This window comes from Nyctereutes procyonoides, unplaced genomic scaffold (assembly GCF_905146905.1).
Source record: "Nyctereutes procyonoides isolate TBG_1078 unplaced genomic scaffold, NYPRO_anot_genome, whole genome shotgun sequence".
NCBI classification, from domain to species: Eukaryota; Metazoa; Chordata; class Mammalia; order Carnivora; family Canidae; genus Nyctereutes; species Nyctereutes procyonoides.
Genome location: NW_026575082.1, coordinates 31,277 through 164,768, shown reverse-complemented (window position 1 = coordinate 164,768; position 133,492 = coordinate 31,277). Strand labels below are relative to the sequence as shown.

The window sequence follows — 133,492 nt, the reverse complement described above, 5'->3', positions numbered from 1 at the left end:
GTTTTATCTGTATTTCACAGGCGGAGAAACGGGGCCACAGGGAGAGTGACCAGCTGTCCCAGTTTGCTCTGGACTTGACAGTGCCCAAGCTGGGAACATCCAGGCAAGGAGGGGCAAAGTGGTCACTCTGCTCACAGACAGTGTACTCCCCAGGGTGACTGCCCCTTCATGGTGTCCCTAATGCTGCACCTGCTGTCTCCAGACACAGACCTGGTTCTTTGTGAATCGAGGTCTAGAGGGTGTCCTGCTATAGTGGAAAGTCAGACTAGAAATCTGTTGTCTGTGTCCACTGTGTTGTCATATCGAGAACAAACACTAATACCAGTCATTCAGGCACACGATCTGCCAACACATGACCCTGGAAGCATCTAGAAGGTGCTGAGTAGGTGATCAGGGGAACTTTCTATAGATAGCCCTTACAGAAGGTGCTCCCCTGACTACTGTTCTTTGTCCCACTCAAAATCATGAGCTTTGTGTTTATTTTTAAAAAGACACATGAAATTCTTTTCAGAAGGGAAGCTTTTCCAATAAAAATGTTAAATTTTATTAAAATTTAAATCATAAACTTTAGCAATTGTATAGGCATACTTAGTACAAAGATTGTGTTATCTTACATTCAAATACAAATTCAGAATTAGTTGTCATGAATATATTTTTTCAGAAATTGATTTCTTACAGCTTACAGTCCATGATCTGGAAAGTTTAATGTTAAATAATCTACCATTTACCTACAAATGAGCTACAAGAAATTGAATAACTAATAGCAACGAATAATGCGGTTTTAATGGCTTAGTTTTTAAGACAACGTTTCTGTAAAGATCTATGGATCTATCTTCAAAGATAATATTGGGGGCAGCCCCGGTGGCTCAGTGGTTTGGCACTGCCTTTGGCCTGGGGCGTGATCCTGGAGACCCGGGATCGAGTCCCACGTCGGGCTCCCTGCATGGAGCCTGCTTCTCTCTCTGTGTGTCTCTCATGAATAAATAAATAAAATCTTAAAAAATTGTTAGTTGAGCTGTAAGATCCATAAAAAACAGTTTTGCCAGAGTTTACAGATAGGTTGTCTCATTTTGCTTCCCCAGCCCCCACCAAGCAGCTTTCAAAACTGGAAGACTGAAGACATAGAAAACCCTATGCAACTATGAAATAATCGTGCAGAGAAAAGCAGCGGAAAATAAGCAGAAAAGCCCACGTTCCCAGCACCGTGGATGCGGGAGAGAGTTCGCAGGCAGATTCCCGTACAGTTGGCTGTTTTATGGAAGAGGACTTCTGGAAACAACGGGAAATTCAGAAAGATCATTTACAGGGAATTAGGCACTTTGCAGGGAAGGTAATTTTTGGTTATTTTAAGAAACGTCTAAATTTTATATTTGCTTTTTTTTTTTTTTTTAAGATCTTATTTATTTATTCACGAGAGACACAGAGGGGTAGAGACACAGGAGGAGGGAGGTGCAGGCTCCCTGCGGGGAGCCCGATGTGAGACTGGATTCCAGGACCCCAGGATCATGTGCTGGGCCAAGGGCAGATGCAGATGCTCAACTGCTGAGCCACCCAGGCATCCCTATATGTGCTTTCAAATGACTAAACAGAATGACTGTATATTAGGAAGATAACTTACACAAGCAGACACACAGTGATCCATGTGGGAGTTTCTGACATGTGCCAGGAGCCCTGAGGACCCAGGAGCCCTGTGACCCAGGAGCCCTGAGGACCTAGGACCCCCGTGACCCAGGAGCCCTATGACCCAGGAGCCCTAGAGGACCTAGGAGCTCTGAGACCCAGGAACCCTGAGACCCTGGAGCCCCATGGCCAGCCCCTCCCACTCGCTGCCCCACTCTGGTCACAGGGCCCCCATGTCATCCCCAAGGGCTTGCAGCTACATTAGGTCCAGGGCGCTCTTGTAGTGACTCAAAGTCAAGAACGTGGTCTCACGGGATGCAGCTCCTGCAGGGCTCGTCATAAGGTGTTTCACTCTGACTTGGTTTTTCTTGCACGGTGGTCCAGAGTGGTTCTGACTTAGATGTGAGCAGTAAGCAGAGGACACACATGGACACCCACCACTCTGCTTTCTAGCTGTTGGCATGTCTGTGTAACCTGTGTTAATGGATTTGATGAGATACTAACAATAGATTTATTGCTACTGAAATGTGAAATGTATTGATTCAGTATTTTAAAAACTAAATGAAAAAGTTGGTAAATTCAATGTGAGACCTATTCAGTAATACAAGTTTAATGGTCTAGGGACATTACCAGGTCTCTAAGACCCACTTAGAGATAAATCCTTAAATACATCTTTAGAACTGCCCACTGTTGGGGCGCCTGGGGGGTTGTGGGTGGAGCGTCTGCCTTCAGCTCAGGTCATGACCTCAGGGTCCTGGGATCGAGCCCTGAGTCAGGCTCCCTGCTCAGTGTGGAGTCTGCTTCTCCCTTTACCTCTGCCTCTACCCCTGCTTGTGCTCTCTCTCACTCTCAAATAGATAAATAAAATCTTAAAATGAACTGCACACTGTTGTCCAAATGAAACATATGTTCTTTTCATGGTCAAAATACTATAATGTCTGAGGGACTTAGTGTAATTTAAACAATATCCCCTCATTTCTCAACATTTAGGAAGTTCTGAAAAGAATTATTTAACCTTATTCCGTGTGAGAATGGATGCCAAGTTGTTGGCCCATAGGCTGGTTTTTCCATTTACAAAATGGTGGGTGACGGGGTGCTGGTTCCTTCTGTGTTTCATAAGAAATGGTCTCAGTATCATCATGCATCTTATTTTCCATGCACTGGGAGTAGAGAATGCGTCTTTGTCATTCCTAAACAATTAACAGCCTGCTTACTTGCAGTGAGCTGTATAAGGATAATAGTCGGTCTATAACTTGCTTTCCCACAGGGTTGCCAGTGGCTGCCCAGAAAGACTAGACACCTGGGTGGCTCAGTCGGTTGGGTGCCTGACTCTTGGTTTTGGCTCAGGTCATGATCTCAGAGTCATGAGATCGAATCCTGCATCTGGCTCATGCTCAGTGTGGAGTCTGCTTGTCTCTCCCCCTTTGCCCCTCCCCCCACAGTCTCTCTCAAATAAATTTAGTATTTATTTGAAAAGTTCATTTGGTGATGTTATATTCTTCCAATGGGTGTTATCTCATTAAAACTCTGGGCATCCTCTGAGATTATCAGCAACATTACGGTATTTTATAAATATTTCACTTAATAGAAGTGACCGCTGGTTCAACTGGGTTCCCATCTTTTTCCTCATTCCTCCCTCACTGCTGTTAGTTGTTGAACTGAGAACATCGTTATCACATGCTGGGCTGGCACACCACATGTGAGATGCGGTGCGTAGCAGCTGGTGAGGTCATAGAGCGGCAGGCACAGCCATCTAGGTCTCCCCTGCCGCCGTTCCCTCCATAATGAATAACAATGGTAGAGCGAGCAGGTGGGTGCTCAGGTTGACACCTCATGGTGCGTCCTGACCTGAGCAGCAGTTGAACACCTGCCCTTCTTGTCTGGATAAGAAAACTGTCCCCCTAAGCTTATCTTTTCCAGTGGGAGGGAGAGTGTTCATACTACTTGAACCATGTAAACTGTGAGTAGAGAAACTTTCTTTAAAGGCCATTTTTGAGAATTCCAATGGGAAATAGGTATGGTTTTTTGGGGGGTTTCGGTAGAATGCTTCTTGAGAGTATATTCTACATTTATGTAGTGCCTACAGCCTGCCCATCAGAGTCTATTGTCCTGTGCAAGTGACACATAAGGCTTTTCTTTTTACAAACAAGCAAATGGGCCCAGAGGGTTGGAGGCCTTTCTTAGGTCATATGGGACAGTGGTGGTAGAATCCAGATCTAAACTGGAGCTATTATTTCCTGGCAGAAGCTAGTCTTTATTTATTTAGAGAGGGGGTGGGGGGAAGAATCTGAAGCAGGCTCCATGCCCATCAGAGCCCTACTGGGGGCTCCATCTCAGGACCCTGAGATCATGATCTGAGCTGAAATCAAGAGTCAGATGCTTCACCGACTGAACCACACAGGTGCCCCAACACAGGTCTTTAGAAAAACAATGTTTAAAGTATGTGATGACCTCCATGAGCTGACGGTCCAGCAGGAAGGAGGGTGAGGAGGGGTGCGATGGCTCCTGAACGCTGCTCTCAAGCTGGCCTAACGCCAGCCTTCCGCTTCACATCCCTGTGATTGTGCCAGCAAGGGAAGCTGGGCCTTCATCAACCTGGGCTTGGCTTTAGGCTCCCTAAAAGCGTTTGCAACGGGGGAGGCCAGAAAACACTACAGAAGAGAAAGTCACAGAAAGAACAGAAAGATTAAAAAAAAAAAAAAAACAGAAAGATAAGGAGAGAAAGATCCTTGTGGAAGTGCAAACAAATTACAAGTTGCCAAAAGCTGTTGCAAACGTGACTGCAGCATCGCTGCCTATACCCCTGCCGCCGGTTCCCAGCGGGTGGCTCCCCGTGTTGAGGGCTGCTCAGGTCGTGCTGGGGAAGGTCCGCCGCCTAAGCGAAGGCTCCCAGGTCTGACCGAGTCGTGTGTGAGGAGCTGCCGGCTTCACAGGTCCAGAAAAAGCTCCGGCTGAGCCCTTACAGCGTCCGCGCCTCCCCTTTGGCGGGGGTGAGGAGAGCCTCGGTGGGGCCCCCAGGGTGGGCGCCGATTCTGCGGGCGGAGCAATGATGCCGGGCAGCCGCGCAAGTGTTCGCTCTTCGGGACCCTTGGCGTGTGAATGGTGCAGGGGTTCTGTGTCGGCGGGCAATCTGTGCTGCTCCTGTGGGTTTGCAAGTTCCTGCACGGGATTCAGGTTACCGCACCCGACCTCACGCCGTTTCCCTCTTCCCCACCTCCCTGTTCCCGCGGGAGGGGAGACACTCCCAGCTGTGCTCCCGTCCGCGATCATGCTTTGTTTCTTGCAGCTGCAGACTAGCCCAGTACCTGCCTGCCAGAGATCAGCGTAACTGGGGGATGGTCAACCAACCGTCCGGGCTTTTCACACGGGCTGCGGTGATTCGCTGCTCCGTGTAGTCTTGGTCCTAGAGTGTTTGAGAACACTCACACAGGCCACAGGAAACAGGACAGGTTTGTGCAGAAGAGCGGAGTCCGCGGGCACCCTACAGAGGAGGAAGTAGTTTCCAGGAGGCAGCAGTCACAGATCCAAAGTGTATTTCTACAGAGTGTGCAGCTGGAAATTCGTACTCCTTTGCTTTTTAAATTTCGAGTTTTAAATTCCAGTTAACATACAGTGTGCTGTTAGTTTCAGGAAGGAGTAGGATTTAGTGATTCATCACTTAACACCTAATATGTGGCACTCGCCACACCTTAATGCTCGACACCTGCTGGCCCATTTCCACTCCATCAGCCCTGGGTTCTCTGTCATTAGGAGTCTGTTCTGTGTTTGCTTCTTTCTTTCATTTCTCCCATGTTCATCTATTTTGTTTCTTATATTCCATATTCCACACATGAGTGAGATTATATGGTGTTTGTCCTTCTCTGACTGACCTATTTCCTATAGCCTCATACCCTCTAGCTCCATCCATATCCTTCAAATGGCAAGATTTCATACTTCCTGATGGGTGAGGAATATTCCATTGTGAATACAGACGACATCTCCTTTATCCATTCATCTGTCAAAGGACATCGAGGCTCCTTCCACAGTTTGGCTCCTGTGGACATGGCTGCTGTGAACACTGTGGCATGAGTGCCCCCTTCTATTGTGCATTCTTGTCCTCTTTGGGTAAATACCTAGTACTGCAATTGCTGGATTGTAGGGTAGCATATTTTCACCTTTTTGAGGGGTCTCCATCCTATTTTCCAGAGTGGCTGCACCAGCTTGCATTCCTACGAGCAGTGGAATAGGGCTCCCCTTTCTCTGCATCCTCACCAACACCTGTTTCTTATGTTTTTAACTTTAGACATCCTGACAGGTGTGAGGTGGTATCTTATCATAGTTTTAATTTGTATTTCCCTGATGATGACTGATATTGAGCATCTTTTCACGAGCCTGTTGGCCCCCTACATGTCCTCTTTGAGAAAAACATCTGTCCATGTCTCCTGCTTGTTTTTTAACTGGGTTGTTTGTTTCTTAGGTGTTAAGTTTAGTAAGGTCTTTATAGACCTTGGGTACTAGCCCTTTTTCTGATATGTCATTTGCAAGTATCTTCTCCCATTCTGTAGGTTGTCTTTTAATTTTGTTGACTGTTTGCTTTGCTGTGCAGAAGCTTTTTATCTTGATGAAGTCCCAAGAGTTCATTTTTGCTGCTGTTTCCTTTGTCTTCATAGATGTGTCTTGCAAGAAGTTGCTGTGACCAAGGTCGAAGAGGTTGCTACCTGTGTTCTTCTCTAGGATTTTGATGGATTCTTGTTTCACATTTAGATCTTTGAACCATTTTGAGTGTATCTTTGAGTCTGGCATAAGAGAATGGTCTAGTTTCATTCTTCTGCACGTGGCTGTCCAGTTTTCCCAGCACCATTTGTTGAAGACACTGTCCTTCTTCCATTGTGTATTGTTTCCTGCTTTGTGACCATAGAGTCGAGGGCCCATTTCTGGGTTCTCTATTCTGTTCATTGATCTCTGTGTCTGATTTTGTGCCAGGATTATACAGTCTTGATGATCACAGCTTTGTAATAAAGCTTGAAGTCAGGCATTGTGATACCTCCAGAATTGCTTTTCTTTTTCAGACTTACTTTGGCTATCAGGGTCTATTTTGGTTCCATACAAATCTTAGGATTGCTTGTTTTAGCTCTGTGAAAAATGCTGGTGGTATTTTGATAGGGATTGCATTAAATGTGTAGATTGCTTTGGGTAGTACAGACGTTTAACAATATTTGTTCTTCCAATCCATGAACATGGAATACTTTTCCATTTCTTTGTGTCATCTTCAATTTCTTTCATAAGCGTTCTGTAGTTATCAGAATATAGATCCTTTACTCCTTTGGTTAGGTTTATTCCTAAGTATCTTATGGTTTGGGTGCATTTGTAAATGGGATCAATTCCTTAATTTCTTATCATTAGTTTATAAAAATGCAACAGGTTTCTGTACATTGATTTTATGTACTGCAACTTTGCTGAATTCATGCTTTGTTCCTAGCAAGTTTTTGATGGTCTTTCAGGTTTTCTACATAGAGTATCATGTTGTCTGCAAATAGTGGAAGTCTGACTTCTTCCTTGTGATTCTGAGGCCTTTTATTTCTTTTTGTTGTCTCATTGCTGAGGCTGAGACTTCCAGGACTATGTTACATAGTAATGGAGAGAGTGGGAGTCCTAGTCCTTGTCTTGTTTCTTGACTATAGAGGAAAAGCTCTCTTTCTCCCCATTGAGGATAATATTAGCTGTGGGTTTTTCATATATGGCCTTCATGACATTGAGGTATCTTCCCTCTATCGCTACTTTGTTCAGGGTGTTTATCAAGAGATGATGCTATATTTTGTCAAATGCTTTTTCTGCATCCATTGACAGCATCATATGGTTCATTCTTTTATTAACATGGTGTATCACCTTGACTAATTTGTGAATATGGAACCACCCTTGCAGCCCAGGAATAAATCCCACTTGATCATGGTGAATGATTCTTTTAATGTACTGTTGAATTCGATTTGCTAGTATTTTATGAAGAATTTTTGCATCTGTGTTCACCAGGGTTATTGGTCTGTAATTCTCCTTTTTGTGGGGTCTTTGTCTGATTTTGGAATCAAGGTAATTCTGGCCTTATAGAATGAGTTTAGAGATTTTCCTTCCATTTCTATTTTTTGGGAACAGTTTGAGGAGAATAGGTATTAACTCGTCTTTAAATGTCTGGTAGTATTCCCCTGGGCATCCATCCAGCCCTGGATTTCTGTTAGAAGATTTTGGATTCCTGATTCCATTTCTTTGCTGGTTATGGGCATGATCCAATTTTCTATTTCTTTCTGTTTCACTTCAGTAGTTTGTGGGTTTCTAGGAATTTGTCCATTTCTTCCAGATTGCCCAGTTTGTTGGCATATTATTTTTCATAATATTCCCTTATAATTGTATTTCTGTGGTGTTGGTTGTGATCTCTCCTCTTTCATTCATGATTTCATCTATTTGGGTCCTTTCTATTTTCTTTTTGATAAATCTGCTTAGGGGCTTATCAATTTTATTAATTCTTTCAAAGAACCAGTTCTTAATCTGTTCTACTGTGTTTTTTGTTTCGATACCAATTATTTATGCTCCAATCTTCATTATTATCCTTCTTCTGCTGGTTTTAGGCTTGGTTTGCTGTTCCTTTTCTAGCTCCGTTAGGTGTAGGGTTAGGTTGTGTGTTCAAAGCTTTTCTTGCTTCTTAAGGTAGGCCTGTATTGCTATATACTTCCTTCTTAAGAATGCCTTTGCTTTATCCCAAAGGTTTGGACATACGTGTTTTATTTTTATTTGTTTCCATGTATTTAAAAAATTTTCTTCTTTAATTTCCTGGTTATCCCTATTCATTCTTTAGTAGGATGTTCTTTAATCCATGTATTTGTGGTCTTTTCAAATTTTTTCTTGTGGTTGACTTCAAGTTCCATAGCGTTGTGGCCTGAAAATATGCCTGGTATGGTGTCAGTCTTTTTGTACTTGTTGAGGGCTGATTTGTGACCTAGTATGTGATCTGTTTTGGAGAATGTACCATGTTCACTTGAAAGGAATGTGTAATCTGCTCTTTAGTATGAAGTTTTATAATATATTGTTAAGCCAATCTTGTCCAATGTGTCATTCAATATCACTGTTTTCTTGTTGATTTTCTGCTTAGGTGATCTGTCCATTGCTGTAAGTGGGGTGTTAAAAAGTCCCCTACCATTTTATTGTTATTTTAAAGATTTTATTTATTTGAGAGAGAGAAAGCATGTGAGAGAGAGCACAAGCTAGGGGAGGGACAGGGGGAGAAGCAGACTCCCGTTAAGCAGGGAGCTTGATCCCAGGGTCCTGGGATCATGACCTGAGCTGAAGACAGGATGCTTCACCAACTGACCCACCCAGGCACTCCTATTATTTTATTATCAATGAGTTTCTTTATGTTTATTAGTTGATTTATATATTTGGGTGGTCCTAATTGGGTGCAAAAATATTACAATTGTTAGATCTTCATGATGGGTGGACCCCTTAATTATGGTATAATGACCTTCTTCATCTCTTGTTACAGTCTTTGTTTCAAAATCTAGTTTGTCTGGGGGAGCCTGGGTGGCTCAGTCAGTTAAGTGTCTGCCTTTGGCTCGGGTCCTGATGCCAGGGTTGGGCTCCACACTGGGAGTCTTTTTGGGGTTTTCTCTTCCCCTCTCCCCCTGTCCTTCTCCCTTTGTGTGCTTTCTCTCTAAAAAACAGGTAAGTAAATACCAATAAATCTAGTTTATCTGATAGAAGTATGGCTACTCTGGCTTTCTTTTGACATCCATTAACATGATGGATGTTTTTCCATCCCCTCACTTTGAATCTGCAGATATCTCTAGGTCTAAAATGAGTCTCTTGTAGGCAGCATATAGATTGATCTTGTTTTTTGTATCCATTCTGATACTGCCTTTCAATTGGAGTATTTAGTCCATTTACATTCAGAGTGATTATTGAACAATATGAATTTATTGCCACTGTGTTACCTGTAGAGTTGGTGTCTGGTGATGTTCTCTGGTCCCTTGTAGTCTTTGTTGATTTGTCTTTTTATTTCTCCACTAGAAGAGTCCCCGTTAAAATTTTTTACAGGGATAGTTTAGTGTTCATGAACTCCTTTGGTTTTTATCTGGGAAACTCTTTATCTTTCCTTTTATTCTGAATGACTGCATTGCTGGATAAAGAATTCTTGGCTGCATGTTTTTCCCACTCAACATGTTGAATATATCATGCCACTTCTTTCTGGCTTGTCTAGTCTCTATGGACAGATCTGCTGCAAACCTGATCTGTCTTCTCTTGTAGGTTAAGGATTTTTTTTCCCTTGCTGCTTTCAGGATTCTTTCCTTGTCTGTGTATTTTGTGAATTTGATTATGCCATGCCTTGGCAATGGTCAGCTTTTGTTGAATTTAATGGCAGTTCTCTGTGCTTATTGGATTTTTTTTTCTTTAAAGATTTTATGTATTCATGAGAGACACACAGAGAGAGAGACAGAGACAGAGACACAGGCAGAGGGAGAAGCAGGCTCCATGCAGGGAGCCTGATGCGGGACTCGATCCTGGGACTCCAGGATCATGCCCTGGGCTGAAGGCAGGCACCAGACCGCTGAGCCACCCAGGGATCCCTGGATTTTTATTTCTGTGTCCTTCCCCAGATTAGGGAAGGTTTCAGCTATAATTCATCTGAGTAAACCTTCTACCCCTTTTTCTCTCTCTTCATTTTCTGGAACTATGACATGGATATTATTATGTTTTAATAAGTCGCTGACTTCCCTAATTATATCTTCATGATCCATTACCCTCCTTTCCCTCCTTTTTTTCAGCTTCATCATTTTTCATAATTTTATCTTCTATATCACTGACTTGCTCCTCTGCTCCATCCATCCTTGTTTTCATGGCTTACACTTGGGATTACATCTTGGTTACAGCATTTTTAATTTCAGCCTGACTAGATTTTAGTTCTTTTATCTCTGCAGTAAGGGATTCTCTAGTGTCTTCTATGCTTATTTCAAGCCCAGTTAGTATCCTTATAATTGTTTTAAATTCTAGTTCAGACATCTTAGTGATATCTATATTGATTTAATCCCTGGCCATGAGTTCTACTTCCTGTTCTTTTTTTGGAGGGGGATGAATTTCTCTGTCATTTCATTTTGTCCAGAAAAGAAAAGAAGAAAAAGAAAAAACCCCCGAACCACACACACACACACACACACAAAAAAAAACTGGATCCTGGATGTGTTTTGGTCTGCTTGTTAAAAGAATCTAGATCCCAGGGGTACCTGGGTGGCTCAGTTGTTAAGTGTCTAACTCTTGATTTCAGTTGAGGTCATGATCTTAGAGTTGTGGGATTGAGCCCTGCATCAGGCTCCATGCTCAGCAGAGTCTGGTTGAAAGTCTCTCTCTGCCCCTCCCCCCTGCTTGTATGTTCTCTCTCTCTCTAAAATAAATAAAATATTAAAGAATCTAAATCCCAAAATAAAAAAAAAATAAAAGAAGGGCACCTGGGTGGCTCAGTGGTTGAGCATCTGCCTTCAGCTCAGGTCGTGATCCCAGGGTCCTGGGATTGAGTCCCAGATCAGGTTCCCCACAGGGAGCCTGCTTCTCCCTCAACCTATGGCTCTGCCTCTCTCTCTGTGTTTTTTTTTTTTTTAATTTTTATTTATTTATGATAGAGAGAGAGAGAGAGAGAGAGAGGCAGAGACACAGGCAGAGGGAGAAGCAGGCTCCATGCACCGGGAGCCCGACGTGGGGTTCGATCCTGGGTCTCCAGGATCGTGCCCTGGGCCAAAGGCAGGCGCCAAACCGCTGCGCCACCCAGGGATCCCCATCTCTCTGTGTTTATCATAAATAAACTATAAATAAATAAATAAAATCTTAAAAAAATGAAAGTAAACAAAAAATAAAGTATATATAAAAATAAGATTAATAAAGGAATGAATAAGAAAATAGATAAAAAATAATAAAGAATAAAAGTAAAAAGGAAGCTAGATCCTATTTTGTCTGGAGCTGATGCTTTGGAGCACTCTGATCAGTAAACTTGGTGCAAACAAGTTGTGCTGGATTTCTGTGGGAGGAGCCTGTTGCGTGGATTCTCAGGTGGATTCACCCTGGTGGAAACATGCCTCCAGGGCACAAGGAGGTGGGGCTTGGTGAACAGGGCTCCTGACTCTGCTGGTGGCACTGTTTTGCTCCCTGAAGGCTCTCAGCACTGATGGGCAGGATGAATAGGGCTGTGCCCAGCTCTCTAGTCTCCCACTCTTCCTGAGCCCTCACAGAAGAGCAATTAATCACTCTGTGTCCTCAGTTTCCACCAGAATCCTGCATTCACCCTACATCATCTGAGAACACAACTGAGTTTCAAAACTCCAAATTTTAGGGACTCTCCTGGTGAGGATCCTTGCTATTCCTCCTGGAGAGGGTCTTGCCGTGCTTTTGCCACTTGCCAGGCAATCCCAGGAAAGTGGTCACCTAACTGCAGTTTATGAAGTTTATGGCAAAACAGAGCAGAAAGCCGACACCTGCTGCTCTCAGCCCGCTTCCCTGCACCTGCGCTTGGGCACTTGGGCACCACCTGTTCTTCTTGCGACCTGGGGCTCCTGAGACCATGCAGTCACACCTGGGATTTCACCACCTGAGCACCTTAAGCCACGCATGTCCCCCCACTGCAGCAGACTTCTGAAAGTTCTGAATTTATGCTTTGTTGCTTATAATACTTAGCAGTAGCCTTCATAAGCAAGCTCCCTCCCTGCGTCTACATCCACAGATATGTCTTGGGGATCCCTGGGTGGCGCAGCGGTTTAGTGCCTGCCTTTGGCCCAGGGCGCGATCCTGGAGACCCGGGATCGAATCCCACGTCGGGCTCCCGGTGCATGGAGCCTGCTTCTCCCTGTCCCTGTGTCTCTGCCTCTCTCTCTCTCTCTCTCTGTGTGTGTGTGTGACTATCATAAATAAATAAAAATAATAAAAAAAAGATATGTCTTCCCCATTTTAACTCTGTACCGCCTACCTTCCAAAAGGTGGTTGCTGCTCTATTTGTAGACTTGCAGGTTTTGTTCTTTCAGAGTGATTTCTCAGGGGTTCAGAATGGTTTGATAACTAGTGTTTGAGAGACAAGATAAGCTTAGGTTCCCCTAATCCTCAGCCATCTTAACTCCTCCTCCTGTTTATTTCTGATTTCATATACTTGATCCCTCTCTTTTTCCTGGGGGAATCTAGCTAAAGGTTTGTCAGTTTTATCTTTTCAATTATCTAGTTCTCAGTTTCATTTTTTTTAAAGATTTTATTTATTTATTCATGAGAGACAGAGAGAGAGAGAGAGAGAGAGAGAGAGAGAGAGAGGCAGAGACACAGGCAGAGGGAGAAGCAGGCTCCATGCAGGGAGCCTGATGTGGGACTCGATCCTGGGCCTCCAGGATCACACCCTGGGCTGAAGGTGGCGCTAAACCCTTGAGCCACCAGGGCTGCCCTAGTTCTCAGTTTCATTGATCTTTTCTATTGTCTTTTTAGTCTATTTATTTCTGCACTGATATTTATAATTTCCTTCTTTCTACTACTTTCAGGCTTTGTTCTTTTTCTAGTTCTTTGAGGTGTAAAAGATTGTTTATTTGAGATTTTTCTTGTTTCTTGAGATAGTCATGTATTGCTATGAACTTCCCTCTTAGAACTGCTCTTGCTGCATTCTATAAATTTTGGTAGGTTGTATTTCCATTTTCATTTGTTTCAAGTTGTTGATTTCTTCATTGACTAACCATTATTCAGTAGCATTTGAGAATTTTCTAGTTTCCTTTTGTGATTGATTACTAGTTTTATATCATTGTGGTCAGAAAAGATGTTTGATATGATATCTTCTTAAAGATAAGAAGACCTGCCTGTTGGTCTAACCTATGGGGTATCCTGGAGAATGTTCCATGTGCACTTGAGAAGAATGTGTATTTTGCTGCTTTCAGATGGAATGTTCTGTGTAAATCTGTTAAGTCCTTCTGGTCTAATGTGTCATCTAAGACTGATGTTTCCTCATTTGATTTTCTGTTTTGATCTATTCATTGATTAAAGTTTGGTATTAAATCTCTCTACTATTATTGTATTGCTATTTCTCCTTTTAAGTGTGTTAATATTTGTGTTATATATTTAGAAGCTTTTATGTTGGGTTGGGTGCATACATATTTACAAACATTCTATCTTTTATTAGATTCCCCCTTATCATTATGTAATGTTATTCTTTGTCTTGTAAAGTCTATGTTTTCTTTTTTTAAACATATTTATTTATGAGAGAGAGAGCAAGAGAGGGAGAGAGAGAGAGCGCATAAGCTGAGGGGAGAAGGAAAGGGAGTAGCAGACTTCCCGCTGAGCAGGGAGCCCCATGTGGGGCTTGATCCCAGGACCCCAGGACCATGACCTGAGCTGAAGGCAGACACTTAACCTAGTGAGCCACCTGGGTGCCCCTAAAGTCTATTTTTTCTGATATGGGTATAGTACTTCAGCTTTCTTTTGGTTTCCTTTTGCATTATTCCATTCCTTCATTTTCAGTCTGTGGGTATCCTTACATCTGATGTGAGTCTCTTGTAGGCAGCATATAAATGGGTCTTGGTAAAACCATTAAAATAAGTTTTTATCTGTTTATTGAAGTATAAAAAATACAGAAAAGTACAAACCACAAATGCACAGCTCAGTGATTTTTTTTTTTTTACAAAATGAATACACCAAGGACAAGAAAAAGAATGTGATCAGACCCCCAAAGTCCTCATACTATCTCCCAGGCCCCCTCTCTGCTCTGCTCCTGAGTGATTATTACTGTCCTGCCTCCCAACACCATCACATAGTGTTTGCTGACTTTCATATAAATGAAATGATTCAATATGTTTGTGTTTAGCTTTTTTTTTGTTCAACATTATGGTTGGAAATTCATCTGTGTTGCAGTACATAGCTGTGATTTGTTTTCCCGTAAATATTCCACTATAGTAACATATTATTATTTATTTGTCCATTCTACTATTGGTGGGCATTTTGTGCTTTTGGTTTTGGCCTTTAGCATTTGCTGCTACAAACATTCTTGTACACAACTTGTATTGTGCTTGGGCCCACATTTCTGTCAAGTGATTTTTTTAAAAAATCCAACCACTGTGTCTTTTGATTAGAGAATTCAGTCCCTATACATTTAAAGTAATTATCCATGGCCATGTAGTTACTACCATTTTGTTAATTACTTTTGGCTATTTTGCTGTTCCTCTGTTTCTTCTTCTCTTTCTTTCTTTGTGGTTTGATTATTTTTTTCTATAGTATGTTTAGATTCCTTTTCCTTTGTCTTCTCTGTATCTACTAAGTGGTTAGTGTCTGGAAAACTCTGTCTTTTCATCAATTCTGAATGATAATTTTGCTGGGTAGAGTAATCTTGATTGGAAGTTTTTTCCAGCATTTTGTATATATTGTGTCACTTCCTTTTGAGCTGCCAAGTTTCTGCTGCAACTTATACATAACAAGTTGTTTTTCTCTTGCTGTTTTGAAGATTCTGTCTTTAACTTTTGATATTTTGATTGTAATATGTCTCAGTGTGGGTCTCTTTGTGTTTGTCTTATTTGGAGCTCTCTAGGCTCTCCTGGATCTGGATGTGTTTCCTTCCCCAGTTTAGGGAAGTTTTCAGCCACTATTCCTTCAAGTAATTTCCTGCCCCTTACTCTCTCTTCTTCTGGGAGCCCTATCATAGGACTGTTTGTCCTTCAAAGTCCTTAAGTCCCATAAGATGTCTTCACTTTTTTCATCCTTTTTTCTTTTTACTGCTCTGTGCTTGAGTTCATTGATTTCTTTCTTCTGATTCATATAGTCTGCTGTTGAACCCTTTCAATGTATTTTTTAAATTCAGTTATTGTACTCTTCAGCCTGTGACTTCTAGTTGGTACTTTCTTATATTTCCTCCCTCTTTGTTGAAGTTTTCACTGTGTTGATCCATGCTTCTCTCAAGTTTGGTAAGCATCTTTGTGAACACTACTTTGACTTCTTCATCATGTAAACTATCTCCATTTCATTAAGGTTATTTTCTGAAGGTTTATCTTGTTCTTTTGTTTAGAATGTATTCCTCTGTTTCTTCAGTTTACTTTATTCTTTGGTGCATTTCTTTCCTTTTTTTAAAAAAAATATTTATTTGAGAGAGAGAGTGAGAGAGAGCAAGGGCATAGGCAGGGGGAGGAGCAGAGAGAAGCAGGCTCCCCGATGATCAGGGAGCCCAATGAGGGGCTTGATCCTGGGATTCTGGGATCATGACCTGAGTTGAAGGCAGATGTTTAACTGACTGAGCCACCCAGGCGCCCCTCTCTGTGTGTTTTTTTGTATTAGGTGAAACAGCCATTTTTCTCCATTCTAAAGGAATGGCCTTCTGTGGGAGATGACCCTTCTTGTTCAAACTTGCCCTAGCTCTTTGTTGTCTCTAGAACCTTTGTGATTGTCCAAGCAGCCTATTTTAACAGCTCCCAGTTGTTGACGGTGCACCAGGGCCTGTCAGTGTTCCAGTGGGTGATATCTCTGTCAGCATCTAGATTCAGGCTGAATGGAAGCCAGCCACTCAGGCAGCAGCTTGTATGCAAATATGTACAGTCCTGTGGGATCACAAGCATAAGCCCTGTTGGCCACTAGAACATATGATCTGGAGGTCCCCTGGCCTCTGTTCCCTGAGAGCAGCACTGGAGCTTCTAGATGTGTGCCAAATCTGAAGCATGCCCCTGAGGCTAAAGCCCCAGGACAAGCAAATAGGCCATTTTTACAGAGAAACTCAGGATATGTTCCAATCTGCTGTCTGCAGCGCCCTGGGGGTGGTAGGCTACCAAGAACAGCCTCTGTTGCAGCTCCAGGGGAGACCCAGGAGTGTAAGCCCCTTGGCCACCAGAGCCAGTCATTCAAGGGGGTGTCCAGGGTGGCCTCCACAAAAATTAGGACACTAGATGCACCAGCTGGAGCACGGCAGAGGGAGAACATGAAGGTAGAATCCACCTTCCAAGGTCTCTAGGAGAGTTCATGGTCAACCCTTAGATGTATGTTTGATTAGAAGCCTGTTCCTCTGGCTGTGGCACTGAATAGCTTATAGGCCTCTTTCTCCAAAAGACTGAACTCTGGGCTCTGTTGCCTCTTACTCTGACCTGGGGTGGTAGCTGTTTGGGAGCTTGTTCTCCATTGGTTACAGGCCTAGGGGACCCATGAGCATAAAGCCCCATGGAGCCAGGTGATGTAGAGGTGGTCCCTGGCAGCAGCTGTAGAAGCTGGGATGCCAGAAAGGTATAAGCTCCCACCTGGGTGATCCCAGTGAGCTGCAGTGAGGCAGAGGAGAGTATATACTGGCCTCTGCTCCCCGAGAGCACCTCCGTAGCCCCCAGATGTGTGCGGAACTGGAGCCTGCCTCTTTCTTGGAGAGATGGAAGTAGGTTTCAGACTGCTGTCTGTTCAGTGACCTTGGGGAGGTATTTTGCCAACAGCTGTCTCTGATTTTTACAGTCCTATGGGCCCCCAAGCCCTCTGGCTTCGACAGCCAGACTTGACGGGTGTTCCTTGGCTGTAGCTGCAAGAACCAGGGCACCGGGTATGCGTAAAAGCTCCTCTCTGGGAAATACTATTATTGTGGAGTGTGGCAGAAGGGGAGCATAAACACGGTGCCTGCCATGCCTCTGTCCCCAGAGAACAGGCCAGGCCCTGGCCCCTCAGGCCAATGCTGTAAGATTAGCAAATGGTTCGAAGGCACTTTTCACACTGCTGCTTCGCCCTGGCCCAGGGTGCTGAGTGGATGCAACCCCTGAGGAAGCATTTCTCCGGTTCTCTAGCACTCTGGGTCTCGTGGTCACCTGCCCCATTGTTTCTCAAAACCACGTTTTGAGGCTTTGTTCCTCCAGTGCAGCTCTTAGACATTGGGGTGCTGATGCGGGGCAGAACACTTTGCTCATCAGGGAGAAGGTCTGGGTTTGTGAGTTCCCTCCCGATTGTGGGTCATTGCACTGGGGGTAGTGATTCTGGTGAAATCAAGACTTAGCCTCTCCTGCCTGGTGGCGTGGCTCTTGTTTGCAGATGTGAGGAAAATGAGTAGATGCTCCACTCACTTCAGAGGCACTTGTTTTATGTGTGATGGTAGATTTGGCTCATCCATGGGTTTCAGTGGCTGTCCTGGGGCTCCGCAGGAGAACATCCTCTTGGTAGGAAGTTGTAACTAACAGTTCTAAGGCATGGGTTTGGCTACTCACTCTTCAGCCTTTTGCTGTATTTGTAACTTTTCTGTGAGATTTTTTTTTGAACTTCCAAAGTGTTTCATACCTTTTCTTTTTTTAATATTTCATTTGACAGAGAGAGAGAGAAAGCAAGAGAGAGGGAGAGAGAGCGAGCACATAAGCAGAGGGAGGGGTAGAGGGAGAGTGAGAAGCAGACTCCCCCACTGAGCAGGGAGCTGGATGCAGAACTTGATCCCAAGACCCTGAGATCATGACCTGAGCCACCCAGGTGCCCCTGTTCATACTCTGTTCATTTCATTTCTAGCAATCTGACCTAAGCAAATAATCAGAAACCCAAACTAAGATTTAGGTACAAAGCTTACACACTTTTTGTAAATAACCCAATATCTATCTGGAAAATGGCAACTTAACCCAGGTACAGTTCCTATTTTGCAGCTAATTAATTAATTAATTAAAAATATTTATTTATTCACAGGAGACACAAAGAGAGAGAGAGAGACAGAGACATAGGCAGAGGGAGAAGCAGGTTCCCTGAAGGGAACCTGATGTGGGACTCGATTCTAGGACTCCGGGGTCACGACCTGAGCCAAAGGCAGACGCTCAACCACGGAGCCACCCAGGTGTCCCTGTAGCTATTTAAATACTGTTTTGGAACAATTTTTATTGCTTCAGGAAAATTCTTGTACTATATTACATGAGAAAGTAAGATGCATCTTGCTGGGTAGTCTCTCCATTACATATATAGCATCTCTTGAGTTATATGTCTGATGACTTCCAAGGAAGCCCCTGAACATCAACATGATTGTCTGCTGGGGTTACTGTGGGTGGTTTTCTTCTTTATGCACATGCTATATTTCAGATTTTCCAGAATGAGAGCATATGTAATTTTTTTAATGAAAAGAAAAAAGTTAAAAAACAGACATAATCCCACTGTCTCCCAGGAACCTTTCAGAGGCTTCAAAGGAGTCTGGGCACTTGAAGTCCTGTAAGCACATGGCAGTCCTAGGGCTTCTCTGTTACTGTCATTTGCTCTGTTTACTTTACTTTCCTTCTTTTTAAGTGAGAGATTCTGTATTTTTTCTGACTTCAGAATGGATTACTTGCATTTTTCTGAAAACCTCATTCCCAGATAACTGGTTTTCATGTTCATGCCTTACATTCTGTTTTGGTGTTGACCTGTGTGGATGTCTGTGCTGCTCTTTCCTCAGGGGTTGTGTGCCTGAGATTCACACTTTCTGCAGCACTTTGTGGGTAGTTTGGGTTGGTGCATTTGGAGACAAGGGGGCAGGAAAAGGCTCTGAGAGTCAAAATTGTGGTTTGGTATGTGAAGACACCTGGTGTGAACTTCTGTACAAGCCTCACATTTCTCATGGCATTCCCAGGTTCCTGCCTGAACACCTAGAGGCCTGAGGGAGCTCAGGTGCAGGGGAGACCAAGTCTGCACCAGGTCTGGGCAGTGCAGGAATGTGAACTCTGAGTCAGTAAAGCTTGCCTTTGTCTCACCCACATATGACTGAGTGACTGGTTCAGCATGGCCGTGAGGCCATGTTCCCACCTTCTTTGGGGGTGTTAGGGCGTCCGGGTGGGGTCACGTTGTGACCTAAGGGCTTTTGGCAGTGCACATCATTATGAATAAAAAGTAAGCATCTGTAGAGGAAAAAGCAACTGCAGCTTGAAACCAAAGGTCTCTGTCCTGGGACGAAAGTCGTTTTCTCCCTCCAGCAGTGCTGGCTCCATGTAACCCTCCCTCCTCTGGATGATTAGCTTGAGGCCAAGATGGTTCAGGTCAAGAAAAAAATCAGGTGTTCATTTTTATAGCTCCCTGGGGAAGGGAATTGGGAAGATGGCACTTGTTTCCTGGGCTGGAGAGACCAATGTTGAATCATTTTGTTTGCTTTTTATTAACATAATAGGGGTTATTCCATTCCTTGGGAAACATGGTTCAGTAATGAAAAGTTCTCAATTCCTGAAAGTTCTCTTTTTATGAAGATAAAAGAGAAGAAAAGCAAAATGAGGAAAGATAAAAGGGAAAAAGAGTTTGTATATTGACCTGGGGAGTCTTCCCGGCGGAGAAATACTGAAGTCCTGGAGGGAAGGTGGGTATACAGGTAGGGCAGAGAGTGTTCCTGCATGCTGGGAAGTCTGTGTTCAGGTCACTGGGGGTCACGTTACAGTCTCAATGCCAGTGTGTAACAGATGAGAGGAAAATCCCAGATGCTTGTTGGATGGGCTCTTGGTCATTATGGTCATTTGCTCCAAGGCAAATCCTGTAACTCTCTAGGCAACAATTGTTTTGGGGATTAGCCAGTGGTTCTCAAGGTGTAATTCTTGGACTGGCAGGTTCCACATCATCTAGGAACTTGTTACAAATGAAAACTTTCAAGCCCTACCCACAGATCTGCGTTTGAGCCTCTGGGGGCAGGTAAGCCAAGTACTTTGGTTGATTCTGACATGGATGCCACACTCTGGGCTCAGGGTGTGGGAGCACCCTCCAGGCTGTTTTAGTGGGAAGTCTTGAAGTATCTACTGAGTATCTTTTCTTCCTAGAAATTAGGAATCAGCTAAGCAGGTTTATACTTTCAATAGAAACAATGTATATTGAATATTTTTCCAAGTTTTTATTCCAGTTCACAAATAGTGTTCCATTAGATTCAGGTGTAGAATTTAGTGATTCATATGAAATATTTTTGTGCCTTTAGGGACTGGCCACTAGTTCAGCCTTTTTCTGTAAATTTTAAGTTGAACTTTCAGACCACTGTGACTGATGTTTAGAGCTGCTACAAAAACCACAGCACACTAATTCCTGCTATGAATAAGTTTTCTCCAACAGGACAACCTGCTACCACCTAGTCTAGCAGCTATTTTTTTTCACACAAGGACTAAAAGGGGGCCTTTCCCCCATATTTGGCTCATTCTTGCATCAGAGCTTTCATTCCTTCATTATAAAGTATAATCCCCATTTCACTTGTTTCTAGAGAACAGGTGTTCTTTAGTCCTTAAGGACTTTGCTCCTTACCTGGGCATTGGGGGAGGTCGTGGGGCAGCAGCCATGGGTCTAATTCGGGGTGGGGTGCTCAGTCCTGTGCTTCCATGGAGCGGAGCCTGACCACCTTGCTGCGAATGGCCTGGCTCACACAGTAATGTAGGTTCACATAGAGCTCGGGAACATAGGCGTCCAAGACACTGGCTTCGGAAATGTCATGATGGTGGTAGCCTCCACTGTGTGTTGAATAACCAGCTCAGTAATGGCTGTGTCTCTGGGCCCACTGGGCGCAGCTGGTGTGGCGGATAGGCTTGCACAGCCCTGGCCCTCCCGGGCATGATCACTCTTCCTTTTTTTCCTGGTCATCTTGGAATCAAGGACCCCAGAAGTGCATCAGAGTTCTTAAGAAACATTTGATGGAGATGTGAAAATAACTTTATGGCCTTCTTTGGGAACACTTGTCTCAGATTTTTGCTAAACTGGATTTTTAAACAATCAGCATTTAAAAAATATTTAAATTCAATTTGCTAACATAGTATAACCCCTAGTGCTCATCCCATCACATGCCCTCCTCAGTGCCCATCACCCACTTACCCCATCACCCCCCCACTTCCCCTTCCACAACCCTTTGTGTGTTTCCCAGAGTCAGGAGTCTCTCATGGTTTGTCTCCCTCTCTATTTTTCCCACTTAGTTTCCCTCTTTCCCTTATAATCCCTTTCACTATTTTTTATATTCCCCATATGAGTGAGACCATATAATGGTTGTCCTTCTCCGATTGACTTACTTCACTCAGCATAATACCCTCCAGTTTCATCCACATTGAAGCAAATGGTGAGTATTCATCCTCTCTGATGGCTGAGGAATATTCCATTGTATCTATATATACCACATCTTCTTTATCCATTCATCTGTCAAAGAACATCGAGGCTCCTTCCACAGTTTGACTACTGTGGACATTGCTCCTATAAACATTGAGGTGCAGGTGTCTTGGCTTTTCACTGCATCTGTATCTTTGGGGTAAATCCCCAGCAGTGCAATTGCTGGGTCGTAGGGCAGGTCTATTTTTAACTCTTTGAGGAACCTCCACACAGTTTTCCAGAGTGGCTGCACCAGTTCACATTCCCACCAACAGTGCAAGAGGGCTCCCCTTTCTCCACATCCTCTCCAACATTTGTTGTTTCCTGCCTTGTTAATTTTCCCCATTCTCACTGGTATGAGGTGGTATCTCATGGTGGTTTTGATTTGTATTTCCCTGATGGCCAGTGATGCGGAGCATTTTCTCATGTGCTTGTTGGCCATGTCTATGTCTTCTTTGATGAAATTTCTGTTCATGTCTTTTGCCCATTTCATGATTGGATTGTTTGTTTCTTGGGTGTTGACTTTGATAAGTTCTTTATAGATCTTGGATACTAGCCCTTTATGTGATATGTCATTTCCAAATATCTTCTCCCATTCTGTAGGTTGTCTTTTAGATTTGTTGATTGTTTCTTTTGCTGTGCAGAAGCTTTTTATCTTGATGAAGTCCCAAGAGTTCATTTTTTATTTTGTTTCTCTTGCCTTCATGGATGTATCTTGCAAGAAGTTGCTGTGGCCAAGTTCAAAAAGGGTGTTGCCTGTGCTCTCCTCTAGGATTTTGATGGAATCTTGTCTCACATTTAGATCTTTCATCCATTTTTGAGTTTATCTTTGTGTATGGTGTAAGAGAGTGGTCTAGTTTCATTCTTCTGGACATGGCTGTCCAATTTTCTCAGCACCATTTATTGAAGAGACTGTCTTTCCAGTGGACATTCTTTCCTCTTTTCCCAAATATTAGTTGACCATAGAGTTCAGGGCTCATTTCTGGGTTCTCTATTCTGTTTCATTGATCTATGTGTCTATTTTTGTGCCAGTACCACACTGTCTTGATGATCAGAAGTTGTAGTACAACTTGAAATTTGGCATTGTGATGCCCCTGGTTACTCAAGGTCTTTTCTGGTTCCACAGAAATCTTTTTTTTTTTTTTAAGATTTTATTTATTTATTCATGAGAGAGACAGAGAAAGAGGCAGAGATACAGGCAGAAGAAGAAGCGGGCTCTGCACAGGGAGCCTGATGTGGGACTCGATCCCAGGACCCCAGGATCACGCCCTGAGCTGAAGGCAGATGCTCGCTCAACCACTGAGCCACCCAGGCATCCCTGGTTCCACACAAATCTTAAGATTATTTGTTCCAACTCTGTGAAGAAAGTCCATGGTATTTTGATAGGGATTGCATTGAATGTGTACATTGCCCTGGGTAGCATAGACATTTTCACAATATTTATTCTTCCAATCCATGAGCATCAATATTTTTCCTCAGTTTCTTTCAGAAGAGTTCTGTAGTTTTTAGGGTATAGATCCTTTACCTCTTTGGTTAGGTTTATTCTAGGTATCTTATGTTTTTGGGTAAATGGGATTGACTCCTTAATTTCTCTTTCTTCAGTCTCATTGTTAGTGTTTAGAAATGCCATTGATTTCTGTGCATTGATTTTGTATCCTGCCACACTGCTGAATTGCTGTATGAGTTCTAGCAATCTTGGGGCAGAGTTGTTTGGGTTTTCTATGTACAGTATCATGTCATCTGCAAAGAGGGAGAGTTTGACTTCTTCTTGGCCAGTTTGAATGCCTTTTATTTCTATTTGTCTGATTGGTGAGACTGGGACGTCTAGAACTATGTTGACCAACAGTGGTGAGAGTGGGCATACCTGTCGTGTTCCTGGTCTTAGGGGAAAGGCTCTCAGTTTTTCCCCATTGAGAATGATATTCTCTGTGGACTTTTCATAAAGGGCTTTTATGATATTGAGAAATGTTTCCTTTATTCCTACACTTTGAATAGTTTTGATCAGGAATGGATGCTGTATTTTGTCACATGCTTTGTATCTATTGAGAGGATCATGTGGTTCGTGTCTTTTCTTTTACTGATGTGATCTCGCATGTCAATAGTTCTACGAGTGTTCAACCACCCTTGCAGCCCAGGAATAAATCCCACTTGGTCGTGGTGAATAATGCTCTTTATGTACTGTTGGATCCTATTGGCTGGAATTTTAGAATTTTAACATCCATGTTCATCAGGTATATTAATCTGTAATTCTCCTTTTTGGTGGGGTCTTTGTCTGGCTTGGGGATCAAGGTAATGCTGGCCTCATAGAATGAATTTGGAAGTATTCCTTCCATTTATATCTTTTGAAATAGCCATAGTGGAATAAGTATTATTTCTTCTTTAAATGTTTGGTAGAATAACAATCAGCATTTTTAAGGTATCTTTGCAACTTGCCATGAGACCCACTGCCCACATATGATCACTTTGTCTAATACTGCAAGATGCTATGTAACTTGTGATTCATGGCTAGCCTCATTGCCTAGCTGACAGGCTGGCTCCTCTGAAGGGCAGCATAGGCCCTGGGGTTGACAATGTGGATTACCAGGTCAGGGAGATCTATATCTCTGCCATCACCAGCTCAGTGCCATCTCTTCAGACTGTGGAGGGACACTCCAGTTGTTTGAGTGTCCCCAGCTGTAAACTGTAAAGTCACTGACAGGGTTAAGTTGATGAATGCCTGTACAAAGCACATTTCTTCCAGGAGTTATTGGTGGTTGCTGATGTCACCAGAATGTCTGTAATGACTGAATGGGGAACTCATGCTGCTATGCATCGTACGTATGTTTAGTAATGTCAGGGTGAGAAAGGATGAATGGCAAATTTGCAAACCTGGGCATATTTAGGGAGAGATGTGTAGGAAGTATTTGGAAAACCTTTTTCAAAAGGACTTAAAAAGAAGTTTCTAGATCTAAGATGCATCCATCTCCCATCTAATACAACTATAATTTCATTATTTGAAATGACCTACACATGCTTGGGTTTGAGTCCATTTTCTCTCTGCAAAATGGGGATAATGCTATTGGCTACGTGTGATGATTAAGTGGAAACATATGGCACAGGATAGGCTCTTGCTAAATAGCATTCCATTCTGAGGGCTGAGTTTCTGCTCATCATCAACACCGCTAACCTCTCCAACATTTAGAACACAAGTGAAAAATATTAAATGCAAAGAAAAGTTTTTATTCTTTGATATATAAAACCAAGAAAACTTTAATGTGTAATACAACATAGTTTTTTTGTTTTGTTTTATTTTAAAAAGAAAATGGCAGAAGATATGGTACAAAAATACACTGAAGCAGCTGTTCCAAGAAATTCAGAATTCCTAAAATTATGAACAACAGCATACAAGTCTGAGGAGGCTTCTTTTTTTTTTTCTTTAAAAAATTATTCACATTTACTTAATTTAAAACATGGTAAGAAATATAATGTTCCTTCTTGGTAACAGATCCAGTTACTCAACAAGATATTCAATAACCAGCAATAACTTAGTAAAAGAACATTTCATTTCTGATAGTAAGTAGCACTAGAGTTTTGATTCTATACTTATTGTAGTAAGAAAAAACCCACTTCTGACTGCTTAGATGCCAAAAAAAGATGCTCATACAGTTCACTGGAGCCCGTAAGTTTGGGTGCATTTGGACTCTCTGCCTAGACCTCAAAGGGAGAGCATCTCTGGTCCTCCCTTTGCTTAGGAATAAAACCAACAGTGATCCCGGTATACAAATAATAACATCAAACATAGGTGCAGGAGACCACAACTACTCAGTAAAAGCTATTTCTACCCAATAAATAGTTTCCAAAAGAAAAATAATTTGCTTTTACACTTAACGAATTCAGGAAAAATGGAGATGTTGACATAGGGTTTTCCGTTTGTTAGCAGCAGGACAGTTCTGCCACCGACCAGCAGGGGTTGCTGTGCCACAGAAGAAGCACTGCCTAATCTCCCAGAAAGGCATCCTAGAAAAATATTTTTACCTGTATTTATATGAAAGCTTTGTTTGGTCAAAGTTCTCGAAGTATAAGTGTAATATTTTCTCCTCGACAGTGGACTCAAACAAAATACACTTCATGTAAAACTGGGTCAAACATGAATAAATCTTTAAAATTACTGAATATATAAAATATTTCTGGAAGATCAAAAGGAAGTGACAGTGAATTTAATGTGTTAAAAATAATTAATTTTCATGTGACTTGTAATTTAAAAACAGAGATAATAGAAACTATACAACCAAATGACTGAGCTTTCAAAGGCATATCTGGGGTTTGTGGTAGGTGGATCCATCCTTTCTGCTGACAATATTTCAAAAATTGCCCTCAATCAGTCTACAAGACTAGTTTTTATCTATATTGGCTTTTGGTCAGAGAAGTATTGCTGAGCATACAGTGCCATCCAGCAGAGGTGGCGTTTGCCCTCAGAGGCTGCAGACGAGCCGCCTCTGACCACCTGCAGGCACTGCCGGACTGTTTCACACCAGGTCTTTTTTCCAGGGATGTCTGAGGGTTCAACACCCACTGGGCTATCTGAAATAGAGCTGTAAATAATGTGAAAATTTGAGATTCATTGTTTATAGTCCTACCTGTTAAAGGTTTGGTATGTATTGTTAGAAACCAGTCTCTGCAAGTCAGCCGGTGCGCAGTAAAAAAACAGTGCTGACCCGACAGGTTGTTTTTGCACAAGTCACGTTAAAAACACAAATTTGACTATATTTAAAAAGTAATTTTAAAGCTTCATTTATAAAAGTATTTTTAAAAATTTCTAAATGAAATCTTTTCTGCACGCAGTCAGATCCTTTCTGCCATTTCGGGAAAGTGCTGGCACCTACCTCGGCAGGACGCAGACTGCAAATGAGTGCGTGTGATGTTCTACGCAAAAATTCTGTAAAAATAGCATTTGTATCTTCCATCGGCAGGTTTGAATAAAGCAAGCCTGGGGTGTGGGCCAGGAGGCGGGATGGACGAAGAGCCCGGGGGCTGTCTGCCGGGCGGCCCCGGGCCTACAGCGTGACCGCGGGGCCGTGCTCCTCCACCGCCCCTGGGGGCAGCGGCAGGGCCAGGCTGTGGCGCGGGTCTGCGCGCAGTGAGCTGAGCAGCCGGTGCGCCGGGCCCTCCCTGCCCAGCCCGGGGCCTGCGCCGTTGACCCGCGCCTGGCTGCCCGGCGGGGGCGGCGGGGGCGGCGGGGGCAGCCTGGGCACCGGCCGCGGCCCCAGCACGCCCTCCAGCACCACGTCGGGCTCGTCGTCGCTGTCCACGTCGTCGGGCTGCAGGCGCAGCAGCGCGGGGGCTGCGGGCAGGCTGTGGCGGCTGGCCCCGCTGTCCGAGGAGCGGCCCGAGCCGCCTGCCACGCGGCCGCCGCGCACCACGTTGTTCCTCTGGTTGGCCGGCTTGACCGTGACGATGAGGTTGTGGCTGTTGGCGATCATCATGTCCGTGACCTGGTCCAGCGTCTTCCCCGCCACCTCGATGCCATTCACCTCCAGGACCTCGTCATCCACGGCCAGCAGCCCGGTGCTCTCGGCCAGGCCACCGGGCACCATGCGCGAGATGAAGATGCCAGGCACCTTCTCCAGGCCCTGCGGGGCCACGCGCACGCTCGTGCCATCGCGGATGTAGAAACCCAGCGGCTTCTGGCAACCGTGCCTGTACAGCCTCACGCGGCGGTGCGTCTCGGGCAAGATGTCTACGTCGATGATGGAGGACACCGGGCGGAAGTCGTGCGGCAGGCCGATGTGCAGGTGCGGCCGCCGGCGGGGGCCGTCCTCACGCAGGGCCAGTGCCTTCCTCCGGCGGGACAGCGAGCCGGCCCCGAAGCTGCCATGCTCGGCCTCCTCTGAAACAGCAGAGGGGACGATCAGGGTGGGGCACAGTAGTGGAGGGTGGGGGCCCTGGGCCCGCCACTCTGCTGCCCACCTGTTGGCTGGGCCCCGGGCTGCCAAACTCCCAGGCACTGAGCACCACAGTTACCTCTGGCTTCCGTGGACTCCCAGGACTCTCACCCACATGCCTAGCAGGTCTCAGCCTCCAGGATGCTATGGAGAGACTTCCTGAGTTGTTTCACTGAGTCCGCAGTGATCCTGCATCACTTGAGCTGGCCCAAGAGTTCAAGTCCGATCCCTAAAGTTAGCTCTCTGCAACTCTCCAGAACCACCCACAGGCAGTCGACAAAATGAATGAAAGGTGGAGAGGAAGAAACAAGAAACTGCAATAGATGGAAAGTTTAAATGCCTGATTGGACTTTGGGACGAGGGCAGCTCAGGGAGCACCAGGACTCTCCCCCACCCCAGCGACCACTGCAGGGGCAGAATCTGGCTGACAGGACTATTTTGGGATAGTGGAGTCTGCTGAAGGCTTGCAACTGTCCAGCAGAAGGAGCCAGTTCTGGTCTATTCTAGCTTGGAGCACAGGGGCAGCTACTCAGCCCTGCGGCAGGCAGCTGTGCATGTGTTTCAGGAGCCGCCTGCTGACGCCTGCTGATGCTCTTCCAAGAGCAGAGTCTCTGCTCTGACCACACAGGTGCAGATACAGAGGCTGCGGCCACTGCTGTCGCCCCTCTGGCTCCAGCTCGCGTGACTGCAATGGCACTGAGAGGGCGGGTGCCCCCTGATGCCCCTGTGGTTTCTCACTTTTCCCCTTTGGGAGCCATACATTAGGACATTCAGAAACAGCTGCACACGTGGGAAATTAGGACGGATGGTGCCTGCCCAAGGGAAGGCTCAGAGAAGACCCCAGAAGACACTGGGTTTGCACCTTGGGCTGATCCTCGGGACAGAGACAGCCTGCCACCATCCAAAGAATGATGACAACAAAATAGCAAAGCCTGGGAAAGGGGGGTGGGGAAGGGGAGTATGATTTCCAGAGTCACCACATCAGGAGATTCAAATGTGCCGTGTTCAGCCAAAAAATCACAAGGCACAGGGAGTTTGGCCCATTGAGAGGAAAAAGGGAATTCTACAGAATCTGTCCCTAAAAAAGACCTGATGTCAGATCTACTGGTCAGATGTTAACATGAATGCCCTGAGACCGTGGGGCTGAGAGTAGAGGAGTCTGAGCTCACCTCCTCCCACGGACACACAAGGCATCCACCACACAGAAGGCAACTCAGCCCAAGAACCTGAGGCTAGCAGGACAACTCTTCCACAGCCAAGGACAGAAAGAAAAAGCCACACCAAGAAGGGCAGGAGGGGCAAAGACTGAGTCAGGAAACAAATTCCTGGCACATGACCCACATGTGGGACGGCTATCACAGTTGCAGAGGTCCTCCCTGAGGACTGATGGCATCAAGCCCCCAGGGTGACCCTGTAGGAGGAAGACGAGCCCTCCTGATGTCTAGCTTTGAAAATCAGCAAGGCTCAACCCCGGGAGCTTTGAAAACCAGTGGAGCCTAACTCCAGGAGAGCAGGGCTGCTTTTGGAAGGCTAGTGTACTGTATCACTTGGCTTCAGAGCCAGTACAGAGGCAGCAGTCTGAGAAGTGCCTGGAGTGTATGTAAGGGAGACTTACTGACAGATTTTAGGGCATGTGTTGCAGGGGCAGGAATCTGCAGGTGCTTTCTTTGGGAATGGAAGTGCTGATGGACACTACTGTTCTTGCCCTCTTTCAGCCTAGCTGGCCAGGCACCACTACTGGCACTCTCCATCTAACCTGCTGGTCCTGCTTGCCTGGCCTTGGCAGGCACTCCTCCACCTGCCACACCCAGGGGGTAGCCCCAGCTGGGACGGACACTGCTGCACAGGGACTCCTGGCCCCAGGATGGGGGACAGCTCCCCCTACCAACATACTCCCAGCAGCCCACCCAGGGGACAACCCTGAAGCACATGCTTCTGGTGACCAGAGGGGACTATGGCCCCAAAAGACATCTTTTGTGTGAGTCTATCACTTCAAGACCAGGAGACATAGCTGATGGATCTAATACATAGAAATAAACACAGAATCAGACAAAACCTCCGAAAAGGACCTAAGGAAATGAAGATAAACCACCTTCCTACTTGATAAAGAATTCAAAGTAATGGTCATAAAGATACCCACCGGACTTGAAAAAAAGAGTAGATGAACTCTGAGAACTTTAGTAATGTGAGTATTAAAAAAGTTGAATCCAATAAGTATAATGAAAATTATATCAGATAAAACAAATAGCAGATTTGAGGATGCAGAATGGATCAATCAATGATCTGGAAGACAGTCATGGAAAGCACCCATGCTGAACAACAACAAAAGGAAAAAATTAAATGATGAGACAGGTTAAGGGCTAAGTGTTTAAAATTCATGGGACAGGGGTCTTAGAGGGAGAGGAGATAGAGAAAGGGATAGAAAACCTATTTGAAGAAATAATAACTGAAAACTTCCCTAACCTGAAGAAGGAAAGGCATCTAGGTCCAGGAAGCAGAGAGATCCCCAAAAAGATGAACCCAAGGAGTTACATACCAAGACATATGATAATTAGAATGTCAATGTTAAACAGAGAATTTTAAAAGCAAGCAAGAGAAAAGCTACTAGCTACGTAAAAAGGAAAGCCTATTAGACTGTCAGTTGCTATTTCAGCAGAAACTTTGCAGGGAGGAGTAATAGGCTATAGTCAAAGTGCTAAAAGGAAAAAACCCTACAAGAAGAACACTATCCAGCACGGCTATCATTCAGTACTGAAGGAGAGATGGAGTTTCCCTGACAAACAAAAATTAAGAATTCCTAACTACTAAGCTGGCCTTATAAGAAACATTAAAGGGACTTCTATAAGTGGAAAAGAGAAGGCCATAACTAATCAGACAACAAAAAGACATTAAAGGCATTCAAATTGGCAAAGAAGTCAAACTCTCCCTCTTCGCCGATGACATGATACTCTACATAGAAAACCCAAAAGCCTCCACCCCAAGATTGCTAGAACTCATACAGCAATTTGGTAGCGTGGCAGGATACAAAATCAATGCCCAGAAATCAATGGCATTCCTATACACTAACAATGAGACTGAAGAAAGAGAAATTAAGGAGTCAATCCCATTTACAATTGCGCCCAAAAGCATAAGATACCTAGGAATAAACCTAACCAAAGAGGTAAAGGATCTATACCTTAAAAACTATAGAACACTTCTGAAAGAAATTGAGGAAGACACAAAGAGATGGAAAAATATTCCATGCTCATGGATTGGAAGAATTAATATTGTGAAGATGTCAATGTTACCCATGGCAATTTACACGTTTAATACAATCCCTATCAAAATACCATGGACTTTCTTCAGAGAGTTAGAACAAATTATTTTAAGATCTGTGTGGAATCAGAAAAGACCCCGAATAGCCAAGGGAATTTTAAAAAAGAAAACCATAGCTGGGGGCATCACAATGCCAGCTTTCAGGTTGTACTACAAAGCTGTGGTCATCAAGACAGTGTGGTACTGGCACAAAAACAGACACATAGATCAATGGAACAGAATAGAGAACCCAGAAGTGGACCCTGAACTTTATGGTCAACTAATATTCGATAAAGGAGGAAAGATGAGCCACTGGAAGAAAGACAGTCTCTTCAATAAATGGTGCTGGGAAAATTGGACATCCACATGCAGGAGAATGAAACTAGACCACTCTCTTGCACCATACACAAAGATAAACTCAAAATGGATGAAAGATCTAAATGTGAGACAAGATTCCATCAAAATCCTAGAGGAGAACACAGGCAACACCCTTTTTGAACTCGGCCACAGTAACTTCTTGCAAGATACATCCATGAAAGCAAGAGAAACAAAAGCAAAAATGAACTATTGGGACTTCATCAAGATAAGAAGCTTTTGCACAGCAAAGGATACAGTCAACAAAACTAAAAGGCAGCCTACAGAATGGGAGAAGATATTTGCAAATAACATATCAGATAAAGGGCTAGTTTCCAAAATCTATAAAGAACTTATTAAACTCAACAGCAAAGAAACAAACAATCCAATCATGAAATGGGCAAAAGACACGAAGAGAAATCTCACAGAGGAAGACATAAACATGGCCAACAAGCACATGAGAAAATGCTCTGCATCACTTGCCATCAGGGAAATACAAATCAAAACCACAATGAGATCCCACCTCACACCAGTGAGAATGGGGAAAATTAACAAGGCAGGAAACAACAAATGTTGGAGAGGATACGGAGAAAAGGGAACCCTCTTACACTGTTGGTGGGAATGTGAACTGGTGCAGCCACTCTGGAAAACTGTGTGGAGGTTCCTCAAAGAATTAAAAATAGACCTGCCCTACGACCCAGCAATTGCACTGTTAGGGATTTACCCCAAAGATTCAGATGTAATGAAACGCCGGGACACCTGCACCCCGATGTTTCTAGCAGCCATGTCCACAATAGCCAAACTGTGGAAGGAGCCTTGGTGCCCATCGAAAGATGAATGGATAAAGAAGATGTGGTTTATGTATACAATGGAATATTACTCAGCCACTAGAAATGACAAATACCCACCATTTGCTTCAACGTGGATGGAACTGGAGGGTATTATGCTGAGTGAAGTAAGTCAATCGGAGAAGGACAAACAGTGTATGTTCTCATTCATTTGGGGAATATGAATAATAGTGAAGGGGAATATAAGGGAAGGGAGAAGAAATGTGTGGGAAATATCAGAAAGGGAGACAGAACATAAAGACTTCTAACTCTGGGAAATGAACTAGGGGTGGTGGAAGGGGAGGAGGGCGGGGGGTGGGGGTGAATGGGTGACGGGCACGGAGGGGGACACTTGATGGGATGAGCACTGGGTGTTATTCTGTATGTTGGTAAATTGAACACCAATAAAAATTAATATATTAAAAAAAAAAGAAAAAAAAAGAAAAAAAAAAGAAGGCCATAACTAGAAGTACAAAAATTATGAAAGGGAAAAATTTCACAGATAAAAAGCAAAAACATAGTAAATATAGTATATTAATGAGTTACAAAACTAGTATGAATATTAACAAGCAAAGGTGGTAAAATAAATTATATCTATAAAACTTAGGGATACACAAAATAAAGTGAAATACATCATATCCATAAATTATTTTTTAGAGTGCTTTTGACTTAATATAGATTGCTGTATATATGCTATACATATATCATGAATCTCATCATAACCACAAGCCAAAAACCAATAAATAGATACACAAAAAATAGAGAGGAATCCAAGTATAACACTGAAGAAAGTCATCAAATCACAAGGGAAGAGAACAAGAGAAGAAGAGAGGAACAGAATTATATCAGAAAACAGTGAACAAAATGGCAATAATTACATAACCTATTGATAATTTAATGCTCCAATCAAAAGACATGGGGTAAATGGATTAATAAACAAGATCCATCTATATATTGTCTGTAAGAGACTCACCTTAGATCTAAAGACACACACAGATAAAAAGAGAAGGGATGGAAAAAGATATTCCATGCTAATGAAGCAAAAAAAAAAAAAGCAACTGGGATAGCAATACTTATATTGAACAGACTAGACTTTGAAATAAAGACTATAACGAGGGATCCCTGGGTGGCGCAGCGGTTTGGCGCCTGCCTTTGGCCCAGGGCGCGATCCTGGAGATCCGGGATCGAATCCCACGTCGGGCTCCCGGTGCATGGAGCCTGCTTCTCCCTCTGCCTGTGTCTCTGCCTCTCTCTGTCTCTCTCTGTGACTATCATAAAAAAAAAAAAGACTATAACGAGACAAAGAAGGGCATCGCATAATGATAAAAGGACCAGTCCAACAAGAGGATATAACAATCACAAACATGCATGCAACCTGAAGCAACTAAATACATAAAGCAACTACCAACATTCTAAAGGGATAAACTAATAATAGTAGGAGACTTTAGCACTTCACTTGCATCAATGGATAGATATTCCAGACAGAAAATCAATAAAGAAACAGTGGCTGTAAATGACACATTAGACCAGATGGACCTAACAGATATATGTAGAACATTCCATCCCAAAGCAAAAGAATATACATTCTTATCAACCACATGTGGTGCATGCTCCAGGACAGATCATATTTGGTCACAAAACAAGTCTCAGTAAATTTAAGAAAATTGAAATCATATCAAGCACCTTTTGTGACCACAATGGTATTACTAGAAATCAAATGCAAGAAAATGGAAGAAGCCACACACATGTCAAGGCTAAGTAACATGCTACAAAGGATCAACAAAGAAATCAAACGAAAGAAAAGTTCCTGGAGACAAATGAAAATGGAAACACAGTAATTGAAATTCTTTAGGATACAGCACAAGCAGTTCTAAGAGGGAAGTTTATAGATACGCCTACCTCAAGAAACAAGAAAAGTCTCAGACAATCTAACCTTACACCTAAAAAAGACTATTAAAAAACCTAAAGCCCAAAGTTAGCAAAGGAAGTAATAAAAGATCAGGGTGAAAATAAATGAAGTAGAGACCAAAAAGATAATAGAAAAGATCAATGAGGGGGTCCCTGGGTGCCTCAGCGGTTTAGCGCCTGCCTTCGACCCAGGGCATGATCCTCGAGTTCCAGGATCGAGTCCCACATCGGGCCCCCTGCATGGAGCCTGCTTCTTCCTCTGCCTGTGTCTCTGCCTCTCTCTCTCTCTCTCTCTCTCTCTCTCTCTCTGTGTGTGTGTGTGACTATCATAAATAAATAAAAAAATAAAATAAAATAAAGAAATAATGCCTGAAAACTTCCCAAATTTGATGAAATGCATGAATATAAACATCCAACAAACTCAGCCAACTCTAAGATGAACTCAGATCCACACCTAGACAATTACAATCAAACTTTACAAAGACTCTTGAAAGCAGCGAGAGGGGAGTCACCATATATGAGGAGCCTCATCAGATGATCATTAATCTCTCATTAACATTTCTCATCAGAAACTGGTGGCCTGGAGGCAGTGGGCTAATATACTCAAAGAACTAAAAGGGAAAACCTGTCAACCAAGAATCATGTATCCAGCACACTGTTTTTGCAAAGTGAAGGAGAAATTCACACATTCCCAGATAAATGAAAGCTGAGAGAGTCTGTATCACTAGACCTGTTGGGCAAGAAATGCTCAAGGGAGTCCTGCAGGTGAAATGAAAGGCAACTAGACAGTAACTTGAAGCCATGTGAGAAAATCAAGGTAAGTCCATGGGCTATTACAAAAGCTATTATTGTAACAACAGCCTGTAGCTGCTGTTACCACATGGTTTAGACTAATATATTTAAAGGATAAACATTATTTGTCTAAAAGCTGGTATTATTGTAACTTTGGTTTGTAATTTCAAATCTTGTTTTTTACATAACATAAAAGACTAATACATTTACAAGAATTATCAGTTTATGTTTCTGGTCACGCAATGTATAAAAATGTAACTGACAACAACTACAAGAGATGGGGGTTGTAGAACTGTTATGCTTTGTTACTTAAATTCTGTTGCTATAAGTTAAGTTTAGAATGTTATATCCATAAGAAGTTCGATGTAATCTCCATGGTAACCACCAAGAAAACAGCTACAGAATAGACACAAAGGAACTTAAGAAGTGATTTAAGTATTTCACTACAAAAAATTTAACTGAAAAGAGAGGAATACAGGCAATGAGGGAGGAAAGAGCTATCGGGTGTATAGAAAACAAACAGCACAAGGACAGAAGTAAGTCCCTTCTTACCAGCACTTTATATGTAAATGAATTAAGCTCTTAAATCAAAGAACGGATTGGGATAATAATAAAAACACATGATCCAACAATATGCTGTCAACAAGAGACTCACTTTTGACCCAATGACACAAACAGAAAGTGAACAAATGGAAAAAGAGGTTCCATGAAAATAGTAACCTTTGGAATGGCTCTACTAATGTCAGACAAAAAGACTCCAAATAAAAAAGTTACTCAAGACAAAGGACATTATATACTAATAAAGGGCTCAGTGGAGCAAGATAATAATAATTACAAACATTTACACACCTAGCGACAGACCATCAAAATATATGAGGCAAATCCCAACAGAACTGAAGGCAGAAACAGTTACAGAGTAACAACTGGAGACTTCAGTGCTCCTCTCATAATAATGGATACAAAAACCAGATGAGAGAAGTAGGCAAATAGAGGACTTAATGCAATAAGCCAAGTGGATTTAATACATACATGTAGAACCCTCCACCCAGCAAGAAGAGCATACTCGATTTTCTCAAGTGCACATGTGACACTTTCCAAAACAGACCAAATGTCAGGCTACAGATTAAGCCTCAATAGATGTTAAAAGATATCTTGTATGCATGGTGTCTTCTCTGACCACAACATGACAAAGTAAAAATCAGTAACAGAGAACTGGAAAATTCACAGAAATGTGAAAACTAAACACCACTTTATAACAACGAATGGATCAAAGAAGAAATCACAGGGAAGTTAGATAAAAACTTAGATATGAATGAAAACAAAACACAACATACCAAAACTTATGGGATGCAGCAAGAGCAGTGCTAAGAAGGAAATTTATAGCTATAAATGCTTGCATGAAAACCAAGAAACATCTCACATTAGCAACCCAACTTTACAACTTAAGGAGCTAGAAGAATAAGAACAAACTAAGTTCAAAGCTACCAGAAGAAAGAGAATAATAGAGATTAGAGCAGAGATATACAAAGTACAGAACAGAAAAACAATAGAGGAAATCAGTGAAACAAAAAAATTGGTTCTTCAAAAAGATCAACAATATTGATAAACCTTTAACTAAATGGACTAAGGAAAAAGACTCAAATTACTAAAATCAGAAATAAAAGTGGGGACATTACTACCATTTCTATAGAAATAAAATGGATTTTAAGAAAGTACTATGTGTAATTGCATGCCAATAAATTGGATAGTCTACGTGAAATGGACAAATTTCTAGAAACACAAAACCTACCAAGACCAAATCATGAAGAAATAAAAAAACCTGAATAGATCTATAACTAGTAAGGTGATTGAATCAGTGATCAATAATCTCTCAACAAAGATAAACTCAAAATGGATGAAAGATCTAAATGTGAGACAAGATTCCATCAAAATCCTAGAGGAGAACACAGGCAACACCCTTTTTGAACTTGGCCACAGCAACTTCTTGCAAGATACATCCATGAAGGCAAGAGAAACAAAAGCAAAAATGAACTATTGGGACTTCAAGATAAGAAGCTTTTGCAAAGCAAAGGATACAGTCAACAAAACTCAAAGACAACCTACAGAATGGGAGATGATATTTGCAAATAACCTATCAGATAAAGGGCTAGTTTCCAAGATCTATAAAGAACTTATCAAAGTCAACACCCAGGAAACAAACAATCCAATCATGAAATGGGCAAAAGACATGAAGAGAAATCTCACAGAGGAAGACATAGACATGGCCAACAAGCACATGAGAAAATGCTCCGCATCACTTGCCATCAGGGAAATACAAATCAAAACCACCATGAGATACCACCTCACACCAGTGAGAATGGGGAAAATTAACAAGGCAGGAAACAACAAATGTTGGAGAGGATGTGGAGAAAGGGGAACCCTCTTGCACTGGTGGTGGGAATGTGAACTGGTGCAGCCACTCTGGAAAACTGTGTGGAGGTTCCTCAAAGAGTTAAAAATAGACCTGCCCTACGACCCAGCAATTGCACTGCTGGGGATTTACCCCAAAGATACAGATGCAGTGACACGCCGAGACACCTGCACCCCGATGTTTCTAGCAGCAATGTCCACAATAGCCAAACTGTGGAAGGAGCCTCGGTGCCCATCGAAAGATGAATGGATAAAGAAGATGTGGTTTATGTATACAATGGAATATTCCTCAGCCACTAGAAATGACAAATACCCACCATTTGCTTCGACGTGGATGGAACTGGAGGGTATTATGCTGAGTGAAGTAAGTCAGTCGGAGAAGGACAAACATATGTTCTCATTTATTTGGGGAATATAAAAAATAGTGAAAGGGAATAAAGGGAAAAGGAGAAAAAATGAGTGGGAAATATCAGAAAGGGAGACAGAACATGAGAAACTCCTAACTTTGGGAAACAAACAAGGGGTGGTAGGGAGGTGGGCGGGGGGTGGGGGTGACCGGGTGACGGGCACTGAGGGGGGCACTTGATGGGATGAGCACTGGGTGTTATTCTATATGGCAAATTGAACACCAATAAAAAACAAATTAAAATAAATAAAATCTTTTGTATTTCCTTGGGGGGGAAAAAGTACAGTCCTGGACCTGACCGTTTCGCTGGTTAATTTTTTAAAATTTTTTTATAAATTTATTTTAAATAAAAAAGCTTTTGCATCAGTTGAGATGGTCATTGACTTATTCGCTGGTTAATTCTGCCAAACATCTAAAAAAGAAATAATACCAATCCTTCTCAAACTTCTCAAAAAATTCAGAAAAGAGAGAATATCTCCTAATTAATTCTAAGGCCAGCATCACCCTGATACCAAAGCCCGACAAAGACACAGACCAATATTCCTTATGATCACTGATGCAAAAGTACTCAACAAAATATTTGCAAACAGAATTTAGGAGGTATTTTAAGAAGATTATACACCATGACCAAGTGGATTTCCCCCTGGAAACTGTGAGGACAGTTCAACTGAACTGTGAGGACAGTTCAACACGCAAAAGTCAACATGATTTACCACATCAACATAATGAAGGGAAAAACACATGACCATCTCAACTGATGCGAAAGCTTTTTTATTTAAAATAAATTTATAAAAAATGCAAAAAAGCTTATGACAAAATACAACACCCTTTCATTAGAAAAATATTCAACAAAACTGGAATAGAAGGAAACTATCTCTGCATAAAAATTTACATATGAAAAATTCATAGCAAATAGAATACTCAATGGTGGGGAAAAAAGCTTTTCCTCTAAGAGCAGGAAGACAATATTGACTCCTTCTCCGACTTCTATTCAAAATAGCACTAGAATTTCTAGCCAGAGCAAATGGCAAGAAAAAGCTACAAGATGAATCCAAATTGGAAACGAAAAAAATAAAATTAAGTCTGTTTGCAGATGATATGATTTTACATGTAGAAAATGCTGAAGACTCCATAAAAAAGCTATTAGAGCCAATAAATGAATTCTGCAAAGAGGCAGGGCACAAATACAGTACACAAAAAGCAGTTTTCCTACACAAGCAATGAATGATCTAAAAAGAGTATTACAAAAATAATTCCACTTAAAATATCATCAAAAAGAATAAAAGATTTAGGAATTAACTTGACCAAGGAGGTGAAGACTTGTACAATGAAAACTACAAAATGCTGCCAAAAGAAATGAAGACATAAACAAATGGAAACATACCCCATGACCATGGACTGGAAGACTTAATGTTGTTAAATGTCAGTACTACCCTAAATGCTCTCCAGATTCAGTGGAATCCTTATCAAAATCCGATGGCTTTTTTTGTAGAAATAGTACTACTCATCCTGAAATTCATACTGAGTCTTAAAAAAATCCCAACAGCCAAAATAATCCTGAAAACAAGGAACAAAGCTGGAGGACTTACACTTCCTGATTTTAAAACTAACCCCAAAGCTCTATTAGTCAAACACAGTACAGCACCGGGATAAAGGCAGAGCCACCCCTGGGGCAGATGGAGAGCCCGTGGGCAAGCCCCCATGGATGTGGTGTGTGGGGTAAAAAGCGTCTTTTCAACAAATGGTGCTAGGAAAACTGGACATCCACAGAAGAAGAATGAAGTTGGACGCCGACTTAATGCCACACACGACAATTAACTCTAAATGGATCAGAAACTTAAATGTAGGACCTAAAACTATAAAACTTAGGAGAAGATACAGGAGAAAAGCCTCAGGACACTGGATTTAGCAATGATTTCTTGGATGTGACACCAAAGGCAGAGGCGACAAGAATAAAAAGACAAACTGAACTCTGAAAATTTTAAAAATGTGCATCACAAATGTGATCAAGAGTGAAAAGGTAATGGGCTGAATGGGAGACAACGTTTGCAATTCGCATATTTGATCAGGATCTATATCCAGAATACAGAAAATGCCCCAAACTCAATAACAGGATCCCAATTCAGAAATGGGCAGTTTGCAATATATGCAAATATCAAATAACTCCTGTAAACCCGGTATACACATATTATACACTAACTGTATACCTGAACTAATATAATGTATGTCCACCATTTCTCAATTGAAAACACAGTTATGGTTATGGCAAAACAATAACATAAAAAGGCAAAAGAGGGATGCCTGGGTGGCTAAGTGGTTGGGCACCTGCCTTCCGTTCAGGTTGTGATCACGGGATCTGGGATCTAGTCCCACACTGGGCTCCCTGCGAGGAGCCTGCTTCTCCCTCTGCCCGTGTCTCTGCCTCTCTCTGTCAGTCTGTGTCTCTCATGAATAAATAAATAATAAAAAATCTTTAAAAAAAGGCAAAAGATTTAGAAACATCTTGTCCAAACAAGATACACAAATCACCACGAAACATTCAAAGATGCTCAACATCATCACTGGTAATTAGGGAAATGTCCACAGCATCCTTATTCCTAATCGCCAAAAACTAGAAGCAACCCCAAATGTGGTTGTAACCACACAATGGAATGTTATTCTGCCTCTAAAAGGAGGGTGCTCCTGATGCCTGCTATGACGTGAGTGACCCTGAAGGACACTGTGCTCAGTGAGATGAGCCAGAAAGACAAGCACCGCAGGTCCCATGAATACGAAGTACTCAGAGGAGTCACAGTCCCATGGATGGAAGGCGGGGGGGGGGGGGGTGACACCAGGGCAGGGGTTCATGTTTCAAGGGGACAGAGTTTTGCAAGATGGAAAGAACTGATGGGGTGGCAGTGAGGGTGGCACGAGTATGTTTAATTCTACTGAATCCTATACTAAAAAGTCACTAAGATGATCAATGTTATGGGCATTTTATCTCAATACAAAAACCTTAACAATCCAAAACATTCTCCTGGGTGACAGCATTCCATGTCCCCTTCTGAGGAAGTATTCCAGCCTGGTCACCTTGCGTCATGTGGGTGGGCTCAGGGAGGGGGCAGCCCGTGACCACCACCTCCTTTGTCTTCAGCAGTATGGATTTTCAGAACTTATGCCACCTGACCAGGGAAATATGTATATTGTGTACATGTGAGCAAACAATCTGTGCGGGGAACGGGAAGCCCTGGGGCCACTGAGAGCGGGGTGCACTGCAGCTTCCTGGAGTACTTACAGGAAGTCCAGGGCGGGGTGCTCTCTGACGGGGCCACATTCATGCCTGTGTGTCCCCACCACTCCTGCAGAAGAGGGCTCCAGGCCCCAGGAGCTTGCACGGGGACAGGACACTGGCCTCCAGGGTCCCTCCACTTACCCCACTGCCTCTGTTCTCTGTAGGTCCTGTCTCTCACCCACAGGTCACTCATTCTTTTTCTAGGTTAGCAGACATAAGCACCCAAGAACCAAAGTGCGAGCTAGCAGTGCAACCTAACTGAAGACTCGGGAGGGAAAGTGAATCACTCTTACTTAGTTTTGGTTAGTAAGTGACAGGGCAACAAAGGGGTGGAGCAGAAAACAGTTGCTCCTCCTGATAGTCACTCAGATGTTGGTGGTGGCCAAGGAAGCGTCCTGCCCACATGCCCAGCTCAGACCCTCCTGGGCATCGGGGGCTGCAGGTGTCATGAGACCCCAGGAGCCACCTGGAGCACCCACCTGCTTGTGCAGGATGGAACAAACACCAAGTGAACTCATGAACCAACCAGGGCGACTGTAAAGCAAAATTTTTAAAAATCAAAAGAACAGGAAGGAACCAGGCAGGTGACACTGGGATGCCCTGAAGAAAGCATTTCCTCATGTCGGAAACACATCTTGTTTCATGTCATTTCTGCCTTGTGGCTGCACAGGAAAAATACTCTGGGACCCAATGGACGTGGCTCCCGGCACAGCTGGGGGGGGGGGTCCCACAGCTGTGTCCATGTTTGGCCCCCGACCCAGGGCATCTGCTGCACCTGACAGCCTGCCCTGTCTGCCTGGGCCCAAGTCTGCTGCTCCCCTGACATCCCCTCACCCCTCCCCACGCAGTGGGCAGAACCCTCACGGGCACCCACGAAACCATCTGCATGTCAACCCCGGCCTTTCCTCGTTTACCTGGATGCGAAACAAAAGATGGACCGATTGGAAGGAAATCAGCCAAGAAGCCTGAGCAGAACAGCTGGGTGGGAGAAAGAGGGAGGAGCAGAGGGGTCCACAGCACCTGTGGGAGCCACCACAGAGCACCCATCAGTGCCTATCAAACAATTTCTCCCCGTTTCATCCCCCGGAAATGTGTAGCTCAGTCTCTAGGATGGGCTGCAGGCACAGAACCACGAAGGGAGAGGACCGGGTCCTCAGGGCCAGGACCAGGGCTGGGCGCCAGCCTGCAATGTAATGGCCAAGTCCATCGGTTGGTCGATTGCACCACTGAGTTACTGTCATTTCTTATCCACATCAACGTAGCAAGGGCCTCGCTTTTTTTAGAAAACATGATTTTAAAATTGCATTTGTAATATATGAGTGTGTCCTGCTCTTGTCCACAGCTGTGATCCCTGATGGCTGGGGTACCTGTCACACACGCACACGTGCGCTATCTGCGCCTCTGTCATTTTACAGGAATGGATCTTGCTCTGCACTCCGCCCAGCAGCTGCTTGTGCCCCTTCATCTGTGGAAGGGTTTTGGCTGCTGCTGATGGCCCACACTGGCCTCTGGGAACCTTATGTGCTCAGCCCTTGCTCATTGACCCCCAGTGTCGGGAGTCCCTGACCTGAAGAAACCAGGAAAGCAGACAGCGAGACGTGACTCCAGATAACGCTGTCCGGGAGGAGCCTCAACAGGACCCCACACTGGACCTCACAGGACCAGCAAAGGCTGGCACATCCTCCAGGGAGGCAGGTGGAGAGGTGAGCACGCAGCTGGGAGGACGGTGGTCCGAAGCTGTTGCCGGGATGTGGCTCAGGGCCTGGGACAGAGTGGGCTCCCCCAGACTAAAAACTGAGCCTCAGCAGAGGCACTTGCCTCCATGACCAGCTCGCCCTCCCAAGCAGGCTGACCCTGGGTGGAACCCACATCAGAAATGGCAGCTCCTGTGGCCAGGGAACTTGGAGATGTGTCCATGGATAACATGGGAACAGCTCCCTAAAGGACAGCAGTCCTCACAAGCTCCTCCAGCAGCTGAGCACCGCATGTGGCCACCAGCCCACCCACAGCCCTTCCTGCGGGTGGGGCCGTGCCTGAGGCTCGTGTTCCGGGAGCTGCAGCAGGCCACGCACTGCTCAGGAGCTCAGAGCTCCAGAGGCCAAGCCCTAGAGCAGACGCTGGGTGGCCTGAGGTTGGTGGGAGACGAGGCTAGCCCTGGACCAGGAAAGACAACCGCCAGGCACCTCCGTGTGCGAAGGATTCAAGCACGAACTCAGGGATAGTGGGGGGCGGCAGGGGCTGAGCCAAGATGACCGAGGTGCTGCCTGAGGCCCTGTCCACACCCCTGTCTCCCAGATCCAATCTGGGGCTGCACCAGCACCCGTCCCCTCCTAAAGCTGGCTCATCCAAGCCCCAGTTCACCTGACTCCCTCGGGCACGTTCCCTCCGGCAAGCCTGGGTGTGGCTTGCTCAGTCCCTGTGGCACCAGGGTTGGGCCCACCGGCAGTGGGCACTCTGCATGTGATGCACAGCTGACTCAACTGGGGCTCCGGGGACACCTCACCTGTGCACCCAGCACCAGCCTGCAAGTTGGGGCACGGAGGACATGGTAAAACGGGGCTCCCCACCTAGGCAGACAAGGCCTCCAAACAGCAAAAGACACGTGTGGCCCTCTGCTCCCAGAAGTGGGTGTGTATCTCTACATGTGACACCACGTGAGGACACGCCGTGGGGCAAGGCGCACATGGGGCCCGAGCCCCGGCTGCTCTGTTTATACCGCAACTGCCACAGATGAAAGCCAAGACCCTGCTCTCCAGAGGCCAGAGGGGGCAGCGTGGAAAGACACATTCAGACCCTGGTGCCCTACCCCATCCACCACCACAGGAGACAGCAGACGCCGAGAGAGGAGCCCAGTCGGGTCAGTGGAGGCCACGAGGGGGCCTGGGTGTCTACCCCGTGCCCGGGGCAGGGGGCGCAGTAGACAGTCCCAGGGATCAGCCGGGCTCCCCCTTCTGGCTGGGTGTCTTCAGCCCCACCTGGGCATGGATATAATGGCACAGGCAGAATCCAAATAAAAGGTGAGACCACATGCACGTTAGTCACCTGCAAGCAGGAGGGGCTGCTATCCTGCAACTGCCTGGCTGCGTGCAGCACACAGAGGAGAACCAACAAGCTGGCAAACCCTGCAGGAGCTGAAAGGGGAGTCCAGAACCTTCTGTCTGTGGCTGACGTCACACGTCCACAACATGCCATCAACCACCGGCCCGGCAGGCGTTTCCAGAGCAGCCAACCAAGGCGGAGCACACACTGCTTTCACCCGCCTAGGGGACAGCCATGAGGACAGACCGACTCCCAGCCACTTCATGCTTCAACACATGCTGAAAGGTGGAAACCGCCATGTGTTTGCTGACCATGTTTCTGATTCATGAGCTCACCCCAGATATAAGTAAGAGAGACCACAGGAAAATCTCTGAACACTCAGAAAATAACACCCTTCTGCATGATCTCCAAGGGAAAAAACCAACAGTGACCAGGGTGAAAATGAAACAGCACAGGAGAGTGTGCAGGACACTGCTCAGGGGGGCGTGATGCAGCAGGTGCCGGCACTGGGGCCCCACACCTCCTAAGCCCAGAGAGAGCACACAAAATGAGCCTAGGAGAGGCAAGGGAAGAAAATTACAGACAGGAAGGGATTCCATGAAGGTGAAACAACAGAGAAAAATCAATGACATTAAGAGCCGGGTCATCCTGTCACAGTGTCATGGGGGCAGAGTCATCCTGTGGCCCTTCCCCCTGAGTCCTTGGTCCTTCTCCCTGGGTCTCCCATCCTCCTTCGTCAGCTCCCCTGTTCTTCTCCGTTGGCTCCCCGTCCTCCTCTGTCAGGTCCTTGGCTCTTCCCCTGGGTCCTGGGCCACTGGTGCCCCCATCTGTGCTCCAGGTCCTCTAGGGCTCATTCATCACTTCTGTTCCTCCAGTACTTAGCCTGCTAAGCGTGTCTTCCAGCTCCACCACGGCCTCTCCTCCCCATCTGCCGTATGAGCTCATGAGGCCATCCAAACTCCTTGCCATGCCAAGGCATGTTAGCACGACTGCTAACGTGTTCTTTCCACCTTAGAGTTGGAATCCGTTGAACTTAAAGGGGCATCCCCTCCAGGATATTTTCTCTTCTTGTCTAAAGAGCTTCTAAGACTTTCATATTTGAGTATTTTTTGTAGGGTCCATATTGTTGTTCATTAACACTGTGAGTGCTAGGTCCTGGGCCTTCTTGGACACTAACAGAGGACTGGGTGTGAAGGACCCACCTGACAACAATATAAAGTATAATCCCATCCAACTTCACATTTTAATAAGTGCTTTTTTAAAAATGGTGTTGAATCACTAACCTCTAGGAAGCTGCCAGAAAATGCTATCATTTATCATTTCCACTTATTTCCTGAGTGACAAAGCTACCACTTTGTCACCATCTGGACTTGTAAACAAATGCTGAATCTTCTGGTGTGTTTCTCCTCTGAAATGAAGGCAGGCCTGCTAACAGTGCTGACTGAGGCCATATGTCAGGTTGGCACCAGTCATTAACTACTGTGTTCCTGCTCTCAGCTGCATCTACCTCAAATGACATACGCCCGGCAGTCCCAGCCCCATGTCTGGGAAAGCCCACCTCACTCTGCCAGCGAGGCAGGACCGTCTGGGGGCATCTGTGTCTGGCAGGTGCTGCTGACCCACCCATGTCCACAGCCCGAGGGCACCAGGAGGACTCCTCATCCTGGTGGGAAGTTCTGGAATTAGGTTTTTTTGAGATGGGCAGACGGTAGGCAGGAAGGCCAGGGAGCTGTGTCATCTCAGCATAGATGAATTATTAGTGTTTTCAGGGTTTTGAGCTGTGCTGATGTTCTTAGTCAAAGGCTGTTCTTTCTAGCAATTCATGTACAGAAATACCAACTACTTTCCTTTTTTACCTGACTATGAGAAAATTACTGTAACAAAAGCCGGCTTGTACTTCCAATAATACACTACAAATTTTTTGTTCAAGACACTATTAATTCCATGCAAAAAGCATATCAGCATGAAGTTGGCAGTCTCGGAGTTCCTTAATCCTTTCTCATGCACAATTTTGGTTTTGACGCTTCCTTGAACAACATGTACACCAGGGTTTCAACACTAAGATTGTTAACCTGTTCTCATTGATGAAACACGCTAGCCCTACCAGATAAATACTTAAACTGAATGTTGGTATTAATTATCCAATTACACATATGCACTTACACATACTTCCCCCTCCATTTGAATCTAAAGACCAACAAGTTCATATGGTAGGCAGTTAATTACAACCTCTGTGTCGAGGAGGTGACCTTGGGCCTGCCCCTTCTATTGTGAGGTGTAATTAGTTGCTAGATAAGAAAGCACACAACTGCTCAATGCCAGCTTAGTATTTAAAAACAAACTAATGTTTTCAATTTTAGTTAAATGTCCTCAGCAGAGATTATCACAGGAGTGGGGAAGACTGTGGCTCATTTCAACCCATCCCTGCTTCTTATAGCCACCCAGCATGTGCATCTGTTCTCAGTGACCTTTGGGGGAGCAGTGCCATGCACAAGTGCAGGCCCAGCAGGGGGTTCAGGGCTTGAAAACCCACAGCCAGAGGGCCCTGAGCATGCCCTGGGTGATGTGGGTCCTTTCCTGATGCCACAGCAGCCTCCTTTATTTAAGGACCCTACAACACCTGTAACATCTGACCTTTATCATGCTGGCAGGACTCAGCATCCAGCCCTGACCCTTAACCCTGCATGTCTAGCTGCCCTGGTTTATTCATCAGCACCTCCAGGAAAGTTTGAGCAAATGTAAAGGTGACCCAAAATGTCAACACATTGGATGCTTATTACTTTTTGGTACAAACAGGTCATTAGAAATGAACACTGCAAAAAAAAAAAAAAGAAAGAAATGAACACTGCAGTAGCAGGTTCTCTGCTACAGTTTCTATCCTGGGAGCGCCTCATCCCACTGGAAAACACATGTAAGCATAAGGTGGGCAGCAAGCACAGGTGCAGAGACCTGAGCGGGGCTCCTCAGAGGGGTGGATGGGGTCCCAAGAAGGGCCTCCACAATGGGCTGTGGCTGTAGACACACTGGACAGGGTGGGGACACCACAGAGGGTCCTGCGATGCAGCCTTGCCATCGTTGCCCACCTTGCACCCCTCTCCAGGAGGGAGGCATCTCAGGCCCCTGAAACATGTTTGTGTTGGTCAGAGCCCTCCAGGGGAACAGACTGATGGGACACGTGCGCACAGGGTGGGGGTGTGTGGACACACAGGTTTATCACACAGTGGCACTCACAGAGGTCCCACAATCTGCATCTGTAAGCTGGGGACCCCGGAGAGCCCACGGTGCACCAAGCCCCACAGCCCAAGAACCAGGGCACTGATGTCCCAGGGCCCTGACGATGACCTGGGGCACTGACGATGACATCCTGGGGCACTGACAACAACGCAGGGTACTGAAGACGACCCAGGGCACTGACAATGGCCAAGGGTACTGATGACGTCCCAGGGCACCGACGACAACCCAGGGCACTGACAACCTGGGGCACCGATGACAACCTGGGGCACCGACGATGACCCGGGGCACTGACCATGACCCAGGGCTCTGATGACGACCCGGGGCCTTGACGATGACCTGGGGCCCTGATGATGACATCCCAGGGCACCGACAATGACCCAGGGCACTGACAACCACCCGGGGCACCAACGATTACCCAGGGCATCGACAATGACCTGGGGCCTGTCCCAGCTCAAGCCAACAGAGAATTCGCCCCTCCTCCATCCTCCTGCTCCATTCAGGTCCAGTGGATTGGGGACTGGATGTGCCCCCTCCACACTGGAGGGGGTGGTCTGCTTTGCTTGCTTCCAGAAACACTCGGGGGACACACCCAGAAATATATTATGTGAGGCTGGTTGCCTATCCCGCAGCTCCCTAGGCTCCAGGGCTCCTGCCTGCTGCTCTGGGCCTTGGAGCTGCTGCTGCCGAGTTCCAGAAGGCGGCCTAGGATGAGTGTGTGCAGGGCCTGCCTTGTAAACAGGGCCATGCGGTGTTTTCCACAGACCCTGGGTTGCGCGAGTCTGACTTCAGCCTGAGTGATGCCCTTGGTTCTTTGTCTGACTCTGACATCAAGGAACTGAGGAGGGAAGACAACCTCAGCACACGTGGCAGCTGTTAGGACGGTCTCCGGGCATCGGTGGGAGGCAGAACCGTGCAGACGGCCTCTCAGGAAGAGGGAGTGTGGGCGTGGGGTCCCCAGGTGGTGGGCCGGCCTGGCATCTCCTCGCACCCAAGAAGCCTGTCCTTCCTCCGTCCAGTGAACCATGGCCAAGGCGTGAAGGCACACGGCTTCTGCTGCGTCCAGCACGTGTAGCTTCCCCACGCGTTTACACAGAAACCGTCACATATGAACTTCCTTAGTCAAGAATGCCCAGCTGCTTAAAAACAAAATTCATTACAAAGAATAGCCCATTCTTAACATTCCAACATTAAAATAGTTTTTATAAGAGCAAAACCGTCAGCCTCTTTATGCCAAGTGATATGTTAAATCTCATGTTTTCTATGAAGCGAACAGTTGAGGGAGATTTGCAGATGCAGCCAAATGCCCACTCGCCCCTCCCCCGCCGTGTCACATTTTCACTCCAATCATATTTTTTTCTCTACTTCTATTTCCAGATGTCTTTGACAGGAAGAGAGAGAGACACTGGTCCCACTTTCCCCCAAGCAAGCCCGAGTGCGCAGGTGGGCACAGGTGCTGGCTCTCCCTGTGCCCGGGTTCAGCCAGAAGGGTTCTGATGGGGGGGGACAGCACCAACCCCTTGGAGGAGGCAGGTCTTCACCAGCTGCCCAGCTCCCCTGCTCACAGCACAGAAGGAACTATTTGAACCCGCGACACACATATGGGAGACACGGGGACACCTTTGTGACAGGAGCTTCTGAGAGTCATCTTTAATTGGAAATGTGTGACATAACAGTGTTGCAGGGCCTGGCTTGAGTGCAGGCGGCTGATGGGCATGGATGTGCTGTGCTCATAGGGCCTCTCCACCAGGGACCCTTTCTGGGCACACACACTGAGCAGCTGAGCCCAGCGGGGTCACAGAAACCCAAGCCCACCAGGACCCTGACGCTGCACCTGGGACCTGGGTGGGAGCCACTGGCCTAATGGCTGACCTCGGGGCTGACCTCCGGGACATGTGCAGTGTCTGCCTCCAGGTTCATGGACCTGTCTGAGAATTTTGGTGACAACCTTAGGAATGTTCTTGCTGTAACTGCAAGCATGACAAAAAGATCATGACAAAAGTAACCAGAGGTAGCAGCCCTGCCTGCTCAGCTGCATCAACGGCTGAGGTACACCGTGTGCTGTGGCTCCTCCACCCCATGGACCCCTGTAACACAGCAGGGAGGGTACAGGTGGGGCTCGGGCTCATCTACAGACATGGGGCAGGGATGGAGGGGGAGGGACACGTGGGGCAGGGTCCCTGGAGCCACGAGACCAGAGGAGGAAGGTCGAAGGACCCAGAGCAGTGCAGGGAATCACAGTGGAGGATGGCCGGCCGGTTTCTGATGAAACTGGACCTACTTTCATCACACGATCCAGCAAACGAGTCCCTGGTTTCACCCAAATAAACTCAGGTCCACACAGAAGCTGCACTGGGATGTTCACAGTGGCTTCGTTCCTCATCATCAAAACCCGGCAGCAACCACAGGTGCCCCCAGCAGGTGGCAGGTCCATAAACCGTGTTCATCCGCCCTGGAGACACAATTGGCCCTCAGGTGTCAGGGGCAGGAGTCATCGGGACCAGGCAGTGGGAAGGAGTGGAGGGGAGTGTTCCCAGTCTCGCTGGTCACCTGGCCAACATAAAGCAAAGCTCCACATAAGCAGCACACGTGTCCCTCTCGGCCTTGGCGACTTTGTGCATGTCCAGGATGCGGGAACATCCACAGCCTCTACCCAGGAAACGGGGAAGGGGGATTTTGTTCAGTGGCCTTGGGCTGAGCTTGAGGAGGAGGAGCTTCGTGCCCATGACGCGGTGGTGGGAGGCACCTCTGCCATCCCTGCTCACCGAGGAGGGACGCACAGCCCAGAGAACCCACCTGTCAGGATGACATGGTGGCCAAAGTGGGGCCAGGGTGTCAACAGTGAGGATGGCAGGGCTGGCCCTGATGCCAGAGAGCTGGCATGGGGCTCATACGCCCGTCCAGGCTCTGCCCCCATGGCCCGAGGCCCGGGAGGCCCCGCACCCGCACACATGAGGCCTTCCTGGTCACAAAGGGCTACTTGCCCGCTGCTGCTCTTCTCTGGTGGTGGATACGCATTCAGGAACGCTGCCTCCTCCTGGTTCCTGGAACAGGACACGCTCAGGGGATTCTAAGCTGCGTGCAGACCTAACAACACAATACCCAGCTCTACCGCTTGAGGGGACTTCTCTGACCTGCCGTTGCCCGCGTGTATGCGGGGAGAGGGTCGCAGTGTGGGTGGCAATGCTCCTCTCATCCGTGCCATGGCACAGAAACACTCGCTCAGTATATGTGTTGCTTTGAGAGACTCTGAGGGATGAACAAGATTCCGACACATGGACTCGCCTGCGTTTGTCCAACCCAGCCGTCGCAGTCGGACTGTCGGACAGCTGGCAGTCGGCAGCGAGGGGGCTGTGCACACCTCCACCCCAGGTCGGATGGTGAGCACGTCCCGGGGGTCATGCTGCCAGGTGTGGGCAGAGGGCCCGGGCTGCTCCTCTGGCCTGCAGACGTGCCTGTGGTCGCACACCCCCCCACTGGGTGTCATGGTGACAACACGGACACAGACACATGAGGAGACGCCGTCTGTGGTGGCCATAACCTGCCGTTTGGGGGTGGCCTTGTGCACATGCTTGTCCTGCTCTGCCAAGCAGCAGTCGTCATACTGCCATGCAGGCCTCATGCAGAGGAATGATAGAAGCCGCGGGCACACACACAGGCTGACTGGGGCCAGGGCTGGGGTTGGATCCACGCGTTGCTCCTGCCACATGCTCCGACAGAGGTGGAAACTGCCGGCCCCCCAGGCCTCACTTCTCATAAACCAGCGGAGGCTCTCCCTCCCTCGACTTGAAGGCCTCGTGAAGACAAGAGCTCACCCATCAGCCCAATGTGGTCCAAGGATGACAAGATGAGCCCCTGTCAAGTTCTCCCCACCTTGCTCATCCAGGGGGGTCACCTGGGGGCAAAGCCTTTCGGGAAGGGGTGCTGGCCAGGGGCTGCTGGCTTCAGGGGAAAGGAATTCTAGAAATAAAGAATAAAAGGAGGGAGGGAGGAGGAGAGGGAGGGAGAGGGAGAAGGGGAGGGAGGGGGAGGATGATGGGAGGGTGGAGGGGAGGGAAGGAGAGGTTGGAGGGCAAGAGGGTGAGGGCAGCATGTTTTCACTCTGGGTGGGGACAGGACACAGCACGCAGAGGTGACTGTAAGCACCGGCAGGGGTGAAAATGCCTTTCGCGTCTCAGCTTGTCCAGGGCAGCGAAGACCAAACCCTCCTCTTTCCATAATTAGACAAACATGCAGACGCCATAGAAAATACCCTGGAAGAACCATGCACCCGATCAAACACAAGTCAGCACAAGATTTTATTCTGAGAGATGCTGGAAATGTTACCATTCTAAGTCTGACACCTAAGCTGCAAAACAAGATGCGCCACACTTGACCGAGGAAAAACACGACTCCAGCAGCGTCCTCCCCCAGGCGCTGTCCTGAGGCTCCGGGCCCCCTCCGCCTTCGTGTCCCCCAGCAGGCGCTGCACTCGGGGGCCTTGGGCAGCGCCCCTGCCCCGCGGGGTCTTCTTCCCTGTGGCACACCCCACCCCATGCTGCCGAGGTGCTGGGTACACGCGCTCCCCGACATGCCTCCTCTGCTCAACATCTGACCTGGTGTCGTGGTTGCTTCATCAGGGCGGGTCCCAGGTTCCAAGTAAGTTTAATAAGCGTTTTTACAGAAGGACTAGAAGTGGCTGTGCAGTTAGAGGAAGGTGGATCCATGTGGACTCTGGCACCCAGCAGCCCAAAGGATGTAGGAAATGCCGGCAGCTGAGAATGCAGGGCCAGGTCCTGAGCTATCCCCTCATTCTGCGAGGGCCCACTCGGCAGGCAGCCTGGGAGGGAGCAGCACTACAGGGGCTGGGCCAGGGACTACGTCAGCGCAGCAGCATCTGTGCCCCCGGTCCGGGCAGCGACGGCCAGTGTCTTCAGGGCAGCTGGGACCCCCTCCCAGAAGGCAGCTGAGAGCAGGTAACAGCTTCTGATCATGTCTGTGGATCCTCCCTCTGTGTGAACCGCATCACGACAGTCTCAAGTTCTTCATTATGAGCGGTACTAAGGCACTGGGCCCTGTCTAGTGTGGCGGGGGCGCCGTGGGATGCCAGGTGGTACTCAGGTTGGGGCGGTTAGCAGGTGGGCTGAGATGCACCTGTCTGCCCAGGCAGCCGAAGGCACCTGGGCCTGTGCTCCTTGGGCCCTCAGAAGGGGACGCAGAGCTGACCCCATGTCCCCAAGTCCACACCCACTGTGGAGACCACCAGTCCTGGAGCCCTCCTTCCCACTCACTCTGAAACATATTCTTTCAAAATCAACTCTCTTCATGTGAGATTTCAGAGTGGCTGGGAGCTAACAAGCTTCCTTTTTGACAAAACACAACACCCACGGAAATACCAGTTTTTACCTCAGTAGTGTTTTATGTGACTTTAAAGAACATTTTAGGGATCCCTGGGTGGCGCAGCGGTTTGGCGCCTGCCTTTGGCCCAGGGCGCGATCCTGGAGACCCGGGATCGAATCCCACGTCGGGCTCCCAGTGCATGGAGCCTGCTTCTCCCTCTGCCTATGTCTCTGCCTCCCTCTCTCATTCTGTGTGACTATCATAAATAAATAAATAAATAATTAAAAAAAAAAGTTTCTTCTAAAAGAGCATTTTATTTCTACTATGACAAGAAGGGAAGCCCAGGACTTGAAGTTCTTGACTGACTTAGGGGCCCATTTCTGGAATGTTCTCCCGCTCCCAGGCCCAGAGCAAGGAGATGCAGGGAAGGAAGCAGCATAATAGAGTTTAAACATTTGCTGGGGGCATGTAAGAAGCATCTTGTTTGGTTCTGATTCTCTATCATTTCCCTTTAATAAAAAAATCAACTCAAGAGATCCATATTTACTATGGAAATTGTGGCAGCAAAAATAAAGGAACCCAAAGGCTGCAACCCATTAGCCTTTCAGTACCTCTGCTCATAACTGGGAGCCCCTGGGGAAGATCATGCAATACCCCTGCCCTGTGTGCTTCTCGGTCCCCTGTCCTAGCCCCCCTGCCGGTCAACATGTGTGTCCACCCTCCCCAGGATGACCTCTGTGGCAGGACACATGGCCCATCCTCACCACAGCTGGGTGGTGGGAGGTCAGCACAGGGGAGCGAGCATCAGGGACACAGGCACCTGCCGGCCCCTCACATCACGCAGCCTGTGTGCGTATGAGATAAGTTCATGTAACATAACTTCACCATTTACACTATCCTAGGTGTACAATTCAGTGGTTTTTACTCTCCCTATATATATTTAAGTCATTTTTGGAGAGAGAGAGAGAGAGAAAGAGAACACACATGCATGGAGCTGGGAGGGGCAGAGAGAGAACTGCAAGCAGAGCCCGCTGAGTTCAGAGCCCGACACAGGGCTCGACCCCAGGAAAATCACTACCTGAGCCCAAATCAAGAGTCAGACGTTCCACTGACTGGCCCACCCAGGCACCATGTGGTTTTTAGTATGTTAACAATGTTGTGGGATCATCACAATGATCTCATTCCAAAATACTTCTATCATCCCCAAAAGCAGCTCACGTTACGATGTCCTCCTCCCTCCATCCTTGGGCAAATACTGATCTACTCCGGGTCTCACTCCATGTCTCCATAGATCTGCCAACTCTGAATACTCTGTATACGTGGACTCATCCAGTATGTGGCCGTTTGTGTCTGACTTCTTTCACTTGGCATGATGCCCCCAATGTTCAGCCACACTGTAGTGGGGTCACTGCTCTACTGGCTGAATGATCCCTCCTGCTGTGTGGATGGCCACCCTGTTCCATCCATGTGTCGCTGGCGGGTTGGGTTGTTCTCACCATTTGGCTGCTGTGGGCAACGCCGCTTGGACACCAGTACACCTGGTTCTGTGTGCGTGCGTGTTCCCTAGGAGTGAGGTCACTGGTCACACAAGCCCACAATGCTGCAGCATTGATTGAGGATTTCTCCACGTTTGCTCACTGGTCTTTCACCCTTCTCTGTGCTCACAGGCCATTTGTATGTCCTCTTTGGAGAAATGCCTATCCAGATCCTTTGCCCGTTGTCACTTGGGCTGCCTTCCTACTGACGTGAGTGTTCTTTACATACTCTAGATATAAGTCTCTTACGTATAAACTGGAGATAGCTTCCTCTATTCTGCAGGTTGTTTTCATTTTGTTGATAGTATCTTTTGACACAAAGTTTTAAATTCTGATGAAATCCTATTTTACCTATATTTTCTTTTGTCATTGATGGTGTCATATTTAGGAAACCATCACCTACCTAATCCAAGGTCATGTCCCAGGTCATTTCTAAGCAAAGCAGCTATGGCCCCGGTTCAAAATGAACAGGACCGCGAATAACACCCCTTGCTTGGGGTCTGGCCTTCTGAGCTCTTTCTGCTTGTCCCAGAGACGAAGTCCAACCCCAGATCCCAGGCGTTTACAGAAGTTGTCTAGAACCAACATCATGTGAGAATGAACAAACCAACTGTGCCCTGTGTAAAGTCCTAATTGAAGGAATTAAGAACCACTGAGGTCGGCTATCAGTTTCCAGACTCACGTGGGTGTGATATATGCCAGGAAATGCACTGCTCTGGAATGCTGGAAAAGTCGACCATGGAGGAGAATTCAGGACACAGACCAGACAACGGCAATGGTCCCTGCCTGGAAAGTGACCCCACCCTGGCAGACAGCCCCCAGCAAAGGGAGAGACAGCGGGGTGCCTGGTGGCTCGGTCAATAGAGTGTCTGCCTTCGGCTCAGGTCGTGATCCTGGGGTCTGGGGATCGAGTCCCACATGGGTCTCCCTGCTCAGCAGGGAGCCTGCTTCTCCCTCTGCCCCTCTCCCTGCTCTTGCTCTCTCTCTCTCTCTCAAATAAATAAATAAATAAATAAATAAACAAACAAGCAAGCAAATAAATAAATTCTTTAAAAATAAAGTAAAAACCAATGTTTTTTTTCCTGCTAAAAGTTTCCTCAAATAACAGATCTTTCTGGAAACCATCTCAAAGTCAGCTCTAATGTGCTTTACCATGTCTAAGTTTTGGGGGCTCTTGGATGTTCACAGCCTGTAGGGAGGGGAGCGGGGGCTCCTGTCCTGGGCAGCCCTTGACTCTCTCTGCCAGTTTCAGGGTTCCGCTTACTGATGCAACCACTGAGGTTGGTGACACATGCAACACTGAGCCTACTGTTCTCTGTCATGTGGCTTGAAGACGGAGGGAGAAGCCAGGCTGCGGTACAGCCCTGCCAGCTGAGGGTGGCCTTCTGCCCTTCCAAAGCCACTGCTCACGTCATCAGGGGTCCTGAGCATGAACCAAGGGGCTGCAAACACATGTCTGATGACATTTGCTGCCTCAACTGTCCTCAGACCCCCTGTGGCTGCTTGCTTGGTGCCAGGGCCCAGCCCTTGAGCCTGGCACATGAGAAGCAGGCTTGCGGGCCAGCCAGGCACTTCCGGGGACCTTCCTGAGGCCACACCAGGCCACGCGGGATGAGAATGCTGCTTGCTGGAGCTGGGCCCGGATGAGCTTCCCAGCCTTTTCCTCCTGGGTCCTGCCCACCTTGAGGGCCTCCTCCATGGGGGTGAGGTGGGGTGGGTGGGGACGACACTGACCCAGAGCCAGCAGCACCCCGGACAGCACGCGGAGGAAGACCTCACGGCACTGCTCCTCTGCTAAGGTCAAGACGGCCCTGCAAACCCTGTGCTTGTCCCCATATGGTCATTCATTTAAACAGCAGGCAGAAAGAAGGGCAACCCCAGTGTTGGGAGCAGGACGGATATGGGGTTAAGAAGAAGGAAAATGCCCTGTCATCTTGCCTCCCCACAGTCTGTGGTTCTGTCCTCCCCCCAGGGTCCGTGGACCTGCCCTCCCAGTCTGCCCAGGACAGACCCCTCCTAACTAAGGCTTCGAGGGCACCCTGAGGCACCCTGAGGGAAGGGACGTGCCTCCATTTCACCGTTTGACACCAAAACCCCAGTGTGTACCTGGAAGGGGATGCTAAGCATCACAGCCAGCACAGCTGTTAGCCACTGTCCAGCTGACTCCCGTGACCCCACTGCCCGCCAGCACTAATGACCTGCTGTGTTGTTGTTCTGGTCAGAGGACAGGTAATCCCAACAGGCTTCCTGGAGGAGGTGCTTTGGAAGGGTTGGTTTGGGATCTACACTGATGGTCTATGGGGAGGAACAGCCAAGGATGTGGAGAGGACATGAGGAGCCATAGCCATGATGAAGACAAGAGGTTGGGGGAGGTCAGGAGGGATGTGGGGCCTAGGGGTCCCTTCTTAACACTGATGGAGTCACGTCTAACCTGGAAAAAGTCATAGCCGAGAGAAGTATGGGCACCAGGAGGGAGGAGTGGCTGCAGACACAGGAGGAGCAGGATGCAGGGCAAGCACCCAGCAGACAAGCAGTCTGCATGAATACTCCACGTTCTCCCTAACGTCTGTGGCTGGAAAATCCAACACTCCCGAAGCCGCACACCCGGTGTGCTGTCTGAATACAGAAAATGGGAGAAGCTCCCAGAACCAGTTGTCCTCCTTATGAAGCCTATTTCCTACTCCCATCAAAACCTAAACCAAACATGCCCCAAAGTCCTGAACCACAGAAGCAGCTTTCACTGCCTGTAACTCGGCTGGGGACAAGGGCCAGATCCGTGGCTGGGGCGGCAGGAAACACGGGAAGAAGTAAGAGCACAGGCCAGCATCCACCTTCTCCTGCCGCTGCCTCTGGCAGCGAGGCCCAGAGCAGCTCCACGCGGCGGGAACGAGTGTTGACAGGTGTCAGATGCAGGCTGCGGGCGGGACATTCTGTCAGCAGGCCGCCCCAGCCCTGGAAACTTTCGCAGGAAACAGGCTTAGGGTAGATCCCGGCCCAGGGAAATGGCGTGTCTCGCCACAGATGCTCAATGGTGACTTTGTGTCTGGTTTTCCCAGAAAATGCTGAAATTTGCCATTAAAAACTGCACAAGCACCCAGAACAGTGTGTGAGCGACATGGGGCAGGTGTGAGTGAGGAGGCGACAGCCAGGCTTCTGGGGCTCTGTGTGCTCTGACAGCTGCTGTCCCTGCGGGCAAAGCCCAGCCCCGAGCTCAGGGGCCGCCCGGTCAGGGTGCTGGTGCCCCTCCCTCGGGGCTCTGGGGTTTCTGTGGCACTTCGGGCTATACTCAGGTGGGAAGACATCTCTGGGCCTCCTTTCCCTGGGGAGCCCCTGAGCCTGCCTGCTGACTCTTTGTCTGCCCCCCCCCCCCATTAGCCTGTGGCCCAGCTCTCCTCCCGGCTCCGCATCAGCTCCACTCTGGGATGGTGGGCACCCGTGGCTTCCGCACCACCATCTGGTCACGCCCTTCTGGAAGACCAGAGGTCTTTGTCCACAGGACACCGGCGGCAGAGAGCAGTCACTCCTGCAGAGGGGTCTGTGGGGAGACACGGTGGCCGGCGTCCCACACGGCTCAACAGGGACACAAGGGGAGGGGCCTGTTTCCTGGGCCTTCGACACCTCCCCAGAGCCGAGCCTATAACCACTGACTCTGGGCAGCGTTGGCTCTCCTGTCCTTGGTCCCCTCCACTCCTGAGTCCTCAGTGGCCTTTGGGATTTGTAGCAGCGGCCCCTCCTGCTGGGAAGCAGTGAAGAGCCAGGAGGAGAAGGAAGAACCCACACTGCCCGACTGTGCCTTAAGAACGTGCAGAGTCGAGGGAAACAACCGCCTGCTTTCCTACGTTCTTGCAGAAGCCACAGGGGGGTCTGGTCACAAAGCCCCAACTGGAAGGTGCCATTCCTGCCTCAAGCGCATGTAGGAGACTTTCTCACCGAACCTCGAGGCACCCGGCCCGAGCCTCCACAAGGGAGGGCCTGGAAAGATGATAGCAGACGCGCCGTAACTGCACCAGGCCGAGCCTGGGAGCTGACATCACTCAGGTGTGTGTCGGCGGAGCAGCTGGCGGGCAGGATGACCTCACCTGCACAAGCCCCGAGCTGCAGCCACATGCCCCTGCCCGCCCACCCAGCGCAGGGCAAGATGCTGTTCCTTGCCAGGGCCGGGTCCTACCATCAGCAGGTCAGAGCCCCCAGGGCCCCCAATGCTGCTACGTGCCCCCCAGCCCGTCCCCACCACCCGCAGAGGCCGCGCTCGCTCTGCAGTGTACCCGGCCTCTGTGCCTGAGTCCTCCCAGCAGCGCCTACGGCCGAGGGGGAAGAGCCTGCTGGTGGCGCGAGTGGAGGTGGCATGGGCGGTGGGATGGCGGCAGATGAGTGCAGACACCCCAGGAGCTTCGGGTTCAGCCACTGCCCCAGCCCCTTGGCCCCTAAGGCTGCACTGGCCCCTGGATCAGCGAGCTCAGGGAAAAGAGCAAAGCCAGGGGTCAGTTCAAGCATTGAACGGCTGCCCCCAAAGCCCGGTGTGGCCACCACGAGAAGTCCCCGGGGAGGAGTCTGCCTGGCCCAGACGCTTCCCATCAGAGTGTGGTTCCACAGCACTCCTGCAGATGCTCGGTCACTTGGGGTCAGGAACGCAGGTGTCCTGGTCCGACACCGAGAGGCTGCAGTGGATGCCCTGCCCCGGGCTCACAACCTGGGACAGGAACAGCAGCAGTGACGGGTGGGGCCTGGCTGGCCCTCTGCCCATGGACAGAGCAGAGATCGAGCAGGGTGCCTGCCCCAACTCCGCCAGGGACAGAAGTGCCGAGAGAAGGGAGAGTCACGTGTCCAGCGTGAGGGACACGAAGGCCCCGCCTGGTGGCCCCGCCTCTGGGCTCTGAAGTTGCTCAGCACCAGGAGACCCACGGGCTTATGGCTCCGGGCAGGCAGCTCCTGGCAGGCAGTGGACACGGCAGCAGGTGACAGTGCCATGCTCAGCACTCTGCCTGCAGGGGTGGGGTCCTTGCTGCCCTGGGTTCCCTGGGAGGGCACAGAGGCAGGGACCCCGCACCTCAGGCTGTGCCCCGGCCGCCCTGGTGGGGCTGTGCACATGGAAACATGGACGTCAGGCCCTGCTGGGGCCAGGCTCTGGAGGGCCAGCACTCAGGCCCTGACTCCCCTCACACTCCCTGGGACGTCGACCTACAGTGAAGCTGAGAAGCACCCCAGGGGCTGGGGCCCACATCTGCCCCTGGAAGTTTCCAGAAGGACCACTTCATTCTCAAACCAACTTGTCTCTATCACGCTGCACAATGGGGACTCTTGATCTCCACGAGAAGCAAGACTGGTCTAGCTCTGGCCTTTCCTGGGGAAGCAGGACCCTCAGCCTGCAAGCCCACTCCTTTCTCGTCACAGCACAGAAAACCCGCAGGGAGCCACTGTAACGCACCTCAGAGGTTCCCAACCCCAGGGACATGCGGTGACAATGGGTGCCCCACAACATAGAGGCTGGTGTTTGGGGGCCTTGTCAGGCTTGGAAGGGGCTGTGGGCCATACAGGGAACAGGCCCAGGTCACAGGCTGGGAGCCGGGGGGGGGGGGGCAGGTGCCTGGGGCTGGCTGGTGGCCTGTTCCACTTGACTGTCCTCATCCCAGGCAGGATGTCCCTGGATGGGGGAGCCTGGGCTGGGGCCACCATCACACGGCTGACCTGTGGGTAGAGCCGGGTTCTGGTGGACCTGGACGCGGTCTGCAGAGGATGAACTGGCTCTGGCAGATGATGCGTGTGGCTGTCCTCCGCTCTGGCCGGGACTCGGGGAACCTGCTGCACAGGGCAGCATGCATGGGCATTGGGACACCCTTTGGCCTGGGCCCCTGTGAGGATGCAGCCCCAGCGGCTGGGCTCTGCTGGGGGACCTGGGGTGCATGCTGAGCCTCCTGTGGAGGTTCCTCCCCTCTCATCCTGCATCCTCCTTGGGGGTCTGACCAGGGTCCTGGCCCAGGGGGCTGGGGCAGGAAGCTAGGCCATTCCCCCGGTCCTAGTGGGGCCCCTTCTGCTGCTGGCCCTTCTGCCAGGGTCTGGTCTCACCCTGCCATCTGCAGAGCAAATGTGGAAAGCAGGCCCCGGGGAAGCGAGCTGGGCCAGCCAATGGACCCGTGCTCCCACAAGACCCTGGGCATGCACATGGCAGGGGGGTGGGCAGCTTCGTGGAGGCCAGAGCCTTCACACCTGTGCCCACCTCCCCTGTCCTCCCCGCCACGGAAACCGAGGCCAGGGTCTGCAGCTGCTGGGCTGATCACCCAATGCACTCCGGGCCCCTCTGCATCCAGCATATGACCCTGCACCGTGGTGTCCCTGTCCCAACATGGCTGGGCCACTAGGGAAGCCTCTGCCAGGGGCTCAGAAATGGCAGCCCTGCTTTTGCACTCACACCAAGTAAGTGGTGATGGGGCTGTGTCTGACTCTTGGCTCTTGGCTGCGCTTAGGGAACTGTTAGCTTCCGCTGATCACAGACACATTTATTTGTCTTCTTTAAAAGACTTTATGTATTTATTTGAGAAAGAGAGTGAGTGAGCACAAGCAGAGGGAGGGGCAGAGGGAGAGGCAGACGCCCTGCCACGCAGGAGCCCCACACAGGGCTCGACCCAGGACCACGGGGTCAGGACCTGAGCCGACACTTCGCAGCCTGGCCACCCAGCATCCCCATATTTGTTAATGGCTGAGAAGGACCTGGACACATGTACGCACCTTAGCTTTAAACTTATTTCTGTCAATATCTGAAAATATGCATTAAAGTTAATTCACACTTTAAGGTAATAATGTTTTTGGCCAATATGTTCTGATGACACGTACAAACTGGGCAAGGACAGCTTCCACCGGGCAAGGTGGGTACCCTCTGACTCTGCATCACCTGGACGTCACCCAGAGGTGTAGGCAGCCTTGCTCTATCCGCATTAGCCAGAAGTGAAGCAACATGACGGCTGCAGAAACCCCTCCCCAGCGTGTGGGTGCACAGGGCTACCGCCTGTGCAGGGGGAGCATGGAGGGGATGCACCAAGTCCTCCAGAGGGATGGGCCTGTCCCCTGTGCCCTCCTGCATGGTCACTGTTAGAAGGTGGCATCTACAGGAAAATGAGGCAGACGGGAGAGCCATGGTGGGGCCGGGGGCAGGTAGGACTCAGAGCCTCGGTGTCTGCGGGAAGCTGGCCACAAAGGAGCCTGGTGCAGAAAGATTTGCTGGCCTGCCCATGGCTCCTGTAGAAACTACGACTAAAGTGACCCAAGAACACGAGCGGCAGCATCTGTTAGACAATCCTCCATGGCCCCGAGGACCAGGCTGAGGGCGACCCTGGATCCTTCGTCTCCATCCCTGCCCAACGAACAGCATGGAGGAACCCGCATCCTTCTGGCTTCAGCTCCCTGCCAGTTCCCACGCCGCAAAAGCTGAATTTAGTAAACCAGTCACAGTGCTTTTTCTAGATCAAAACCAGCTTCGATGACTTCTTACACAACTTGTAAGTAAAAAAGAATGGAAAATACAAAAAAGAGACAAAAATCTGTAAATCAAGCTGTGGAATAAAGTTAAAATTCTCCAAATCAGGAAATGAACTGACATGTTGTCGTGTGAGCTGAGCCCACAGATGAGGAAAGCACACACAGACTAGGACAGACTCTAGGGACGTGTGTCCTCGAATGTCACTGCTGCAGAAACAGCTTTAATTGCTAAATATGTTGGGGCAGCCCCCGTGGCCCAGCGGTTTGGTGCTGCCTTTAGTCCGGGGTGTGATCCTGGAGACCCGGGATCGAGTCCCACGTTGGGTTCCCTGCATGGAGCCTGCTTCTCCCTCTGCCTGTGTCTTTGCCTCTCTCTCTGTCATGAATAAATAAATAAAATTAAAAAATAGGATTTAAAAAAATTGCTAAATATTTTGGTGCTTATAGGTCTGTCTTCCTGGGTCCTTTTTATATTCAAACAAGATGAATTTAAGAACCTGTCCCCAGATGCATTTGACCCCTGAGTAAGAAAGCAACAGGGAGGTCTTTAACCCTACGAACCCACAGCACACCTCACACTTAACTGTGGATGCTCCAGGTTGGAGCAGGACAAGGACACTGCCTTGGATGTTCCAGCAAAACAGCGAGCCAAGAAACAGACAGAAGATGCATCCAGGTGGGAACACGAGATGTAAACATGACCCCCGAGTGGAACTGCGGGGCCGCGTGGGAAGTATGTTCACCCTCTTGAGGAACCGCCGAAATGAAGGCAGCCACGTGTCCTCACAGGAACTGGATGGACTATGGCCATCCGGATGCGGAGCAGTACCGGGCCCAGAAAGGGACACAGCACTGACACTGCAGTGCGGCTACCTGCGAGGAGCGCAGGCTCAGTGACCCATGTGGCCATCCAAGCCCACGCATTGTCCAACTCTAGCTCCATGACGTGTTCACAGACACACGCGGCAGATTTGTGGGCACTGGGGACGACTTAGCGGGTACACAGCTCCTTTCTGGGGTGACAAGAAACACCGAAGCTTTGTTCGTGGTGCACAATTCTGTGAACCACCTAAAGGCTGCTGAATCGCACATTTGAAATGGGTGAATCATAAAAAAAAGAAAAAAGAAAAAGCCTATGTCTTTGCCTCTCTCTGTGTGTCTCATGAATAAATAAAATCTTAAAAAAAAGAAATGGGTGAATTACGTGTAATTACGTGTAGATGTAAACTACATCTCAAAAAAAGTCTTTACTCAAAACACTTTATTGAAAAATAAACTGGTCCTTTCCAGCTTTGGGGGAAGGAATAGGTCCCAGCAGCCTAACACAGTGTGCTTTCCCATGGCTGCACCTCAGGACCTTCTGCAGGATGAGACATGGGCCGGTGACCCCAGCGCTACCCTGACTCTCTGTCTTTGCTCCTTCCCAAGTGCACCAAAGCCACGGGCACTGGATCAGTCCACACCACGCAGTGCATGCCTTGCCGTGTCCTGGGTGCATGTGTTAGTGTCTCATTTCCTCACATGCTTCCTGTCCCCGGGATGAGCAGGGATGGGGCTGCAGCCATGAAGCTCTGGCTGATGTGCTCTCCAGTGCGTCTCTGAACGCAGTGACCAAGGCTCCTTTCCTCCTACTTCATCCATAGGAGCTTGGCGCTTGTTCCAGGCCGTTCCATCCCTGCCTCTGTGCCAGTCTCAGAGGTGCCACAGGGAGGGTGGCAGTGTGTGCAGACTGGGCGTTGTCTTTCCAGGGTGATCCCCATGGGGAGGTGGGAGTGGCCTCAGGGGCATGTCGCACACACCAGACCTCGCTGACATTGTTTCATTAACTCTGGTAGCACAGTTTCCAGACAAGCGAGACGCAACACGATCTCCACTGTGTATGAGACAGAGACGATGGTGCCAGGGTGAACGTCAATGCGAGTCCAGAACTACGATTAGAAGACAGGGGACGAGTTGCCTCATTAGCTCTGAAGCTGAGGCTTGAGTGATACCCGGTGCCCCTCACCACACCCAGCAGCAGCAGCATCCTCGCTCCCCTAGTTTGGAACAAGGTCCAGCCCTCTGACTGGGCAAACATTCGGCCAAGATCTCACAGATGGGCCATCCAATGGGGCAGGGAAGATGAACCCAGACAGCATGGCTGGGCTTGGGCTGGCCGACTTCCTGTCATCTGCGCCACGCTCTGGGGTCACGGCCTCCAGGGCCTCGAGGGCACTGCAGACACCCAGAGTCTGACATAAGGCTGAGGTGTCTCCACCAGGCCACCTTATTACCCTCCCAGGCTCTGCTCTGGGCTCAGGGGACACTATGCTTTCTGATAAGTTACTAGATCATTCCGTCTGCAATGACCTGGCAGGTCCTGCAGGCGGCAGGTGCGCGGCCTCATGGTTCCAGTAATGTACCCTCATGGGTACACATCCTCAGAGGGCTGCTTTGCATTCCTGGCACGAGTGATCAATTCCCTCTAGCCCACAGGTGGCAAAGCCAGCATCTCTACTTACAGATCCATCTTGAATTACATCTTCAGAAGGGGCTTTAACTACTAACATACTAGAAAGCAGTGACTTAGAAACTAATATTAGAGAAAGTAGATTGACTTTGTCCTTTCTAAACTTCACTACAGTCGGACTAGCGACCCGAATGTGACCTGAAGCAGAATCAGGCCCGACACGTGTAAAGACCTGGCCACAACATGTGTCACGCACCCTGACCCCGGGCAGTGGTGTGGCCACATCTGTGAGGGGCGCTAACAGTGATTTCACTGCAGCTGCTGCTTCTTCCATGGTTTTAAAAGTAAAATAAAGTGGGGTACCTGGTGGCTCAGCCTGTAAAGTGTCCCACTCTCAGTTTCAGCTCAGGTCACCATCTCAGAGTTGTGGGGTTGAGCCCTGTGTCAGGCTCCAGGCTAACCTGAACCCTCTTCCCCTCTACCCACTTGGGTGCATGCTCTCTCTCTCTAAAATAAATTAAGAAATCTTAAAGAAAAAGTAGCATAAAGTTTCACCCCCAATCCCTAAAATCTGCTTCATGATCAATGTCCTCTCTTCTTTTTTGGTCTTCAGAATCAACGTCAGACATGGAGGAGGAATCGTCAAGAGTGGTTCTTATGGCGCTGTGCACACACATGGGACAGCCCCAGGCTTTGCACACCACACGCCTCCTGGTGAGGGCTCAGCGTGGAAGGAACCTCGTTCCACAAGCAGGACACACGTGATGGGCCACGTGAGGGGCCCGGACCAGGAGCAGCAGGTGTGTGGCGCGCTTGGGGACGTCCTGTGTGCCTGCCTCCTGTACCACAGCCCCTTCCAATGCCTCCAGGGGTAGGACAGGGAGGCAGGATTGCCGCAGCTATGCTCAATGCACCTGATGTGCCAGGTGCCGTTCTGACAGGTCTGATGGGTGAGGACGCCAAGTCCAAGATGGGCGAAGAGACCCACTTGGGCCCATGTGGCTGCTGAGCCAGGGGCAGGGCCCCACATTCCAGGTGGCCCCTCCGAGGACCATGGCTGACCTAGGAAGTGGAGGACAGCGGTGATTCCCAAGGAGTGAGACTCAGAAAACCTCCAGTTCCGGGAGCTGATCTCATGCAGCAGACTTCAAAGGATGTACTCAGATCCAGCACTGGCTGGATGTTGCGGGCACAGTTGGTCCCTCCTGGTCCAGGGGGCTCCTGCAGTCCCAGGTCTGTGCCATTTCATCCTGGGTCCTGACCCACATTCAGGAGCCACTGAGAAGTGGGTGGGGTGCTGCTTCCACAGCACCAAGGGCCTAGTGATCACCAGCCCAGACCGTGGGGGAGGGAGCACAGGGTCGGGGACCCAGGGGGGCATAGGGGCCGGGAGGACAGGGGGGCACAGGGACAGGGACCTGGCACCCCCCGGCCTGGCTGGTCCGTGCACCTGCTCTGCCGCCCTCCCGAGCTCCGTTCCCACCATGCAGCGCCTGTGCTCTGCCTGTGGCGCTCCCTGCGGTGAACAACAACCAAGAACAGGGTCTGGCTTCAGCGGGCCCACCTCGCTGTGCTGGTGGCCGAGTGGCCCACATCGCGCGCCCCATCGGAACGAATGCCCTGTGCTCCCCCCTCACATTGAAATCTCGTTTGTGGTGTAAGAGGTGGGAAAACAGGGGATGCCTGGGTGGTCCAGTGGTTGAGTGTCTGCCTTTGGCTCAGGTCGTGATCCTGGGGTCCCGGGATCGAGTCCCACATCGGGATTCCTGTGAGGAGCCTGCTTCTCCCTCTGCCTATGTCTCTGCCTCTCTGTGTCACTCATGAATAAATAAAATCTTAAAAAAAAAAAAGAAGTGGGAAAACAGGAAGGAGAGAGAACCCTGATTCCCCCCCAAATGGCAGGACCGACTGACTTCCCACAGTGTCTCAGCAACAGGGTGTCTATGCCAGTCACTTGGTGCCGGGATCGCCAGGCCAGAAAGCAGCTTGTCCAACACACGTGCAGGCCTGGGGGCCACCCCGAGGGTCAGGGCCATGGGCAGGCACTGCCGCCACACACCTGCAGCCACAGGGGCTGGGGCACTGGGCAGGCGGTGCCAAGTCACAGACCATAGGCCATGGCCACCAGCCCTGCCTTTTGAGATGTTGCTTCGAGCTCTTGGGATCACCGTCCACGTGTCTGCCCTCCCAGCCCCAGCTGTGCCTCGGCCTGTGTTTGCAGGACACCGTGGCAGTCACCAGAGAAGACAACTGTAATCAAAACGCCGAAAATAACTGCTGGCAGGGAAGCCCATACTTAGAGCAGACCTCCTCCTGGTTCTCATGGCCGCATTCCGTGGCCCAGGCCTGGCTGCGGCGCCAGACCCCTCTTCCTTTCCAGGAGGACGGCAGAGGCTCCAGAGAGGCCTGTGGTGAAGCCCCTGCTGACTCTGCCAGGGCCCAGCCACAGGGAGCAGCCCTTGCAGAGCACAGGGCCACTGGGCAAACGGCTCTGCTCCCACGAGCCCACTGGAGACCCCCAGTTTCTGCTGTCTTCCAGCCCTGCACAAGCACCGGCGAGAGCTACACTGCAGCCACATAGCACTCCTTCCCCGCCCTGCTCAGGGCACGACCCCTGTGCTCACCCTTTCCTGGACAAACACGGCTTCACGGGGGGCCCTCCGTCCCGGGGTCCCCCTCACCCCATTTCCTCCTGGAGGGAAGGGGCAAAGCGCCAAGAATTCAACAGTGTCAAATGACTGTACAGAGGCCCCGAGCCAAATGCAATGCCGCCTCAAGAAGACTGAAGTGGCTGGATGGAGACGTGACACGGTGTGTGATTTATCTACCGCAACGCACTGTGTGCCCCGCGCAAACCTATGCTTGTTGTGCATTCCCAGAGCTGCGTGACCAGCACCCACTCCTGCCTGATTCCAGAACATTTCGAAGGCTGTGATTTCTGCAAGTTCATTTAGTGTATTAACCTATAGATCATTTATGCAAATACAAGCAATGTGAACACAGATCACGCCCTCTCGTTCTGTTCCTGTGTTTTCCACTTAATACGTCCTGGAGACCCTGGATTTTAAGAACTAAACATGTCACCTTCCAGCATCTCTAAGAGGCTACCCAGCACAGTAGCAGCCATCTGGGCATCTGGGCATCACAGTGGGCAGCGTGCTGCAGGCTAGGAAACACAATGTGTGTCCGCCTGCCATACAGATGTCAGTGTCCACAGGAATCTGCTGTCCTGGGCCACTTCCTGACGTTTCCCCTTCCCAACCTGTGTGCCATTCAGTTCACAAGCCGAGGGCTCTGCCTCCTTCACAACTTAAGCCGCGGGAAGAAACATGAGAGCAAGGACTGTGGAGGCCGTCCCAGGCACAGGCTGGACCCCTTGGCTCTCTTGGCTCAGGTTTATCCTCTGTGAAACGGACAGTCCACCCTGACCCCCACAGGCTGGTGCAGGGGTGGGGCAGGGGTGCTGTGGGGTCTGCGGGCCAGGACACCCCAACTTGCCCATGATAGCTGCACACCTTCACTGGCCCCTGCCACCCACACAACGGGCAGGAAACAGGGCTCGTGTGTGCGTGGCTGTAAGCCTCACCCAGCAACCGTCTGAGGCCTGCAACCTGCCCAGCAGTTCTGTAGCCCCACTTATGGTCCTGGGAGTGCCTAGCAGTCACCCCATGGCCTGGTGGAGCGTGCGCAGCACAGTGGTACCTGAGTGCTACCTGGCTCTCCAGCACCAGGTGCACAAAAGTTGAAAGCAGCAAACGGTAAGGAGGATGCACATTCTACCCAGAAGTGTGTGGCAATCCCCAGGAACCATGCTCCCTGCCTCATAAGTTCTTTTTGCGGAATTGGCTCTGCACGTGAGGTCTGTGTCCTCACCTTGGGGCAGGAGCTCACAACCCTACATTTGCAGCAAGTTCACTCCTGTAACTCTGAGGGGCAGGTGGCTCTATCGGTGTCGGCTGAATCCCCGTGTCTGCACACGTGGCAATGGTGGGGGGACCTGCAGGAGCCATCTGCCTCTTCAAGCTAATGAACCCCGATTCCTAACGTTGGTCAAAGCTCTCTGACTCTGCCCTGCCAGCGAAATGCCCGCTTCAGGACAAGGAACCCCTGACCCATCACTGGGGGAAGCTGGAACGTCCTGGGAGGTGCTCGGGTCAACGGCGAGAGGGCACTCCGCATGTAACACACCAGGGCAGGGAGCACAGGCCAGCAGCATGACCTCTCTGCTGGGGTCACACAGGGAAGTGCAGGGTGGGTCAAGGCTGAGGGCAGGGCAGACCCTTCTGACACACTGAAAGGTGTGCTGTGCCATGGGCCCCGTGCAGCAGCTCAGTGATGTCCAGGGATGCAGGCAGGATGCAGGCAAGGATGGCTACTGGCCCTGAACCTCAGTCAGCACAGCCACAGGGAGGGAGCTGAGGAGCAGGGCTGTCACGATGCCTACTCGCATCTGGGAGGTGGAAGGAGAAATGTCCAGAGGGAAGCACATCTGCCGCACTGTTGGTGGAGCCCTGGAGCCCTCGGGGCCTCCTGCCCCAGCATAGAAAGGTAGCACAGAGGCTGCCATCACAACACAACTCACTTCCCAACCCAGGCTCTTTACAGCACATAAGGCCCCAGGCAGGTAGAGGACAAGGGTGTGGTGACCCACTGTTCTGAGTCATCGCTGATGCCCTGATATGTCCAGAGGGTCTGGGAGGCGCTCTTTCCTGGGGTGACTCAGCTGGAGACTCACGACCTGCAATCTAAGGTCTGGGATGCCAGCCCTGGGTGCTGCTGTGGTCAGTGTGGGGCCCCAGGCGTGAGGAACCAGAGGGAGCAGGGCCAGCCATGGTCACTGCCCCCTGGGAAGGCCCAGTCCTCTGCGGGGATGTGGGGACCCCATCAGCTTCTGCACAAGTACGCTTCCTCACCCTCGGATCTGAAATATTTAACAAGATGATAGATGTATGTGAGACACACACGATGTGCAACAGGAACATGTGCAAGCAGAGCTCCGTCTGGACTCACCCGACACACAAACACAAGGTTCAACAGGTAGTGTTTCCCTCGGGAGGATGGAAAGTTCGGGAGATGGGTGCTGACCGCACAATACCTTGAACGTCCTTCACTTCACCGAGCTGTACACTCAAATGTGGTTAAAATGATGAATTTTGTGTTATGGATGTTTTTCCACAATAAAAAAAATTAGATTAGCCTTTATTGTTGTTCAGTACACACTGTGGTAACACCGCCCTTTCCAATGCACAGCACTCCCCAGCTGGCGGGAGGCAGGAGGCAGGCGCGGGCTGGGCAGCCCAAGGGGGCCCATCCTGTACCTGCTCCTCGGCCCACCATCTGCCTCGTCCCTGATCTGTCTGCACGTGTTGAATGCCTCAGAATGGCCCAGGGCTTGGAGACCTGGGGTGCCAGGGACGTGGTGTGGCTGCTGGCCTCTGTGCTAAATCATTTTCCCACAGGACAGGGTGGAAAGTAGAGATACCGGGCAAAAACAGGAAGACAAACCACTGTGCAGGAGGAAATCCAAGTCTTGCTTATGCTTCTGGGAGAGAAAAGTTCACAGTGGAAATTTTTATATCTCTGGACTCCACATAAGCGCAGGTAAATCATTCGTGTGTGTGTGTGTGTGTGTGTGTCCCGCCCAGTATAGCCTGTCCAGGGGAGTCACAGAGACACGTGGAAGTGGGCAGCGCTGGCACAACAGTGCTGCCGGTGGGCAACAGGCCTGTGCTTAGGAAGGAAGGAAGCGACAGACGAGCAAGTGACCCTCTCCAGGCCTGTGAGTCCAGGGGCCTAGGATGGTGGGGGCACCACCACGACTTTGTTCAGGGCTCTGAAGATCATTTCTACAGCAGAGCATCCCCTGTCCTGCCTGGCTGCTGGCAGTCTTCCTGGTGAATCCTGCCAAGGCCAGGTCTTGGCTGGAGTGGGGGCCCCCGACACTGCCTGCTGGCCTGCACAGCTGCCCTCTGGAGTGAGAACACCTTTTAGAAAGGTTCCCAGAGTGGGTGGAGCCTGTCCAGCTGGTGTGCTCCATGGGAGCTGCACCCAGGGTCCACCCTCTTCCTCATGGGCCCTCCAGGGCCGTCGGTAACTGCACGTTCTCTCCAGCAACCTCATTCCTTCCTAAAAAGATGTTTCTCCAAATAGAATGGCATCTGATCAGGTTCAAAATGACCAGTAATCATACCGTAAGTAGCATACTCAGCCTAATTACCCTAAGAGCACGACTCAGATGTAGATTTGGGGGCCTCGGGCTTAGGGAAGAGCCTCACCAGGTCCAGCATGCTGGTGCCTCTGTCTAGCAAAGATGCTTCAAATGCAGAATGCTTCAGAGAAAACACCGTGACGTTAATACCCACCGACTAGTTCTCACTTACACAGATGTTTCAGCCAGCTGCTTCATAAACAGGCCAAGAAACATCTCAACTCAGGGTAATCTGCATACAGACACCCATGAGACATTCAAGTGGCCACAGAGCCCGTACGATCCTTTGGTTGCTTCTCCTACGTGTCCTGTCTTCCTGTCCGCCCGTCCTGTGTGATCTCTTGGCCAGCGGTGTCGTCTGCCAGCATCTGGTCCCCAGCTCCGCAGTGCACATCTACTGTGTGCAGGCAGGGACACAGGCACCAGGGAGTTCCGCTCTGCGGAGCTCGTTGGTGCCATCTCACCATCTCCCCAGTGCTTGCTTCAGCCTGGCTCTCCTGGACTGAGCCCCCCAAAACCTCGTGATCTCCCGTGACTTCACACACTCTTCAGTTGGCCTGGCTCCACATCCTGAAGAAGCCAGGCTTTCCATTCCCCATCCTGGGGCTCCCACAGCACACTCACTGGGGTGGTCACTGTGCTCCTGGGCAGGATGTGGGTTGCAGAGCCCTGAGGGCAGAAGCTCCTAAGTGACCTGTGACTGTCTAAGTGCTGGGTGCTTACAGGACTGCTAACTGGAGGAGCAGTGGCACAGCCTCACAAACTGGGATGAGCCTATTAGTATAGCATTTGAGCTAAACGAAGAAATTAGCCAAGAGCTGGTAATTCTGTCACCATCACGAGTGACATCGGAGAAGCTGAATCTGCAGTGGAGGGCCCTACAATGTATGGTGCAGTCAGTGGTGGTTGACCGCCCTCGGACCATCACCCAGGTCAAAGGGGAATGGCAAGGACCTGACTTTCAGAAGGTACGCAAGGCCATATCATCCCTCCAAAATTTCTGTGCTCACACCTGTGGCTGCCCATCCCCAGAAATGGCCAGAATTGTTCAAAGTTAACCCCTTGCTTACAAAGGCCCAAGGGGCTTGCATTCCTCGTTCTTGCAGAGTTTAATTCAATAGTACATCAGGTTTCAACTCCATTCAACCCAGACAACTAGGTCCTAACTGAACCCAGTGTCCTGTCCATGAGAGATACTTCCAAAGACACTTCTGCTTCACAGAGCATGTGGTCCAGGACATTCAGGCGTGTGTACTTATCACCAGGTTTCAGAGAAGGCAGCTCGGCAGGCTTCCCATAACCTGCCACCTGCAGCAACATGTCTGTCGGGTCCCACGGAGGCCCTGCTGACCTTTCCCATGGCTCTCCAATACCAAACAACCCTTGCGCCCGTAGTAGACACCTGCACTCAGATGGTGGGAAGAGTATCCAGTTTGCTCCCACGCTGCTTGAGGAAAGTGCGAGATCTAGTAAACCCAGGGAGGGATGACCAGTGTGCAGGCTTGTGTGATTGGCTGGGCTCCAGGCCTCCACCTCCCATGGGAGGTGCCTGAGTGCCCAGCTCTGGCAGCTTCCAGACAGGCACACGGAGGAGGCTGTGAGTGCAGGGCATAGAGCTTACCAGGCAGGCCATCGGAAGGGCCAAAGAATACCTTTCTTCTAAAAATAAGTGAAGGCACAGAACCCTAACACACCCTGGTAGCAGAAACACAGCCCTGTTACAGTATCTGAGGAGTATGCTCTTTTTGTTTAAAAAGACTTTTTTCAAAGAGAAATCCTGCTAACACAGACAGCTTGATAACCAGTCAGTTGGCTCAGGATCGTCAGCTTGAACATGAAAAGAAAGCCCCACGCTGTGCCTCCATGCTTGGCCTTTCCCCTTCAAACGGGTCATCCTTGAGCTCCTCCTCTCTGACAACTGGCTTAAATAAACATCTTAATTATCCAATGACCAGCCACTATGACATGATGGAAAGGAAACAAGTGGGATGGTCACCTCCAGACAAACCACTCTGGTCTCCACAGAGGCTTCAGCAGGAACAGTGGGCCTGCGTACCAGCCACGGTTTGCAGCTCCCACCAGGAAGGCCAGGCTAAGAGGAGCTCCCTAAATTGCAGGACATCTGATACCAGGTATAGTAGGATAACAGCCCCAGAGGGTCCTAGCTGAGGGCCCAGACTTGCAGAGTCCCAAGCTGGGTGCTGTCTTAACAGGTGGGCAGCCCACAGCCTACACTTCTGGCCAGACCCTCACTGGCCTTCAAGAGGGTAGATGAGTGTTCATGCCACACAAGGACAATCTTCAACGATGTGTTCAGAATGATTCCATCCAAATATCATTCAAATGCCCTGCTAAAAAGAAGACCACTGGAAGTATGTATCTTAGTTCAAAGTACACACCTAACAAGACATCTCTGCTAACTTACCCCAAAGATAACCTGACACATATGTAAAAATGTACCACACAGTTTCTACGAATAAAAAGTTGGAACAGTTGAAATAGAAAATAAGAGGTTGGTTACATTTTTTATATTTATAACTGATATCTCCTGTTAAAAGGATGGTGTGTATCTACATACATCTACAAAAAGTAAAAAATACAATGCTAGCTTAAAACAATGTCTAAAAATTAATTTAAAAGTATGTGTATTATGACCCTATTACTATAAAACTATGTCCAACTAATTTACCTATACCAAGCCGTCTGGAAAGGGCTCACCAAAATGCTAATGTGGTTACCTTGGGGTGATGGAGTTGTTTATTTCCACATTGTTTGAATTTTCTTTTACAAATATGTTACAGGCAGAAACGACTTTTTAAATAAAGTCTTACAAAGAGTTTAATGACAGGATATGCTTATGATATATTGGGGTTTTAAAAAGCATGAGTCCAAATCATAAACATACCATGGGCTTGAATATGTAAAAGTAAATAACACTAGAAAACAAGAAAAGAGTAGAATCCAATTCCATCTCACCATTCCTGTACAAGGTGTTTGCTGGGATGGGGGTTCCTCCCTCCCTCACACAGGTCAGCTGAGGGCAGGGGCAGAGCGGGTGCACAGGTGTGCCATGCTGGCCGGAAGACGCCGATGACCTCGTGGCTTCCGACCATCTGCACAGATGGCCAGCCTTTCCAGGACCAGCCCCTGGATTCTTCTGGATGGTGGGTGGTTCTGGCTTTGTTTTCTTTTTAATGAACTACATCAGCACATTCTCTCCCCCCATCCACTCCCACTCCAGGGGTGAATGTGAGCTTCAGGCATTTTGTTTTCTGCATGTTCCCACGATGGAGCAGTGGGAGACTGTTTGCCCTTTCTTTCAATTATTAAAAAAAAAAAAAAGGAATTCTCCAAACATGCAAACTTTCAGGAATCAGTGGCAATTAAAGAGGCAAATGTGTCAGAAGAGCCGGGTATGTGTGTGTGTGTGTGTGTGTGTGTGTGTTACTTCTGCTCCTACAAGCACAAGGACATAGACAAGGTTAATTCAGCAAAACTATACATTCCGCTGCCTCAACACATACAGCCTCAAACCCTGGGCAAAGTCTGGAGAAAGACAGAGACACTGAGTGTCTCCTGCTGCACAGTGAGTCCCCAACCTAAAACAAATGCACCTCTTGGTACTTAATGAAGAATCTGAGAAAAGCGATTATAAGCAGAATTTATATACCTAATATTTTAAGATTCTACCAGTGTGTATAACCAAATTCTCAATGATTACATACAGTTTACCTTGAAGAACATTCTGCAATTACTTTTTCTAGCAACATCCTTAAGTGAAATCATAAGCAAATACCTCCCTGCCATCCCCGATCATGCAACCTCTGATTAATCACACAGTTAGCAGACACACGGAAATAAGCAGTATTTATGTTTACTGTAAAGGTAAATATTTCAGAACATTTTAATTGTGCTGAAAATCCTGTGGCACAATTAAGTCCTCACAAGCCTCCTGTGACATCCTGAGATGCTAATCATCCGAGCCACAAAACAGCCACTAAAAGTCAGCTAGCATTCCATTTTGAGATCTGGGCTGGGGCCGGCGGGGGGTGGGTGTGGGGCAGAAAGGCCCATCTCTTAAATAACAAGAGGGCTGGGTGGGAGTGCTGGTGTTTGAGGGGTTTATTTGATGGATAAGTGGTGAAAAGTTAGTGTTTGCACTTCCTGTTTATTCTGCTAAAAATAGACATACTCTGAGTGTCTCTGCTGGTTTGGGCCAACTTTCCAAACATTCCTGAGTCTTTAGGGAGGACTACAGGAGCACACAGGGGACAGAGAAAGTAGTTCCTCAACACGGGCAGTGTGTGCGACCCAGGTCCAAGTCCAGAGTCTCCCACTGTGAATTCTTGATTCTGTAACTTATTTGATGGGCAAAACGTTAAAGTAAAAGGCTAGTGATGTGTTATATACACACAAGGAGGCCTCAGAGTCCACATCAATGGACTCAAAACAGAACTCCTCAGGAGCCAATTGGGGGGTCCTTAGCACTGTCTTCAGTTGTGATGCCAAAGAAATTAATTAAAAAATGTAAGTATTCACACCTATTGAAAATGGCTGAATTTTGGAAATAAAGGCCAAAGATGAGCCCTACATATCATCTAGGATCGAGGTTCAGAAACAGGAGAGTCTGATTTAAATCTCCTATTTTAAAATTTATCAGAGGTATTAAGATATAATTTATTCATTAAAAATAATTTAAATACCATAACATCCTTTCACTTAAAGAGTATAATTCGGGATCCCTGGGTGGCGCAGTGGTTTGGCGCCTGCCTTTGGCCCAGGGCGCGATCCTGGAGACCAGGGATCGAATCCCACATCGGGCTCCCGGTGCATGGAGCCTGCTTCTCCCTCTGCCTGTGCCTCTGCCTCTCTCTCTCTCTCTGTGACTATCATAAATAAATAAAAAAAAATAAAAAAAAGAGTATAATTCAATGGTTATGAGTATATTTACAAAGCCCTGTAATAAACACCACTATTGAATTCCAGAATATTTCCATTGTCCAGTAAAGAAGCTCCAACCTACCAATACCCTCTCCCTCTAGCAACCACGATCTGTTCTGTCTCTATGGATTTGCCCATTCTGGACTTCTCATACAGAGTTGATTATCATTATTCTTGGTGGTTATGATCTATAAAGTCTCCTTGAACACTGAGCCATGGCTCCAGGGAGAGTATAGGGTTAGGTTCCTGTAAGCCTTTCAATCATGTTTTCATCCACTGAGCAAATATGAACCCTTGTGCTCTATGTGTTTCTATTTAAAGACATGTGTTTAGTATATATTACCAATTCATAATTTTGAACTCACCACCAAAGAGCATTTTCTTTTTCTTTTTTTCAAAGATTTTATTTATTCATTCATGAGAGACACAGAGAGAGAGAGAGAGAAAGGCAGAGACACAGGCAGTGGGAGAAGCAGGCTTCATGCAGGGAGCCCAATGCGGGACTCGATCCTGGGTCTCCAGGATCACGCCCTGGGCCAAAGGCAGGTGCTAAACCGCTGAGCCACCCAGGCATCCTGAGCATTTTCTACATAAAGAACATCACATCCTTCTGGCACTCATGAAAACTCAACAGCACTCCTGCACTATGCTTGGGGTCATTTCCAACAGTCACATCATAAGAAAAGCACAGGGGGATTTTGGGACGAGGGCAGTGCAGGGAGCACCAGGACTTTCTCCCCACCCCAGCGACCACTGCAGGGGCAGAATCTGGCTGACAGGACTATTTTGGGATAGTGGAGTCTGCTGAAGGCTTGCAACTGTCCAGCAGAAGGAGCCAGTTCTGGTCTATTCTAGCTTGGAGCACAGGGGCAGCTACCTAGCCCTGCAGCAGGCAGCTGTGCATGTGTTTCAGGAGCTGCCTGCTGATGCCAGGTTGGCAGAAAGGACCCTGTCCTTCCAAGAGCAGAGTCTCTGCTCTGACCACACAGGTGCAGATACAGAGGCTGCAGCCACTGCTATCGCCCCTCCGGCTTCAGCTCACGTGACTGCAATGGTACTGAGAGGGCGGGTGCCCCCTGATGCCCCTGTGGTTTCTCACTTTTCCCCTTTGGGAGCCACATATTAGGACATTCAGAAACAGCTGCACATGTGGGAAATTAGGAAGGATGGTGCCTACCCAAGAGAAGGCTCAGAGAAGACCCCAGAAGACACTGAGTTTTCACCTTGGGCTGATCCTCGGGACAGAGACAGCCTGCCACCATCCAAAGAATGATGACAACAAAACAGCAAAGTCTGGGGAAGTGGGGGAGTCTGATTTCCAGAGTCACCGCATCAGGAGATTCGAATGTGCTGTGTTCAGCCAAAAAATCACAAGGCACAGGAGAGTTTGGCCCGTTGAAAGGAAAAAGGGAATTCTACAGAATCTGTCCCTAAAAAAGACCTGATGTCAAATCTACTGGTCAGACATTAAACCCACGGTCTTAGAGATGCTCTAAGAAGGGCACCTGGGGGGCTCTGTCAGTGAAGCGTCTGCCTTCAGCTCAGGTCATGATCTCAGGGTCCTGGGATCGAATCCCAGGTGAGGCTCTCTGCTCCAGGGGGGTCTGCTTCTTTCTCTGCCTCTCCCCCTCTCCACCACTCATTCTCATTCTCTCTCTCTCTCTCTCTCTCTCTCTCTCTCTCTCTCCCTTCCAAATAAATAAATAAAGTAAAATCTTAAATAAAAGATGCTCAAAGAATTAGAAAATGTGGGTAAAATCATGAAAAAAGTATGAACAAAATGGAAATATCAATAAAAAAGTAGAAAACCAGAAAAGAAATCCAAAAGACGTTCTAGAGCTGAAAGTACAGTGACTGATATGAAAAATTCACTAGAGGGATTCAAAACAGATTTGAGTAGAGAGAAGAAATACCAAAGAACTTGAAGACAGGATACTGGAAATGATCAACACTATGGAAAAGAAAGTACATGAGAAGAACAAACAGGCCTAAGGGATCTGTGGGACACCATCAAGAGAACCAGCATACACATGAGAAGGAGTAGGGTTCAGAGAGAATATTTGAAGAATGTTTTGAAAACTTTCCTAACTGTTAGAAAGACATGAATATAAAATTCAAGATGCTCGGCAAATTCCAAGTCAGATAAAGTCAGAGATCCACTTGGAGATGTGTTATAACCAGACTTTCAAAAAACAAAGAGAGAAGCATGAAAGCAGCACGAGAACATCCAAAGGATCTTCAGTAAGGTTATCTGTGGGTTTCTCATTAAAAACTTTGGATCTGAGACAAAGCACACCAATACGATCAAAGTGCTGTAAGAAGAAAAACCTGCCAACCGAGAATCCTACATCCAGTTAAACTGTGCTGCAAGGTGAGGGAGAAAGCAAGACATTCCCAGACAAACAAAAGCTGTGGAAGTTGGTGATCACTGGACCTTTCCTGCAAGAGCTGCTCCCAGGAGTCCAACAGGTGTAAGGAGAGGACAGGAGACAGTAACTTCAAGCTGTGGGAGAAATAAAATCTCAGTGAAGACTAACACAGCCAATTATAAAAGCTAAAAACCTAAATGTAAGACCTAAAAGTATAAAACCCTTGGAAGAATATTTAAGACAAAGGCCTCAGGACACTGGATTTGGCAGTGAGTTCTTGGATATGACAGCAAAGGCACAGTTAACAACAACAAAATTTATAAATTTAACTTTGTACAAAATTACAAATACATCAAAAGACATAACCTACAGAAGAAAAAAAGCAACCCACTGAATGAGAGAAAATACTTGCAAGTCATATATCTGACAAGGGATTAACACCCAGAATATAAAGAACTCCTGAAGCTCACCAACCAAAGAGAATCTGGTGCAAAAATGGGCAAAGGACTTGAACACATGTCTCTCCAGAGAAGATGTATAAGTTGTACAAGTGGCCATTAGGCGCTAAAAATACACTCAACATCGCTAAATATTAGGGACTTAGGAATCAAAAGTACGAGATCCCACCTCATACCCACTGTGATGGCTACTATTGAAAATCAGAGGGGCACCTGGGTGGTTCAGTCACTTAGGTGTCCAACTCTTGATCTCAGCTCAGGTCTTGATCTCAGAGTTGTGAGTTCAAGCCCTGTGTTGAAGAAAAAAAAAAAGATTAAAAAATTCAGAAAACAATAGGTATTGGTGAGGAGGTGGAGAAACTGGACCCCCATGCAGCCACTGTGGAAGGCAGTATGATAGTTCCTCAAAAAATTAAAAATTGAACTACCACGTGAAGCAAAAATATATATACCACAGGGTCTATACCCAAAAGAATTGAAAGGAAGGTCTCAAAGAGATATCTGTCTCACGCTCACAGCAGCATCATTCACAATAGCTACAATGTGGAAGAAACCCCTAAGTTAACTAATGAATGGATGATGAACAAAATGTGCTCTGTCCACACAAAAGAGTATTATTCAATCTTAAAAAGGAAGGAAATTGTGCAATATGATACAATGTGGATGAACCTTGAGAACGCTGTGTTCAGTGAAACAAGCCAGTCACAAAAAGACAAATACTGTGGGATTCCACTTATGTGAGCTTCTTAGAAGGGTCACAACCATACAGATACAGAGCAGGGTGGCGGGTGGCAGGGCTGCAGGGAGGGCAGCGTGAGGTGTTAGTGTCTATGGGACAGAGTGCTCAGTGTTACAGAGGAACGGTCGTCCATCCTTGAGATTGTGTTCATGCTACTGAACTGCACAATGGCAAATTTTATGTTATATGGATTTTACCTCAATTTAAAAAAAGAATGCACGCAAGAAAATGACAAATATGACACTACACAGCCTGTGGATAGGACACAAGTTTCCGGCATAAGAGCAGAGGCGGGAAGGTGGAGCGGTGCCCTTTCCAATCTCACTGGTATCTCTGCCGCCAGCATGTCTGTGAATGGCCACCAAGGGTCCTGAGTATCAATTCTGGGCAACAAACACATTTGAGCCACTTCACAGACACAGACTCTGCATGTCAGAGGACATTCTGTGAAGGGGGGCCCTCCGGCAGTCTGCACTCCCGGTGGTTCCCACCTCACGCCCTCCCCAAGGTGCCCGTGTGTGCGTCTGTCCCTTCAGCTGTCCCACGGCACATCTAGGGCACCCACCCCTGGTCTGTGGCCTTCCACACAAGGTCCGCTGTGAGAACGGGACTCCACATCCTGGTGCTTTGGGGAAGAGTTTCCACGTCCCTATCCATCAGGGATGTTGGTTTGAAGTTTACTTGTGACATTTGTGTGGCTTTGGGGGAGAGGGCAGCTTTCTCTGAAAGTCCACAGCAAGGCTCATGAAGTTATTAAGTGAAGGACAAGTGGCTGCAGCCATAGTGAATCCATGAATACAGCATTACGTGACTGATGTCTCAGAACCCTTGCTGTGGGAAAGGACATGGGACTTCAGTGTTGCCTCCCAGGGAGGCCCCAGCAGCAGCCTGCCCACGGGGACACTGTCTTCCTCACAGCGAGTGGTCTGTCCTGAACATGGAGCCCGTCAAGGGGCTCCTGCTTTGCCCCACCCACAGAGACACAGCTGTCCTGCCTCTAACCACACACAGTGAGTACAGTGAGGGTCCCTTGGGGATAGTGAGACTACAGCCTTAGTTTCCCCAGCGATGGGGGCCCGAGGCAGAGGCTCTGTTGTCATATAGAGCAGGTCATGACAGACCTGCTGGCCACAGAGCCAGCGAGAAGGCGTGGAGGCAGTGACGGAATGGAGGTCCCCCAGCTCCTCAGTCACATTACAGAAGGGCGGGGTCAGCGGACACCTTGACCCTGGCCAGCCAGGAAAACCGAGCATAGTAAATAACGAAACAGGAGGCAGGGCCCAGCCAGTGGCGTGTGAGCCGCCCTGGAGAAGTCAGCGGGTCCTCCTTGCAGGCACACGAACCCTGGAGCTCCCGGCACCACCGCAGCTTCGGGGAGTCAGCAGCACGGGGCGTCACGATCACTGGCGCTTCAGGGAACAGTGCCCTCGGCAGTGCCTCCACCCCAGCTCCGAGCCTCAGGCAGCCCTCACTTCCTGGGGACAGGAGTGGAGGCTCACACATCCACCGTGAGGCCTTTCTGTGAAAGGTGAGTGAACAGCACAGCCTCAGATGGCTGGGGCAGAGCAATGGATGGTGGAGTGTGGCCAGACGCCAGGACAGCCCTGAGGATGGTGACACACATGGCACAGAGACGTGGAATGACAGGATACAAGCTGGGTGGAGGGGACGCGAGGTCACGAGGTGCAGTGGCCTGAGATCAGGCCTCATGGAGAAGAGTGGTGTGGAGCAACCACTGGTCGACAGGCAGGGCCACGCCCCGGGGCCAGCAGGGAGGCGAAGTCCCCGTGAGGAAGTGACAGCTGTGCTGGCTTCTCGGTACCGTCAGCAGGACGTCCCGGCTCAGCACAGCCTGCAGATGCTGAGCTGTGTGATCTCGTGCCAGAGGACGGGTCAGAAAGGGATCTCCTGCAGTTTACTTTCCACGTGTCCCCTTCTATCACCACAACAGCGGGCACTCACAGCACGGCCTGCCTACTTCCTCAGGATGGCGTGGGGACCGTGTGCTCAATCAGGCCTCACGCCCAGTGGGGACTGTGGCACCTGCCTGCCTTTAGGACCAGGCGCCGGGCCCTACACCACGGCCCCGAGCCAGGCCTCCTTGTCCCCCAAATGTTGCAGCTGCTACTCACTGTGTCCATGCAGCTCCCTGACTGGTCAGTGAGTCCCCCACAGCAAACACAGTGAGCCCCAGAGTCACCCTGCAAGGGCCCCCAGGGTGCTCTGCCCCCATGGGTAGCCAGTGTGCTCACTACGGCACAGAAGGTCCAGGCATGACCAAGTCAACCAGGAAATACCATTTGCCCAACATCAACCCTCTCCTGCAGGCAGTACCTTCCTTCAGTGTGTTATTTTGAAATGTGAAGATTCTTCCAAGTTTAGAGATGAGAAAGCATATGTAAAACACAGCTGAGAAGCGAGCAGCACAAGGACCCCTTGACCCAACCGTCCCTCTCAACCATTAACTTACAGCTTGTTTCCCATAAAGTGATACTGTTACAGCAAAGCTAGGTCCTCAGAGCGAAAAGTTAACCAAAGTTATAATTTAAAGCCAGCATCATTTTCCAATCCTAAAAAGACAGTGGGAAGCACACACAGGAAACCACAAGTTTCATTCTTGGGTTACTGGCTAATGCCCTTCTGTCAGTGACCCCCTTGCTTCCAGTTAAAATATGAAAGTATCAATATTATTTTTTCCTCAGTATTTAAAAATCAGAAGTCAACACTATTTAAGATGGAAAATGCATTAAAATTTTTAAGCCCTTCTAATAAATTAATGTTGACCAAACCAACATGACTTTCTTTAATCTACCAGCACAGGCTACAAAAAAGAACCATATGGTGCTGTGCTGCCCGACATCCCTGGATGTGGCCTGTGTGTGATGGCACTGACAAGCAGCTCCCCACGCCCCGGTACCTCGCTTCTGGATGAAGACCCGGAGCAGAGGGTTTGCGCTTGAGACCGCCTTGCAAAAGTTGTCATCGTTGTTGATGGGCAGCAGGTCCCCGTGCACATCTGCATAGCCGATGGTCACGTCTGTGTTGGCGATGTGGTGCGTGTGCACGACCAGCTTGTAGAAGTCTTCAAACTTCCCAGGCTTGTGCCGGTCCAAGGAGAACCTTCGGAACTCAGCCCCAAACTAAAACACAAGAGACAAGGTGTAAATGAGTAGGTTGTTCACTTAATGACAGGTGTGTGCCATCCTCCGTGAGGGCCAGGGACCAGCGGGGGGAGCTTGTGCAAAGTCAAAGTGTGCAAGATTGTTTCTATCACCTCTGACCCACATCCTGAGGACAGGACGGGTGCTGGAGCTCAGGCTGTCGAAGAAAAGCCTTGTTGAAATTAATTATAATGGGGATCCCTGAGTGGCTCGGCGGTTTGGTGCCTGCCTTTGGCCCAGGGCGCGATCCTGGAGTCCCGGGATCGAGTCCCGTGTCGGGCTCCCGGCATGGAGCCTGCTTCTCCTTCTGCCTGTGTCTCTGCCTCTCTCTCTCTCTATCATGAATAAATAAATAAAATCTTTAAAAAAAAAGAAATTAATTACAAGGATGGTGGATGAGATTAACTGATTTGATATGATTTGCATTTCAAAAAGACCAAAGGGCTGTCCTTCCAAAGGATGGGAAGTGGAAGCAGAAGTGAAGGAAGTAAGGAAAGTGGTGAGAAGGAGGCCTCAGAAATCTCGGGACACCTGGGTGCTGGCCAAAAACACAGAGCAGGTCTCTCTCCCTAAAAAGCTGGTATTCGCTCTGTCTGCTCTGGGGAATGCCCAGGCCCATCTTTCCTGACAGTCCCTGGCTCGGGGCCGAGAGTTATCTGCTGGGACAGGACCCTGGGTCACCTCCCACAGGCCGAAGTATCCTGGGACCCTGGCACACGGCCTGCCTGGCCTAAGGCTTTCTGGATTTTTGCTGTTCCTCACTTGGCAAAAGAGACCTTTATTCCTCAGGCAGGACAAATGCAGTGCTCTTCAATATATCTGAAAACTAATTACAGGGGTTCCAAAATACACAAAAATGAAACGTCTGATGTTTATACTAAAAGAGTCATTACATCATCTAGATGTTATGTCAATTAGTCAAGGGCAAATCAACTCAGACCATATGGGTCTGTGTGGCTCACCAATTGGGTGGGCATAAGAGCTACCTGGAGGCCCCAGAGGTCTGGACTTGGCTGACCTGGAGACCAGCCCGAGAATCTGCATTTTCAACAAGTTCCCAGAAGAAGCTGGTGCTGCTGGGCTGAGAACCAAACACATGAAACCTCTGATTTTAAGGCAATCTCCAAATCTCCAAGTCTGCAGATCCCTGAGAACCAGTTTCCCGATCCGTTTCCCTTTTCAAAAAGCAGAAGAAAACCAAGTCCTCAGCCATCCTGCATTGCCCCAGGGATAAAATACTTAAAGGCGCACAACAGTGAAACGTTCCAAAATACTGGTTTGAGAAAAGCCACCTTGGATGAGTAAGCAGAAGCCCCAGGGCCTCCCACACACTGGGTAAGGGGAGGAAGGCCCTGAGCTCACCAAGGCTCTGCTCATCCTGCCGCAGCAGGAGGCGCCCTCTAAGCCGGGGCCTGTGAACACGGCACAGCAACCCCAAAATCCCTCCTGCATTATCTTCTTAGTGTTTATCCCGAGCACCATCACCTCCTGGCCCAGGGTGAGCAAACCTTTCAAGATTCAAGAGTTCACACCTACAAGATTTAAAGTGGTTTTGTTCAGATTTGGTTATGTCATCACATCATGAATATCTATTTGAACAAAAGCCATCATCTCTGCCATCTCTATCTAATGCAAACTAACTTCCGGAGCAATTAGTTTTTACTCGTGTCCATGTTCTTTTCATTAAATACATAAAGAGAGTTGGAAGTTGGACTGTGTTCAGTGAAACAAGACAGTGTCTCTCTTTTCCCAGGTCATTGGTGGGAAGTGATTCCAGCTGACAGCCCCCTAGTGCGCCCCCATGAAGGGATGCCGGCTGCCCCCATCCCTGCAGGACTCAGGCCACATCCTGGCAAGTGGCGAGTAAGTGTTGCATAAGCCAGCCTGTTCTGCACAGCTTCTGCCCTGTCTTTGGTCTAACAACCTCTCCTTTCTTCTCACTGCTTCTAGTTGTTTTCTTCAAAATATGTCTTAATGTGTTGATCTGAAGTGAAAATGAACCCAGACTTCTTCCTGACAGGAGGCAAGTCTGAGTGGTGCTGATGAGGCTGACCTTGTTAATCAGAAGGACGGCAAACACGGTTCCTATGCTGAATGGAACCCAAAGTTAGCAAAAAGAGATAGGAAAGGGGATGTTGCATTTTCCCTATTTTTTATTGTGGCAAAATACACAAAACATAACATTTACTGTATTAACCATTCTTAAGTGTACAGTTCAGTGGCAGCAACACATTCACAGCGTTGTGCGAACATGCGCACCGTCCACGTGCCGTTTCCTCCTGTGAAGCTGAGTCTGTCCCGTCAGAAATGGATGCCGGGCCCTGTCCCTAGCCCTGTCCTCAGCACCATCCCCAGCCCCGTCTCCTGCCATGGCTCTAGGACCATGACACCTCCAACTCCTTCAAACAACTGCAATCCTATAGTTTTGTCTTTTTGTGACGGGCTTGTTTCCCTCATCAGACATATGATTTGAAACACTGTGTCTGGCCTGCTGGTTGCTCTACTCTTTGGATCTTAGTCCTTCTGAGGGAAATGTGATGGCTGTGGTTGGGGTGCAAGGAGAAGGAAGTGGATGGTCTCTCACTTGCCCGCTGACCTAGAGCTTTTCTCAAAACTCTCCTCAGTGAGTACTGAGCTTTGAAGTGGTAACTGGTTTGGAGTGAGGGGTTGGGTCTCCCCAGAGTAGCCCCCACTGTGGAATCCTGCTGGTTTGACAGGGACAAACGTGGGACAGCCTGCAAGTGACATGCGCTCATCACTTGCCACCTTCCCTGGGGACCAAACGCCTGCGGGGGTCTCCGACCTTTCAGGCTGGTCTCCAGCCAACTCTGATCCTGGCTCAGGCATTGTCCTAGGCATCCCTCTACACAAACGCACTCGTCTTCAAATGCCACATGCCTCCTAAAGAATTTTGAAAACTACCACTATAAAAAGGATATTTTTAAGCTAGCATCTACATTTTTCATAATAAAATATAATAAAATATTTCAAAGTAAAAAAAATATTTCAAAGTAAATAGGATATAATTTCTAGAGATGCCTGGTGGCTCAGTGGTTGAACATCTGCCTTCGGCTCAGGTTGTGATCCCAGGGTCTGGGGATCGGGTCCCACATCGTGCTTCCCATAGGGAGCCTGCTTCTCTGCCTGTGTCTCTGCCTCTCTCTGTGTGTCTCTCATGAATAAATTAATAAAATCTTGTTTTTTAAAGGGTACAATTTCTAGCATACTGTAAACATTTCTTTTAAAAATAAATATTTTATCAGATGATCTTTTAATACGGTCAATGAAATCTAAATACCAGAGTGATTTGATGTTGCCATCATGCATTTTAAAACAGGAAAAACAAGCTCTTTTATAACCATCAGAAATTCTACAGGGTTCCTTTAGAGTTCTGCCTGGTCTATTATTTCTATTATATTGCCCCAAGAGGTTTTAATCCTAATATTTTATCATGATAATTTATGCTTGAGTACCCTATCACTCTTCTATTCAAGAAAAACAGATAAATTGAATTAAACATTTTTTTTTTCACATAGCCATTGTGAAGAATATTTCTACATCATTGTCAGTGGGTATGAAGTTTTAATTTTGCAAGATGGAAAGAGTCCTGGATCACACACACAACAATATGAATGTAACTAAAACCGCTGAATTGGGATCCCTGGGTGGCTCAGCGGTTTAGCACCTGCCTTTGGCCCAGGGCACGATCCTGGAGTCCCGAGATCGAGTCCCACATCGGGCTCCCGGCATGGAGCCTGCTTCTCCCTCCTCCTGTGTCTCTGCCTCTATCTCTCTCTCTATGTCTATCATAAATAAATAAATCTTAAAAAAATAAAATAAAAAAATTAAAACTGCTGAACTGCTCAAAAACTGGCTAAGATGGTAAATCTAACGTATGTGTATTTTACCAAAACTATAAAGTAAAAACAAACAAACAAACAAAAAAAAAACAACATAGATTTTCTTACAGTAAAAAAGATTCTAGCCTGAGTCATAACAATGATTTTATCATGATTAGAACAGTTACAAGATTTCATAAATAATCATTAAACATCCAAAATAAACATTTAAAACATCTTTCACTGAATGAAAAGCGTTTAATGCCAGAAGACGCAAGCACAGCATCGTCTTTTTTGCTACTTCTTGCCTCGAATGTCAGCCCTGAGAAGCTGTCTCACGTCAGCAGGTAGATAGGACTGAGCACTCTGAAGGCATGACACACGCCAGCTGCCTGACTCTCAACAGGTAATATGCCAAAATAAATAATCATAAAGTGGTCTATCATTAAAATTATTTTTAATAATCTATTAGCTGACAATTTGATTAGGGCAACTTTCAATGCTGTTGGAAGCAAAGTACTGGAAACCAGTGGACTTGGAAGATTTCCTGCCCAATCCTTGGAACAATTCACTTTCTCAATTTCTGATAAGTACACCAAGAATTATATGACCATGAATTTTGCCTGCTAATTATTGCATTTAGAGAAAACTTGTGTAACCTAATGTAATGGGGAGATAAAAATATAAGATTAGTGGCCCATGCCAACATATATTTGTAAATAAAATGCTTTTATCACAATGAAATTGGATTCTTATGTAACACCATTACCAAAAGTCACTCAAAATGGAACTATAAAATTCTTAGATGAAAACTTAAGGAAAAAGCTTCAGGACACCTGGTCTGGCAATGATTTCTTGGCTACAACACCAAAGGCACAGGAAGAAGAAACAGACATTGGTCTTAGTGAAATCTACCTTTTGTGCATCAGATGACACTAGCCACAGAGGGGCGTCTGGGTGGCTCAGTTGGTTAAGCATCTGAATTTTGGTTTTGGCTCAGGTCATGATCTCAAGATCATTGGATTAGAAATAAATAAAATCTTTTTAAAAAAGAAGAGACTATTTACAGAGTATAAAAGCCTATAAAAGGGATAATATTCAGAATATATAGAGAACTCCTAAGTATAACATGGTATCTATTCATACAGTGGAACATTATTCAGCCATAAGAAGGAGGGACACTGTGGCACCTGCAATGACAGAGGTGATACTGGAGGATACTATGCTAAGTGAGGCAAGCCAGACATGAAAGGATCAATGTGCTGTGATTCCACTTGTAGGATGTTCCTACAGCCATCTGATCATGGAATTGGAAAGCAGGCGGTGGTTGCAAGGAGCTGGAAAATTACTGCTTAATTGATAAGAGTTTTGGTTTCACAAGATGGAAGAATTCTGGAGACAGTGGGGACGTCAATCAGAGGTGGCTGGCTGAAGAAAGAATCAGCCAACATGAGGACAGGTAAATTGAGACTGTACAATCTAAGAAGCAGAAAGAAAAAAGAATGAAGAGAAATGAACAGAGCCTCAGAGCTCTGTGGCACGCTACCAGACATCCCCAGGAACATATTACCTGTTGAGAGTCAGGCAGCTGGGGTGTGGCATGCCTTCAGAGTGCTCAGTCCCATCTACCTGCTGATGTGAGATGGCTTCTCGGGGCTGACATTCACAGCAAGAAGTAGCAAAGGAGCTGATGCTATACTTGCCTCCTGTAGCATTAAACATTTCTTCCTCGGTGAAAGGTTTTTTAAATGTTTACTTTGGATGGTTAACTAGAGAGAAAAAGGCAGAAAGAATATTTGAAGAAACGATGTCCATAACTTCACAAATCTGATTAATTTAATCTACATATCCAAAAGTCCAACTATAATTAAGATAAATTCAATGAGTTCCACACCTAGCTGTATCATAGTCGAACTGTCAAGACCCAAAGCCAAAGAGAGAATCTTAAAAGCAGGAAAACAATTCGTTATGTTCAAAGGATCGTTCAATAATATGAATGATTTCCTGTCTGAAATCACAGAGGCTAAAATGTCGTGGGTGGAGAATGTCAACTGTGAATTTTATATCCAGCAAAACTATCCTTCAAAAACAAAGAAGAAATGAGATAGTCTGAAACATACAAAAACTGGAAGAATCTGCCACCAGCAGACCTCCCTTACAAGAAGTATTAAAGCTATCTTTCAGGCTGAAATAAAAGGACACTACATTAACTTGAATCCATGGTAAAATAAAGAGCATTATTAAATGTAACTAAAGATATATGTAGAAGTGAAAGTCAAACTGTACCTGGCTTTCTCCCTCTCTCTGTCTCTCATGAATAAATAAATAAAAATATTTTTAAAAAGTATACCTGGCTTGCTTGTAACTTGTTTATTCTGATTAAAAAACAACTCCAGAGGCAGCTTGTTTTCCTACCTCCGACATTTGTAGCTGCTGGGAGCCTCTACTTGGTGAGGCACGCTGACCCCACAGCAAGACTGGGTGTGGGGCCGCTGGCTTTCCCTGGATCCTGCCAGGCTCTCATGAGGGGATCCTGGTCTACTCTGCCCCAAAAAATGAAGTACTGATAGATCCTACAACAAAGATGAACCTTGAAAACATTATGCTAAGTGAAAGGTGCCAGACACAAAACACAGCAACCGTGTGAGTCTATTTACATGAAATATACAGAACATGCAGATTCATAGAGAAAGCAGACTAGTGGTTGCCAGGGACCAGTATGAAAGGGTTTGAGAATGGCTGCCAATGGGGAGAAGGTTTATTTTTGGGCTTAACATTAACATTTGGGGGTTAGAATATTAAAATGTTCTAAAATTAGATAGTGGTAATGACTCTGCAACTCTGTAAATATACTAAAAAACTACTGAATTTATACTTTAAACTTTTGAATTTCATTTCACATGAATTATAGCTTATAGAGCTGCTGCTTTTTTAAAGTTTCACCTCAAAGAATAATTCTTTTAAGTAGCCAATTGAAGGCTGATGGAAACCCCAGACAGTGACACTGAACAGGTTCAATGCAGGCTCTGCTTTTGCTCCCGGCATACAGGAAACCCTAAGGGACCAGGTGTCCAAGTGTATCTTGTGAGCACAAATGGATTTAGAAGATAAAGACTTAAGAAGGTAGGGAAGCCCCCCCATTACTCCTGGGTCTTCAGGGCAGAAACAGGATGCCAGACTTAGTCCAAGCTGGTAGGGCAAGCTCTTCCAGTTTGAGCTGGTTAAGGACAGAGGGCAGGCTCTTAGAGCAGGGTAGGACTTGCCTTCTCTCACACCCATCTCCACCCTGGCCCCAAACTGTAAAATGCCCTCAGTCCCTCTTCTCCAATTCAGAAACTCAAACTTTATATGAATGATATTTCTAGAGTTGCATGGCTCTGGCAATACAAATCTATTTTCATTACTCAATGTCATGTGACTCCAAGGATTATCCATTACTGCTATCATGATTCTTATTTTCCAGGTTAAAAATATTAAAAATGTAAAATTTTTATTTTCTTGATACATAATGAGATCTCTCTACTTTCCTGTATATTTTTTAAAAATCTGTTACATGCAGAACACTGCAGAGCACATAAGGCTTGTTTGGGTTAGCTGTGTTCTGTCCATGACTAAATTTTAAGCTTCCCCCTGGAAGTGCCCCCCCCCCACCCCCAAGCATCCATACTGATGGTCTCAGAGAGGGTGAGATATCTGCCCACAGCCACAGAACACCTCGATTCCAGGCTGGAAATAAGACCCTATTTCCTGCCTCTGATGCTATTCGAAGTCTGCAGCACTAAGCTGCTGCCACTTCAAGCAAACCTTAAAGTCATTCTTCCTACAATGGAAAACACGGTCCCTAGATTTCCTCTTAAACTTACTCAGGTGCTATTTTCTTAAACAACTCTAAAATGGCTCAGTTTTCTGATGACTAACAAGCAGCTCTGGCCCAATGTCATCCCTCCCGTTAGGGCTAAAGTCAAAGGGAAGAGGACAATCTAACGGAGCACTTTCTTCTCACTGAGTCCCCTTCTGCTGCTGTCTTTCCAGCCAGGGAGGGTGATCCGGGCTTGAACCCCATGTGATGTGTCTGCATGTCCCAAAGAGCAGAGGGAGGGCCAATTATTCACTTTTCCATCACTTGAGGATTAGGGCTCACATATATTTGTATTTCTAACAATTTCATGGGGGCAGGAATACACGCACACCATTTTTCATCTCAAGCCACTTGAGAGATATGCATGAACCCCTTCATCCCCTTCACAAGGTGGGCAGCTCCAACGCAGGGGGTGAAATAACTGGCTCATGGTCTCTGCTGCTACAGTATCTGATGCAACTGCCCCCACCCCAGCTTACCTCTCCTCTCAGGGTGGTTTTCATAAAAACGGAAATCGAAGGGCAAAGGTGTCTAATTCTGAATTTCTATCCTCCTTCATCTTCCCCTTAAAAAACTCTATTTTTAAAAAGGGCTTCTTTCGTCTTATGCATATAAACCAAGGTAGTCTTTGCCTATGACACAGTCAGAAAAGCTGGCCACACATGCCTGTGAACACAGCTACTATGAGGAAACCAGCAAGATCCATGCAAGATTTAAAAAAAAAGAAAAAGAAAAAAGGAGGAGGAAAATCAAGGTCTAGCATCTGGAATGATGCTTTGAGGTGCCATCTGGAACGAGGGTGCATCTGTTCTGGGGTTGGTCCAATACCTGGGTTCGTTCACAAGGGTCCTATATAGGGACATCTGTGCCGTGTGAGAACATGCTCTTGGAGGCTTCTCTAACATGCTGTTAAAAAAAATTAAAAGCACATGCTGTTTGGTATGTTTTTCTTTATGGTTTGAATAGGGATAGAACCACATAGGTACTCAGTAAGAAGTCTCCCAGCCCCCTAGTCCCCTCTCTACAGGAACTAGTGACTGTAGCTGTATGTGCCCTTCAAAAGGTGTGTGATGGCAATCAGTGTGAACTCTATCTATGTTCCCTCTTTTCTAAACTTATGATAGTGTACTATCCACACTGGTCAACTCCGTGCTTTTTTTTCGCTTATCTGCTATATTTTGAAAACATTCTTTTTCTGGATGTTTGTGGTCTAGTGGAGGAGGTATCTCTAACTCTCAGATGGCCCTGAAGTGAGAAAGGTTAAGTCACTAGGCCCTGGTTTGTAAGGTCCTCACAGGGATATGACAAGGTATTGACAGATTCACCAGGCAAGGCCACAGGAGTCAGGCATTAAGGCAGAGTCCAGTTAGAATTTGCTTAGTAACTGAGTCACTTCTAAGACACCTCCCAAACCCCACGCAGCCACAAATTGATAATTACTGTATGAGTGACGGCAGCAAAATGCCACAGCTCACCACTGGAATACAAGCCCATGAGAGCAGGGTCTGCTTGTTCTAGACTAGTATAGTTCCTACACACAAATTGTCATTGAGTTAATGAATTAAACTTCTATTATTTTAAAATAAAATTCTAGAATTTTAATTAAATGGATATTGACTGACAGTCTCAAAACAGGAACATGGGAGGAGATATGGGCATGAAGTCCTACACCAGGTCCCATGCCACACACCAGCTCTGTCCCATGTATTAGATTTGAAGCCATCAGCACCACCCCCCACCCTGGATGTCAGTACAAAGATGATGTTTTCACCATCAAAACCAAGGAGGCAATGTTCCAATGACTATTTGCAAACAGGTGAGTATACAGGTGACATGGAGGGGTCTTTAACCACGTAAAACAATTTCTTTGGTAACCAGTTTGTGACTACACTTCAGACAGCTCAACATTAAGTGCCAGTTTTAAAGATACGAAGGCTCATGGAGTCTCAACCACACCCAGGGGCTGTCTAAAGGTGTTTCTTGAAGAAAGGCCTTCTTTCCAAATTAGTCCCCCAGGAAGGAAGGGCAGTCAGTTACTCTGACCACATGCCTTCTGCTTGGATAAACTCGGGCAGGAGCCCTTGGGTCAGTGTCACCAGGCTGTGCCCTCCACTAGGCACCACACAGTAGGCACCATATATGTGCTGCAGGCAGATGGATCCACCAAGAGGCTCTGAGGCCATGTCCTACCTGCATCCTAGCTCACATTCTTTCCCTGAGTAGAACTGACTCTAAAGAGAAGAATGTCTGAGAAGCATTACTCGCTTTTGCTGCTGCTTCCTTTCACCAGACAGCAACCCCCAGAACTAGCACACCAGCAGGACACTTGTGAAGGTGTCATATTAAGCAACATGTATGTGAACTCATTCCTCTAAACTATCAAGTGGGAATTTATTCATCAAACAAATATTTTCTTGCATTTGGCCTTGCAGTTGTAAAAGAAAAATATGGTCTCCATTTTATCCACACCCTCTTTTCCCGATCCTGGTATGTAGCAGGCACAAAAATACATTTACTGAATTAGTGCAGTACATGGCCCCTGCTCTTATCATCCAATAAATATGTATGCAGTGGCTCCAAACAATAGGTACTCTCCTATACACTGGGTAGGTGAGTAAAACAGAAAAGGCCTGTCCTCATGAAGCTTATATCCTAGAGGGGAAGACAGGGGGCAAACAGTACAAACAAGGAACCGCTGTAAACCATACAGTGTGTCAGAAGCTGGTAAGTGCCACAGGACAAAGGACAGAATATACTGAGGAGCCAATGGGCACCCCATCCTGCTGGGAGCCCAGGAAGCAGCCCAGAGTTTAGAGGGCTTTGGTGTTCAGCCTGGCCCGCCACAGGACGCGGTGCTGGGAGCCCCAGGACCAGTACCAGGGCAGGAGGCCAGCTGCCACAGCCACTCTACTCATCATTGTATCAATGCAAGTCTTATCAGAACACTATTTTACTTTAAAAAAAAAAAAATCCTTCAGGGCCAGACTCCTCAGTGATCCTGAAAGGGAGGACCCTAGACACTAACCTCATTCTGACATCCACTAAGGCCTGAGGCTGATGCATGCAGATTCCTAGGGTCTTTTCTGGTGTAAAATGTTATCTTGGATAAAAGATATCCTGAAGGGCATCAAGGGAGTTACTATGTCCCTTAACGCATAACAAACACAGACTTAAAATGATGCACTCACATCACCTAGTTATCTACCCCATTATCCAGCTTTCCAAGCTCTCCCTGCAGGGCACCACCCCTCCTAGGGGCCCTGCATCCAGGTTCCCCCCCCAAAAGAAGGCACTTGAAGCGCTGGGGTGAGGCCCGGCCTCCGGCTCAGGCCCCACCCCCATCAGGGCTGCCTCACCTGGGCACCTGACCCGGAGCCCGCCTGGCCCCGCCTCCAGGCCACTCAGGTGGGAGTGGGGGAAATCAGGGGAAATCATCAGAGACAGATTTTCAAGGAAAACCTTCACCAAAATACTTACAGTAGTAAAAAATGTTAACTCCATTCCTAGGATGGAGTATAATTACACCATCAGAAATGCCTCATTGGAAAGGGTTTAATGACTCCCAGAGGCCCTTACTACACGGGAAGTGAGAGAAAACAGGCAGAGCCAGACACAGTGAGATCCTTGAGGCCAAGAGCCCAGGGAGCCGCGCATACCTGCCCCACCTGCAGCCAGTGGAGCCGGACTCTCGGGCTGCACATAGGCACCTCAGGTTCAAAACCTCCCCAAAGTGTGTCCACTGAACCAGCAGTATCATGGGCATCTGGGACCTGCTGGAGACAGTGACCTCAGACCCCAGGCTTAGGGAGTCAGAATTCTGTCCCAACTACATTGCCAGTGAGTCATGTGCACATCAGTCTGAAAACATCCCAGTGAGCCCCTTGTTGGGCCCTGCTTGGGCGTGTGTTTTAGTATTTGTTCACCGAACAAAATTTTACTTCAGACACATGTGGCACCCGGTGCCAGTACTGAGCATCTTCATGGGGCTGAAGTGTGTCTGAGAGCCCAGGCCTGGCAGTAATCACACATGCAAATGTGTAATTACAAACCAAGAAATGCACACATAGAAACTGCAGCACAGGCTCGAATTCAAACTGTGTATATGAGGAAAAGAATTATCCAGGTAGAGAGAACAGGAGCAGCTCACCCACAGCACAATCTAAAGGAGCCCAGACAGCCGCAGACAGGAAAGATCTCAGGTGCACACTTCCGCGTGGTAACGAAAGCACCTCAGACTGTTTGGGGACAGGGCCAGGGAGCAAGAGTGCACATGCAGGCCCAGAGACAACCGTGGGAAGACTCCCACTTAGGGAATGATCGGGAACCACAGGCTGTTATGCTCGTGTGGCATCTGTTGGAGCGTGGGACCCCGCCAGGGGACGACTTCCTGGGCTGACATGTTGGGACAGTTTAAAATCAGGCCACAGACCTGTGAGTCAGATGGGGTGGAGCCAAGCACAGAGCCCAGCCCCTTCCTGTGCCCCATCCACCCACCCTGATCTGGAGTGATGACGGCTCAGACACTAGTAGCCACAGAACTGCTCAGACGGGCACCACATCCTTTGTGAGGCTGCTGAGGACAGAGAACCCAATACACCTGGATCACCTTGGTGAGTGTGTGCATGCTATAGGTCCCATGTGTGTTCCTCTGCTCACAGACACGCACCCCAGTCCGTATGTGTGATCTGTGTCTGGGGCGCCGACTCGGGTTAATGCAGGGCTGGGGCAGCACTGAGAGTGGAGGACGTAGAGCCTTAGGGACAAATCTGTGGCTTCTGTGTGGCAGGGATTTCCAGCATGGCAGAGGAGATAGGGTCAGTGCCACGCTTTGTGCAAAAGCTCTCCTCTTTAATAGTAAGAGCCACTGGGAAGTGTCACTGGTCCCATTGTAACGGCCAGGCTACTGAGACCTGGAAGGACCTGATCCCTGATCACAACCACGAGGGTAGTAAATGGAGGAACCGACGCTAGTACCAGAAAAGAGTGCAAGAGCTCCAGTGGTGGAGTGAGTACACCCTGTGGATGTAACATCAGGATGCCCCATTGGGAGTAGACTCCCCAGGGAGGAAGGGGCGCCTGGACCCCTGACAGCGTGGACAAAGATGGGCTGTCAGCAGGTGCAGCAGGTAGACTGCTCTAGGAGTAGAGGTCCAGGGGCAGGACACCCGGTTGCTAGGAGAGGTGGAGCTGGTGGACTGGAGTGACTGCTCAGGCCAGGTTTCTTGTCTGTCCCTGCCTTCATGGGACTTATCAGAAGCAGAAATCCACTCCAGGAGAAGCTTGGGACCCTGGCCCTCTAGAGAAGCAAGGTCACATCCCAGGATGAACTCACCGTGCATGAAAAGGAGGAAGTTTCCAGGGATGGGGCTGGGCTGAGGCAGGAGGGGTCTGGACCAGTGGTGTCTCCTCAACACTGATGGGAAGGCAGAGTCATTGGACACAAGGCTGTGAGATGGCAAGTTCCTGACTCATCTTACTGGCTGTGTGACTTTGGATAATTCAGACTTCTCTGAGCTTATTTCCTCCTTTGTAAAAGCAAAGGGATAAAAATATATTTTTCATAGGGTTTTTGTGAGACTCACACACATGTGCCATCCTGAGAGTGTGTGGCCCCAGCAAAGGGCCGCTGTTCAGCAGAGTGCCTGGAGAACCTGCATGGTGCACAGGTGCTCACAGGGCCGCAGGCTGAGTCATCCTCAAAGCCTGAAACTTGTGGGGTGCCCAGGGGGCTCAGCAGTTGAGCATCTGCCTTCAGCCCAGGGTGTGACCGGGGTCCTGGGATCAAGTCCCACATCAGGCTCCCCACAGGGAGCCTGCTTCTCCCTCTGCCTGTGTCTCTGCCATTCTCTCTCATGAATAAATAAATAAATAAATAAATAAATAAATAAATAAATAAAATCTTTAAAAAAAAAAAGCCTGAAACTTGCAAACACAGTAAAGCAAGTCCTTTCACACACATGGATGTCATAAGCACACTGAGGACCACAGATAGCAGCAGGTCCTTCCTCAGTGGAGCTACCTTCGCAGTCTCTGAGAAGCCACCGCTTCTTTCAGCCCTGCCCCTTTCATCACTGGCAGGCAGCTATGTCTCAGGTCCATTTTTCCAAATGAAACAACTTTTGTATGATTCTGTAAGAGAAAAGCTGTGCTCATGGGCACGACCCAAATGCCGCAGCTCCAGGTGGAGGCTCAGAACCCAGCTGTGCACCCCCAGCCGTGCAATTCAAAGGGCATCTGCTCAGTGACATATCCAGCTGTGCCAGGGCCTAGGGCGTTGCCAGTACTACTCTGTGCACAGCTGCAGCTGCAAAGAGGAGGAAGTGGGAGAGGTGGTCAGGTTCTCCTTGTACCCACCATCTCCCAGCAAATACATGGTGCACGATGGCCGGAGCTCAGGGCACTGCCTAGGACAGGAGCTTTCACAGGATGCATGAGGGATCCTGAGGAAGTAGCACAGCCTGGAGCCAGTGTCCAGGTGGTGCAGGAGGGGGTGGAGGGATAGAGGATGTGACTTCAGAGCACATTCAGGCAGGTAGGTGTTGTCTATTTTCCAGGAGGAAGAATCAGGGAATAATGTGAAATTGAGGATTTAAGACCTGTTTTTGCCACTTCTAGCTGGGACCTTGGTTAGGTGACCTAACAGGCTGGTCAAGACCTCAGGGTCCCCCTCTCCACCACCCTTGCACACGGTGTCATGAGCTTCAAGGAAAACATCTGTGCTAAAGACCTGGCGGGAGTGCTGGCAGAAGGCCGAGCACAGCTGATGCTCCAGGAAAGGGAGTTGTAACCATGAGATATCACTGGAACACAGAAGGTCCCACCCACCTAGACTCTCCTCCAGGTGATGTGACCCTGGTGGCAGCTGCTCCCACCAGAATCACCGAGGCTCCCGGTGCAGAGAGGGAGCCCAGAGACTGTGTGCCTTCCAGAAACACAGTCAAGGGGCAGCACCCACAGCACAACACTTGGCCATTCCAAGAGGGCCAGATGCTGATCCTCAGCAGTGCTGTGACCAGTCCTCAGCCCGTTGGGCAGAGAGGAGGCACCAGTGCTCAATAGGCAGCGGGACCACAGCCCTGGGAGGTTGCTCCCAGCTTGGGTGGTGGGGAGATAGTACAGGCCACTCCAAGCTCATGGTGAGAAGAGACTCCAGGGCAGCTCATCTCCTGAGGAATGGAGGGGGGTTCCTAACACCCATGTCTGCTGCCACTGTGCAGATATGCAGAGCCCCTATACCACCTTCCAGTCAACAGGGGCATGGCCCAGTGAGGTTGGAGTCTGTGCCCCTTATGCCTGCACCTGCACAGCCACTAATGGGCCTGAGGGGACCAGAGGTTGGGTGCCCCCACCTCATCCACAGGAGGGACCATCCTAGAGGCACAGAAGTTTGTTTTGTTCCATAGTAACACCTCGTTGTTGTTCCAAACCAGTGAGGGAAGTGAGGTCAGGACTTGTGGGTAGGGAGCCAGTGGCTCAGACCCCACGCCATGGAAAACAGGATACTGACATTACTCTAGTCTACAAAGCCCTCCAGCACGGCAGCCCTGATGGCCCTCACAATTCTCTTCCACAGCCCTTACTGGGGACCTCAGGGTCCTTCCACAAAGCACACATCCCCCAACAGAGGCTCCTTGTCTGTCCCAAGCCTGTCTCAGAAGCAGAGGCTCTGAGAGAGGTCCACTGACTGACCAGTGCCTAACCCGCCTTTTGGCAAGTATGCCGCTGTGAGAAAATGGAGAATATACTTGCTGTCTAGGTAGAACTTTTAGGTGGAGTAGACAAAGCCCTACTGGTGGCTTCGCCATGACTGTCAACATCTGCAGGTGTGTGAGGGTACAGAGCTGTGGGGCAATAGCCAACCACTCAGGGGGAAGGCTTAAAGTTCTTACGTCCACCGGTATCCCCGGCCCACCCAGCTGCTGCTCATGGGTCTTTGTTCTACATGTGAAGCTCAGACACTTTCTAAAAGGGACACTTCCCATCCTCATTGAAGAGCCTGAGCATGAGATGCCTGAGGACCCATCAAGAGGACCCAGGCCCATCACTGTTCATCTGGAGTCTCAGCTTCTCCCACAATACCAGGCTCACCAGATGGGCCCATGGGCCTTTGGTGTGGACCAAAGGAAAGCCAGGAAAGGCATGACAACAGCAACTGGAACCACGGAGTCATGTGGGAACCTTAAATTCTGCAAGACAAGGAATCTCTTCCTGATTTGTTTTATTAATCAATAAACACTTAATACATTATGGTTCAAGGCCTTTGGGATTCCCAAATGGCCAGACCTCCTACAGCAGCCACTCCACCTAAAAACAGTCTACTCCAGGGCTGGAGTAGAAAACAGCCACCCCAGAATGTGGGTTAGACTAACCAAGGCCACCCAGGCCTGCTCGATGTCTCCTGGCATGGGAGTATAGCAGCATCACAAAAGGCTAGTGAAAATCATGGGTGCGAGGACCAAGAGGCACTTGTGTACACAACCACCAGAGGACATGGGTGCAGCGTAAGCACCATCTACACAGGCGGTTGCACACAACATGGATGTACCTTACGTCATGCCCATCAACCAGCACATTTATCTTTGGTGACAGAAACCCTGATGGTGTTTACAATGGGGGTGGAATCTTCCTGGATACTGGAATGTTCCATACTTTGATCGGCATAGTGGTCACTGGGTGTGTCCCACCACATTAAGGAGGTCTGGAACAGCCTCTGCAAAGGCTGTTTCAGCCCTGAGGTGGAGCAAGACTAGGACAGGGGTGGGTTGTAAGAAGGTCAGCCTGTGGAGCATGGGCAGGAGACACAGCAAGGATTTAACTGGGCTGAGCCATGCACAAGGCCCAGGGCGGTTTTCAAACTCTGTAAGCAGCAAAAGCTTTTTTCTCCCCCCAAGTGAAATGCAACACACACATCCTAAAATACAGAGCGGATGCTCCGGTGGGGGATACAGAGGGGAGCCGTCCAGCAAGCACCTGCTCAGAGTCCCAGCAAGGAACACAGCATTGGGAAGAGAGAGAGAAAGATGGATAGTGGGGTGTGGGAGACACACCCCTGGACCCCGAGAACTGAAATTAGGGGACAGACCACAAAAGGAATGGATGGTTGCTGATGTCACAGCCAGGACGGTGAGTATCCTGTGCTTCCTGCCCTATCCATAGGTAGCACTGGGTTGCCCAGGGGGCTCTGCAGGGGGAAGCACATAGAGCTGATGGTCCGACAAGGAAGGGGTATGAACCCTGATCCTGGAGATGCTTTGAGGAGGGGCTGAAGACTGTGCCCCTAGAGCTCTTCGCCTGTAATCAAACACCAAATAAGTCAGCAGACACCAACAGTGCAGAATAGCAACATGGACTTTTAAATCAATTTCCTTTTTACTTTCAAAGTTTCTCTCTTTTTTTATGCAATTCATTTTCTCCCTGCTTTTGTCTGTTCTTTCCTCCACGGCAGGGAGCAGGAAGGGACCAGGCCGCTGACCCCTCTCTGAGGTCCCTAGGAATAATCCCAGTGGTGAGTCAAGATTTGCTGGCCAACCTCAAAACGTAGTTCTTTTCTGAGGTATCCTAACAACTTCTGAACTGATAGCTATTGGGAAAATCGTGTTATTCCTTATCTGAATTCAACCCAGCCAATATTTATGGGGTCCCTCCTCTATGCAAAACACTGTTCTCCACACTTTAGGTGCTGAGTTTTTCTTTGGAGCATCCTTCTCAGAAATGCAGCTAACTTTCTGAACTGGCCTCCCCCAGATGGGGTAAAGTGGAGGCCAGAGCCCAGCTGCTTCTGGAAGCACGAGGGCAGAAGGTGCTCTGACTAATCTCAAAGCAACCATAGCCGACTTCGACATCGCTAATGTAGAACATGGGCAGGACTGGTTCTGGAGCCTGAGTACCACAACAGGTCTTGCTGGGCGGGCAGAGGAAACCTCTGAGCTCAGGGAGATGTGAAGTGGTGACACTTTGGACATTAGAATGAAAGACCCTGCCCCCCACTTCTCACTTGCCAGACCAAACTTTCACTGGATGGTAGGTTCCTACGGAGGAGATACTGTCTATCTTGACTATCTTTGTTCCCAGGACAAGCCCCATGCCTGACACACAGTGGCTGCTCAGTAAATGAATAAACGAATAAATGAATGGACTGACACATGGGAGAATCAGACCTTTAAGGACAGTACTGAATACAGAGGACTTCCCTTGAGACCAAGCCACAGAACCTGCTGCAGTTAAGTAAGAAACACAGAACCTCTTGCCCCAAAGCACAAGAGCTTACCCTATAAGCTCTAGATCCAGACATCCTGGGGGTCTGTCTCATTCTACACAAGGCCAGCTAGGGACCCCTTCATCAATACCTGGACCTGGATTCAGGGCCTGTCAAAGGAAGGCCTCCTTCCCCAGTGGCCACAGACATTCATGGCAAACAACATCCACCCTGGAGCCAGACTGCTCTCTGACCTTGGCAGCTTCATGTAACTCCCTGGACCTTAGTGTTCTCTCTTGTATTATGGTGGTGATAAGAGAACCCATCTGGCAGGGTTGTGATGGAGGCTAATGAAATATTATTTGCAGTTGCAATGTATTCAGACATTCAGGTATGTATACACACATATATATTGGGGCAGATGGTTATCATCTTAAACACTTCTAAGTACAACCAACACACAGACGGCAGTGTCCAGCCTGGACCTTCTGTATATCCCCAGTGGGAGGCTAACACTCCCATGGCTCCCCAGGTTCACAGAAGAGTGTAATTTGCCAAGAGGAAGTGCTCAGCCAGTAAACATGTACACAGGCAGCTGAACGAGTCTGACACTAACCCTGATGCTCCCTTTAACCACTGTGGTAATGGATGCTTCTGCAACCGCCATTCCAACCTCCCTGGTTGCTTGTCTCTGACCATTTGGAGGCCCATTCATGGGAAGGGTCAGGATGATTCTAGACACGATTCACAAACATTAGAGCTTCTGATACCTTGAATGGTTACATCTTCTAATCCTTGACACCCCTTCCCTGAAACTGGGAGAACTATCTGAAATTCCATGGTTCCTAGGAAAGGCTCTGAGTCCCTGGCTAGCTGGGGTGTCCCCTTGGGAGAGGTCATAGGGCTCACTACCTACTAGAGACCCACATCAACATCACTGGTGCCCACCTGGGTCCCTAGTGAGAGTCTCCTCCAGATGCAGCTTCCCACATCAAGTCACCGAACCTGTCTGAGCACAGACATGCACACATACAAAACTGCAATCTTAAAAGGGTGTAGCTGACATACATGGGTGAGTCAAACAGTGTTAGGCAGTTCTCAGCTGGCCCATGGGTGGTAAGTGCTCAGTTGCCTATGGGGAGGGCCTGGCCCAGCCCCCAGCCCCTTAGATGGACAGACATTTACCTGCCACATAAGCCAGAGATAAGGTCTGAGGACCAGGGGAAATGTGTGGCTGAAACCCTGTAACCTCAGCACCGACTGGAAAATCTATCGTCAAGCAGTTCCTATAACTCAACAAAAAATAATAACACTAACAGAAAAAAAAAAACAGGTGGGAAAGAAAGAGATACCTAAAAATAGATAAATAGGCCACAAATATAAAAATGTTCAATTCACTAATAATTCAGGATCAGATTAAAACAATGGGAGGAGGTTCCACTTATCTAACAGGAAAGAGTAAGAAAATATGCAATACTGGAAGGAGAGGAGAGAGAGCAATGGACAGGCACCAAACAGTATATAAATCTGCAGAAGAGCTTTTCTGCAAGAAAATTTAGCAATATATATTTAAAGTCTTCAAAATGTGCATCCTTTTAACATAGTAACTATACTTCCAGGAGTTTGTCCTGAGGAAATAATGAGTTCTGCACCAACTTAATAGAACCAGTAGCTCTTTATATCCTTCATGTAACATATCTCTACTTACTCTGTATATAATGTTTACGTAGAAGTTTGAGCACAAAGATGTTTTTCACAGCATTGCTTATTGTAGAAAAAACTGGAAATGACCCAAATAGGATCCTGGTTAAATTAATTATGGTTTACACATAAGATAGAATACTAGGTCGTAATTTTAAAAATATGTTTTTTTTATAAAATACTAATGCCATGAGAAAACACTTGCAGTGTTAAGCTGAAGTGGGGGAAGCAAGCTATAGAATAAGATGCCTGTAAAATGTGATCCCGATTCTGTAAGAGTTGTAGGCACGCATATGTGCACAGAAAACACAAGGAAAGCAGCAGCACTGAGGGGTGGCCAGTTTGGGATGGGAGAATGAGCCCATTTTGTGCCTGATATGGGTTCTAAACATTCAGCAACGACAATGTATTTATTTAGAATCCAGGAAAGCCCCCAACATGATTTAAACAAAGAGCACATGCTGGAGTGAAAGCCCTCACATCACATCTCCCCCCACACAGGGCTCACGGCAGGCCCTTAAAGAGGAGACCAGAAGGGATCAGAGGACGGAGAGAGCCTGTCCGGCCTGGAGGTGACATCTCGACGGATCTGCAGGAGAGGGCAGGCGCACAGGGCAGATTCTCAGAATCTGATGTGGCTCTCAGGCGGGGGAGGGCCACATCACCAGGGCAAACAGACCACCAGGCTAAGAGAGCGGAGTGAGGCTCGACTAGAAGGCAGGGGCTGCAAGGGGGCACATGGCTGACAGAGGGTCCCGTACTCCTTCTCACAGCTAGAGTCCTCTGTGATCGCTTTGCCCCTTGCAGACGCAGCCCTCGTACTGCTCCTCCTGCTCCCCAGGCCCTGACACCCATGGTCACACCTGCGCACAGCCTCTCCCCTCACACAGCAGGTCTAACCACAGGTGGGACGCGGGGGTCTCAAACCAGACCGAGGGTCTGAGGTGCATCCTGCTGGTTTGGGGAAGAGCAGAGGAGTCACAAGTACTAAAGCAGAGGTGTCGGGAAATGGAAGGGCCTATGTGATGGGGGAGAGCCACCAGGGAAAGATGGTGTCCCCAAGGCTTTGGAAGCTGATGACCTGTGGCACATGGCCAAAAGTTCTGAGAGGACGAGAGGTGAATTCAGACCCAATGTCCTGAAATGTCATAGAATCCTGAATAGCAGTCACTCTGCAGCTTCCAAAGTGCTTTCTTTTCTTTTAAGATGTTATTTATTTATTCATGAGAGAGACACAGAGAGAGAGAGGCAGAGACACAGGCAGAGGGAGAAGAAGCAGGCTCCATACAGGAGCCTGACGTGGGACTCGATCCCGGGTCTCCAGGATCAGGCCCTGGGCTGAGGGCAGCGCTAAACCACTGAGCCACCTGGGCTGCCCTCCAAAGTGCTTTCACATCAACTCATTTTGTCTTGGGAGGTAAGCAGAATGGGAACAATGCCCATTTTACAGATGAAATAATGGAGGCTCTGAAGGGTCAAATGACTTTCCTGAAAACTCCCAAGAGCAACAGACCTGGCTGGACTCAGCCCCCAGCCTCACTTTTGCCACAGGCAAACCCAGGTGTTCGGGCACTACATTTAACATGAATAAAGACATCATCATCACAAAGTTTTGCGTCCAGTATTTTGACAACAGCAGCTGCAGTAAATGCTCCCGGCAGAGATGGATTCCATGGTAGCAAATACTAATTTTTTAGGGGGGTCAGTGGGAGGGTGTACACAGAGGGAAGAGCCAGGTAGACTTTGGACAAACGGCAAGGCAAGCCCCAACATCCAAAATGGTGGGTGTGCTGAACTAGCCTGTCCAGCAGGGCCCACGCATGTTGGTCTGGCCCTTCCAGGGATGCTCCCAAATTCAACAAAAACCCCAGCTCTGCCACTCACCTCCAGGGGAACATTTACTGCATCTGAACCTGAACCCAAGCCCCCTTTTTTGACTAGGGAGCCAGAGGGGGTAGTCTGAGGCAGCCTGCTGGGCAGCCAGGGCATCCACTGCCCCCACTCCCCTTCTGGAGGGAAGACAGAGACAGGAGCTTCCTCTCTACCTCCCAGCAGCCTGCATGATCCCAGCCGTCCAGAACTGTGGATTAAGGGCACTGCCTCCAGATGGGTTCTTCTAGATTGATCCTTCAGAGCCACCGCAAAGTGCATGTGGCTATGGTGCACCAGGAATGTGGCTTGTGTGACTCAGGAAAAGTGTTCTTTGTTAGTCAATTTACACTTAGAATCAAATAGCCAGTGGGAGGGCAGCAGGAGGTACCCTTGATGGAAGGGTTCTGTATCTCCACTGAGCTTGCTGGTAACAGGACCACCGTGCAGGTCAGGGGAGTCTCTGTATTCTTCCTACAACTGCCTGTGAATCCATGATGATCTCAGAAAGAAAGAAAGAAAAAAAAAAAAAAAAACTTAAAAAGACCCACCACATGTGCTCAGTGCCTATGGTAGTGGTCAAAGCTCTCCTCGGCCACATTCCCAAGCCTGTTGAAGAAACCAGCAGTCGTCTGGAGCTCCCACTCAGGCTTGCGGCTTCTTCCCTCAGTAACTCACAGCGGGCACACTTGATCTGGGAGGGTGGGGGCACTCCTGGGCCAAAGGGGATGAGTTCCGGGCACAGATCACGGAATTAGCGTTGGGGGAAGGCTGCGACCTTAACAGAAGTGAGGAGTTCACGAAGAAACTGTCTCCCCAAGATGAGAATGAAATCCTGCAACTCAGGGTTCATCGCAGAGAAGCCGCCCCCCATCCTCGGCAGATGCCCTGTAAATCTTTTGCCCAAGGACTCCCTCGGCCCTTGGCCGGCAGGGGTGGCCTGGGCAGGAGCCGGCTGAACTCGGCTCCTCAGGCACAATCGCCCCGCGCGGGGCTGGGGGTCGCAGCCCCGCTCCCGCCCAGCCCCTCAGGCCGCTCCGCCTCCCTTTACCCGAGGCGGGAGGCACAGAGAAAGGGCGAGAGGGCCGACCCCCGAGCAGCAGCAGCGGCGGCGGCGGCGAAGAGCCCGGGGAGCCCCCTCCTCCGGGACCCTGGACAAACTGCAACCAAGACCCTCGCAGACAAAAGCGTCAGCCTCGCAGCCGCCTCTGCAAAGGGCAGAAGCGCCAGATCCTATCAGCCAATTACCCGAACGCTCTCAGCAGCCCGCAAGTTGGGGCTCGCTCGGGCCGGGGCGCGGGCAGCGGGAGGGGCCACCGGCGGGCGCGCGGGGACAGCCTGGGCCTGGGGCGCGCCCGCGGGGCTGGGGGTCCGGCCGGCCGCCGCTCTCGCCCTGCCGGCTCTAAGGCTTCTCCGCAGCCACGGAGGAGGCGCGGCCCGGCTCTCCCCCGGCCCGGGCCCCCCAGGCTCCCGACCGCCCCACTCTGAGAAGTCCCCGGGTCGCCCCGGAAACGCCGCCCCTCCACCGTGCGGCGCGCCGGGTCGCCTCCCGCTCCTGGAACAAAAGAGCGGCGCCCGCGGGGACCCCGAGCCCGCGCGGCCCTCTCGGCGCCGGGCTCCAGCTGCACCCCCGGGCTGCCGGGCTTTGTGTCGGCGCGGGGGCGGGGAGGGCGGCGGGACCCCGTGGACCCCGCCGAGGCGCCGCGCTCCCAAGTTGTCGCCAGCCGCGGTCCCTCCCGCAGCGCCCCGCGCCCCCGCCGGCCGCTCATTCATTCGCAGGGGGGCGCAGACCGCGGCCCCGGCTCACCTTGCTCTTGACTTCCACCGCGCTGCAGTCGTAGAAGCGCAGAATCTGAGACTTGTGGAAACTCCGATTCATGGTTCCGGCCGCGCTCAGCCTCGTCCTCGCCCTGGCTCCTCGCTCCAGGGGCCGCAGGAGGACGGTGGGGGCGCCGCCCCCCGCCCCGGCCCCGACTCCGGCCCAGCCCGGCCCGCGCTCGCTCGGCCGCCCCAGCCGCTCGGAGTGCGGCGGCCGGAGCTGGGCTGGCCGCGCGCCTCGGGACCCAGGGGCCGCGCGCGGGAGGAGCCGGGTCGGGGTGGGGGGGACGCCGGCGCGCGCCGCCCCGAGGACCCGCCCCCAGTCCTGCCCCACGAGCCCCAAGGACCCACGTCCCGCCCCGCGCCCCCGGGACCCGCGGCCAACCCCCACCCCACGCCCCCCAGGACCCGCCTCCAAAGCTCCAAGCGCCCTCGTCCCGCCCGCGCCTGAAGACCCGGGCCACAGTCCCCGCCCCGCGCCCCGAGGATCCGCCCGCCCATCCATCCCCGCCCCATTCCCCGAGGACGCGCCCCGCGAGTCCAGGATCCGCCCCGCGTCCCAGGCCCCGCCCCCGCCCCGAGGCCGCCGCCTCCCCGGGAGGTGTGCGTCTCTGTCCGCGCAATACTGAGCAGCGGGGAGAAGCTTGCAGCGACCCCGGGCGCAGCGTTCCCACCTGGGCACCTGCAACTTCTGTGTCATGCGCGCTCCCACCGTGATTCTGTTTACCTCCACTACATGACCAGGGGAGGGTTCTAATTTGGGCCGATTTTTGCCATTATCTTGGGCGATACGGGAACCAATAGTGGCTTGGCTCCAGCTGTCCGTACTAGCTGCCAGGTTCTGCAGGGAGGCCAACTCCTAAGGCGTACTTTAACACAGGTAGAAGTAGAGGGTCGGCAGCACCTCTAGGCCTACCTGGAAAAGAAAGTCTTCTGCAAGGACGGTGGAATAAGGAATATCTTAGGAGGTGGATGGAATAAACCTAACCAAAGAGGTAAAGGATCTATACCCTAAAAACTACAGAACACTTCTGAAAGAAATTGAGAAAGACACAAAGAAATTGGAAAACTATTCCATGCTCATGGATTGGCAGAATTAATATTGTGAAAATGTCAATGTTACCCAGGGCAATTTACACGTTTAATACAATCCCTATCAAAATACCATGGACTTTCTTCAGAGAGTTGGAACAAATCATTTTAAGATTTGTGTGGAATCAGAAAAGACCTCGAGTAGCCAGGGGAATATTGAAAAAGAAAACCATAGCTGGGGGCATCACAATGCCAGATTTCAGGTTGTACTACAAAGCTGTGGTCATCAAGACAGTGTGGTACTGGCACAAAAACAGACACATAGATCAATGCAACAGGATAGAGAATCCAGAAGTGGACCCTCAGCACTATGGTCAACTAATATTTGACAAAGCAGGAAAGACTCTCCCCTGGAAAAAAAAAGACAGTCTCTTCAATAAAAGGTGCTGGGAAAATTGGTCATCCACATGCAGAAGAATGAAACTAGACCACTCTCTTGCACCAGACACAAAGATAAACTCAAAATGGATGAAAGATCTAAATGTGAGACAAGATTCCATCAAAATCCTAGAGGAGAACACAGGCAACACCCTTTTTGAACTTGGCCATAGCAATTTCTTGCAACATACATCCATGAAAGCAAGAGAAACAAAAGCAAAAATGAATCATTGGGGCTTCATCAAGATAAAAAGCCTCTGCACAGCAAAAGAAACAGTCAACAAAACTAAAAGACAACCTACAGAATGGGAGAAGATATTTGCAAATGACCTATCAGATAAAGGGCTAGTATCCAAGATCTATAAAGAACCTATTAAACTAAACAGCAAAGAAACGAACAATCCAATCATGAAATGGGCAGAAGACATGAACAGAAATTGCACAGAGGAAGACATAGGCATGGCCAAGAAGCACATGAGAAAATGCTCCACATCACTTGCCATCAGGGAAATACAAATCAAAACCACAACGAGATACCACCTCACACCAGTGAGAATGGGGAAAAGTAACAAGACAGGAAACAACAAATGTTGGAGAGGATGCGGAGAAAGGGGAACCCTCTTGCACTGTTGGTGGGAATGTGAACTGCTGTCGCTGCTCTGGAAAACTGTGTGGAGGTTCCTCAAAGAGTTAAAAATAGATCTGCCCTACGACCCAGCAATTGCACTGTTGGGGATTTACCCCAAAGATACAGATGCAGTGAAACGCCGGGACACCTGCACCCCGATGTTTCTAGCAGCCATGTCCACAATAGTCAAACTGTGGAAGGAGCCTCGGTGCCCATCGAAAGATGAATGGATAAAGAAGATGTGGTTTATGTATACAATGGAATATTCCTCAGCCATTAGAAACGACAAATACCCACCATTTGCTTCGACGTGGATGGAACTGGAGGGTATGATGCTGAGTGAAATAAGTCAATCGGAGACGGACAAACATTATATGGTCTCATTCATTTGGGGAATATAAAAAATAGTGAAAGGGAATAAAGGGGAAAGGAGAAAAAATGAGTGGGAAATATCAGAAAGGGAGACAGAACATGAGAGACTCCTAACTCTGGGACAAGGGGTAGTGGAAAGGGAGGTGGGCAGGGGTTTGGGGTGACTGTGTGATGGGTATTGAGGGGGGCACTTGGCGGGATGAGCACTGGGTGTTATGCCATATGTTGGCAAACTGAACTCCAATAAAAATTTTTTTAAAAAACCAAACTTATCTTGGAAAACTCAAAAAAAAAAAAAGGAAGTGGATGGAATAGGGAGTTAGCAACCTCACTGAGCACTTCTTTTCTAGAGGGCTCTGGAAGAGGAGCTGCTGAAATAAAATCCCCACCCTTCAGGAATTTGTGAAGAAGCTAAGAAGACAGGATAAATAGGTGTTTTATTTTCATTTTTATTTATTTATTTATTCATGAGAGACACAGAAGGAGAGAGAGGCAGAGACACAAGCAGAGGGAAAAGCAGGCTCCATGCAGGGAGTCGGACCTGCATGGGACTCACTCAATCCCGGGTCTCCAGGAAAACGCCCCGGGGCTGAAGGCGGCGCTAAACCGCTGAGCCACTGGGGCTCTCCTAAATAGGTGTTTAAAGATTATTATAAAGTATACTATAAATAATAATAATTTATAATTATGTAATTGTAAAATTACAATACATTCATTGTAAAAGAGATCTGGAGAATACAAAGAATCAAAAGACAAAAGTTGCAGTCATCCAAAATTATACTAGTCACCAACCAGTTCTGTTAACTTTTTGGTATATATTATCTTGTTCTTTTTCCTGTGTATATATTCATATATTTTACAAAATTGTGATCATGCTGTGAAACCAGTTTTGCAACCTACTTTTTTCACCTGTTATTTAAGGAACATATTCATTCACTGTTCTTAAGAAATACAGTTTTTAAGACCTGCATATATGAATATACGCATCACTTTTAATCATTCCATTATTGGATATTCAAGATGTTTCCAATGTTTAGCTTTTACAAAATACTGTGTTTCTTGAACTCACTTATTTCTGGTTATGTCATTAGAATTGACTCCTAAAAAATAGAATTACTATGCCATGGAGTACAATATCCTTTAACACAGATTGCCAAACTGTATCACTCAGAATTTAATTTTTACTTCATTTCACTAAATACCCTCTTATATACGTGCCAGCAGCTACAACCACAGAGATACAGAGTAAGAGTCCTGCCTGTAAAAGAAACACCTGTCTGGTTAGGGGTCCAGACATATAGACAGAATTCCAAACTAGGGACACCTGCGTGGCTCAGTGGTTGAGTGCCTTTGGCTCAGGGCATGGTCCCGGAGTGCCAGGATCGAGTCCTACAACAGGCTCCCCACATGGAGTCTGCTTCTCCCTCTGCCTGTGTCTCTGCCTTTCTCTGTGTGTGTCTCTCATGAATAAATAAAATCTTAAAAAAAAAATTTCAAACTAAGGCAAAAATGCCAAGAAATTCCCACAGAAAGTCAGTAAAAAAACATTCCAGACAAAAGGTTTTGGATGTGCACTGGTCTTGAAGCTACACAAGACCTGACATAATGGTTTATTATTAATACAAATTTTAATAAATTCTAGGCAGAGAGAGCAAAATATGCATGGAGGTGCTTTCTTTCAAAGAGAAATCCCCTAAACTGCATGTAGGTCTGTGGTTGCTGATTGTAGAGAATGGGCCTCACTGACAGCCAACAGTGGTCATGCTGAGGGGAGAGCTCCCACCTAGATTTCTGTAGAAGCTGGAACTAGGGGCTGAAGGAAGATGGACAGCATTCCAGGTGATGGGGGCAGGTGCTGGGCACCACTGGTCAGGGCTTGGAGATGAGGAAGGAGGGCTGGAAGCTGCAAAATTCTGTCCTTGATGGAAGTGAGATAACTCCTGTCATGCCTGTGGCCCCCATGGGGTCCAAGGCCCATCAGTGCTTGCCCTACCTAGCACCCATTATCAATACCCCTCTCAGACCCACTGAATCAACACCTGAACAAGATCCCCTGGTGGTCCGCATGTACTTTTTTTGTACTTTTCTATTGCTTTGTCAGTTCTTAACTGGCATGGTAGGCAGGAGGGAATGCATGTGGGGGGGCCCCTAGTCTTCAGCTGGGCTTCGAGCTTGTGTGTGGGTTGAGTGTAGACAAAACCAAGTGACCAGGCAGAGTCTTCAGATGGAGAAGCTTCTTTATAGTCTGGCAGCATGATTGAAGAACTCCCTCAGGTCCTGGCCTGACACACAACCACAGGAGCACACAGCCTTGGAGGCTCTGTTGTTGGCTTTCTCTGGTAGGCAGGTAGGCTCTGAACAGCTTGTGCCATGCCCCAGTCACACATACAGGCCAGACACACAATCCTAATTTCCATGCTGTTCATTATTGCTGAGCTAGCTGCCTCAGCAACATGTTCAGAGATTGGGATGAGGTTAAATGAGGAGACTCACAGCAAAGGTGTTGGAAATTTTGGTTGGCTTTGTCTTTGCACTGTGTGTTCTGCAAGCATCCCACAAAGGACCTGCATCAGGTGAATTTTGGCGTGTTACTTATGTGAGCCTCATGTTTCTTTATTTGTGAAGTGGGTGCCTCGGTCCTCCCCTCACCTGTTTGCTGGCAGTATTCAGGAATGAAAAAACACAGTGGATGTGGCCCCACGGTGGAATCTCAAGACACTCTACCAGAACAAGTGGTCAGAGGAGTGCCTAGCCTGGGGTGCACTTCCCCTGAGAGTGGACATGGAGGAGCCAGAGGCCTGGTCACAGAGATACATCCTTACCATCTGTTACAGGGTGAGCATCTGGTTTTAGACAGGGGCTGAGAAAGAAAATAGAGAGGGGCCTAATCCTCCACAAATAATCCATCCAAAACTGGTGACCGAGCTGCCCTCAAAAGTCCCCCTCAAATATTGTAGGTCCAGAAAACTATGTTCCCCCAAAGCCCTAGGTTTGACCTCACCATTGTCAGTATCCACAGTGGAAGGAGCAGTAGAGTTAAAAATCTTGAACTGATAAATACATGAGGACTTAAGGTTTCTTCATCAGAAAGAAGAGGGATTTAATAATGAAACACACAGTGTTAAATTGTTTTTAGGATCCTGATCATAGGGAAGAGAAATGTTAACCTCATGTGTGTCACTGAATCAGCTGTCAACACATCTTGTTGATTCCAAGTGGGATGGAGCAGAGTCTGTGAAGGAGCAGACTCAGCTGCTCCCCACCCCCACACCCTGCCCCTCACCCCCGCACCTTCTCCCACCTCCTGGAGTGCCTGGCTAGGAGGGGGTCCTGCGTGCACGGTCAGCCTCAGGGTGGGCCAGAGCCCAAGTCTGTGCAGCAGGGTAAGTTCAGGTGTTCCTCAACAGAACTCCTGTCCTCTCTCTCCTGTCCTCTCTCCCACTTGGCAATGTCTGGAGAGTGTGCTGCTGACCACCCTGCAATGCACAGGACAGCCCCCATTGCAAGGTACAATCTTGCCCAGAATGTCAGTGGTGCCAAAGGTGAGAAACATGGGAGTGTGGTAATACCAGTCTCCAGAAGATGCTCAGGATCCCAGCACCTACCTCTTCCATTCCCCCATAGGTGGTCCTCTGCTCTACCTTGGCGAAGTTTAAGGATCTTCTGTTGTTCACTGATGATGGGTCATCCAATGCTCCATCCTTAGAAGTCAGGAATAGAGTTATCTGCCTGTCATGGGCTCAGAGTGACCACCCCAGCACCCCCACCTCATTCCTCCCTCCTCTGCGGTGGAGTCTAAAAAGCTCGATCTAGTGGCTTCTGGCTTTAGTGCTAGCAGGTTTGGTGCCAGACTCACTGGTGACATAGGCTGTGGTATTAGGTTAGAAAGAGACAATAGGCAGTGAGGCTGTGGCTGCTCTGTGCACTGCTTGAGTAGCAGAGGTCTGATGAAGACACATTCTCACACTCCCACCCCAAGCCCAGAACCTTTCCCAGTCCACATCCCCGGAAGGCTCTCCCAGCAACAGACACCTTCCCTTAGGCTCTCAGCATGTTGCCCAGCTATGTACCAGGAGGTCCAGGGACAATGTGTAGCATGATGTCCACTCCAGAGGAAGCTTTAGGTCAGAGCAGCTCAGCCTGAGGCTGAAGGAGACCTGTCAGTAGGTTGGTGGTGGGTACTTCTTAGGGTGGAGTCCTAAGAAATGTGTATTATTTCCAGTGACTTGCATTTTGAAAAGCCTGCCATCAGCGCACATTGCTGTAATGAGTGACTAACAAGCTGGTAGCTCAGTGCAGGTCCGCAGCTTTGCAAAAGGGTCCTGTCTTGCTCTTGGCCAGTCCCTTCAGCCATGGCCCCATCAGCAATGGTGACCTTCTGCAACACTGATGTCCTCTGACTTCCTTCTGTAGACTGGGTGTGATCCCGGTTGAGGAATTTGAGTTCTGTGATTCTTAGCCTCCTCCTCTGTGGAGAAAAAAGGGCAGAAAATGTCGACAAATGTCCAGAACACTTCTTGGGGAACCTGCCTCTGGGCACAGACATGTGCTACAGAAAGAGCAGGTGATGCTGGTGTCTGCCTCTCACGGCGCAGGCTCAGTGACTCAAAACAACTAGCCATTTTGTTTGTTTTCTTTTGCAGACATTCGTTGAGCAGAGTCCTGATACTGCTTTTGAGTTGATAAGAGTCTGAGCTTGTGTGGAGGAAGGGGCCGTGAGAGGGTCCACACACTTTTCCTTCCCAGCCGCATGTGTCCCATCCCTCCCCAAGCCCTTTTGCTCTTACACTAGGTAGCACCTTCTTCCTCTTCTGTTTCCTAGGCTCTCCCAATCTGTCTTCAGTGTTTCCCAGACTTGCAGCCTGAGGTTGCAGTAACTTGGCAGCACAGATTATTTAAGAGTCTTGAGGGGATTTATAATAAGGATCCAGCAGGGTCTCCTAGAAACTGGGTTGGGATGTGGCTACATTTCATGGGGGGCTGGAGCCAGAATCTTCCTCATAGGTTAAGGACATTTGGATTGTTTCCAGCTCTGATCACTCATCATGTATGAGGCTGGATACTTAACTCCCCTGCTCTGCCTCAGTGTCCTCATCTGTGGAATGAAGGTAATAGTGGTACTTGCCCACCTGTGGTTGTTATGAAGATTGGAAGTGTGGAGCAGTAAGCAGCCCCCCTTGCAGCAGGAGGCACCTCTGTCTGTGTCCTTATCACCAGAGTCTGACTCCACCAGCTCTTTCTTCAGTGGAAAGCAGGGAGCAGCTTTGGAAGAAGGGAAAGAAAGGTACTAAGCAAATGGAGACAGAGGGAGGTCCACGGGATAAAGGTTTCTGCAACCCATCGGTGGGCCTGGGAGACAGGCTGAGATGTAGTGTGTGTGATCAAGGGGACTTGGCCAGGAGCAGAGTGGCTACCAGCCAGGCTGGAGGTCTGCACAGGAAGACACCCACTGTGTGCTACATCCTGGATGCAAGGACGTGAAGCAATATTCCCTCCTCTGTCGCCAGTCCCACAGAAACAGAGAGGGGCCAGTCAAAGTCGCCAAGTATGCATGGTATGCAAGAGATCGGTACCACATGCTGTCTATAGTTAATGATGCTGTGTTGCAAAGTTAAAATTTTCTAAGGGGATGGTTTTCATGTTAAGTGTTCTTACCACATATGTAAATGATGGAGATGATGGCAGTGATGATAATGGTGAATAAATGGGGCAGGAAGAAGCTTTTAGAAGTGATGGATATGTTTATGGTATAGATTTTGGTGATGGTTTCCCAGGTATAAATCCATCTCCAAACTGATCAAATTGCATACATCAACTACATACTGCTTTTTATGTCAGTCATACCTCCATAAAGAGGTTTAAAAACTAAAATAGAGAATATAGTCAAAGCACTGAGCATGTTACAGGTCATAATAAATACAGAAGTAATTATAATTATTGTTAAACCTCAGTTAAGGGCTGGGAGTTGGTCCCCTTGGTACTGGATAGGGGGCATCCATGGCCAGGACATCCATGACCAGCACATTCATGGCCAGCACATCCGTGGCCAGGACATCCATGGCCAGGACATCCATGACCAGCACATTCATGGCCAGCACATCCGTGGCCAGGACATCCATGACCAGCACATCCATGACCAGCACATCCATGGCAAGCACATCCATGGCCAGCACATCATGGCCAGTACATCCATGGCCAGCACATCATGGCCAGTACATCCATGGCCAGTACATCATGGCCAGGACATCCATGGCCAACACATCACAGCCAACATGTCCATAGCCAGTACATCCATGGCCAGCACATCAGGGCCCAGCACATCCATGGCCAGGACATCCATGGCCAGCACATCCATGACCAGCACATCCATGGCCAGCACATCCATGTGCTCAGCTTTCTGCTAAGCCTGAGGGCAGCACAAACAGAGGAACCAGGTTCAGGTGTGGCTCCCTTCTGTCAGCCAGGGCTCATTCTCAGCAGGTAGAGAAGATTTTAGACACTATGACACCTACTTTTGATTACTTGCTATATGTCCCCCATTTTTGTCACCCAGATCCCTGAACTGTGCTAAACCTCAGCTCCCTTCTGTGGGAACTTGGTTTTACAGATTTCCGTAGACATTTCAAAGTGTGCACATTCATCTTGCTTTTGTTCACAGTCCTTGGGTCCAGATACAAAGGTGAGAAAAATCAGCAATAATAAATATCAGGTGTGTTCTGCTCTTTGAGCCTCAGAGAAATGGCAAACTATTCACCTCATTTTATACACAATCTGTTTTAAGGACCCATATAAGGACTCATGTAAAAGGAAAATGTGCTGAAAGACATCTCATTACTGAACGTTTGCATTATAGAAGACACTTTGGGATAAAAGTCCCTAAGAAAATTTTTTTAAGGAAGCATAAATGCAAAATATGTTTCATGAATAGAGTTCTTTCCTTCTCTTGAAGGTGAAATGAGCAAACAGTATAGCTCAGAATCCAGCTGCATCTCCATCACCACCAATTGTGCATAGGGGGAACACAGAGGGCTAGACGTTGGGAGCAGCTGATAGCGTTGGGTCCCCTGAATGCAAGCATGGTCGGTGTCTTTGGTGCTCTGGGTCCAACAGGTCTGGAGATGGGTGAGAAGGGAGGTAGGAAGAGACATGAGGACACAGATTGCCCTGATCTAACATGGCAGATGAAGGTCAGTGACTAGAGAGGTCCAAAGCAGACATGGCTGGTCCTGAGACAAGATGAATGACCACAGCTAGGGTAGCAGGGATAAGATGAAGGTTCAGGTTCGGGTTTGGGTTAGGGTAGGGTAAGGGTTCAGATTTGTGTTAGGGTTCAGGTTTGGGTTTGGATTAGGGTTAGAGTAGGGTTAGTGTTTGGGTTCAGGTTAAGGTTAGGATAGGGTTAGGGTTCAGGTTCGGGTTAGGGTTAGGGTTCGGTTAGGGTTTGGGTTCCGGTTTGGGTTAGGGTTGGGGTTCTGGTTCGGGTTAGGGTTTGGATTCGGGTTCCAGTTAGGGTTAAGGTTAGGGTTAGGATTAGGGGTTAAGGGTTAGGCTTAGGGTTGGCATTAGGGTTCAGTTGTATGTGTTAGGGGCTTGGGATTTGTGTTTGGTTTTCGGTTAGTGATAGGTCTAGGGTTTGGGTTGGGTTTAGGTTAGGATTAAGTTTAGAGTTATTGTTATTATCTGGGTACAGTTAGAGTTTGGGTTTCGGCATGTGCCTGGCATCTAGGGCTCCCAGTATCTTTGGTGGGTTAGTTTTAAGCACTATATTTAGGTTTTGTGTTCGAGGATGGCCTGGCTCCACCAAGTCCAAGGCCTCTCCAGAGAATGAAACTTCAGGCATCTGCTGGGATGAGAATAGCTATGGCAGCCACCTCTTAAGCTGAGATAAGGAGGGGATTTGTGGCTCTAAATACTCTTTGTATGGATATTCAATTTATTTTCTCTTTTTTGTCTCTGTGCACACCTGTTTCATGAATACTAACAATTGTTATTTTTAAAAGTTTATTTAAATTCCTGTTTGTTAGCACAGTATATTAGTTTCAGGTGTACAACATAGTGATTTAACACTTGGATACAATGCTTGGTTCTCATCACAGGCAGAGGGCACTGTCATCCCCATCCCGTTTCCCCATCCCCCCCCTCACTTTCCTCTGGTATTTATTAATTTATTAATTTATTATCTATAGTTAAGAATGTGCTTCTTGGTTTGCTTTTCTCATCACCCCGCAACTGCCCCCTCCCCGCCTTTGCCAGTTTGTTTGGTTTCTTAAAGTCCACATATGAATACAATTGTATGGTATTAGTCTTTCTCTGACTGGCTTATTTCAGTTAGCATAATTCCTTTCATGTTGTAAATGGCATCATTTCATCTTTTCTGATGACTGAGTGATATTCCAGTGTGTATATTTGCCACATCTTCTCTGCCCATTCATCTGTCAATGGACATTTGGGCTCTGTCCATAGTTTGACTAACTATTGTAGATAATGCTGCTATAAACATCAAGGTGCATGTACCCTTTCGTATTTTTGTATCCTTTAGGTAAATGCCTAGTTGTGCATTTCTGAATTGTAGGGTAGCTCTATTTTTAACTTCTTGAGGAACTTCCATACTGTTTTCCACAGTGGCTGCACCTGTTTGCATTCCCACCAGCAGAATAAGAGGGTTCCCCTTTCTCCCCATCCTCACCAATGCCTGTTGTTTCTTGTGTTGTTAATTTTAGCCATTATGACCCGTGTCAGGTGATATCTCATTGTGGTTTTAATTTGCATTTCCCTGATGATGGGTGATGCTGAGTGTCTTTCCATGTGTCTGTTGGCCATCTGGATATCTTGTTAGAGACATTGTCCATTCATGTCTTCTGTCCATTTTCAATTGGATAATTTGTGTTTGGATGTTGAGATTTCTATTTTGGATACTCTTTATTGGATTTGTCATTAAGAAAGATCATCTCTCATTTTGTATGTTGCCTTTTATTTTTTTTTTAACATTTTATTTGCCTATTCATGAGACACAGAGAGAGAGAGGCAGAGATACAGGCAGAGGGAGAAGCAGGTATATGTAGGGAGCCTGATGTGGGACTCCATCCCGGGTCTCCAGGATCAGGCCCTGGACTGAAGGCAGCACTAAACTGCTGAGCCACCCGGGCTGCCCATATGTTGCCTTTAAGCTTTGGCTGTTTCCTTCACTGTGCGAAACCTTTTTATCTTGATGAAGTCCAAATGGGTTATTTTTGCTTTTGTTTCCCTTACCTCAGAGGCATATTTAGAAAGAAGATCCAATGGCCAATGTCAAAGAAATCGCTGCCTATCTTTTCTTCTTTTTATGGTTTCAGGTCTCACATTTAGGTCTTCAATCCATTTTGAATTTATTTTTAGGGGGATCCCTGGGTGGCTCAGTGGTTTGGCGCCTGCCTTTGGCCCAAGGCGTGATCCTGGAGTCCCGGGATCGAGTCCCGCATTGGGCTCCCAGCATGGAGCCTGCTTCTCCTTCTGCCTGTGTCTCTGCCTCTCTCTCTCTGTGTCTATCATAAATAAATAAATAAATAAATAAATAAATAAATAAATAAATAAATAAATATTTTTCACGTATGGTGTAAGAAAGTGGTCAAATTTCATTCTTCTGCATGTGTCTGTCTAGTTTTCCCAACACCGTTTGTTGAAGAGACTGCAGTTTTGCCATTGGATATTCTTTCCTGATTGTTGAAAATTAATTGATCATAGAGTTACAGGTTTGTATCTTGTTTCTGTTTTCCATTCTGTTCTATTGATTTATGTGTCTCCTTCTTGTGCCCGCACCATACTCTTCTGATCACTAGAGCTCTGTAAAATAACTTGAAGTCTGAAATTGTGATGCTCCAGTTTTGGTTTTCTTTTTCAACACCACTTTGGTTATTTTCAATCTTTGTAAATCCATACAAATTTTAGTATCGTTTGTTCCAGCTATGTGAAAAATGCTATTGCTATGCTGATAGGGATCGCATTAAATGTGTAGATTGCTTTGAGTAGTATAGCCTTCTTAACAATATTTGTTATTCCAATCCTTGAGCATGAAACGCCTTTCTATTTTGTTTGTGTTATCTTCAGTTTCTTTCATCAGTGTATTTTTTAAAAGACTTATTTATTTATTTACTTATTTATTTATTTATGAGAGGCACAGAGAGAGGCAGAGACACAGGGAGAGGGAGAAGCAGGCTTCCTGCAAGGAGCCCAATGTGGGACTCGATCCCAGAGCCTGGGATCACCCCCTGAGCTGAAGGCAGATGCTCAACCGCTGAGCCACCCAGGCAACTCTCATCAGTGTTTTTATAGTATTTACAGTACAGGTCATTCACCTCTTTGGTTAGGTTTAATCCTACGTATCTTATTGTTTTTGGTGCTAGTATAAATGAGATTGAGCCCTCAATTTCTCTCTCTCTGCCTCATTATTGTGCATAGAAATGCAACAGATTTCTGCACATTAATTTTATATCCTGCAACTTTTACAAATTCATGTTTGACTTCTAGCAATTTTTTTTGGTGGAGTCTTTTGGGTTTTCTACATAGAGTATGATGTTTTCTGAAAGTATTGAAAGTTTGACTTCCTCCTTGCCAATTTGGATCCCTTTTATTTCTTTTTGTTGTCTGATTACTGAGGCCAAGACTTCCTAGGACTATGTTAAATAGGAATGGTGAGAGTGGACATCTTTGTCTTGTTTCTGAGTGTAGGGGAAAGACTCTCAGTTTTTCCCCACTGAGCATAATATTAGCTGTGGATCTTTGGTATATGGTCTTTATCATGCTGAGGTGTGTTCCTTCTATCCCTACCTTGCTGTGCTTTTTTTTTTCAAGAATAATGCTGTAGGGGATCCCTGGGTGGCACAGAGGTTTGGCGCCTGCCTTTGGCCCAGGGCGCAATCCTGGAGACCAGGGATCGAATCCCACGTCAGGCTCCTGGTGCATGGAGCCTGCTTTTCTCTCTGCCTCTCTCTCTCTCTCTGTGTGTGTGACTATCATAAATAAATAAAAATTTAAAAAAAAGGATAATGCTGTATTTTGTCAAATGCTTTTTCTGCATCTATTGACAGATCATATGGTTCTTATCCTTTCTTTTATTAATGTGGTGTATCACGTTGATTGATTTGTGAATGTTGAACCACCCTTGCAACCCAGGAATAAATCCCACTAGATTGTGATGAATAATTCTTTTGATGTACTGCTGATTTTGATTTGCTGATATTTTACTGAGAATTTTTGCATTCATGTTCATTAGGGCTATTGGTCTGTAATTCTTTTTAATGGGGTCTTTGTCTGTTTTAAGGATCAAGATAATGCTGGCCTCATAGAACGAGTTTGGAAGTTTTCCTTCCATTTCTATTTTTTGGAAACATTTGGGAAGAATAGGTATTAACTCTTCTTTAAATGTCTGGCAGAATTGCCCCGGGAAGCCATCCAGCCCTGGACTTCCATTTGTTGGGAGAGTTTAAAAAAATTTTTTTAGATTTTGTTTATTTATTCATGAGAGACAGAGGCAGAGACAGACGGAGAGGCAGAGGCAGAGGGAGAAGCAGACTCTCTGCTGGAAGCCTGATGCAGGACTCGATTCCAGGACCCCAGGATCATGACCTGAACTGAAGGCAGATGCTCAACCACTGAGCCACCCAGGTGCCTTGCTGATTCAATTTCTTTGCTAGTTATGGATCTGTTCACATTTTCTATTTCTTCCTGTTTAAGTTTTGGTAGTTTGTACTTTTTTTTTTTTGAGGTTTGTCCATTCCTTCCAGGTCTCCCAGGTTGTTGGCATATAATTTTTCATAGTGTGCTCTTATAGTTGTTTTATTTCTGTGGTGTTGTATGTGATCTCTCTTCTTTCATTTGTGATTTTATTTATTTGGGTCCTTTCTCTTTTTGACAAGTCTGGCTAGGGTTTTATCAATTATTTTGAAGAACCAACTCTTAGTTTAATTATTCCATTCTACTGTTTTGTTGTTGTTTCTGTATCATTTATTTCTGCTCTAATCTTTATTATTTCCCTTCTACAGACTTTAGGCTTTATTTGATGTTCCTTTTCTAAACTTTTTTTTTATGATAGTCACAGAGAGAGAGAGAGAGAGAGAGAGAGAGAGAGAGAGAGTGAGAGAGAGGCAGAGACATAGGCAGAGGGAGAAGCAGGCTCCATGCACCGGGAGCCCGATGTGGGATTCGATCCCGGGTCTCCAGGATCGCGCCCTGGGCCAAAGGCAGGCGCCAAACAGCTGCGCCACCCAGGGATCCCTGATGTTCCTTTTCTAGCTCCTTTAGGTGTAGGGTTAGGTTATGTATTGGAGACTTTTATTATTTCTTTGGGTAGGCCTGTATGGCTATGTACTTGTCTCTTAGGACTGCCTTTGCTGCATCCCAGAGGTTTGGACAAATATGTTTTCATTTGCATTTGTTCCCATATATTTTTAATATTTCTTCTTTAATTTCCTGGTTGCCCCATTTATTCTCTGGTAGGATGTTCTTTAATCTCCATGTATTCGTGGTCTTTTCACAATTTTGTCTTGCAGTTGACTTAGTGTTGTGGTCTGAAAATGTACATGGTATGATCTCAATCTTCTTGTACCTGTTGAGGGCTGATTTGTGGCCCACGATGTGATCTGTTCTGGAGAATGTACCATGTGCACTTGAAAGGAATGTGTAATCTGCTCTTTAGGATGAAATGTTCTAAATATATCTGTTGAGTCCCTCTGGTCCTGTGTGTCAAAGCCATTGTTCCCCTGTTGATTTTCTGCTTAGATGATCGGTCCATTGCCATAAGTGGGTGTTAAAATCCCTTGTCATTGTATTATCATCAGTGAGTTCCTGTATATTTGCTGTTAATTGGTTTATATATTTAGGTACTCCCATCTGGAGGTATAAATATTTATAATTGTTTCATCTTCTTGATGGAGAGTCTCCTTAATTATTAAATAATGTCCTTTTTCATCTCTTGTTACAGTCTTTGGTTTCAAATCTAGTTTGTCTAAGTATGGCTTCTCCAGCATTCTTTTGATGTCCATTATTGTAATAGATGATTTTCCATCCTCTAACTTCCAATCTGTAGGTGTCTGTATGTCTAAAGTCAGGACCTTGTAGGCAGCATATAGATGGATCTTGATGGCTTTTTTTTAAAGATTTATTTATTTATTTATTTATGAGAGAGAGAGAGAGAAAGGCAGAGACACAGGCAGAGGGAGAAGCAGGCTCCTCACAAGGAGCCCAATGTAGGACTTGATGCCAGACTCCAGGATCATGCCCCGAGCTGAAGGCAGACAATCATTGAGCCACCCAGGCATCCCGGATCTTGTTTTTTAATCCATTCTGATACCCTATAGCTTTTGATTGGAGCATTTAGTAGTCTATCTGAATTCAGAGTGATTATTGAAAGATATGAATTTAGTGCATTGGTGTTACTAGTAGAGCTGGTGTTTCTGGTGATATTCTCTTGTCCTTTTTAGTCTTTGTTGCTTTTGGTCTCTTTATTTTCCCCCACTAGAAGAGTTCCCCTTAAAATTCCTTGCCAGACTGGTTTAGTCGTCATGAACTCCTTTATTTTTTGTCTGTCTGGGAAACTCTTTATCTCTCCTTCTACCCTGAATGACAGCCTAGTTGGATAAAGAATTCTTGGCTGCATACTTTTCCCGTTCAGTATATTGAATATTTCCTTCCACTTCTTTCTGGCCTGCCAAGCTTGTGTGGACAGATCTGTTGCAAACTTGGTTCATCTTCCCTTGTAGGATAAGGACTCCCAACCCCCACCAGCCACTTTCAGGATTCTTCCCTTCTCTGTATTTTGTGAATTTGAGTCTGATGTGCCTTGGCGATGGTCAGCTTTTGTTGAATTTAATGGGAGTTCTCTGCACTCTTGATTTCAGTGTCTGTGCCCTTTCTCAGATTAGAGAAATTTACATAATTTGTTCAAATAAAACTTCAGCCCCTTTTTCTCTCTCTTCATCCTCTGAGTCTCCTATGATATGAGTGTTATTGTTTAATACATGGCTAAGTTCCCTAAGTCTGCCTCTGTGATCCATTACCTTTCTTGTTTTTATGGTTTCCACGTGGGACTGCATCTCAGTTATAGCATTTTTAATGTTGGCCTGACTAGATTTTAGTTGTTTTATCCTTACAGCAAGGGATTCTCTAGTTTTCTTCTGTGCTCTTTTTATAGTCCAGCTACCATCCTTATAATCATTGTTTTAAATTCTGGTTCAGGGGACACCTGGGTGGCTCAGTGGTTGAGCATCTGCCTTTGGTTCAGGTTGCGATCCTGGAGTCCTGGGATTGAGTCCCACATCAGGGTCCCCATGGGGAGCCTGCTTCTCCCTCTGCCTTTGTCTCTGCCTCTCTGTGACTTTCATGAATAAATAAATAAAATATTAAAAAATAAATAAATTCTAGTTGTGACATCTAACTTACATCTGTATTGATTAACTTCCTAGCTGTTAGTACTACCTCATGTTCTTTTTGGGGGATGAATTTCTTCATCTCATTTTTTCCAGAAAATACAAAAGAAAGAAAGAGAAATATAAGAAAAAAAACAATAACAACATCACCCTCTGCCCCCCAAAACTAGATCCTGTGTGTGTGTTTTGGCCTGGTTGTTAAAGGAATTTAAATACCAAAATAAGAAAGAAAAAAAGTGAAGTACAATGAAAGTAAACAAAAAATATGTATATACATAAAAATTCAGCAATTAATAAAAAAGAATTGAAGAAAAATGAAAAAATAATAAAGAACAAAGTACAAAGGAAGCTAGATCCTACTTTCCCCATAGAGCTGAAGCTTTGCAGCCCTCTGTGATCAGTACACTTGGTGAGAGCGAGTGTACTTGTCTGTGCAGGGCTTCTGGGGGAGGGGCCCGTTGCCCTGATTATCAGGTGCACCCCTGCCTTAGTGGAGATGCACCTGTAGGGCTCAGACACGGGGCTCGGTGTAAGTGCCCCTGGTCTTCACCAGGTGGCGCTGTGCTGCTCCCTGAAAGCAGTGCTGATGGGCTGGATGAGAGTGGGGGCGCCGGGTTGTCTGGCCCTGGAGCCGAACATTCAGCCCCCCAGTCTGCAGTGAGCCTTCAGAGAAGAGCTATCAAGCCCTCTTGTCTCCACAGTTTCTGTCAGAACCCTGCGTTCACCCTGCCTGCGTCTGAGTTTTATTTGTTTTGTTTTGTTTTGTTTTGTTTTGTTTTTATCTCAGACAAGTGACTCGGTTCCAAAACCCCAAATTTTAGGGACTCCCTGTTGTGCCCAGGATTGCGAATCCGAGAAACCGCCGAGGAGCCGACCCCGATGCAAACACACGAGGGTTTCTTTACAAGCTCGGGCTTGGGTCCAAGTGCACCCGACACAGTGGAGCAGGGACTTGGACCCCGAGACTACGAGGCGTAGCAGCTTTATAGGGGCCAGTGGCCCATGGGATACGCAGAAAGTTGCACAGTCATGTCGGTCCACACGCAGGTGGCCGATTGAATTACACCTTAGCCTCTAGTATCCACTTGAGCTGGCCTAGTACTGCAGTCAGAATCGGCGCGCAGTTTTGGCGGGCACAAGGCAGGGTTACATGGTTATGAGCCGATTTCCGATTAGGGTGTGCCCAGCGGCTTGACTAGGGTGGGGCAGCACCTTAAGCCATAAGCAGGTCATGTGGGTGTGATACAGGAGGTGGCGGGTGTAGCACAAAATGGAATTAGTCCTGATCTGCTTGTCCAGGGTAGGGGATTTTTGTTAAATTTCCTGGGTCCCACACTCCCCTGGTAGAGACCTGTGCTCTTCCTGCCCGGAAGGGTCTCCTTCCACTTCTGGCCTTTGCTGGCCCGTCCCAGGAAAGCGATCCCATGACTGCACAGGGCTTTGCAGTTTATGGCCACATAGGGCAGACAGCTGGCCCCTAGACTCGCTGCTTTCAGCGCGTTTCCCGCTCCTGTGCTGGGAACAGTTGGCGACACCATCCTGGTGACCCTGGGGATCCTAGGGCCACCCTGTCACTCCAGGGGCTGCCCCTTACATTTCCACCTAAGCACCGTTAAGGCTGGTGTGTCCTGCACTCTAGCAGACTTCTGAAAGTTCTGATTTTGTGCTCTGCTGCTTATAATACTGTGCATAGACTTGTAAGCTGGGTCCTGCCCCTGTAGGATCCATGTCTGTGTCTCCCCCAGATCAACTGATTGAGTGATTTTTTTTAAGATTTTATTTTTCTGTAATCTCTACACCCAACATGGGGCTTGAATTCACTACTCCAAGATCAAGAGTCCCATGTTCTTACCAACCACACTGAATTGGCCAGGCTCTCTTTGATGGATTGATATGTCTTAATTGAACCAGACATGCTGCATGTGTCAGGGCAGAAACTGAGCCCACACTTTGAGGTTTGGTGGAGTTATTTGGACTTTGATCAATGTTAAATAAATAATAGCTTCCCTGGGAGCCCAGGGAGCAGGGCCTACACACGTGAAAAGTTGACAATTTCCTTTACCACTATTCATTTTACTGACGATTTATTTAAAGTGCTATTCAATGGCAAACATCATTTTAAGATTTGGAGGTAGTTAAAGCTCCTCCATCATGAACTCAAGTGTTCCAGTGGTATGAGGAGATAGGCAAGCAAGCAAAGAGATATAAAACGTGGCACTAGGGTGCCTGTCTGGCTAGGTCGGTGGATCTCAGGATTGTGAATTTGAACTCCATATTAGGTATAGATGTGACATAAAAATAAAATATTTAAAAAATAATAAATGGATGAACAAATAAAGCATGCCATCAAAGGTAAGTGCTTGCTTTAGGAAAAAACTCAAAGCAGATTAAGTCTAACCCAATGGGGAACCACTGAGTGCCTTTACCCTAAGAACAAGAACATGACAGGGATGTCCACTCTCACCACCGCTATTCAACACAGTCCTAGAAATCCTAGCCTCAGCAATCAGACAACAAAAGAAATACAGGGCATTCAAACTGGTGAAGAAGAAGTCAAACTCCCTGTTCCCAGATGACATAATACTGTACCTAGAAACCTGAGAAGACTCCACCCCAAGATTGCTAGAACTCATACAGCAATTCGGCAATGTGGCAGGATACAAAATCAATGCCCAGAAATCAGTGGCATTTCTATACACTAACAAGGAGACTGAAGAAAGAGAAATTAAGGAATCAATCCCATTTACAATCGCAGCCAAAAGCATAAGAGACCTAGGAGTAAACCTAACCAAAGAGGTAAAGGATCTATACCCTAAAAACAACAGAACACTTCTGAAAGAAATTGAGGAAGACACAAAGAGATGGAAAAATATTCCATGCTCATGGATTGGAAGAATGAATATTGTGAAAATGGCAATGCTACCCAGGGCAGTTTACACATTCCATGCAATCGTTTTCAAAATACCATGGACTTTCTTCAGAGAGTTGCAACAAATCATCTTAAGATTTGTGTGGAGTCGAAAAGACCCCGAATTGCCAGGGGAATATTAAAAAAGAAACCAGAGCCAGGGACATCATAATGCCAGATTTCAGGTTGTACGACAAAGCTGGGAGACAGAATCCTTCCTTGTCTGCAGCTTGCCACTTGCCTCTACGTCTTCTGACATGCATGTAACATAAGGGATTTAGAAGCACAGGCAATGTGGAGCTGTTAGGGACAGCAAGTTTGCTCAACCCTCAGAAATATTTATGCCTGAGTCCAGCTTTCAACTAGCCCTCTCTCCCATCGGAGTTAGAATGTAGCTCCATTCTAAGTGCGGGAGTTCCATGGAAATCTCTGTATTGATCTTAGACACGCAATCCTCCTAGGCCTGCAGTTTGCCACTTGTCTCTCACACGGATTCTGTCAAGTATCTAACTTAAGGGACTTAGAAGCTAAGTGCACAGGCAGTGTGGAGCCGTTAGGGACAGCAAGGGTGCTCAACTCTCAGAAATAATACATCTTGCACCCAGCTTTCCACTAGCCTCCCTCCTATGGGAGTTAGAATTGAAGTCCATTCTAGGTGTGGATGTGCTATGGAAAGCGCTATATTGAGCTCACACACACAGGCCTTTTGGGCCTACGTGTCTTGTTACCACTTGTCTCTCAAAGATCTTCTGACATGCATCTAACATAACAGAGTTACAAACTAAGTCCACAAACAGTGTGGAGGCCTGAGTGACAGCACCTTTACCTAATTCTCAGAAATAATTCCACCTTGATGCCAACTTTCAACTAGCCTCTCTCCTACAGGAGTTAGAACGTAGCTCGATTCTAGGTGAGGAGTTTCCATGGAGAGTGATATAGTGAACTCAAAGAAGGAATACTTCCTGTTCTGCAGCTTGTCACTTGACTCTCACACAGATTCTTTCAGATATGTAACATTAGGGAGTTAGAAGTTATAGCACTTCAGTTTGGAGCCGGGAAGGACAGCACCTGTGCTCAACACTCAGAAATATGTATGCCTTGAGCCCAGCATTCAACTAGCATTACTCCTATGGGAGTTAGAACGTAGCTCCATTCTAGGTGAGTAGCTTCCATGTAAAGTGCAGTATTGAAATCGGACACACAAACCTTCTGTGCCTGCACATTGACAATGCCTCTCAAACAGCTTATGACAAGCATCTAACATAAGGGTGTTAGAAGCTAAACCCACAGGCTATGTGGAGCTGCCAGGGTCAGGCCCTTTGGTCAACTCTCAGAAATAAGTAGGCCATGGGCAGCCCGGGTGGCTCAGTGGTTTAGCACTGCCTTTGGTCCGGGGAGTGATCCTGGAGACCCGAGATCGAGTCCCACATCAGGCTCCCTGCATGGAGCCTGCTTCTCTCTCTGCCTGTGTCTCTGCAACTCTCTCTCTGTCTTAAATAAATAAATAAATAAATACTTAAAAAAAAAAGAAATAAGTGGACCTCAAACACAGCATCCAACTAGCATTGCTCCTGTAGGAGTTAGAACAGAGCTCCATTCTTGATTAGAAGTTTCAATAGAAAGTGCTGTATTAAAGTTGCAGACAGAAGTCTTCCTGGTCTGCAGCTTGCCACTTACCTCTCACACAGTTTCTATCAGACATCAAATGTAAGGGTGTTAAAAATTAAGTACAATGAGAGTGTGGAGCCACGTGGGACAGGGCATTTGCTCAAATCTCTGATGTAAGTATGCCTTGAAGCCTGCTTTCCACTAGCCATGTTTCTATGGGTGTTAGAATCTAGCTCCATTCTAGTGGAGTATTCCATGGAAAGCGCTGTATTGAACATAATTCAAGGCTTGCTACTTGCCACTTGCCTCTCACACAGCTTCTCACAAGCATCTAAATATAAGGGAGTTAGAAGCTACTTTCACAGGCAGTGTGGCTCCGTGAGGGACTGTAAGTAAGCTCACCTCTCAGAAATAATTATGTCTTGAACCCAGCTTTCAACTAGCCTCGCTCCTATTGGAGTTAGAAACTAGTTCCTTTGTAACGTCACGGTTCCATGGAAAGCGCTCTATTGAATTCAGACATGCAAGCCTTCTGGATCTGCCACTTGCCCCTCACACAGCTTCTAAGAGACATCTAACATAAAGGAGATAGAAGCTAAGTTCACAGGCAGTGTGGAGGCATGGCAGAAAGCACCTTTGCTCAACTCTCAGAAATAAGTAGGCCTTGATGAGAGCTTTCAATTAGTGTCCCTCCTATGGGAGCTAGGATCTAGCTCCATTCAAGGAGACGAGGTACCATGGAAAGCGATGTCTTGAGCTTGGAGACAGAATTCTTCTTGGTTGGCAGATTGCCACTTGCCACTCATGTGGCTTCTCTCAGGCACCTAACATAAGGGAGTTAGAAACCAATAGCCAGGCAGTTTGGAGCGGTGAAGGACACCCCCTGTGCTCAACTCTTACAAATAGGTATGCCTTGAACAGAGCTTTCAAGTAGCCTCGTGCCTAGGGGAATTAGAAACTAACTGCACTCTACAAGTGAGGGTTCCATGGAAAGTGATGTATTGAACTGGGAGACAAAATCCTTCCTGGTTTGCAGCTTGCCACTTGCCACTCACCCGGCTTCTCTCAGTCTTCTAACATAAGCGAGTTAGAAACAGTCCATAGGCAGTGTGGAGCTGCAAAGGACAGGCCATTTGCTCAACTCTTGGATATAAGTATGTCTTGCAGCCAGCTTTCAACCAGCCTTAATCCTGTGGGAGTTAGAAGCTAGCTCCATTCTAGATGAGTAAGATCCATGGAAAACTCTGTTTTGAACTCAGAGACACAAGCCTTCCTGGTCTGCAGCTTGCTACTTGCCTCTAACACAATTCTGACATGTAATTAACCTAAGGGACTTAGAAGCACAGGTAGTGTCAAGCCATTGGGGACAGCAAGTGTGCTCAACTCTCAGAAATAATAATGCCTTGAACTCAGCTTTCAACCAGCCCTGTCTCCTATGGGAGTTAAAATGTAGCTCCATTCTAAGTGCGGTGGTTCCATGAAAAGGGCTGTATTGAGCATGGAGACACAAGCCTTCTGGATCTCCAGTTCGCCACTTTTCTCTCAGGCAGCTTCTGACAAGCATCTAACATAAGGGTGTTAGAAGCTAAGACCACAGTCAGCGTGGAGGCATGAGGGACAGTCACTTTGCTCAACTCTCAGAGGTAAGTATGCCTTGAAGCCAGTTTTCAGCTAGCCATATTTCTATGGGATTTATAATCTAAGTCCATTCTAGGTGTGGAGGTGCCATGGAAAGCGCTGTATTGAATTCACACACACAGCCCTTTTGGGCGCACAACTTGCCACTTGTGTCTCCCACAGCTTCTGACAAGCATCTAACATAAGGGAGTTAGAAGCTAAGTTCCCAATCAGTGTGGAGGCCTGAGGGACAGCACCTTTGCATAATTCTCAGAAATAAGTCTGTCCGGATGCAAGCTTTCAACTGGCATCTCTCCTATGGGAGTTAGAATGTAGCTCCATTCTAGTTGAGAGGGTTCCATGGAGAGTGATGTATTGAATTCGAAGTCAGAATACTTCCTGTTCTGCAGCTTGTCACTTGCCTCTCACACAGCTTCTTTCAGACATCTAATATTTGGGAGTTAGAAGCTATGAGCACTGCAGTTTGGAAATATTCGGGACAGTGCCTTGCTCAACACTTAGAAACATGTTATCCCTTGCAGTTGCACACTGCCTGTCGATTTAGTTTCTAACTACCTCATTTTAGATGCCTTTCAGAAGCTGTGTGAGAGGAAAGTGGCAAGCTGCAGAACATAAGGCTTGTGTCTCTGTACTGTACAGGGCATTTCATGGACCCCCTCAACTAGAATGGTACTAGTTTCTAACTTTCATTGGAGTTAAGCTAGTAGAAAGCTAGCTTGAAAGCATTACTTACTTCTGAGAGTTGAGCACAGGCACTTTCCCTCATGGCTCCACACTGCCAGTGAATTTAGCTTCTAACACCCTTATATTAGATGCCTCTCAGAAGCTGTGTGAGAGGTAAGTGGAAAAATGCAGGAACAGAAGTCTTGTGTCTCTGAGTTCAATACTGCGCTTTCCATGGAACCACCTCACTTAGAATGATATTAGTTCTAAGTCCCATAGTAGAGACGCTAGTTGAAAGCTGACTTCAAAGCAGAATTACTTCTGAGAATTGAGCAATGGTGCTATCCCTTGGGCACCAACGGCCTGTGGACTTAGCTTCTAGCTCCCTTATGTTAGATGTTTTTCAGAAGCTGTGTGAAAGGAAAGTGGCAAACTGCAGAACAGGAAGTCTTGTGTCTCTGAGTTCAATACATCACCTTCCATGGAACTTCCTCAACTAGACTGGAGCTAGGTTCTAACTCCCGTTGGAGAGAGGCCAGTTGCAAGCTGGCTTCATAGCATACTTCTGAGAGATGAGCACAGGTGTTTTCCCTCACGGCTCCACACTGCTTCTGGACGTAGCTTCTAACTCCTTTAAGTTAGATGCCTGACAGAAGTTGATTGAGAAGCAAGTTGCAAGATGCAGAGGGGAAGGCCTATGTCTCCAGGTTTAATACAGTGCTTTCCATGGAAACTCCTCACCTAGAGTTGAGCTAGGATCTAACACTCATAGGAGATATGATATGTTAGTTGAAAGCTGGCTTTAAGCATACTAACTTCTGAGAGTTGAGCACAGGTGCTTTCCCTCGCAGATCCACAGTGCCTGTGGATTTAGTTTCTAACTACTTCATTTTAGATCCTGGTCAGAAGCTGCATAAGAAGCAAGTGGCAAGCTGCAGCCCTGGAAGGCTTGTGTCTCTGAGTACTGTACAGTGTTTTTCATGTAACGTTCTCACCCAAAATGGTGCTAGTTTCTAACTTCCATCAGAGCAAGCTAGTGGAATGCTGATTTCAAGACATACTTATTTCTGAGAGTTGAGGAAAGGGTCTGTACCTTGCGATTCCACACTGCCTGTAGAGTTAGCTTCTAACTCAGTTATATTAGATGCTGGACAGAATTTGTGTGAGGCAAGTGGAAAGATACAGAAAAGGAAGGCATGTTTCTCCTAGTTCAATACAGTGCTTTCCATGGAAACTCCACCTAGAGATTAGCTACTTTGTAATTCTTATAGGAGGGAGGCTAGTTGAAAGCTGGCTTCCAAGCACTCTTGCTTCTAAGAGTTGAGCACAGGCGCTGTCATGGCTCCACACTTCCTGTGGACTTAGCTTCTAAATTTCTTCTGTTAGATGCTTATCACAAGCTGTGTGAGAGGCAAGTGGCAAGGTGCAGAATGGAAGGCTTGTGTCTCTGAGTTCAATATTGCGGTTTCCATGGAAACTCCTCCCCTAGAATGGAGCTTGATTCTAACTCCCGTAGGAGAGAGGTTACTTGAAAGCTGGCTTCAAAGCGTACTTCCTTCTGAGCAAACTTGTTGTCTCTCGCAGATCTACACGGCCTGTAGACATAGCTTCTAACTCCTTTAACTTAGATGCCTCACAGAGGTTGAGTAAGAAGCAAGTAGCAACCTGCAGAACAGGAAGGATTGTGTCTCCAAGTACAGTACAGAGCTTTGCATGGAACCTCTTTACCTAGAATCCTGCTAGGTACTAACTCCAATAAGAAGGAAGCTAGTTGAAAGCTGGATTCAAGATGTACTTATTTCTGAGTGTTGAGCAAAGTGCCTATCCCTCGCGGTTCCACACTGCATGTGTACACACCTTCAAACTCTCTTATGTTACATGCCTGTCAGAAGCTGTCTGAGAGGTATGTGGCAAGTTGTAGAACACAGTCTTGTTTCTCCTACTTCAATACAGCGCTATCCATGGAAAAACCTCACCTAGTGTAGAGCATTTTGTAATTCTTATAGGAGAGAGGCTACTTGAAAGCTGGCTTCAAGGCACACTTACGTCTCAGAGTTAAGTACAGGTTTGGTCCCTGCAGTCTGCACTGCCCGTGGATATCCTTTCTATCATCCTCATTTTTAGATGCTTGTCAGATGCTGCATGAGAGGCAAGTGGCAAGATGCAGGCCTGGAAGACTTGTGTCTCCGAGTTCAATACACCTTTTGCAATGGAAATTCCTACCGTAGAACGGTGTTAGTCTGTAATTCCATAGAAGCAAGTATAAAAGTAAGTTGGCTTTAAACATACTTACTTCTGAGAGTTGAGCACAGGGGCAGTCCCTACCAGTTCCACACTGCCTGGGGATTTAGTTTCTAACATCCTCATTTTAAATGCTTGTCAGAAGATGCATTAGAGGCATGTGGCAAGCTGCAGGCCTGGATGGTTTGTGTCTCAGGGTTCAATACAGCAATTACCTTGGAACATCCTCAATTAGAATGGATCTAGGATCTAACTCCTAAAAATTGGAGGCTGGTTGAAAGCTGGCTTCAAGGCATACTTTCTTTGGACAGTTGAGCTGATGGCCTGTTTCTCCTGCATTCTGATTCCCTGTAGAATTAGCTTCTAACATCCTTATGTTAGATGCCTGACAGAAGTTGTGTGAGAGGAATGTGAAAGTTGCAGGCCCAGAAATTTTGTGTCTTCATGTTCAATATAGCAATTTCCTTGGAACATCTCCACTTAGAATGGATCTTGATACTAATTCCCATAAATGAGAGGCTTTCAACTAGAAAGCTGGCTTCAAGGCATACTTCCTTTGAGCATTGAGCCAAGGTTCTGACCCTCGCTTTCCACACTGCCTGTGGATTTAGTTTTGAACATCCTCATTTTATTTAATTTTAATTTTTTTAATTTTTATTTTTTGTATATTTTTATTGGAGTTCTATTTGCTAACATATAGCATAACACCCATATAGCAAAAGAAACAAAAGCAAAAATGAACTATTGGGACTTCATCAAGATAAGAAGCTTTTGCACAGCAAAGGATACAGTCAACAAAACTCAAAGACAACCTACAGAATGGGAGATGATATTTGCAAATGACGTGTCAGATAAAGGGCTAGTTTCCAAAATCTATAAAGAACTTATTAAACTCAACAGCAAAGAAACAAACAATCCAATCATGAAATGGGCAAAGGACATGAAGAGAAATCTCACAGAGGAAGACATAGACATGGCCAACATGCACATGAGAAAATGCTCTGCATCACTTGCCATCAGGGAAATACAAATCAAAACCACAATGAGATACCACCTCACACCAGTGAGAATGGGGAAAATTAACGAGGCAGGAAACAACAAATGTTGGAGAGGATGTGGAGAAAAGGGAACCCTCTTACACTGTTGGTGGGAATGTGAACTGGTGCAGCCACTCTGGAAAACTGTGTGGAGGTTCCTCAAAGAATTAAATATAGACCTGCCCTACGACCCAGCAATTGCACTGTTAGGGATTTACCCCAAAGATTCAGATGCAATGAAACGCCGGGACACCTGCACCCCGATGTTTCTAGCAGCCATGTCCACAATAGCCAAACTGTGGAAGGAGCCTCGGTGTCCATCGAAAGACGAATGGATAAAGAAGATGTGGTTTATGTATACAATGGAATATTACTCAGCCATTAGAAACGACAAATACCCACCATTTGCTTCAACGTGGATGGAACTGGAGGGTATTATGCTGAGTGAAGTAAGTCAATTGGAGAAGGACAAACAGTGTATGTTCTCATTCATTTGGGGAATATGAATAATAGTGAAAGGGAATATAAGGGAAGGGAGAAGAAATGTGTGGGAAATATCAGAAAGGGAGACAGAACATAAAGACTTCTAACTCTGGGAAACGAACTAGGGGTGGTGGAGGGGGAGGAGGGCGGGGGGTGGGGGTGAATGGGTGACGGGCACTGAGGGGGACACTTGACGGGATGAGCACTGGGTGTTATTCTGTATGTTGGTAAATTGAACACCAATAAAAATTAATTTATTAAAAAAAAAGAAAGAAATTCATACCATAGAGTGGTGTTACCATAGGAGCAAGGATAGTTGTAAGCTGGCTTCAAGGCATACTTACTTCTAAGAGTTGAGCACAGGAGCTGTCCCTGGACATTCCACACTGCCTGTAGATTTAGTTACTAATATCCTCTTTTAGTTGATTTTCAGAAGCTGCGTGAAAGGCAAATGGCAAGGTGCAGGCCTGGAGGGCTTGTGTGTCTGATTACACTACAGTGCATTGCTGGAGTCTCCTCGCCTTGAATGGTGTTAGATTCTAAGTCCAATAGAATAAAACTATTTGAAAGCTGGCTTCAAGTCCTACTTATTTCTGAGTATTGAGCAAAGTGCCTATCCCTCACAGTTACACACTGCATGTGTACTTAGTTTCAAACTCCCTTATGTTACCTGCTTGTCAGAAGTTGTGTGAGAGGCAAGTTTTCCACTGTTCAAATGGAAGGCTTGTTTTTCCTACTTCAATACAGCACTTTCCATTGAAAGTTCTCACCTAGAGTGGAGATACTTTTTAATTCTTATAGGAGAGAGGCTACTTGAAAGCTGGCTTCAAGACAATCTTACTTCTGAGAGTTGAGCTCATGGCAGGAACTTCCCGCATCCTGACTGTAGACATAGATTCTAACATCCTTATGTTAGATGCTGGCAGAAATTGTGTGAGAGGCAAGTGGAAGTTGCAGGCCCAGAAGTTTTACATCTCTGAGTTCAATACAGCGATTTCCTAGTAACATCCTCAATTAGAATGGAGTTAGGTCTAACTCCCAT

The 133,492-nt window shown here is 47.6% G+C and overlaps 1 protein-coding gene across 1 annotated transcript; it reads right to left on the bottom strand.

The window, feature by feature from the left end:
* Positions 1–24,819: 24,819 nt before the first annotated feature.
* Positions 24,820–105,292, bottom strand: LOC129514473 (partitioning defective 6 homolog gamma-like). Its single transcript, XM_055333042.1, has 3 exons — positions 104,993–105,292; positions 81,479–81,701; positions 24,820–27,487 (listed from the first exon to the last, which is right to left on the bottom strand). Exons 1-3 carry the CDS (start codon positions 105,062–105,064, stop codon positions 26,655–26,657), a joined length of 1,128 nt encoding a protein of 375 aa, XP_055189017.1. The 5' UTR covers positions 105,065–105,292; the 3' UTR covers positions 24,820–26,654.
* Between the last annotated feature and the right edge of the window lie 28,200 nt (positions 105,293–133,492).

Excerpts from the sequence above, each read along its gene's own strand:
- LOC129514473 (XM_055333042.1), bottom strand. The coding sequence starts at position 105,064 with ATGAATCGGAGTTTCCACAAGTCTCAGATTCTGCGCTTCTACGACTGC. Across the intron at positions 81,702-104,992 it reads CGGTGGAAGTCAAGAGCAAG|TTTGGGGCTGAGTTCCGAAG; the intron begins GTGAGCCGGGGC and ends CTTGTGTTTTAG. Across the intron at positions 27,488-81,478 it reads GGTCTTCATCCAGAAGCGAG|AGGAGGCCGAGCATGGCAGC; the intron begins GTACCGGGGCGT and ends CTGCTGTTTCAG.